Here is a 144,179-nt window from a genome sequence, read left to right on the forward strand (position 1 = left end):
GGGTTTCAGGGATTGAGCTATATGAGAATGACTTTGAAGTATACATGCTTGAAAATACCTCTGTTTACTATGCTAGAAAAGCTTTGGACCATATCTTGGTGGATTCTTGCCCAGATTATATGTTGATGGTAGGTATTTGTTCTATCTCAATGATCTAGTGAAAATTAAAATCTATAGGGTAAGCTGCAAAAATGTTAATAATTTCATTATGATATTTTTTAGGTGGAACAATGCTTAAAAATCGAGAAAGAGAGAGTTTCTCATTGCCTATGTCCAAGCACTAAACAAAAGTTGTTAGAGGTATAAATGTAGTCTTTACTTTGTTCTTGGTAAGAGATGGCATGCATGGTAACATTGTAACCTTATTTAATGTAATTTGTCTAAACAGAAAACACAGCATGAACTTTTGTTTGCACATACAAACCAATTCCTTTGAAAAGGAAAGCTCTGGATTGTGTAGACTACTTGAAGATGGTCAGGTCTGTATCAGTATATCAATGCCATCTTGTAATTGGTGCAAGGAAAAGTGAAGTCTTTCTCTTTCTGTTGAAATAGATTGATCTATTTTTATTTGATGTAGGTGAAGGATATGTCAAGGATATATAACCTCTTTTCGAGAATTATCAAAGGACTAGAGCCAGTATCCACAATATTTAGAGAGGTGGGTATGAATTTCACAAATGGTGATTTGATCATTTCCCTTTCTTTTTTTGAATAACAAGGAAAATCCCTAGTGAAAAGACAAACAAACTACTGGAAAATTAATACATAAGGGTGTGTTTGTCTTTAGAACATGTAGTAGCAACTTTAATGTGTCCTATGTGCTGCAGCATGTAGTTTCAATTGGTCAAGGCTTGGTTAGAGATGCAGCAGAAGAAGCAAGCCACAAAAAGGTAGGACAGTTACTCTCCTTTCCAAGGCCATATTCTTCTATTCTTTAACTTGGTGGACATGTGAATCTATCTTAAATCTAATGTGGAATATATATATATATATATATATATATATATATATATATATATATATATATATATATATATATATATATATATAATATCTGCATAGATTTTTTGTCTCTCAACTTTGTTGTACTTTGGAAATGAGTGTTTAAAGGTTTATTCCATCATTATGAAAGAAAGGTTAAATGGAATAACAAAAAGAAAAAGAAAAAGTGAAGTTAAACCTAAGAACCCATTTCAGTTATAAAAATAAATTACTTGTGAGTACCTTTTTTGTTCCCATAGCACAATTCCAAAATTGAAACCATCAGCCTTGTGGTCATATGGCTTTTGTGGGGTTTAATTATAAATACCCAAGAAAACTAAATCATGCAAATTTTGTGGGGTTTAATTATAAATAAACAAGAAAACTAGAATATTGTATTAGAGGAAAATTAGAAGTTTAGAAATAGTTAAATTTCAAAATTTGTCTATTGTAAAATAGTTAATCAAATCGGATTTGAATCTATTTGAATTCATATTCGAAAAGTCAATCGGTCAAATTCGAATCGAATTGAATATTCGATTTAATAGTCAAAATCAAATTTGAATTGAAATATTTGATATTCGTCAGATATCGAATCGAATTCAGATGTTAATATTTATAATCAGATTCGAATTTAAATCTAGCCTGATTCAATTCGAATTTGATCCGTTTACAAGCCTAATTGCAATGGACCAACACAAGAGAAGCTGCGAAGAAGAGAAATGTTGCCGAGTAAGAACGGAGGAAGAAGAAAGATGAATAGCAAATTAAAAGTGATTGAAATGAAAAGTACAACATAATTAATGAGATACATGCCTTTTGATAAAAATATTAAAATATTACTTTGTTTGTTCTAAAAATCATCATAACATTTCAATTGTTTTATTATTAAAATATAACAACTATTAAAATATTACTTTCTTCATTCAATTCTTTATTATTAAAATAATACTATAAAAGAAAATTTTCAAAAGTCTTCATTCATTGTACTCCAACAAACTAATATATTAATATGAATATAATTGCATCACTAATATCAATATATACGTATAATATATATTATCGAATGAAATCGATTGCTATTTGAATTTGGTCCGATTAATTAATTGGTGAAAATACTTCATTCAAATTCGACCATCATTGACATTCAAATAATCCGAATTCGATTAGATTATATCAAATCTCGAATTTTTGAATACCGTTTACACCCCTATTTTATAGACTGGCACCGGGTTCTTTTGATTGTTTTTGTTTTAACTTTAGACTTTGGGTAAGGCTGGTGTGTTGGACGGATTCGGTTGAGTCATATGTCAGTTAATGAGTTACTATAAATGTTAAATGAGAATAGTATTTCATCAAAGATGTCGTGGTGTAGTTGTTATCATGTTAGTCTTACACACTAAAGGTCCCCAATTTGATCTTGGGCAGCATTATTTGTTTTTTTGTATGTTTAAAATATATAAAATACTAGATATTATAAATCAAATATTTGATTTTACAAAAAGAATAGTGATCAGTGTTATATGGATAGAAAGTGAGAAAAATATATAACTACTTCTAATATGAATGTTGTCCATATCTCATCTGGTGTTTTTAAGTTTTTGCCTTACCCTATGCCCTTTGGGTCTCACCTGAAATATAAGTGAATTCTGTCAAGAATGAACCTACCTCCAACTCCATTCCCCACGCTATGACCCACTTGATATTTTCAGTGCAAAATGTTTAAATAGTAACAACTATAATAAATAATAGAAGTTACAACAAATATAAGCCACTATTTCCTTCCTACATTTACATTGAAAATATATACATATGTAATTGTATCTATACTTTTATATAACAAAGAAAGGAAAAAAAAAAAAGAGAACCTACCCTGCCAAGAGGCCACTTTATATTTGTTCGGAGTAAGGTATATTCTTATTCTATCCCATACTTGAATAATCATAACCAAATAGCAACTTTTAGTTATTTTATATGAAAACTCAAATTTTCAAAATAAGTTAGAAAATGAAAGTAATAAAAAATTCCTAAGTGACAATTTATGTTTTACGAATATACTATGCCTAAGATCAGAAGGAAATTACCATGGGATCTCTTTGACTAAAATTTGAGAAACCTTGTATCAATTGTTTTCCGGTTATGGGCTCCTCTGCTCACACCCAACCTTGGCTTGCAATAATTAAGTGTCATTCTCCTTCTTTTTGTAAGTATATAGAATAAAACTGCCATTGTCCAATTTTTTAAAATCTTACCACCCATCTAGGAGATTCTGAAATAAAAAGGAAATTCAAAAGTAGTATTAGGCATGAGATGATTCCCAGTAGCATAAATTATCCATCAAACACTTTCCACCCTATCTACCTTTGTTTGTTATCTTCTTTTACTATACTCGCCTCATTTGTTCATCCATGATACAATGGTTCTTATAATGAAAGTAAGTGATATTCCACAAACTATCATATGCTCCAATAGGTAATAGTTACAAATACGAATTTTACATGTAACCAATTAGTTAATAGTATTGCAATAACCAATTATATGGTATTGATAAATACTATTAATTCATATCGACCAGCCCAAATGGTTGGCTTAGTCTAGGCAACATCAGGCCCAGATGTGTATTATCAGGCCTGGGCAGGCCACAAGGCCTGACCAATGATCATTCCTAGTTACAGATCTACTGTATAGCCTAATTCTTTCGATCCGATCTAATATGTGTTTAGTTTCATTGGTGTTTTTCAGATAAACATTTAATTGAAAAATGTTACTTTAAATGTTTATTGTGCTTCTGTTGTTCGGTTGGGCGCAAGGATTAAGATATCAATATGATACTCTCGATATAAGGCGTATTCTATCCGTATCCATAATCATGGATACAAGATACGCTATAATCGGATACATATCCTATGAGTTGTGTGTATCAGTACGATATGCCTCTATATCGGGCCATATCGCACCGTATCGGTGGATACAATCCGGTACATGCATAAAGTGATGCAAATAGTGATTAATTATATATGAATATATAGTATTTGGATTTAACTTTAATTTTAATAACTTACACCGAATCCAAAGAAATTATCCACTTTATATAATACTAGTATGAGAGTAAGTACTGAATATCAATTATTAATCACATATATAATATATGATAGTTGGATTTAACTTTTATGAGTTGCATTTAATCCAAGACAAGTATCTACTTTATAATAGCACATACACAATTTGTCTTTAATCAAATTTGATTGGACGATTTAATATTAAATTGTAACAAACATACACCTCGTATAGGTTATGTACAAGGGGTGTTCGGGGGAAAACATTGAAAAAATGTATCTTGTCCTTGAGGGCATTTCCACTTCAGTTGTTCTATGTTTCTTGTGCACTATGTGTTTTGTGCCAAATTTCAGTCATTTGTGCAAAAGCTTTCCAATCCTGATGTATGCATGAAAATGGGGTTTGGTGGGTGTTAGGTGGATTCCATTATGGAGTGGGTCTGGTGTTATTAATGGTTAGAGTTGAAACTAATGGAGCTTTTCTAGCATATCACACGTAGTAATACACTGTATTGCTGTCTTTACGAGATGCTTTCTTTTCTTTGCACTCATAATTCATTGAATAAAGCTCTTGGATATATAGATGACTTTATTTTACTGTTTTTGTAAGAAAAGTTGTTCTTTGTCATTCCATTGGAGGAATGCTGTCAAGAGGCACAACCCTCAAGAGATGGTCACACTAATAGAGGCACCACTCTCAAGAAGAGTTACATTTCTTTGTGGAGACTGGAGAGAGTATTTCCCCTATACTTTCTTCTTGTTCTTCTTCTTTACACGTGATGTTATTGTGATTTATTTTCATATACTCTCCTCCTAAGGTTGTATTTGTCTAAAGTGTAAAAAGGGTTGAGATACCTTGTTTTTTTGCCATAAAGGAATGAAGTTGTAACTGTAATATTTAGAAGGGAAGATCATTTTAATCCCATTCACATTAATAAATTTGGAGTTCAATTTGGGAGTGTTCGACAACATGGTTTTGTTTTAAACCAACTGCCACTTCAGCAAAATAACATTGTTTTTGCTGATATGGTAGTTGTTTTCAATAAAAAAACAACTATGTTGTCGAACACCCCCTTCATTGTAACTATGTGTATATCCATTTGCATCAACATCTAAAATATAGATATGGGTTTCCTCTTATATGAGTCGGTTTTTCAGATTACTAGCACATGGCACAGGTGGAATGGCTGAAACTCCACTTGATTCCACTCAGTATACACAGTATCAACCAAAATGTTACAATATTTTAATGCACTCTCTCTCCTACATTTTCTTTTAAGGAAAATCTATGATGTGGGAAAGACATGATGTAGGCACCATAGTAAGGCGGAGGTTGGTCAGTCTCCGAAGGCCCAGAGATGGTGGCGAAAAAGAGAGAGGATGTCATTGTTGGTCAGTCTCCGAAGGCCCAGAGATGTGGGAAAGACATGACATCACCCACGTACAGATCTTCATATGTGACCCTGTTATACTGACATGGCGTGGGTGATGTCATTGTTTGGCAAGTGCACTTTTATTGAAGCTGCATGCATAATTTAAAGATGCACGTGTAACCGAAATTTATTCCCGATCTACCGTGATTCCGCGGTTCTATAATGGTGTCGAGTTCATCACAATTTTACATGTGTCCGGATTCATTGAAAATCTGTACGTGTCTGGGGTTCATCGCAAACCCGCACGTGTCTTAGCTTTATCCCAAATTCACGCTAGTTAAAGTTCATCGTGACTTGTCCCAGGTATGAGTTCATCGCAATCGCGGATCTGCGATGAACTCATCACAAACGTGTGATGGGTTTTGGATTCATCGCAGGCGTCTGTGTAGTGTTGGTTTGACACTTTCTGTACTCTGAGGGTCTTAGTGACCATTATGTACCAACATTAGCCCCCCTTGTTTATCGGTAAGTTGGAACTTACTGATAAGCATTTTTTGTCATCGTGTTTGCTTTGGGGTTTTGCGATGGAGCAATGACGAATAATTTTGTAGATGTTGTGGTGTTTTGATCTTTTCGCATTAGGTCTAGTGATCGTTCTTGTTCTTGGGGAGATGCTTTGCAAGCTTTGCATGTGGAAAACTTTTATTTGAGTATATTTGGTAGCCCCCCTGCTTATTGACAAGCATTGTGGTATTCAACTTAGTATTGTTCTTAGATGGGAATCAAGAGTTTTCATTTTGTGATTCAACCCCTTGCCTTTTTTACAAGGTGTCGTATTGACTCGTATTTGCTTTCTGGGTCATTGGAGTTTTTTGAAGGTGTAAATGATGAAAATATCATAGGAGCATTTTGTAAGGTATAACTTAATTCTTTCTGTACTTTAGGTCCCCTGTTTCTTGGTAGAAGTCGTTGTATCAAGAGACAAGTGAAATGAATAGTTGGCTACTTTAATGTTCATCCTCCTTGTATCTTGATAGAATGTCTTCTATCGAGAAACACTTATGCAAGATGGTGGTTAGATATGAAGTGAATGCAAAGGCAAAGGATTTGATGGACCTTGAGGCGTGTGGGCAAGGCTTTAGAAAATATAGTTGATAGGAAGAAGGATTGGGCTTCTATGTGGACACCCGTGGTTACTCATTTTGTAAATTACATTTGTAGAAAGAATAGATGAAATTTTGTCTTATGCTAATGTAAAGGTGCTTTGATTTATTTTGCGTAGTGCTAGTGGGCTATCAGCCTTAGCATATTATGTTCAGTTTTGATGTATAGTGAACTTAAACGTAAAGGAAAGTTTTTCCATTATATTAGAGATCCATATGAGAGAGCCTTCACAAACGATTTCCAAGAGAACTTTGTCACTTGTCTAGAATTTTTGATCTTGTAATAAAACTTTATCGCATATTAGTTTGTAGGAAAGAGTCTAAATCAAAGTTGGGGCTTGGAAGTCGCATGTGAATTTTTATCACAACTTGTATCGGTATAAATGTCGAATGATAATCAAATCATTTAAAGTAGGTTGTTTTGTGCACTCCGTTACAAATAAGTAATTTTCATAAGTATTCTGAAAGTTAATCGCAATCAAGCACCATTGTGAGGGTAATCGGCCTTTAATTGCAAACTATTATAGAATCGTGTGTCCCTTAGTTTGGAGGCTTAGCGCAAGTGTTAAACATTGTTGGGAAGAAAAAAAGTTGCAAGTGCACTGATTTTGGAAGGGACTTCGTAGGTTTTTGGGTAACATAAAAAATAATAGAATTCAAGTATTTTAGAGTCGAGTGCCCGTCAGACTCTATCGTAATCAAGTATTATCACAAGTATAGTGAACTTTATCGTAGATTGTTAGAGAAAACGAACAGTGTTATTCCATTCATCTAAGGTACTATCAAGTGTGAATGAGTTATCCCAAATAACGTTATGTAAATAATAGATAATTAACATGTTCATAGAAAGGGAAGTTTGAATTACTTTGTAGGGAAATGCAATTTTGCTACACACACAATGATCGATGGTTGTTGTGCCTTAAGAAGGTGAGGCCCTTCATGGGTGATATAGTTGGGGCTCAGTCATAGTATAAATAATTAGCATAAGTCAAAGTTTCATCACAACTATGTTTGAGAAGGCAATTAACCCTAAGGATTAATTATGAGTTTTAGACCTTTTTTACCTTTGTGGTAAGGTTTTGGTCATCGCATGAGAGGGCTATCTGAGCCTTACTATGGAAGTGAGATATCAATGGTCGAAATTAGGGTTGTTCTTTAGCAAAGTGTTATCGCTAATGTACGGAACGGGTGAAGTTTATTCCCCCTTAGACCATTGCATTTATAAGTTAGACAAAGTATCTGCATTTATAAATTGGATAGGAATCATACCTACTATCAACAAAGCCCCCCCAATGGTTACATGGAGGTGTAGCTACACCTAGGGTTGCTAGGACTTTCGCATGGAACATGTGGCGTCGTTGAATCGGCCACGGTATGAGAGTTCTTGGGTTGCTAGGGCTTTGGTTGTGCCTAGGGTTGCCAGAGCTTTGTCTATGCTTGGGGATTGCCAGGGCTTTGGTTGTCACTAGAGTTGTCAGGGCTTTGGCTGTGCCTAGGGTTGCCAGGGTTTCAAAAGTGTCTGGGACTGCCAGGGCTTTGAAAGTGCCTAGGACTGCTAAGGCTTTGAGAGTGCCTGGGACTACCAGGGCTTTGACTATACCTGGGGCTGACAGGGCTTTAAGAGTATATATGTATGTATATTACCTGTGTGTGTGTTGTGTGTGTGTATATATATATGTGTGTGTGTATATAAGAAGCATGGTCAATATTCATCACACAAATCGAAGTATATCCATTAGCAACAATTATATCTACTATTCAAAATGTATTTGTGTATCATAACTTCATCATACGACTCAGAATACATTGCAAGATATATAATGAATGCGTAAAAACTCATTTCAAAATTTGTTAACTTAACTCAATGTCACTTTTTTACTGAAAAAAAAAATCATGTCTTAAAATCATGCTTTTGAGCAACAACTATAGAATAGCTATGTGAGAGATACAACATGCTAAAATAGTGTGATTCGAGAATGGTTTTAGAAGAAGAAAGAGAAAAAGAAAAAAAAAAAACAATTCTTTATTAAAATGTGAAAGCATGTTTTCAAATCATGTTTTGAAAGGTAGTCGTTCTAATGACTCAAGGGTAAATTAAGTACTAGTATGAACCACCTAAGAGAATTGTTAAATAACGTTAAGGCATCTACCTAAGCAAATAGAACTGAATATGATAAGTATTCCCCTTTTTATAGAGCATTAATCAGTACCCAAAAGATCCTAAGTATTATCTGGTGACAAGAAAATAAGATAAAGTAAAATCATTAATTAATTACTAATATGCCTTTCTAGCCATGGAAAACCTATCATTCTATTATTCCAAAAGCAGTCTCATTAGTCAACTCTAACAAAATTGATTATTCATAACAAGATAAAACATATATAAAATAAGAAAAAGAAAAAAGAAAGTGAGCCTAGGTTCCTAATTAATCGGATTTGATCAAATACGATAAACAATAAAGGAAAACCACAAGAACACCCATCTAGAACAAGAAACCGCTATATATAAGCTTATGCTAATCAAATTTGACCTCGATGCGATATAAGAGAGTATCAAATCATTGACAAAGAGCCACTTGATGTGGCTGAAGAACACATCAAACCAACATCCACCTATTAAAGCATCACACCGCTGCACATTATCACGTATTACCAAACAAATCGAGAGAGCAAACATAATAGAAATAAAACTAGACAGGCATACAAGACACATGTGGCGAGACTAACAAACCTGATGTTTCCTTCAATTTTTTAGTTGCTACGGTAGAAGAAGCTGCATCACTCAGCAACAAACCAGGCATCGGCATCGGACTCCTGATGCTTGTAGATCTTGATTTAGTACTATGACGTTCTCAAACAATCGTTGGATTATTATATGATGGACATGTACGCTCTGTTCCGTGACGATGAAGTTGTGTATCTCCATTTGTTGAAGCAAGCAGCAGGGAAAGGGATGATTGAAGAAGAAGAAGAACAAGACGAAGAAGAAGGATAAAGAGGGATAGAGAGAGATTGCAATAAGGGTGGGAAGAGTTGTAGTAGTGAGATGAGACTCTCTATTCGGATGGGATCAAAGAGACAAATCTGCCACTGCAATTGTAGTGGTGGTGGTGGAGAGGAAAGAACAGAACAGGAGATGGGGAAGGTGTTCAGAACTTTCCATTGCCGTTATTTTTTTTCGTCGCTGTCAATGAATTTTGGGAAACTCCTATTAGATGCAGCTTTCCCAACTAAGTTTCTCCTGAGTTCTCAATAATGGTTACCGCACGAGATCGGAAGCTCCTGCTTGTTGAGACGAAGGTAGACAGATGGCTAATGATTCCCAAGGAAGACGGAGAATGATCTAATGATGACCAAGGAAGACGAAGGTAGATGGATGCCTCGTCACAACTGGAATCTATCGTGGGAGGTGGTGACCGGAGACCACACCGACTTGTCGTATTGATTACGATAGAAAACGGGAGGTTGGGACAAGGTCCCTGCATATCTCTGCAAATCTTTTCCTTCAACCACCGTCTTTAGCTCTCACCCGACGAAATTCCCAAAGATGGGAGACGGAACTAGAGATTCTAATGTAGACACCATGGCAAGGCGGAGGTTGGTCAGTCTCTGAAGGTCCGGAGATGGCGACAGGAAAGAGAGAGGATGTGGGGAAGAGAGGAGAAGAGAGGGGAGAAGGGGGTTGCTCCTCTCTCAGAAACCCTAGGTCAAGGTTGTAATATATTGTCTCTTGGGGAAGAATTGCTCTCCCCCTTTTATAGAGAGAAAGTTAAGGTTATTAAGGAAGTTCTTTCCTGTTAGGAAATGAGATATTTTCTTTAGTTTGGCTATTAAGGGATCATTATTAGAGAATCCTATCCCTTCTAGATTATCTTCATATGTGACCCTGTTATACTGACATGGCACGTGTAACCAGCATTTATTCCCGATCTACCGTGATTTCGCGGTTCTGTAATGGTGTCAGGTTCATCGCATCTTTACGCGTATTCAAATTCATCAAAAATCCGTGTGTATCCGGGGTTCATCGCAAACCCGCACGTCTTAGCTTTATTGCAGATTCGCGCTAGCCGAAGTTCATCGCACCTGTCCCGGATATGAGTTCATTGCAATCACGGATATGCAATGAACTCATTGCAAATGTGCGATGGATTCTGTATTCAGTGCAGGCATCCGTGTAGTATTGGTTTGACACCTTCTGTACTTTGAGGGTCTTTGTGACTATTATGTACCTACACATGGTATCAGGAGAGTTTTGACCAATCAAAACCCACCCATGAGTTTTGATAAATAACACCTGATTGGCTACTACGTTTATGATTCTAATTAACTAGTAAGATGTTTTTTAGATATTATATCTTTTCTATATCATAGTGGAACCCTTTCTTTCATTATTATCTATAATTCACTCTTATAATTTTTCTCTTATTAACTCATATACTTATGACAAATTTTCAAATTCAAATTTGTCAAGCTAGTTGACTTTCCAACACCATTAAATTACCCCAAGGGGGCGTTCTTTTTTGTGATTTTAAGACGGGGAAAAGTTGGCCAATGGGATTTTGGTTCCCATTGACCAAGAAACCTATGTTCTCTTTTCAAATTTATGTGGGGACTAGGAAAATTTTATTTTCCTGGGTATCACATACGTCTCCAAGGTGGGTGAATAACTCCACCCCAGGTAATTGATACTAGGGGTGAGCAAATGGGAAGATTCTACCCGGAACCAAATAGAACTGACCTCAAACCGGCTTTGAACCGACTTTACCCAATCTGTTATAGTGTAGGGTCTAGTTCCAAAGTCTTGGAACTAACCCCCACCCAGACTGGTTCTAGGGTCTAGGGGTTTACCCTACCCGAACTGTCCTTGGTTGCCCTTGATGGAACCTGAATTGGAACCAAGCATGCCTTGAAATAAACCCCAAAATACTTTTGGAGATGTGAAGATTTGAACCCATGCATCGATGGTTAGAAAGGTCATAGTCTCACTTTACCACTAAGTTACTTTAAGTTATTTTATCATTTGTTTTCATTTTAATATTTGAATGTGTACAATAAGTAATGTAAAATCTAATACTTACAAAATTTAAATTTAAATTATAAGTTTTGAACCATATAATAGTAATCTACACATTAAGTTATTGAATGTAATCAATAAAAGATAATATAAGTTTTAAACTTATATTATATTTATTGAAAATCAAGTTTTTAAGAACATGCTTCTTATTATTTTTTTTTCTTTGAAGGGGGGATTAAAGAAAGAATAAGTTCCACGGGTAGACCCTAGAACCACCCCCAGAGCCACCAAGGCCAGAACCGACCTTTGCAAGGTAGGTTCTGGTTCCAAAAACTTGGAACCAACCCCTACAAGGAAGGTAGGTTCCAAGTTCCGCCATGGAACCGAATCCAATCGACCCATGCTTGCCCCTAAGTGATACCCATCTCCAATATGGGTAAATAACTTTTCTACATGGGGGGGAGGGGGGGAGTTTCTAACACTTAAATGAGACAAAAATGCCTCTTTTAATAATGGAATTTTATGGCCAACACAGTCATTACATTATTTACTTAAGAAATAAAAGAACATGGATAAATGCATTTACCCACGGATATGTAATTTACCAAAACGTGAATGGGGCCTAATTGTCATAACCTATAATGTTGTTGGTGTAATAACTACAAATAAGTAAATCTAAACCCTAGTCATTAGATTGAAAGATGATAAACCTACCCTGATGTTTTAGTTGCTTGTCACAGTTATATATATGTATTCAGGATCTTAGCTTTTACATTTTCTCTCCTTAGATGATATTTGTTAACTAATAATTATTAAAATTTATGCACCTATAAATATTAACCCAAATTATATTGATTTTCTGAGAATTGAGAAATACTCAGCCTACATGCATTTTTCACTTCTTCCATCATTTTGCAACAATTATTAAGTCAGTCCCCATATTTCACACTTCACATTATCACATAAAACTAATAAAGTATGCATATCTTGTGTAATAGCTTATTTATAGTAATCTAAAATTCATATTTAGCGCTATTTAGGATTAATTTGAATTTTCATGTCGCATGCATTCATGTGTATCTTAATGTTTCTACTGTATTCATATGTAACCAATACATATTATAATACATCTCTTTAAAATATTTGTTCAATAATCAATACTCTTTGGTTTTGCAATACCTTAAACTTCATCTGCAAAATCAAATTTTATAATCTGATTTTTTTTTTTTTTACTTTTCTTTTCTATAATAAGAATAACTCTATGAATCCAAGAAACTAATGCCACGAACCAGGAGAGAGAGCTGAGGAAGACTCTGAAGGGGGACCTCAAAGCGGAGAAGGCCCTTACCACCAAGCTGAAAGAGGCCTTAAAGAAGATGTCCTAACAAGTAGTAAGGGCAAAGTCTAGAAGGGCAAATCTGACTTTTTAATTATGTAGAAAGATGTTCTAACTAGTAGCAAGGGCATTTTTTCAAGTCTCCATTACTTGAACAATGACCTACTATAGGTTTCTTCAAAACTACAGGGACAGGGAGGTTTTTATTAAATTGAAACCTTACGAGAGGTTTTTGTGATTTTCAACAACCTCAGGGAGGTTTTTATATTTTACCCTTATTTTTAAGAAATTATATGATACATCTGCATTGACATTGCCTATCTTGACAAGAAAGAAGAGAACAGATCTCTTACCCACAAAATCTTCCCAGATCCCTGCCCACAAGGACACTATTGGAAATATGAACATCTCTATTGTCATTTATGTGGAGATGTTTCCAATACACTGAAGTGTTTTGCGAAAAGTTTGTGGGTGAGGGATCCTAGTATACCATCTGATTGGTTTTCCCTTTTTTTCTTGATACCCATTGGTCGGTTGTAAAATTTTCTGATGTAATGTCTTTTTGGTATCATTAATACAATCTATACTAATATAAAAGGGATATTTGCACATGTGCATAGCATGCACCCTTATGCTATTAGCGTTTAAAATGCTGGTTGTTTTTGTGAACTAGATGAAATATAAATACAATTAGCGAAGCTAAGACCTCTAGAAGGTAGTACTGTAAGAGAGGAGAGGAAAAAAGAGGGAATAAGGAAGATAGAGAAGAGAGAGAAAGGAGTGAAAATTAAAAGAAGAAATAAAGACAAGAGAGAGAAAATAAAAATTGAGATGATGGTGATATACATAACTTCTTTCATGTAATTCATCATCATTGTCCTCCTCCTCCTCATCTATGTCATATTATGGATCAGCTACATGAATCCTGTTTCCTTAATCCATTCTGTTTAATGCTATATTTATTTTGTTAAATTATTAATGCTTAAAACAATTCTTATTATTTCCATTTTTGTCCTTTTTGGTCAAACCCTTATCATACACCCTTCAACTTTAACTTCTTCTATGTAATTATTGACCCAAATGACTGTAACCCAACCATTTTATTTGATCCAATGGGTTAGTAAACCTATATTCAAGCCGAATCTTAAATGGATGTTGGGTGGGTTGCAGGCGGATGGGTTAGATGGGTCAACCCTTTCAGGCGGGTTGGATCTGAAATTCCCTCTTTTCCTTGCACGTGTGTTATCCTCTAGATGGTAATAATAGAGTCTCAGTCATGGTTCAAAAAATCGACACGTAACGGCCCAGGGGGTGTATCGGTTCAGGGGTGGAGGAACTTAAACCGCCCCCTGAAGCGGATTTAAAAAAATTAAAAAAAAAGAAAAATACCAATACTGCCCGGTACACCCTTATCGGCGTATTGGATATATTGATATTTAGAACCTTGGTCTCAGCTCATGAAATCTCAAATCAGTTGGACTTTCAGAGTTCGGAGCTGAATTAGCTTACTTAGGTCGATAGGGTGGGACTAATTTGGAAGGGTTATAGGGCTTCAACCTTTAATTGCATTTTAGAAAGCCATAAAAATCTTCTGCCAACAAAACAAGTTCCAACCCTCTACTAATTTCATCTGAAACAACACATCTCACCGATTGGGATCCACCATTTATGAGATGTCCGGCGTAAGGCAGGTGATCTGGACTCCCATTGATATCCTTACAATGAACTTACGTTTATATTGATAAATTCTATTATTCTAATAAGATAAATTCTATTCTAGTCATCCCCAGCCTAGTTCATCACGCCCATGCTAGTACTCCCCCCAACTCATCGCTTGCATTACGGGAAGTAATGAAAATCGAAGTTTGGGAATTGGGAAGTTAAAACGCGAAACCAACAATGTTCAATAAAATGAATTGCAGAGTACACCCTCAAAAGACGTAGGATCATTTAAAAAAAAAAAATGTATGGGAATTAGATTTTGTCCTCACAAAATCTAAACTCGCACTGTCCTCATAGCCATTACAGCCGTGCATTGAAAATATCTCCCCATGAATAAAATCATACAAGTACAGAGATATTTCCACCAAGATTTTTAAAAATGAACTGGAAGCAGAACCGTTCAAGGGACCGGTTTCCGGTTAAACAGCTCAACCGTTTGGGTCGAATGGTTCGATCCGTGATGTCATAAATAAATTAAAAACAAAAAATATATTTATAAATAATAAAAATAGCATCAAATTAAATAAAAACATAAAAAAATACAGAATTAATGACTTTTGGGGAGATTGACGAGTTCAAACTTTTTAAGGAATTGATGACTTCAGTTGATGATTCTTAACAAGGCCAGAGGAGCAATGTCGTTTTCATTTTTTTTTTTTTACCTAGGGTTAATTTCTAGAATGAGGAGATTGACAAGTTCAAAATTTTTGGGGGAATTGATGACTTCAGTTGAAGATTCTTAACAAGGCAAGAGGAGCAATGCCGTTTTCCTTTTCATTTTACCTAGGGTGAATTTGTAGAATGAGGAGATTGACAAGTTCAAACTTTTTGGGGAATTGATGACTTCAATTGGTGATTCTTAACAAGGCCAGAGGAGTAATGCCATTTTCCTTTTCTTTTTTACCTAGCGTGAATTTCTAGAATGAGGAGATGAGATCCTGATATGATTCTCGTAAAACATTTTATGTATATATGTCAAGTTGAAGAGAAATAGGCTTCATTTTCTATTATCTTTATCTATCAATTGTAAGAAAAATAGGCTTCGGGTCCTTCACCGGTTCACTACCGCTAATGGTGGTGTGACGGTGGGCTCGCTGCCGATGGGCTCAGGCTTGGTCGCATGTGATTGCCACTGCAAGTGCTCCTGCAAACCTGCAACTGTTACTGCCGCTAGAAGGTAGAAACCCCTACAAAATCGCCTGTCGCTGCAAAATCACCGACCGCTGCTATAAATCGAACGTCGGACCTGTTACTACGCAACTGTTATTGCTGGATGGCTGGACCTACTGCAAAATCAACGCTGCCACCGTAGATGAATTTCACTGCCGTCGCTAGTCGCCATGAAGCGTCGTCGATCGCTGTGTATCGCCGTCGGATGTCGTAGGTGTGGCCACCGCAAGTGGTCGGTTGGGTGTGAAGGCTGAGAGGAGGGAAGGGTTAGAACAAAAATGGGGTCGTTCTAACCCTAAGCATGTAAGATTTGGGGTCGGGGATATGGAAGTCATTTAATTTTTTGTTTTTTTTTTTATTTTATTAAATCAGCAAAAATAAAAAATTATAACCCGCGAACCGCTGTCCGGGTCGAACGGTTTAGCGATTTGACTGCCCGGGTCAGCAGTTTTCTAACTTTTTCAATGCTTCTAAGGAATTTCCGGTTTATAGTATAACCGGACCCGGAGGACTGACCGGTTACCGGTTTTGAAAACCATGGTTTCCAATGCATGGTTGCAACTTGCAAAGGCTGTGAGGACAAAATCTGCACATGACATTCCATTTTACAAAGATCAAAGCCAATCTCTAACATAACACGCAATTCATAGGGAAAAACATGGCATTCCATTTCAAATAATCTTTGTTTTTGGTACTACATTTGAAATAGTCTGAACAATACAGAAATGTGGAAGGCGTACGAGAATTAAAAAAAATCTAAAGGTTGGGGATCAATTTATTTGCAATACATTGTATCTTTTGTCAACTGGGATAAGAGCAACTGTCAAAATGAAAAAAGGTAACCGCCCCCCCCCCAAAAAAAAAAAAAAAAGAAAGAAAGATAAAGATAATAAAGAGACACATCAACACTGAAAGAACTCAAAAGGCACATAGATGCAGAGTTACAATTGTTTGTATGGCTACAACCAGCCTCTTCTAGGTTAAGGCTTGGTCTTGCAATCCCCATTTGGCAATGTTGTATGCTCAAGAAGGGTAAGAATCTCCCAGATCATCAGCTTGTTGCAAATGGGCATTCATTTGCTATAACATCATCCCTCTTCTGCTTCCTAAGGTAATGTAGTTTACAACCACAAGCATCTGATGGATATGACATCATTAAATAGCTATTGGGAGACTCTTCTGGCTTCCGATGTTATGTGGTTTAATCTCCCATGATGCAACCTCCTGTGCCTCCTCGGGAAGAATGAAAGGTAAGGAGATCTCCCGGACCATTAGGTCACCACAAAATGGGCATTCACTGGCTATGGCATCATCCAACTGTGAGCGGATCTATTCATCAACCAAACAAGTGTGTTAACTCAATTGTCTGATTACAGTTTCATAAATACACATGATGCATAAATTAGCATGTCTAGTCACCATTCAGCAATGTAATTGGAGACAACTAAGCCCAAACCTTATCTGCTGGGGTCATGCTGCCAATAGATTCCTCTTCTGTAATACTGCCATTTGAAGCTTTAGTAGTAGCTTCACTACCTAGTAAACTTAGCTTCTTCTGCAAATCCAATATATATTCTGCCTGCAAAAAACATTAATGGCTGGAGTAAGATCAATTAATCTTACTCCTGAAAATATGTTGAGAAAACATGAATTTGGAACTGTCACTAAATAATGCTCTGATCATCATGAGATAAGCCAGAGTTCAGCCAAACAGATAGCAAACCATGCCAAGACTAGTGTTCAATTTAGATGATGCAAGTAAGACAGTCCAACAAAGGATTAGCACTGCAAATATGCAACCTTTGGAATATTGTTTTCACACTGTCATACGTGAATGCACTTGTCTGTGACAAAAACAGATTTTTTAATGAATTACTTTCATATCACTTTTCAAACAAAAAAAAAAAAAAAACATAATATCACTTCAGTTATGATTAAACAATTTATTATTAAATCATAACTACAATAAATGATTATGCTGGCGGTTTCTAGATGAAAGGGCTATTGCCCAATGTTGATCCTTGGGAGGGGTGGTCTGGATATGGACCAAACTTCCAGCATCTTGCCTCTTTAGACCCAAACCAGTGCTTTCATGCTTGTCAGCCCAAGCTTTCACCATTGCACCAAGCAATGGCTGCTGATTTCTAGATGAAGGCTCAAGAAATTTTGTAAGTTCAAGCATATCTTGATTAGCACATGTACTTGAAGTTACTGGGGCCTTTGTTATTACAAGGATAAAGACAAGATTTTCTTTCCACACAAAGGAAAACAATGACTATTTTGATGTTTTATTTCCACCTTTTTCTGAAACCTAGTGACCACCACTACGAGTTACTATGAAAAATAGAATTAATATCTGTAATAGTAATATAGAATTATAGGTCCTTGTGTCTTAGAAATTATAACTTTCTATACTCTATTTTTTCACATATTGATTAAACCACCCTTAGCTGTTAAGTACTCAGAATAAAAATATCAATGCACAGGACTCCCATAGGATACAGGATCAACAAGTTATCCTGTTGCTTTAACCTCAACGTGGTCAACTGAAAGACTTGATATTAAATTAAAACACCTAGAGGTAAAAATGCCCAACCAAAGCAACCTAGGGCTAATCAAGATAGTCTAGTAAAAGTGTAATAGCAAAAAACTGATATTTTCCTTAAAATTTACCAGAGGCCTTAAATTATATTCTGCTATTAGAAAATATCACATAGACGTGAATCATTAAATTAATTAGGGAATTTGTCAAGAGTTGGAAATCAAGATAGTAAAAGTGTAATAGCAAAAAACTGATATTTTCCTTAAAATTTACCAGAGGTCTATATTATATTCTGCTATCAGAAAATATCACATAGACGTGAATCATTAAATTAATTAGGGAATTTGTCAAGAGTTGGAAACACTTTTTTTCTTTGATCATTAATAATAACTAAAATTGATATCATCATCATTTGCTTTACCCCATCTATGTGGATTTGGAAGCCTGAATCCAATTCCTCTATTTTTCTCTAGGTCAATGCAATTTTCTATTAAAGAAAGAACAAAGAATCTATTCATTCATTCATCATCATCATATGGGTTGGCTACATGAATCCCATTTCACCAATCTGTTCTGTTAGTGCCATATACATTATTAAGTTATGAACACTTAAATAATTTCTTACTACTTCACCCCATGTTCTTTTTGCTGTCCCTAGTGCCTAGCCCTTCTAGCCCCTTCAACTTGCAACGGATTGTTTCTTCTTACAGATGCTGTAGATGGTCAACTATGCATGTCACCAAACCATCTTAGTCTACTTTCTCTCCTAGGTTCTTTCAAATGAGTCCATTTCTGACCCTACCCTTTCTAGTTTTTCCATCATCCATCTCAGCATACACATTTTTGCCACATTCAAATTTTGGAAATGCTTCTTCTATTGTTTTGTAGAATTTTCATGTCAAGTTCATGTGCAGAGGATTATGCATAAAACAGGCACGCCTTCTTTTTTTGTTCATACATGGATAGATGCACAAAATAAAGAGAGCCTTGCATCAGTTCTACCAAACCAACAAAATCTTGAAGTTTATGTGGGATTGGACATTAAAAAATGTAGAAAGAAAAAGCAATTCAAGAGCAACATAGAAGTGCAACCAGATGGGGTGATCCTTTGAATCAAGGAATGATCAACAATATATCAATGACTCAATGTTAATTATCTGTTGTTAGAATGATATATAGAAAGAAATTGATACAATTCTATTCAAAGAAGAGAAATGAGCCAGGAAATATTGCAGATTTAGAAGGATTTGACTCTTACAAAGTTGATATAAAGGGGGATACTTATTATCTATGTATACAAAATAGAATGGACAATATATTATGTATCAATCCAAAGGTATTTCTTTGGTCCGTAAGAGTAAGCATCAAATAAGCAAATATGTGGAGAAAAGAGTATGTTGATAAGAATGACATCGATGAATCCATTGCAAGACATGAAAACATGAAAAGATGGTAGGGAATGGAATTGGAGATCATTGTCATCTGAATACCAGTGCCAATGTTTAAAAAAAAAAAAAAAACCAACAGGATGATATGCATGATCACAAATAGCTTACTTGAGTAACATTGGTACAACTTGTAACATGGGCTATCAGACACTGTGCATGGAAAGCATGACCGCAGGGAAAGACATAGAAAGGAGCCATTGGTCCCACTGATGTATAACCCCTTACCACCCGATGTGCTCCTCCAACAGTTAAAATTTTCCGCCTGCAAACCTGATAACCCACAGAGAGAAAAAAAATGCTAAGTCTAGACAAGGATTTAACAAATGCAACTCAATCCATTAATTGCACATAGAGGCTTTACTAGCAAAATTTAAAAGAGAATATACATGAGATGGACTAACAGAACTGCCACTTTCTCCCATTCAAGCCATGAATCAAGTTCAAAACAAGCTGACAGGGAGCCAAATAAACTAAAAAAATGTATATCAGCTCTGTTTGCTCATACCAAAAAACTTGTTGAAGTTTTAAAGGAGACAGGTGGATAGTGGCATTCAAAATGAAATCAAAGCAATTTGAGTCAGGTTTTGAGAGTCTAGTGATATATACCCCACACTCCTCTTCACGATCTATAATGGCATATCTTTGAGTAAGTGCACTAATATCTTTTCTGATATTGTCTGCACCACGTGTTGCATCATTCATTTCTTGTTTCAGTTGTTCAATTTGCTTGTTGTAATCTTCCAATGATGAACAAATTGCTTCCTAAAAAGTATTGAGAGAAAGTTAATTACTAATGGCAGTGGAAGCCAGTCCAGAAGCCCATAATGAACCAAAAAGTAAATAATATCAAAAATTACATCAAAGTGAAGAGAACTGATAATCATCATTTGCACATCAGAGTTAACAAAGGCCCCCTCGAATAAGAAGGAAGTCGTCACCAGTGGGTTGATGTCAGATGTCATTTATAGAAGTTGGGGTATGAGTGCCCAAGTAGAACTCAATCTGACAAAATTATGGGTGTTTAAATCATTTCCTACTACTTAAACCCATGTCCTTTTTGGTCTGCCCCTAGCTGTTCTCAACTTGCAACAGATTGCTTCTTCTTACAAGTGATATAGATGGTCTTCTATGCACGTGACCAAACCATCTTAGTCTACCTTCTATCATATTATCACCTATTGGAGCTACCCCTAGGTTCCTTCAAATGACTTCATTTCTGACCAAATCCTTTCTAGTATTTCTGCTCATCCTTCTCATCATATACATTTCTGCCACACTCATTTTTCAGATATGTTTCTCGACTGCCCAACACTCCATACAGAAAAGCTGGCCTTGCAACTGCTTTATAAAGTTTTCCTCTTAGTATAAGTGGTATTCTCCTATTGCATAAGACTCTAGAAACATTCCTTCATTTTGCCCATCTTTCTCTAATTCTATGGGTGACATCCTCCTCAATCTCTCCCTTGTTATGAATTGTTGAACCCAGGTATTGGAAAAGGTCACATTGAGTTATTTATTGGTCTCCAAACCTAAGTGTACCGTGATTTGCACTCCTATTATCAAATTTACATATTGCATATGCTGTTTTGGTTACAAAGGAATAAATTGACCCTAAACCATATAATGAAGAGAGAGGTCACAAGGTTTTTTATACAAGTTAAACAAATTCACAAAGAAAAAAAAGAAAACAGAAGTGACAAAAAACGTAATAAGTAGTAACACCAAGTATGATGCATTCAATCAGAAATAACATGCATATATCTCTCATATATTACACCAGATGCTTGCCATCAAAACCTAGTTTTTGTAACAAATCTTATATCAAAGTTAAAAACAAGTAACTTTCATAACTATTGGACACTAACATCCTTGCAGAATAACTAAATAAGTTTATGGATATTACCTTAAAATCATCAATAAGAGCAAAGTCTGGAAAGAATGGTAAAATATCCTCTATCTTTAAAAGGCCATCTGTTTCCTTGAGAAATGCTATTGCCTTTCGTATGTTCTCTCTTTTAGCTCCTTTCTCTTGTTCAATTACATGCTTTGCGACCATAAGCCAAAGCTTCTTCCTCAAGTCTTCATCATCTTCAACCTTGTCAGCTTCTGCCATGGCAAGCTCTGTATCAACCTAATCAAAAAGAAGAAATAGTTTCATTTGATAACAGTATATAAAAAAACCCAATGAAAAAGTTTCAAGCACAACTATGTTATATCCTCCAAAACTAGAGCATCATGAATTCAGCTCAAAAGACAAGTGGTAGTCTGGTACATGTTTAATGACAACAATAAGTACAACCCTGAACATGAAATTTAAAACTCACATAATACAAGATAACACAAGTATCTTTACACCAACATAAAACATTTCTGTGACATATAAACAGATAAAGAACATGGTGCAACAGTGGGCAGTCATAGAGAAAGAAATCAATTAGCAGAACAATCAGGTATCTATGGACTAAATAGAGGTATCCTTAGTTTTATATACCAATCAACATGCATATAACTTGAAAATACAGCAAGGCTCTTGACTAACAACATTAATTTCTCTTAATGTATGGAAAATTATCATATCTAAAAGACAATAGCATTTTAAATTGATTAAATTAAACATTTAAAAAATAACACTATAATATAATGTATTTAATAGAGCAATTTCATGTATAATAAAAAACTAAAAGAGGCTATAATTTTATAATAATACAAATTTAAGATATAGAGTAATGAAAAGAAAAAGTGTTCTATTTAATGTAAGAGAGAGAGAGAGTCATCATCTAAGCCTTGTCCCAACTATATGGGGTTGGCTACATGATTTTGTTGCTCTTTCCTTTTCTTTTCTCAAAACCCTTGGATTTTTTATATTTTAATTAATAGTAAAACCTTAAAACAAAGCATAGGTAATGTGTGTTGTTCTTGTTGCCTAGGCAATGCCTTGACAGCTAATAGATGAGGCTAGAGTAATAATGCTATAAAAACACACCAGCCTTGTGATTTTTGTTGCCTAGGCAATGACTCAACAACTGTGGTTTTTTCTTCACTAGTGGAAGGGCAAGTTCTGTACTCGTTGCAAGTAAAAACAAAAAGGGTAAAATGATGAAAAGACATTTAGGTTTTGAAAGATTTTTTACTATACTTTGTATGCTTTAACTAAATGATTATATTTAAAGATTAAAATATTCAGAAAACTGCTATTTGCAGCATTAACATTATCACATTGTGTAATGCTATTGAAGTATTCTGATTTAATTATGGCCTGGACATGAAGCCAAGAAAAAGTATTATTGGCATTATATAGTAAAGATGGTTGCCTACGGAACAGAATGCTGTTGATGTCAGCATGCTGTCATATCATATTATAGCAGGTTATAATGACAGCAGGAATCCTCATTGATGCTTTTAGTTAAATAATCAAGGGGCTTTTGGATCTATTTTGACATTGTTTTTTGAATTACTTTATGAGAAAACCAAAGAAAATGCAGATCTAGGTATTTTGCCATGTCAGATTGCTTGCAGAGTTTCTTGCAATTTTGACCAGCAACTTTTTATTTGTATGGCTTTTCTAATGATTGCATAAGTGGTCTTGATTATTTTTATGTAGTATTAAATGTTTGGTGAACTTTTCTTTATCCTTATATTTCCAGCAACCTGATTTTCCATGTTTTGGTTACATTTTTGGTGTAAAATCTGCATGGATAAGTCCCTAGGCCTAGTGCATCAATCTATGTAGTCTTACACTTTGTTCTTGGGGGTGGTTGCGATCTTGGAGTGACATGAAAAGGTCAAAACATCCATTAAAATTGTTGGAGTCTGTCCAGAAAGGGATAGCATAGTTTGTTGTGCAGTTAAAGTTGAATGGAGTATAATTTCTAGAATGGTCCCAATTGGCCAAACTCTATATTGTAGAGGCAAGTTGGGCCATCATACAGGCAGGGGCCAGGTTAATGGAGCTGCAGATTAGTATAAATTAACATGTGTTGCTGATTGTTGAAAAAATTTGGGATAGAGTGATAGACACTTATTCCCAGGTATAAGACAAATCACAGATATACCAATTGATGAGAGAGGTCAGAATTCTTTATTACGGGAAGTCTCTCTCTATGCATTTTTCCTTGCATGTATTCATCATCATCACCATGGCAAGGCTTCTGGGTAAAGTCTCAGATATGAAATCTACACCAACAGTTGAGGTATCTGACATGATACAACACCCTTGTACATGAATTCTGTTCTACCATGCCATTCTGTTCAGTGTCATATCCATTGTTAAATTATGTATTGTAAGAAGAAACTAATCGTTATGAGGTGGAAAGGACCCAAATGATGCAAATCAGTACAAGAAGCTGATAAAAAATAGTCGTGTTTTTAAATTCTTGGTAGGTCTTAATTCAGAGTTCAAAATCACTAAGCAATAGATTCTCAATTGGGGTGTTTTGCCTTTTGCTCAGGTGTATGTCTTGGTTCAGGGGGAGGATGGCATGAAGATAGCATGCTTCATAGTTCTTCCTTGAACCACTTAGCCATGGCCTCCATGAAGCAGAAATCGATTATATGGAACTTTGCTCCTAGTGGTGACCAATAGGTGAAATGTGATTATTGTGAAAAGCCAAGGAACAAAGGGGAGAAGCCTTGTAAATTATATCCTCATTTGAAGCCTGCATTACAGAAGAATCAGAAGAGTAATGTCAATGTTGTAGCCACTTCATGTAAGGTTCAGACTTTTAAGGTACCTATTTCTCCTATAGCTCCACCTACCTCAAAGATTTCATTGGCTGCTAAGGATGAGATGAAGCACCTCGCTCACCTCCTCAAAGAACAATACAGCTTCCCATACTTCCTCTTCTTCTTCTTCTTCCTTAGCTTAGGTATATTTGTCACTGCTAACCTTGCTTCTACATCATCCTCTTGCTCATTTTTGCTTATTGATTTAGGAGTATCTAACCATATGATTAGTATACCATCCTTCTTTCGTTAAGTTGCATTCTGCTAGAGACAAGGTAACCACCACTGATGGTGATGGATCTCTTGAATCTATTTCAAAGAAGGAAGAAATAGGAATTGGTCATCACTTATCTCTGCCATTTTTGCTGCATGTTCCCTAAGCTTAGTAACAAGTTACAGTCTATCAATAGTTTTACCAAGAACCTAATTCCCGTATGACCTTTTTTCTTGATCATTCTGCTTTCCAGGACTTTAATAAGGAGAATAATTGAAAATGGATGACGCATATGGAATCTACTTGCTATACACCTTTTCTAGAATGTCAATGGCTTCTTAGTCTAGTAGTTCTATTAGTTCGTCTACTTGTAGTGAGTCTCAATTATACTATGGCTAATGGCACAAGGAGACATTTCTCAAATTAAGTGGCTACATACAAGATATGGCTACAAATGGATTGAATATTAATCCGATCTGATTTGAATTAGGATATATCCTCTATTTGATCCATTATGATCTGATCTGATTCGATTATAATTATAGTATATTTATAAAAATATTTAGTAGATTGTAGATAGACAGATATGCCCTTTAGAAAACATATCTCGACTTTTAGAGGAATTTTGCAAAAGATGTCTAAATCCTAATACCCTTAACCTCACACCCATTAAAATTGATGAACGAATGAAAACCCTGAAAGGATATGGATAAAACACTTCTTCTCAATGCTGCTCTACTGAGTGCTGAACTAGTTTGCCATCTGTAGACTGCTGTAGCTCACTAGCTTGCAGCTTGCCGTTGCTAGTCGGTATAGACCACCAGTTAGTTGCCATTGACCACCAGTCCAGTTGAGGGAAACAGTTATGATCGAATCAGGGTGTGTTGGTACTTTGGTTACTCTACCTGCTTGCCACCGCTGCTTGCCACCCGCCACCAGTCTATTCTGAGAAAATATTAGAGAATAGAGAAGAGGTCTGAGTCTCTGATGTCACTGCTGGACTGCTGCTGCTATATCCTTTGTCCCACTTCCACAGCTTCTTTTGGCTACCACTACTAGCAGCCCTCCTACTAGCCATTGCCAGTTGAGATTCTCATTCTCAGACCAAGTTGTTTGTGCCAAAAAGAGGTCAGTAACTTGATTCTCTTGAGCAGAGCCACTTCTATTTGACTATGAACTTCGTAATAATCTGAAAATAATAGAAAAATACAGATAGACTTCCGCATTCTGCCCCCACTAAAATCCTAACCTCATCCCTCAGTCTCATCCCCTGTTAAAGGTCAGTAACTAGATTCTCATACTGGAAATCATTGTCTCTCTATTTAGCATATACATTTTACATGCTTTAACTGAAGAACCAGAGAATTAAAAACACGAGTTTCTCTTGTAATCTCTTCTTCAGTATCAAAAACATGAATTTCTCCTCAACTCTCTCTTGAATCAGATATCTGATATTTTGATAATTGAATCAAATCAGTTTTGAATTGGATATCCAGCTATTTAATTGAATTGAATTTGAATATATAGTTTCTTAGATCCTTCAAATCAAACTCATACATCCTATTCTTCTTATCAAACTGAATTTGGATATACCCCTATTTGAATTTGATTCAATCTGTTTGCAGCCTAATATAAGAATACAAAAACCAAATGATGGACATAAGTTTCAATGTGAAATTATCCAAGCTAAGATGAAGGATGCAATTAAAATCTTATCAGTGTGAGCTTGTCTTAAATTGCTGGTCCCAAGCCTGGATAAAGGAGGAGGGTTGGGTCAGGTTGGCAGATGGAATGAATTTAAAATATTTGCCAAACTCTTATGAACATGGATACCGAATTACTTAGTAGTGGATACAGCACCAAATAGGCCAGAATGGAGTAACAGGATTCATGTAGTGGGCTCAATATAGTTGGGATACAGCTTAGCTGAGTTGAGAAGTTGAAGGCAAATCTTACGAAACAATTTGCTTTGTAATTAAAATGAATAGTGAAATGGCATTCTCAACACAACCATTAATGAAGGCAACAGTAGAAACAATAAAAACAGTAACGGAATAACAGAAGTAACACAAAACACCAATAAAAAGGTAATTATTACCTGAAGAGCAAGAGCAACAGCCTCTTCATGCATGGACATCATGCTGTATATATGGACACAAGCACGCATCCTCTTTTCCTTGAGACAAAGGCGCAACGCATACTTGGGATCATAAAAGAATTCAGGACCATTTTCTCGCCCTTTTCCAAACTTGCATTGTAGGAAGCGAAGAAGTGCACTATCATCCTCCTGTTATAATTTTACAGGACAAGTACTAAGACCTTTATATAATCTGCAACTTTAATGGGCATGGATTGGTAAATAGGGGCCAATAGACCCTTGTACAAAGTGAAGGCATTCCTGGGTTTTCTTGTTGCAACAGAAAATTGGCTACTCAAAATCAGATTCATTAATAAAACAACTTGCACATTGTTGACATTAAAATAGAAACAGAGACTAAAATATAAAGAAGAAATGTAATTAGAAACTACACTCCAAAATAACACAAAAGAAGAGAGAAAAGTGGTGGAACACAATCATCCAAAGCAAGCAATACTAGTAAAATAAAAAACCGTAAAGAAAAGCAAATACAGACCGATCAAAGAGAAAAAAGATAAACAAGTACAAACAAATTAAAGAGAAACAAAAAGGTAACCTTCCAAATATACAAGGTTCAGAAGAACTAGCAATTTGTGGTGCTAAAATGCTATAAACACAAGTTTCCACTCCTCGCTACAATAAGATTAACCTACCCACTTCCCAATGACCAACATTTACTGGTTTATAGATGAACCAAGATAAGAAGTTCTTGCTGGCAGCGTCAGCTTTAGATTAAATACTAGGGTGACCATACATAATAAAAGAAGAGGTGTAAGTACCATAGTGAGGCTAGGTAGGGCGGTCTCCTTGAAGGATGAAGAATGATCAAAGCTTGGTTAAGGTTGCAAGATTGGCTGTTTGGGAAACTCAACAGAGTCAGGTAGCAATGAGAGTGATAATCACGTCTTGGGTTTGTACTTCATCCTCCCTTTTATAGGGATGACCCTAAGACCTTAAGGAGAAGGATCCAAAAAAAGGTTGATTCTTATTAGAAAAGGGAATCCTCATCTTTATGTCCGCTATCGAGGGAGCACTACTAGGGTTTTGTCATGTGTTTAATGAGATCTTTTGAGGACAAAGTTTCCTTTCGTTTGAGGATTCTCTTTTAGCACGTGTATGCTACTTCCTGTCATAGGTTTCTTGAGGTCACGTGTCATGGACGGGGCCCAAGTTTGGCTGCCACGTCTGGTTGTTTGTCGTATCGTCTTCAGGAAGCTTCGTCATAGCCATCACAAGTATTAGGTGACACTGTTCTCACCGCAGGTCCAAGGTAGCTCTTCGAGTTCATCACAGATTAGAGATGGCTCTTTAAGCTCATCACAAGCTTGGGACAACTCTTTGAGCTCATTGCATGCTTGGGGGAACTTCTTGGGCTCATCACAAGTTTTGGATGGCTCTTCGTATTGTTATAGATGTGTACATGGTTTTGTTTTGACACCTTTATCATGATTTTGGCGATGGAGAACTACATGTGATTACAAGAGGAAAAGACAAAAGAGCCCCTCTATGGCATATATTACAGATTACATCACTCCCCCTCAAGTTGAGGCGTAGATGTCAATCATCACCAACTTGTCACAAAGATCATAATGCCGCAGTGAACATAATCCCTTAGTAAAAACATCTGCAAGTTGTTCTTTGGAGCTAATGTAGGGAGTGCACACTTGCCCTTCCCAATTTTCTCTTTGATGAAATGCTTGTCAACTTCAATATGCTTGGTTCTATTATGGAAAACTGGGTTGGCTGCAATGTTGATAGCAGCTTTGTTGTCAGTAGAGTGACATAGGATCATCAAAAGAAAATCCTAATTCACTCAATAGGTTCTTGATCGATAGTAACTCCACAATTCCATGTGACAAAGCCTTGTATTCTGCCTTTGCACTTGACCTGGCAACCACACTTTGTTTCTTGCTTCTCCAAGTCACAAGGTTTCCACCTACAAAAGCACAATAGCCGCTAGTGGATTTTCTGTCATCCACTAAGCCGGCCCAATCAGCACCTATGTACACCTCTACCCTCATGTGTCCATGTTTCTTAAAGAGTAAACCTGTCCCTGGAAATTTCTTCAAGTACCTAAGAACTCTATTTGCTGCCTCTAGGTGCGCCTCCTTGGGTGCATGCATGAACTAAGGTCACCCATAGTATATGCGATGTCAGACCTAGTCATGGATAGATAGAGAAGTCTGCCCACAAGTCGTTAGTATTGCCTTGGATCTTTCAAGAGCTTACCGCTACAGTCCCCAAGTTTATGATTTACATCCATAGGTTTAGACCCTAGCTTCCCTGTATCCTTCAGGATATCTAGGGTGTACTTCCTTTGGGAAATGAATATGCCTTGTTGAGAGCAGGCAACTTCAATTCAAAGGAAGTAGCACAAATGCCCTAGATCCTTTACTCCAAACTGTGTAGCCAGAAATTTTCTTTAATCTCAGAATCTCTGAGACCTAGTCTCCAGTGATGACAATATCATCTAGATAGACAATCAAGGATGTTGTTTTTTCTCGTTCCCTCTTTGCAAAGAGTGTGTGATCAGCTTGGCACCGCTTAAAACCCATCTGTTGAACTGCCTGGTGAAACCTACTAAACCAAGCTCTTGGAGACTGCTTTAGAACATACAAAGATTTCTTCAATTTGCAACTTTCTGTTCACTGCCCTTAGCACAAAAACCAGGGGGTTGAGTCATATATACTTCCTCTTCCAAATCACCATTCAGGAAGGTATTATTTATATCAAGTTGATGAAGCTCCCAATCAAGACTTGTTGCTAAAGATAGAAGAACCCGAATAGAGTTCATTTTTGCAACGAAAGCAAAGGTCTTAGCGTAATCAACTCCATGAACCTATTGAAGTCCTTCGCAACTAACTGAGCCTTGTACCTTTCCACAGAACCATCTTCCTTATGTTTTATAGAAAACACCCATTTGCACCCTACAGGCTCCTTTCCCTTAGGAATATTTACCAACTCCCATGTGCCATTCTTGTGTAGAGCATTGATCTCTTCCTTCATTGCATCTTTCCTCTTAGGAACAAGTAAGGCCTCCACAAAACTCTTGGGAAGGGGAACACTATCAATGGCAGATAGAAAAGCATGAAAAGAAGATGAGACATTCTCATAGGACAAGAAGTGAGACATGGGGTGGTGTGTGGTGCATGATCTGACACCCTTCCTTTTTGCAATAGGGAGGTTCAAATCACAACTTGAAGTGTCAATATCTATAGGTTCAGGAACATCAACTAGAACAATAGTACCTAGGTGAGGTGAAGGACCCTGATGGCATTGGTGGCATAGTTTCTGGCAACTCTATGGCAACTGAACTCTGTTGGCCTTGATTTTTGTAGCACAATCTCCGAAAGACACAAAATGGAGGAGAATCAGGAATAGAAGGCAATAAAACTTGAGTTTGACTCTGCTTCTCCTCAACTATACTCTCCCCCCCTAAGGAAAAATAGGGAAATAGGGAACATCTTCAAAGAAAGAAACATACATAAAGACAAAATATTTTTTAGACACAGGGTCAAAGCAATGATAGCCTTTCTGAGAAAGGAGATAACCATGAAAAATACACACAATAGCTTTGGGATCAAGCTTACCATGGGTAGGAGATAGATCATGAACAAAACACTTACATCAAAGAAATGCATAGGTATAGGAAACATTGGTGCTTTAGGGAAGAGGAGCTGATGAGGGAACCTATATTCCAATACCCAAGATGGTGTCTTATTGATGACATAGGCAACAATCAGGTCAACATCCACCCATAATCATTTTTGGACATTCATTTGTAACATCAATCCTAGAGAAACTTCAAGGAGATGTCGATTTTTTCTCTCTACAATCCCATTTTGCTGAGGGGTTCTGGCACATGAGCTCTTGCGATGAGAGCCCCATGATGCAAAGAAAGTCACTAACATGAGCTCTGGCACATGAGCTTCTACAATGTTTACTCAGTTGGCACACTTGACACCGAAAGCCACTAACAGACAAAGACTTAAACAAATTTGGAAACAAATACTTCAAAGACTCAAATGACATATGTCCCAAACGGTGGTGCGACAAAATAACTCGGCTCTTATTTAACAAACTCAAAGACTCTGAAACTGTAAGACCAACTTTGCTCTCCAGCACATAGAGACCATCCACCATGTTCCATTTACCAATCGTCCTCCCAGAGGCCAAATCCTGAAAATCACAAGAATGTGGAAGAAAGGTTACTGAGCAATTCAAGGCATGAGTAATACTACAAATGGAGAACAAGTTAATGGGTAACTTTGGAACATGTAGAACATTAGATAAGGAGAGGCAATAAGGCAAAGATATAGATCCTTGACCAGCAATGGAGGAGAAGGATCCATCAGCTAACCTCACTTTATCTCTGCCAGAGAGAAGAGAGTATGTTTGGAACAAGATTGACTTACCAATCATGTGGTTGGATACACCGAAATCGATAATCCATGGGGATTCTGGTAGACACATGGAAAGCTAAGGCAGAATTACCTGAAGAAGAGGCAAATGAAGTAGAAGGTGTGGGTCCAAAATCAGCATTATGGAGAGCCCTACCATACTGCTCTAAGTGGTCATGGAAGGAATTGATAATATCTTCCTTAGAGCCAGAATAAGGGGGGCAATCCTGAGAAGTGCTTTGATGCTTATGAAATGCTAAGTTTGCTAAAGTGAACTTCTGGTATGGCTTCTTGCTCGGTTCTTGTGCTGATTTCTTACCCACTTCTTGTGCCCACTTTGACAGGTGTGCCAAGATTTTCGGCAACGAGTACACTACAGTTTGTCTTTATCACCTATCTTTTTCTTACTTTCCCCTTTCCTTGGTGCCCTAGTGTTACCCCTAACATCTAGAGCAATAGTCTCCTCCTTAGGAGGATTCATGGCAGACTTCCTACTCTCTTCAGACTGAACAAGTGCATATACCTATTGGACAGACAGAAGATCCTTGCTGCCCAAAATCTGAACACAAATAGGTTCATACATGGGATTCAAACCCAGAAGGAAAGTAAACACCCGTTGCTATAAGACTAGTTGTTTATAGGCCTTGGCATCCTTTTCACTTTCCCGATCAATGCTCTGATAATAGTCTAATTCTTTCCAAACTGAAGTGAGGACAGAATAATAGGTCGATAAGCTCCTTTCTCCCTGCTCACATGTCAAAGATTCTGCTTGTAGCTGATAAATTCTAGCATAGTGCCTCTTCTCTGAGTAAGTTGCCTTCGCTTGGTCCCATATTTCTTTTATTGTCTCAACCCACATAAAATTCTGTTTGATGGATGGTAACATTGATGTCAAAAGCCAAGACATAATCATGCAATTCTCTTGGCCCCACTTATCGTATTCAGCAGTACCAACCTTAGGTTCCTTTATTTTCCCATTAATATATATTGCCTTACCCCTGGCTGTGATATACAGTCGCATCTCCTTAGACCATGCTAGGTAATTCCTACCATCCAAAGGGGTAATAGTCATTGGGAAATTCATGGAGTCATGACCACTACTCGTTCCACCCTGATTTGTGGTGGTTCCTGAGGTTGCAGAATCTTCAATATTCATGATTTTAGTCCACACACACCAACAAGAAAACTACATAGCCCAGTGTTGTAACAACAACTTTTTTTTTATGATTAAAGAGTTGAGTTTCAAAAGGGAAAAGGAGGGGTTTCCTTTCTTAGTGTTAGACTACTTTTTTTAAGGTTTTGGGCCCACTTTGAGAGTGATGTGAAACCGTGATCATGAGTGGCGAAGATTCTGCCACATCCGGTGTTTCCTCAATGCAGAATGGAATGAGTGGGGGTGTGGATCTATCCTTTCCCATGGTTGTTATCCCCCTGGATGGCTTAAATTATTTAGAATGGTCGAGAGGGATCAAGTTATACATTACTGCAAAGGGAAAGATAGGATATATAAATGGAATTAAAGAACATAATTTTGGGAATGCTGGGTATGACAGATGGAACTAGGAAAACAACATGGTCATGTCCTGGCTTTTAGTGTCTATGCAACCTCAAGTGAGAAGGAGCTTTATGTAGGTTGAAATGGCATATGAGATTTGGGAACAGGCAAAATCAACCTATTCTAAGTTGCGTCACTATGCAAAAATCTATCAGTTATAGGCAAAATTATCCACTTGTAAACAAGGGGAGAGGAGTCTTTCTGTGTACTATTCAGACTTGACCTCCGTCTAGAAGGAGTTAGATCATTATCAGTGTGGACTGGAAGTGTGATGAAGATGCAAAAGCATACAAAAAACTTGTTTCCCAACAAAGAGTGTTTGCTTTTCTCCATGGCTTCAATCCTGTATATGAATCTATCAGAGTCCAGATCATAGGCAGCAAGGATCTTCCATCTGTCCAGGAGGTTTATGCATTAGTATAGTCAGAGGAAAGTAGAAGGAATTTGATGAATAATTCTAGAGGGGATGCAATTATGTTGGCAGCAAAAGGGAATGTTACTACAAGTGGGGGAAATCTCTTTAAGGGGGACTTTCAAAACAGGGTGGATGACACCAAGGTTTAAAATTTCGTCATGTATCAGCTCGTATTGGTCGATACGTATCAGTGTTTTGACTTACCGACACGAGAGACGGTCCAAAATCGAAGGTACCGTCTCTTTTTGTCGTGCTGAAACAGTATCAACTTCGTATCGGGATGGTATTGGCCAATTTCGGTATGTTTCGGTCGAGTATCGACCGATACACGACGAATTCACTGTTACAAATAGAATAGCCTTCGAAAGAGGGCTTCTAAACCCATTTCAAAAGCCCTCTTTCTTCCCCAAACCCTCCAAAATTTTTCTTCACATTCCTAGAGACTCAAATCCAAAAAAAAAACCCATCAAAACACCCACAAAATTGAAATATTCAACAAGTTTTTCAAGGTTGTTTAGAAAGTAGCGAAAATATGATTTTTTTTCAAAATGTTTTACATTTTCAAACAATGTTTTTGGGTTTTTTTTTAATTTGGATGCTTGAAAACATCTTTATGTATGTTGATCTGTTATTATTGTGCAAAAAATCCCACTTATTTTGCTGCTATACGTAAATCTTTGTGAATATTTAAAGAAATTTCAGAATAATAAAAAATCTGAAAAAAATGAAATTTTTAGGTTTTTCTTTTGATCAACCTCTAGAAATTGATTATGTTGTAGATCTATGAATGATCTACCATGTCCATAGACAGTTGAAATTTTTCTAAATAATTAATTTTTTTTCGGAATAATAAAATATATATAATTTCTTTAATTTTATGTGATCTAACCCTATAGGCTGAGTATGTTGTAGATTTATGGATGATCTACCATGTCTACAGATCAATTGAATTTTTTTCTAAATAATTGATTTTTTTTATTTTCGGAATAATATATATATATATATATATATATATATAATTTCTTTAATTTTATATGACCTAACCCTATAGGCTGAGTATGTTGTAGATCTATGGATGATCTACCATGTCCATAGATCAATTGAATTTTTTTATAAATAATTGATTTTTATATAATTTTTAATTTTCGGAATAAAAAATTTTTATAATTTCTTTAATTTTATGTAATTTAACCCTATAGGCTGAGTATGTTGTAGATCTATGGATGATCTACCATGTCCATAGATCAAATTCATTCAATTTTTCTGTTACATATTTACTTTTCTTAATTTTAATTTAAATTTTAGAATAAAACATAAAAAATAATTATTTGAATAAGAAAATAATTATTTAGTTTTTAGAAAATTAGAATGAAACAAGAAAAATAATTACCTGATCTATTATGTCCATAAATCCATTCAATTTTTCTGTTACATATTTACTTTTCCTAATTTTAATTTAATTTTTAGAATAAAACAAGCAAAATAATTTATTTGAATAAAAATGAATAACTATTGTACAAAAACAATTACTTGATATATTATTGTCAATAAATCCATTCAATTTTTCAGTTACATATTTACTTTTGTTAATTATAATTTAATATTTAGAATAAAACATCCAAAATAATTATTTGAATAAAAATAAATAATTACTCAGTTTTTAGAAAATTAGAATGAAACATGTAAAACGACTTGATCTATTATGTCCATAAATCCATTCAATTTTGCTATTACATATTTACTTTTGTTAATTTTAATTTAACTTTTAGAATCAAACAAGCAAACACATTGGAACTAAATTGAGTACTTTATTAAATAGTATGTTTTTGTTCCCATATATTGAGTATAATATGTTTTTTTCATAAAACCCACTAAAACATGTTATTTTTATGCATAAATAGCCCATTTATGTCTTATATTTAGTGATACTGATGTTTATTTATGATTTATTGGAGTATTTATAGCATTTCCATCCATTTCCATGCGTATCCAAGGCGTATCCCGATACTCTCTTAAATTTGCCTTTCCGATACGCATAGCGTTTCTGATACTTTGAACCTTGGATGACACAGACAAACTATAGTGCACACATTGCCAGAAACCCCGACACACCTGTGATAATTTCATTTGCGTCTACATCATATAGCTCTGCCACAACTTTCATGTATCATCCCATTCCCCTGACTCTCCTTGGATAATTGATTCTGAAGAGTCTAAACATATGACTGGTAAGTCCTCTTATTTTCAGACCTATCACCTCCTCTCTAGAAGAGACAAGGTGAGATTAGCTGATGGATCATACTCTACCATAGTTGGCCTCACCCAGTCTAATGATTTACATGTTCTAAAATTTCCTATTAATTTGTTCTCTGTTGGTAGTATTACTAATTCTTTAAACTGCTCAATGACCTTTTTCCCTCCGTATTGAGTGATCCAGGATCTGGCCTTGGGGAAGATGATTGGTGGAAGACGTATAGTCTAGTAAGAGTCAGGTCTATTTATGGCACAGTCGTCTTGGTCATTTATCTTTTGAGTCTTTAAAAATGGTGTTTGCAGAGTTGTTTAAGTCAGTGTCAGTGTCAGAATTTACATGTCAAACTTGTCAATTGAGTAAACATTGTAGAACTCATTTTTCTTCTAAGAATAATAAATCTGAATTTCCTTTCCACATTGTTCATTTTGATGTTTGAGGCCCTGCTACTTTACCATCTGAGAATGTCTACAAGTATTTTATTACCTTTATTGATGATTACTCCAAATAAATATGGTTGTATCCCATGCGAACCAGGGATCAAGTACCAAAAATTATTCAAGATTTTCACCAAATGATCTTCACCCAATTTCAAAATGAAATTCAAGTTGTTTAATCCAATAATGCCAAAGAATAATTTCATAATGATCTTCTTTGCTTCGTGTGTATCACTTCACCATAGCTCATGTCCCCGAACACCACAACAAAATGGTGTTGCTGAAAGAAAGAACCGACCATCTTGAAGTGGCGCAGGGGTTACTAATTCATATGAATGTCCCAAAACGTTTTTCGCTTTAGGTTGTCCTTTGTGCTACATATCTCATTAATTGTATGCCCTCTCGCTGGTTAGGGTACAAGGTCCCACATCAGCTACTTTTTCCTAAGGCTTCTCTTCTTTGTATTCTTCGTGTGCTTGGTTTCCGTTGTTTTGTTCAAAATCTTTCACTCACCCGTAGAAAATTGGATCCTCGTGCTATTCCTTGCATCTTCTTGGGGTACTCTATCACTCAGAAGGGATATCGGTACTTTGATCCCGTCTCTCGGAAGCATTATGTTTCCATGGATGTCACTTTCTTTGAGAGGGAGCTTTTCTTCCTTGTTTCTCCTCAGGGGAGTGTAGGAATGTGGAGAAACTGGTTCATCTCCCTCCTCTTCCTAATCCTCTTCCCTTTTGTGTTTTCTTTCATCGTCACAAAGGCCAACCATGTTCAAGAGCTGTGGAGCACCTAGAAGTTGTACCACCAATGCCATCAAACTCTCCAGGGGGTGGATCCTACCCATGTACCTTGGTTCCCATTGATGTTCCTGACCCTATTTCTATTGATACTTCTATTGCTAATGACCTTGACTTTCCTATTGCTCACCAGAAGGGTGTTAGGTCTTGCACCCACTAAATACCCCATTTCCTATTGCTCACCTTCCTTTTGGGACTTCCTTTCTTCCATTGAAAGTGTTTCTATTCCTAAGAATGTGGCAGAAGCGTTTTTGGTACCTAATGGATAGATTCTATAAATGGAAGAAATTAATGCTTTACATAAAAATGGCACATGGGAATTAGTAGATCTTCCTGAGGGGAAGGAACCAATTGGATGTAAATGGGTTTTCACATTAAAACATAGGATTGATGGCACGATGGAGCGGTGTAAAGCTCGTTTAGTGGCAAAGGGGTTTACACAAGTGTATGGAGTGGATTATGCAAAACCTTTTGCACCCGTTGTTAAGATGAACTCCATTAGAGTCCTTTTATCCTTAGCTCCATTAGAGACCTTCATCAACTAGACATCAAGAATGCCTTTCTAAATGGTGACCTTGAAGAGGAAGTGTACATGGTACAACCCCCTGGTTTCCGGAGAAAGTATGTCCTAAATCTACTCCAGGATACAGGAAAATTGAGAGTGAAGCCAGTTAACTCTCCTATTGATCCTAATCACAAATTAGGTGACTGTTAAGGTGAACCCATCAAGAATGTGAAATAATTTCAGAGAATTGTAAGAAGATTGTTATATCTTTCTTTGACTCGACCAAACATTGCTTATGTAGTGGGTGTTCTTAGCCAATTCATGCATGCCCCTAAGACTACCCACCTTGAAGCAGTTGAAAGAGTTCTCAGATATCTTAAGAAGTTCCCAGGTGCAAGCTTATTGTTTCAAAAGCACAGACATTTGAAAGTTGAAGTGTGTACCGATGCAGATTGAATAGGATCACTGAATGATAGGAAGTCGACCAACGGCTACTGTAGCTTTGAGGGAAGGAACCTTGTTACCTGGAGAAGCAAAAAGCAGAATGTAGTAGATAGGTCTAGTGTGGAAGCTGAATATAGAGCAATGTCTCATGGAGTTGCTGAAATTATGTGGCTAAAAAATTTGTTGAGTGAGTTGGGTTTTCCAGTTGATGGACCTATGACTATTCTGTGATAACAAAGCAGCCATAAACATTGCTGCTAATCCAGTGCTACATGATAGAATTAAACACATCGAAACCGACAAACATTTTATCAGAGAAAAGGGCGTCACAGGGAAAGTGTGTACCCCTTATGTTAGTTCTGAAGACCAACTTGCAAACATTTTCACAAAAGGGTTACACCACTCGCGGCATCATGATTTATGTGACAAGTTGAGCTTGATTGACATCTATGTCCCAACATGAGAGGGAGTGTTAAAAGTCAGTTATTCTTTATATACAATACCGCATGTTAGACAGTGTATGCCCTTACCTCCGATCAGATTGATGTACAGATACATTTATTGTAAATGAATAAAAATACATAATTGTTTCATGTTGTCATTGGTATGTTTTTGTCAATTTACCCCTTAAACTAGACATTTATGAGACTCGTGTTAGTTTAGAATGTTCTCAACCGTTGGATAGACTTGAGGAGTTTATTTTGCCAAGTCTGACATTGATGTGCTGCCAAAGAAAGTGGAGCAGCTTGTCTCAGCAACTAAGGTTAGACCTGAAGCACATATAGTGTGTGTTTGGTTGAAACACTGAACCTGAACCATTTTCCAATTATGCCCTAGACCTTGGAGATTGATGGGCAAAACTAGAAAGTTACAAATAACCCCTAGACTTGATTATGGTACTGTACTTGGTGTCGGATCGGGTTGTCCTAATATGCCAACCAGTGAGATCCTTTGGGGGTCAAAACTTAGGTATGTTGGGATAGTCTAAGAATTCACTTAAGTAGGTGATCATAGTGATAGGGTCAACCCCTTTGTTAGACAAAGTGAATGATTAGGACTGCACTCTCTCTAATGAAAACCTAAACTGCCGGCAGTGGATTTCAACCGTGTTTAAGATTTGGTTTTGCAAAGTATATTTATATGATATATATTATGTTTTAAGAAAAATGTTTGCAAAAGGTTTTAATTCCCGGGACCCATCTAAGTAGAGAGTGTGACACTGCACCTTGCAGTCAGGGGAGAGGTCCTTCCCTGTTGGGCAATGTTTGATCATTGTGGACTGAGAGGTTAAGTGTAAGAGACCATTAAGGGCTGATTACCTAATGGGTTATATCTTACGTAAGTCCATTATCGTTGGATCTTCATAGGATGACTGGATTCAATGATCATTTAACTATAAATGTTGGGCCCATTTTGAGCCCATAGTGATAAGCTCAGGGGTTCACTGCATTTGGCAGTGAATTCGGCCAGGCCTTTTCACAGAGGTTGGGCCGAACCCATGTGGCCTTATGTGAGATCATTGTGGGGTCCCACACCATACAAATCTAACCTAAATATGCCAGCAACAGTCTTGGGTCGTGAGCCACTTAGTTAATGGGCCTAAAGCCCATGATTGATATGATTAATCAAGATGCCACATGACTACTTAAGCTGTCATGTGACATGGGTGAATATGGGTTTGGAGCACCCGTTCTCTTAAGAGGATAAGACCTATCTCTTGATAGAGTCTAGATCCAAATAAAGATTTGGATAAAAACTCCTAATTTGATTAGGAGAGGTGTTCTAAAAGGATTAAAAGAAGAAGAGGGTGAACTGCTTCAGATCACTCTACAATTTCAGCTTTCTCTCTTCCCCTAATTCCACTCAGAAACCCTAGTTCGATCTCCAATTTTGGGACTGATCTTGATCAGTTCTTTCTCTGAATTTTGCAAGAAAAATACAGAGAAAAATCATGCTCACCTCCCCAGTTCGATCCAAGGTGTTGGATTGTAGTTTTGTTGAAAACTGTGTTGCTGAACCAACTTCACTTCAGTGGAAGCTGGTTTTGGAATTTGATTTGGGCATGAACTACCCTTTGGGAGCTACATTTGTGGAATCCGTATCAGGTATACATCTCCCTCCTTTTGGTTTCAAATATGATCCGGTTACAGTGCAAGATCAATCCTAGAAAAATGTAGTTTCTCTAAAACTGGGAATACGATTCCCGGAAGGTTAAAAGAAAATTTTTGAAATTTCGCCCAACCATCTAGCAAGGTTTGTCCATCCATATGATGGATTCCACCTTCCTTCACCGCAGGGGTACTATTGTATTTTCCATCTTTTATTTTTTGTGTTATGTCGCTCTAGTATAAATACTAAAAGCCGGTGCCGCCAGCATGATCTTTTGACTCTCAAATCTCTCTTCTCTCTTCCTTTCTTCTTCTCTCCTGTAATACAGTACACAAATAGGCAAAAATATTCTCCTTGCCTTCAAAAATCCTATGGTTTCTTTCATTCCAGATGCACCAAGAAAATGGCTGCAGGAACCATCATGCAAAAATAAAATTACCTCTAGACCCCAAAGACAAGGATGGTAAAGATGAGATGACCCCACAGGGCATATGACAAACATGCAATCCATAGAATCTTCCATACTTATACAGATGCTGCATCTATTTGAGAAGTGAAGGCCCCTATCACTCTGGTTATCCAAAGTGAGCATCCTATCTAAGAAGACTGACAACACAAATGCTTAAATCCTAGGAGGAACATGCTTCTCCAGAGTCCAGACCAATCTGGATTCAATTGTTTCAACCAAGCCTTTGGCAAGGACAACATAGAAAAAGTTGACTAAGACTTTGTCCTTAGGATCATCTCTACTTTTTGGCATTACAAGGGACAATCTTTGTAATAGAGTCAGAGATTCATACATTTACCTCTGAAGAAGAGGTCTAAGGAATACCAAAGATGGGATTCCAACTGGATAGAAGAAAACAAATCATATATTGCCATTCTAACTTTAGTGGAAACTCCATAAAATTTAGGACCAAGGAAACGAAACTTCCCAGCACCATTCCAATCATACTCCCAGAAACAGATCCTAGAACCATCCCCAGCTTTGAACTCTGAGAGGGAGACAAGATCAGCATAGGTCTTCATAATTCATTTCCAGAAATTAGCACCATAGGTAAAATTGACTGGATTAAGGACCAACCAAAACAAGCTTAACAAGAAGAATTTAGTCTCTTGACAAGCTTTAATATAAAAATGTCCTCTCACTTGAGAATAGATATTGCAGTGCCACTCTAAGCCAAAACTTTCTTCTCTCTCTTCTCTTCTTCTGCCTCCTTATTTTCTTGGTACTAGAGCATTTTTTTGGTAATAAATAAAAAAGGAAAATTCATTAATGAGGAAAAAAGAGTACAACTAAGGGGTGATGAGAAACATACAAAGAGACCTTGTTACAATCCATAAATTCTGGAAGAATCATGATCCAAACTAATATCCTTTTCCCAATGATTGAGGGAAGATGATTGTGAAACTTGTGGTGGAACAAACTCCAAAGTACCTTGTTTTTCTGCTTCTGTTCCAAGTAGGCCAAAGAGTAAAAAATTCTTTCGGTGAAATTGGAGTCCATAAATCCATTTTGAACAGACGAATGAAGTAACCCCAAATGATCTTCGAGTAACACAATCAAAACAAATGTGAAAAACATCTTCTGCAGCCTAGGGAGGAAGCCAACTCTTCACAATTTGGAAGTTCACTCTTATGAATATTAGCTCATTTATAAGGTCTATAATTTAATTCATGCTTCTATTAATCAGTTATCCAATAGGAATATGACATTTTATATTAGTTCTGGCACTCAGGTTTCCATAGGTAACTTCATTTCCAACTTGATTTCCTTAAAATGAATTTTATACTTGGACAACTTGGCAGTGCTCCACTCTTAACTTAAAATTGTCACATGCATCACCAGAGTCTATAGGCACCAATTGAAGTAGCAGAAGATGTACCTGATTGGCCATCTATAACATATGACAGAAACCGAATAAATACGTAGAGCAACAAAATTCTAACTGGTGATGTAATAATGCAAGGAACAGGATGAAATTAGAAACATGAAAAGATTAGACATTAGGAATTTGAACAATGCAAAGGCACAAAAAGAGAAAACAAATGGAGTCATAGAAGAAGATTCAAGTATAATTCTCATCTTAGCAACTCAACCTGCTTTGCATACAATGAGAGCAGCAAGTTGTGCACACCAGGATCCTCATTATGCAAACGATGGACACAGAACTCCAAATATTTGATGACTTCATGTGTTTCATTCCTGCACACCAAATGTAATAAAGGAATCATAATAAAAATTCTAATTGATGGTATCATACAAGAATAATATGTTCAAGAGAACAGGCCCCTACATCTAAAACAATAATATGTGATCTTTAATAGTCACATGTGTTTTTTTTTATCATTTTTCATAATGATTTATCAAAAAGACAGGGAAAATAGAGAAAAAAGAGAAAGAGACCAATTATTTTTATTGTTGAGCCAAACAATAAAAATAAAAAGGCCCAACTATGTTAAACTAGATAGTCCATCAGGCACCTCAAACCTTCAAGTGACACTCCAAGGCAAAATCTTCTTTATTTGCAGAGGAAAATTTTAATGGGTCTTGCAATGATGCTATACACTGAAATGACTATTTGCCAATTAGTACTGCCAAGTGCTAAACTTCCATATCCAGGAGAGTGGTATCACTTGAAACCATGTAAAAGGGGTAAAATATGCATGAACAATGGTGCTTTTACCATCTCTGAAGGCTGCTCCTTTGCCTAAAGGATGAAGTTACAACTGAAATATCCATAAAAATATAGCTTGATACAGATGGCCTTACCACCGAGTGAATGGATGACTGAGAAAACTCCACCCATTTACTGGCTAACCCTCCAAACTGATAGACTGTGCTCAACTAATAAGCCACTCTTACCTTGGAATTAACTGTATATGATATGATAACAACAACTATACACTCTTCCAACATTTGATAATTGGCTTCACAAAAGATGATATTTCTCACCTTCACTATTCCACGTAAAGACATTTGATTAGATATAATAGTTCTGTGTTCAGGAATACCAAGGCCAATCGATTTCCACCCTAGTACAATTCTTTGTTTACTTCTCTTGATTCTGTTCAGACTCCCACTTAACAGAAAGTTTTTAGCATTTCATGTTAAGAAAGCCCATGAAGGCCCACAATCTTTACATCAAAATGATACATGGGAACATGTTTTGCCACCATCTAAGACATCTATTATTGGAAGAAAGTGGTTTTCTTTGTAAAATTGAAATCATGTTGAAGCATTGATTGGAACAAGCTTACCTAGTAATCTAAGGCTACAAACAATAATATGGAGTTGACAATAAGGAGACTTTTACTCCTGTAACCAAGTTGACCACTTTTTGTGTAATTCTTGTACTTCCTGTCATTCAGCCAAGTTAGATTTGCTCCTCTAGCCAAGTTACATGCCTGTGTAGATGCTCATTGGGTAGGTTGCTCATATACTAGACTCTCAACTATATGATGGTGTGCCTTTCTTGCTTGTGTTGAAGTTCGGCCTGCCGTAGAAGTCTGTTTGTCTGTTAGCAGTCAAGTAAAGCAAGCAAGCAAGAAGAAGGAAGAAAGACGAAGAAAGAGAGAAAAGGTCTGGTTCGAAATTAGGAAAAAATCAAACCCTACTTTCGGCCAGACCTGTTATTATATTATTAATGTGATAGGAAAAGACATCAGTGCCCTTATTTAAGTAAGAGGCACTCGAACTAACATAATAAAACAACTCAGCAATCTCAACAGGTACAAAGACCGAAATACCCCTTCACTAACACTCCCCCTCAAGCTGGTGAGTATATATCATATAATCCCAGCTTGTTACATATGTAGTCCACTCTCCCCCGACTCAAACCTTTTGTAAACAAGTCTGCCCACTGGTTTCCTGTATTAACATATGCAGTCTCTATTACTCCATTCAGCACCTTCTCTCTCACAAAATGACAGTCAACCTCAATGTGCTTGGTTCTTTCATGAAACACCGGATTAGAAGAGATATGAACTGCAGCCTGATTGTCACAATAGAGCTTCATTGGAGTACTAATGTCATACCCTATCTCCTGTAGAAGGTTCCTTAGCCACACTAATTCACAAGCAGTATGTGCCATAGCCCTATATTCTGCTTTTGCACTGCTTCTTGCCACAACTGTTTGCTTCTTACTTTTCCACGTCACCAGGTTACCCCCCAGAAAACTGCAATAGCCTGTGGTAGACCGCCTATCAGACATAGAACCGGACCAGTCAGCATCGGTGTATCCTTCTATTTCCAGTTTTCCGCCACTTTTGTATAGCAAACCACGGCCAGGAGCTCCTTCCAAATACCTCACAATCCTTAGCACTGCATTCCAATGAGGGACCAAAGGTTTCTGCATGAACTAACTCACCACACTAACCGCAAAAGAAATATCTAGCCGAGTAACGGTTAGATAGTTTAGTTTGCCTACAAGTCATCGGTATCTGCCAGGGTCTTCAAATACTTCACCCATATCACTGCTCAGCCTCGTATTTGTTTCCATAGGTGTCTCAGTTGGTTTCGTACCGAACAAACTTGTTTCTTCCAGCAAATCAAGCACATATTTCCTCTGACACAGATTAATACCGTGCTTAGATCTTGCTACCTCTATGCCCAAGAAGTACTTCAATTTGCCAAGGTCCTTTGTCTGAAAGTGTTCCTGTAGAAAGGCCTTCAACCTGTCAATGCCCATTTTATCATTCCCAGTAACAACGATATCATCTGCATACACCACCAGTAGTATTTTTCCTACTGGAGAGTCATGACTGAAGATAGAATGATCAACTTGGCACTGTTTCATACCAAACTTCTTGACCACCTCACTGAACCTACCAAACCATGCTTGAGGGGACTGCTTAAGTCCATATATAGCCTTCTTAAGTCTGCATACCTTACCATCCTCCCCCTGAGCAACAAACCCTGGTGGTTGCTCCATGTAGACCTCCTCGAGCAAATCACCATGCAAAAATGCATTTTTGATATCCAGCTGATATAGGGGCCAAACATACATAGCTGCAAGAAAGATGATAATGCGAACTGACCCTATCTTAGCAACCGGGGAGAAAGTCTCTGTGTAGTCAATACCATAGGTTTGGGAGTACCCTTTTGCTACCAATCGCGCCTACAGGCGCTCAACACGACCATCAGGCAAGTACTTAACAGTATAAACCCACTTACAACCGACAACCTGTTTCCCAGGAGGAAGAGCGGTGAGGTCCCAAGTGTGATTATGATGGAGAGCAGAGAGCTCGTCTTCCATAGCACGACACCACTCTGGAGAAGTAAGGGCTTCCTGGACATTCTTAGGGACAACCATCGAGGATAACAAAGAGATGAACTGGCGATAGGAGGCGGAAAGGTGAGTAAGGGAAGCATGATAGGAAATAGGATGAAGGGTACAAGTGCGTTTACCTTTCCGTAAGGCAATAGGAAGATCAAAGTCGGAGGCTGGTGGCAGTAGTGGCGGGTCTGGAGCTGGATCTGTCAACGGTGATGAAGCCGGAGGAGTCGCAGCCGGTACACGTGGGCGATGTGTATACACGTGATGGATAGGTGGACGGTCAACGGACGGTGGCACCGGAGGCAGGGATGTAGCCACGATTGGAACAAGAGGAAGAGGATCAGCCACAGGAAGGGGAAGAGGAGAAGGTGATGTGGAGGAAGAAGCATCACCGGACCCCACGAAGAACGGAGTAGACTCAAAGAAAGTAACATCAACACATACCAAGGAACGACGAGAACTAGGATGGTAACACTTGTACCCTTTCTGAGTCCGGGAATAGCCAAGGAATATGCACTTAAGAGATCGTGCATCTAACTTGTTGTTCCCGGGACCCAGATTATGGACGAAGCAGACACACCCAAATACCCGAGGAGAAAGCGGAAACAGAGACATGGTGGGAAACAAGACATTAAATGGAGAACGACCATCAAGGATAGACGTGGGCATCCGATTAATTAAGAAACAAGAGGTGAGCATTGCATCACTCCAAAAGGGTTTGGGAACATTCATGTGGTGCATGAGTGAGCATGCCGTTTCTAAAAGATGTCGGTTCTTTCTCTTAGCCACCCCATTTTGTTGTGGGGTGTAAGTACATGAAGTTTGGTGTATAATGCCATGTTGGTCCAAGTATTCTTGAAAAGATGAAGACAAATATTCACGACCATTATTAGAATGGAAAATTTTAATGTGAAAGCCAAACTGATTGCGAATCTCAACAAAAAATTTATGGAAGATGGTAAATAATTCACTTCTTTCCTTCATTAAATAGAGCCACATCATCCTTGAAAAATCATAAACAAAAATAACAAAATACTTGTACCTATTATATGACATCACTTTATAAGGACTCCAAACATCTGAGTGAATCAAAGAAAAAAGACTCAATGCACGATTATCAACCCTAGAGCTAAAGGGAACACGATGGTGTTTCCCAAATTGACACGACTCACAATCTAGAACAGAAAGTTGACTCAACGAAGGGACCAAAGACTTTAACACTTGCAGCGAAGGATGACCAAATCTACAATGCCACTGGAGAGGAGAGATAGATGACTGAAGGGTTGTTGACATTTTTCCACCACCATCAAGATAATATAGTCCACCGGCTTCATGCCCTCCACCAATCTTCATCCCCATCTTGAGATCCTGAAAAACACACATAGAGGGGTAAAATGTAATGGAGCAATTAAGTGACTTGATCAACTTACTAACAGACATAAGATTAAATGGAAGCTTAGGTACATACAAGGATAAGGATACAGGGTCCAGGTCAACATTACCAACACCACAAATAGATGATGTGGAGCCATTAGCAAGTGTAACAGATTGTGATGTTGAGCAATGAGTGAGAAGAAAACACACCTGGAGTTCCAGTCATGTGATCGGAGGCTCCAGAGTCAATAATCCAGGGGTTGGGTGTGGATGCCAAACAAGCCATACATGAGTGTGCAAAAGTAGTTGTGTTCTGCTGCGACATGGATTGAACAAACCTTTCATACTCATCACGAGGAACACTCACCATCTCCTTGCCTGGACCATCTGAAAAGGTAGGAGGCATCTGATCAGTTGAACGGTTCTCCTGTCTAAAACTGGAACTGGTGTCACTAGTCATGGCATGATTGGCCCAGGTCAAGGGTGGACCATGCAAGTCATAGTAGTAATTAATAGTATGTCCATCCAAACCACAATGAGTACACCTCCGTGGACCCGAGCCACGTCCTCTACCACGAGTTCCCCCTAAATCTCTGCCTCCAGTACGGCCACCACCACGGGTATGTGTAGATCCACCACTACCACTCCAGCCATATACCTCACTAGTGCCACCACGGCCAGACTAGGCTCCTCGAGCCCCACTTCTAACACCTCGACCTCTCGACATTGCAAATGCCGATCTATCTGAGACATTAGGGTTTTCCATAGATCCAATGGAAGTCCTCCGAAGTCTAGCAAACACCTCCTCTAAGGATGGAAGGGCTGATCCTCCTAGTATCTGGGCTCGTACTGGTTCATACTCGGATTTCAGCCCCACCAGAAACCGAGTCACATCAAGCTGCTCCCTCTGTTGTTGTTGAATCTTGACATCAGGAGTGAGAGGGTGATAGACATTCAACTCATTACGGATGTTTCTCATACTAGCATAGTACTCCTCAAGACTTTGATTGCCTTGTTGCAGCTTGAAGTATTCCTGATACAGTTGATATACCCTGGTTGTATTGTCCTTACCAGAATACAATTTCTTAGCATGATCCCACACCTCTTTGGCCGTGTCAAGAAACATGAAGTTCACACTAATTCTGGGTTCCATACTGTTCCATAACCATGTGATGATCTGTGCATCTTCTTGTTCCCAGTCTTCGTATTCATGAGAAGCAGTGGAGGGTTTCTCCTCTCTTATGTGCTTCACCTTCTTCTTTGCCTTCAGAAAAACCTCTACAGACTTAGCCCAAGGGACATAATTCTCCCCATTCAGTTTAATGGAGGTCATTTGGACATTCAGGTAGTCCATAGATATCATCACATTAGGTTTACTATCACTGTTATCTCCCATTGCTGAATTCTTTTATCACCGAATTCTGCACACTACACACTGCACACGGACACTTCACCGAATTCTGCACACTGATTTCAGCAATAATAAGTGCTGAAAGTTGCATTTGCAACACCACAGATCCTACTCTACAGCTACCTGAAGTTTCACCACTATGTGAACACCACTGCCCTTCGAATCACACACAAACCAGCATAAACCCTAGCACACTACAACCTGAAACCCTTCCGTACGATCTGTACCATACCTCTTATGTGCTTCATAACAGAAATTATGCATAAAAGAAACTCCTTACCTCATCGCCTGAAGGACAACCACACGAAGAAAGAAAACACCCACTGCACCACACGTACCAGCCCTACATTAATTAGGGGAGGGCTGAGAAAACACATCAACCGACCACACACGACACAACCGGAGGCATAGACACCTCCAAGGGAAGAGGGTGATCACTCCTTTTCAGCCCTTTTTCCAATCTCCAATCGATGGCTGAGAAATCAAAGAAAAACCTAGGTCGAATGCACAGAAGACAGAATTCTAGGCAAGTCCGATTTGTTTAATTTGGCTCTGATACCATGTTGAAGTTCGGCCTGCCCTAGAAGTCTGTTTGTCTGTTAGCAGTCAAGTAAAGCAAGCAAGCAAGAAGAAGGAAGAAAGAGGAAGAAAGAGAGAAAAGGTCTGGTTCGAAATTAGGAAAAAATCAAACCCTACTTTCGGCCAGACCTGTTATTATATTATTAATGTGATAGGAAAAGACATCAGTGCCCTTATTTAAGTAAGAGGCACTCGAACTAACATAATAAAACAACTCAGCAATCTCAACAGGTACAAAGACCGAAATACCCCTTCACTAACAGCTTGTTTATTGGAAATGTAATAAACAACAAACTATTTCCAAGATACTAAGGATGAGTAACATACTATGTTGTTTGTCTATAGTGAGATATGATACCCAAACATGCCTAGCATACTGGTGTTGAACACAATGGGAACCCAATACACTATAGACTTCATGGACATTTCTAGATACTTTATAGCATTAATAAAAATATAAAATTATGCGTTTTAGCATATTATACCATAAAAAATATGTAAATGTAAATGGGATACCCATACTGATATCATTGTCCAAGTTTTTTTGACAATAAAAGCAAAAAAACAATCATTAAAAGAAAAAGAGAATACAATAGGAAGTTGATAAGGAATCACCCATGAGAAGAGAAAACACCCAACAATATAAACAATTTACTCAACGCCAACAAGAACCCCAACCCAAGCAAAACAAGATGAACAAAAGACGAACTTCCTATCACAAAAAAAGAACTGAGAAATACTCCAAGAAACTCCACCTTACACCAAAATTATTCCTCCCCATCGAGCACCTCTTCTTTGTCATCTCCCTCATCTCAACCCATCTCTCTCCTCCTTCACTTGAAGTGGTCTTCTTTCAGTTCTCCTCCATATTTCTTCTTTTGAATTCTTCGAAGGCTCTTCTAGAAAAAGCTTCTCCAACTAAGAAAAATAAGCCCAAAGCCTTTTCCCTATCTGCAAGACTCTTAACGCCCATACTTCCACCAGAATCCTCCTCCACCGTAACAATTGGCTTGTCACCTATTCTCGAAGAATTGCAATCACCCACCTTCTTTCTTTTCCCCAAAGGAATCGAATTTATACAACACCCCTTTAATCGAAATCGCCAAAGGCTCATTCAGGCTATCAGCACAAGCACCACTATGGATCTTCTTACTTGTGGTCTCATATACACTCTTTTATACTTGCTATGGGTCCAGTCCCAACAAGCCCCACTTTCAGATGCAAAAAGTTCTTCGCGACATGCACAAGAGATCTACTTGTACTTTTATTTCTCTTCACAACTTTCAATCCATCACCAGAGACAACAATAACAAGCAGATCTCTCTTTCTGCCCAAACCATCTCCAATTCTTCCTACCATCACTTCCTTAACTGAAAAACTCTCACAACTACACTGAGGACTTGAACAGTCCTCCTCAACATGAAAACCAAGCACCTGATTACTAGTAGAAGCTTCTCCAATTTCTGGTATTGTAGCATGAGGATCCGGACTAGAACTAAAATGGAAAACTGAAAATGACCCACAAGATCAACTGAATATTGATCAACTCATTAAGCAACTTCAATCGGAACCTGCCAAGCAACCAAACTTGGTCCTTCACACTGGCCCTCCACATCATCTTCCCCTGTGCCATCTCCTAAAGCACACTTCCCCAATCAATGCACAGCATGGCCATCTTCCACCAGGTTGACGTTCTTCAGTCCCTGCTTCAAATTCTATCTACCTTGTTATTACCCAAATCCAATCTTCACTTGAAGACTTCGATCGAGACAAAAACCAGCTCTTCTTCCCTTATTCAAGATACCTGGAGTCTTGGAACTTTTTTTGGACACCCTAAAAAGCCCTTCTTTTTATAACCCCCCAATTTACCCCAACAATCAATGATCCTTGTCTTTTTCTTAGAAAAGTGGGACCCACTCAAACACCTTTCCCCACTCGAATCTGCAATTACCAACTCCCTTCCCATATTCAAACCATTCTTTCCTGACCCCTCGACTTCACCTTGCACAAGTTCCGAACCAAAAGACTTAACCCCCTTGATCCAACCCTCAATCCCTCATCTCCTCTCTAATAACTCCACTTCCCAAAAATCTTCAGAAAGACCCACCCAAATCAACTTAAAAAATGCCACCCATTCCCAAAACACCCTTATCTTCACTCCGATCCTTTGACTTCCTCTAAACTGAACAAAGAACTTTTCATCTTCCTTTCTCGCCCAAGCACCACTGACTCAACATTTTCGGACCAAGATCCTAGTAAATGGAGTGTCTTATCCCCATTTTCCAAATCTGTTTGTGTTAGTCTAATAGATAGTTGGATTATTTGGCTTTGCAGTCTCCTATATGATTTACAAACTGGCACCACTTCACTGCCTTCTCTCCATGTAGACAACACAAGTGCTATCCAAATTGCCAACAATCAGTATTAAATAAGAGCATTTGAACACATTGAAGTAGACTACCATTTCATTTGTAATTTAATTCTCTCCCTTACATAACTTAATAGTCCTAGTTAGCAGATATTTCACTAAAGCTATGACTTGTGCTCACTATGAGTTGTTGACAAACTAGGAATTGTCTCCAAAGCCTCAGCCTGAGGGAGAGCATACAATAAGTGGGGTAGATGCACTATAGTATGGTACATCACGTTGTAGCATGAACAAAGTTATTCTTTTATTCTTTTGCTATTTTCTGTTTGGTCCTCTTCAATTATATGTATGTAAGTTTGCATCACTTATCAAGTATAAATAGGCTCTTTAAAGGTGAGGGTTGACTCACTGTCACCCTGTATATTTTATTAATAATTTATGATAAGTTTTCACTTACTACTACCATAGTTTAACCAGATACACAAATGAATATATAAGCATCCGCAAAAGCATACTAAAGAAACAGAAACAGCCTAATTACCTTCACATCAGGACTTGAACATACTATAGATGATACTAGTAAAGGTACTTACTTTGCATGAGGTTCACTTGAATAGCGCATCATTGCAGGAATCAATCTCCTTGGATTTAGGTTGCTTGTGTTCATCCAGCATTCAACAGTTTCATATGCATCAAGCATGATTAGATCTGGAGCAAACTTGTACTACAAAATCATACAAGTTATTGTGGTTTTTAAGTAGGTGAATATACTCAATGAGGAAGATGAGGAAGAAGATGAAAACTTGCAAGAAACCATTATAATGGATAACCAAAAATTAATACATAAATTAGGCTGAAAAGGGAAATAAACACTTCAATTCATCTAGTGTATATCTGTACCTGTAGATCTATAGGAACAGCAGGTTTTTGTAGAACTTCCAATGCCTTCTTGGCTTCTCCTTGCTAAATTCAATACCAGAGAGAAATAGGAATCAGTTCAAAAGCTTTACTTCCCATTGAAACTGTACTGTCTCTGCTGCAGTATTTGGAAAAACTACAAATGAACTTAGGAAAAGCTCCAATAGGTGATAAAATGACAGAAGGTAGACTAAGATGGTTTGGTAACATGCTTAGAAGAGCATCAAAAGCACCCTAACAACAAGTGAACTGTTGCAGGTTGAAGGGGCTAGAAGGGCTAGGGGTAGACCAAAAGGGGCATGGGTTGAGTTCATGAGAAATGGTTTAAGTGCTTATAATTTAACAATGGATATGACATTAAACAGAACGGAATGGAAAAACAGTATTCATGTAGCTGAATCCATATAGTTGGGATAAGGCTTAGATAATGATGATGATGTCTTTATTGCAGTATTTACTTCTTGTTAAGAATATGCCAAGTTTATGCATAACGGTATTTAGACACAATCATTTTTTTGATAAATTATTAAGACACTATCGTTAGCTTCCATTATAGGTATTGTTCACAATAAATCTGATATAAATCAGTTAATCATGTTATCCAAAAATAAGTAAAAACAGTCATCATATTCTTGTTATCCAACATATGTGAGGTGTTTTATTTTTCCGGAAACTATGGAGTTGTACATTATCAGTTTTTCTTTTCTGTTTTGTGCTGGTAAAAAAAAATCAGATGACAAATGTCAAATGTTTATGAGAAGCTTCGACAGAGCTATTAGCCTATTATCAGTGTATGGTGAATATAAAATAGGACAGAGTTGTTATGAAAGAAAAAATGTGCAAATTCAAAGATAAAAGAGAAAAAATATAACTTCTGTCGATGCTAAGAATTAATGTAAGTATTAAATCATCAATAGCAACATAAACATAATCATGCTGAAGGTAGTCAATGGAAAACAATTGGAAATTTTTAACCAATGTTAAGAGCCTCTAGACTTGAATTCAGGTATTCTCTAAATTTAAAGTTCATAAACTAAATAGGTATTTCACAAGTCCAGTTGTCATGCTTATGACATGATGAATTGGAAAGGATATACTAAATGCCCAAGTAATCTATAGACTCTGCAACTCGGGTTGAGATGAATATCATGGAGTCAAGGTAACCTATAGACTCTGCAACTTCAGATGGACATCCTAGAGTCATATGGAATTATGATCATTAGACTGTGAATGCAAAAGCTCTTTTTTTTTTCTTTTCATTTTTTCTTGTCAGGATACTTGGAAGAAAATAGGCATTGGACGGAGTTATGGCCAAAACAAATGGAAATAGGAGGTTGGAACATCCCTCTCCTATAAAGAGAAAAGGTCTGAACCTTATCACTAGTTCACTACCTAAACAATACCAATGTTTTAAAGTGCAGAGGCGTGACGTGAGGCGTTCCACTACCTAGAGGATCAGAACACAAGAGGTGTAAGCCTCCTTAAGAGGAGGGAGCTAGGAGGAGGAAGGGGAGGAGGATGAAGAGGAAGGGGGGATCTCACTTTTTCTTTATTTAATAAAAATCTTTTATATTAAGAAGAATAAAGATGCATAACATTAGTTGAAAGGAAGGGGCGCACCTCCAGGCATACGCCTCCCACGCCTTTTAAAACATTGAACAATACCATAAAAATATACTTATTATAAAACAAGGTTAAAGAAAAGAAAAGTTTTGATACTACATGTAAATCCCTCCTCACTCTGAAACTAACAAAGACCATCAACAATATCATCTGTCAACTTGCATGCAACAGAATGACATGTTCATGGATTCTAAAACGGATTTGATCTCTTGGGTTATGTTGAACAGTTTCAAGATTCCCTACTTAAACCCTAAAAGCCAACAACTAAAGATCTGCAGCTCATTCTATGGTGACTTCCACACTAAAAGAGAAGCACCAAGGTCTTGACTTTGATGGAATATGAGTCGATAGGATCCGTAAATGCAGAGACTGCCACACCAGTGTAGCCACAGAAGTCTCCCCCAATACCAGATAACCCGTAGTAAGCATCTCAAGTTATGCTAGGCTTTTCTACAAGAAAAAAGACTACCAATCAAATAGATTGATGGTCAAAAAGCTAGAATATAAATTCGGAAAAAAAAACTCAAAATTACTAATCCAAATTACCCAAAATTATGAATTTACCACTGGTTCAAGATTATTAGAAAATCTTGATATCTTCTTCTGTGGTTTATTTCCTTGTTAATTTCCTATCTTGTTTCTATCACCAATTGACAAGAAGATAGTAGCAGGGGGAGGAGATAAAACATACAAACAAGAATGAAAAGGGGTTAGCAGATAGATAGGGGTGCAAATAAGTTACTCAGTCTGAAGCATTTACACTGCATTGGGCTTCGGCCCTTGGGTCGGGTCCATTCAAAAGTTAAGAAACACCCAACCAGGCCTGCCCAGATTGCACCCCTAGTGGTAGAAGATTCAATGTCAAGGACTAAATGATTTCTAGAAAGGTGATTTTTGTTTCTTCTCAGAAAAATAAAGCATGGATGGGAAGGAGATGAGGATGAGATCAAATTGCCATTACAAACTCAAGTTGGAGGTGATACAGAGGTTTTTTTTATAAGGAACAAAGATAAGAGTGTTGAGAAGAAGGGAAAGAGTTTTCTCAAGATAGAGAAGAGGAGGCTACAACTCATCCAGTGGCAAGTCTCATGACATAGTCATATTGAAGAGAATCAAATAATGACCCTCATCAGATTATTGATTGGAAATGAGGAAAGCAGGATAGAAGGTTTAGTACTAATTCCATTGGAGAAAGAAAGAAATGAGGTGTGATGTAGATGGTTTTCATCAATCCTTGACCAAATCCTGGAAAAGAAGGCAAAGAGAAAGATGGATACGGATCCGATCATTTTGGATTCAGATGATCCATTTATATAGTTGGATCAGAAGTGAATTTTATAATATATAAGTTGAAAAGTAATTAGTTTTTTCTAAACTTCTTAACTTTTCAATGATATTAAAGATAAGAAAGCAGACCCAGATTCAATCTAAGTAATAGGACCAAGTCAACAGGTTTTTGTAAAATAGTGGCTTGAAGGTTGACCCAAACCAGTATTGTGACAATGCCACTCAGCTACTGGTCTGAGTGGCTGGGTTAACAACAGGTTGAAAATTCTGAATTAGACTACGGAGGGGTTTTATTCAAAGCAGGAGTTGCCTAGACAAGCAAGATGTGTGTTGTTTGACAATCTACTTATGTTGCCTAGGCTTAGAGTTGGTTAATTTTCTTTAGCATGAAGTAGTTATCTTATAAGCTTCTTTCATGCCTTGTATAGCTTTTCAGAGGGGTAAGGTTTTTATGCCCCCCCCCCTCATATAGGTTTTGGTTATATATTAATAAAATTTTCAGTGGCCACCCGTCCACAGGGAGTAAAGTTCGGGGATAAAAAAAATCAAGAGAGGTTAATGTTGCTGGTTTTTGAACTGAAATTTGGATATAATGAAGCTTAGTGTAGAAGAGACCCACCAAATATCAAGCTAATTAGAATATAGGAGGCTTTCATCAAGGTAGGTTAATGTTGCTGGGTTTCTTGGACTGTCAACAGTTGGTCACAAGTTCAAAGTAAAACGTTTGACTAATAGGCCCTACATCTAGGTCCACCTCAAGATAGAGTGTTTTTGGTTTGAATCTCATGTTAATTGGATCAGTAGTTAGTTATAGTAATTCTTTCAGTTCAGGAAAATTATAGTCAGTTTTGTCTTTTTCCATGCTTCTAATATTTGTGTGTTGGATTGCATTTTCTGATTACATTAAGGAGTCAAAGTTTAATGGTGCTAATCCATTATCTTAAGGTGAATCACAACCAGAAGCAAATGGGGTTACATTTAAATATGGGGCTACTCCTAAAATTGCAGTGAGAGGCAAGATGAATGGAATTGTCAAGAAAGTAACAAAAGTGGTATTTGGCAACGCAGTGGAGAATAAAAATATTTCGGACATCACAAGTTGGTTAAAAGAGTTCTACTCAAATTAGTAGAGTGGCAATCCAAAGAGATGTTGAATGTGGTCTGGTTGAAGAGGTCTTCTAAAAGGTTGGTACAGAAATGCCAGGGCAAATGAAAAACCAGACTAGTAATAGAAATCATAATGAGGCTATTTAAGTATCAAGAAAATGGTACAGTGATATGAAGGGGAAGGATGTTGGAGGAAAGGGGGAACATAGACGAAAAGATTGATTTGAGGTTAGAAAGGTAGGTGGTTTTGAAATTAAAGAATGAATGTAAAGCAGAAAGAACAACAATTTCGATAAGATTCTTCACATGATCCTCATTTGTAAAATTTTCTTATGCAAATATTATCAAAACATAAGAATGTATTTGTAAATAAGTATATACAGCACCTTAATGTAATGGTGAACCACAATCTCATAGTGCTCCTTAAGTCCAGCGAAGTAAACCAGCTCATCCACCCTACCATAACTGCAAAGGATAGAACAGAAAAAATGATACTAGTATATTTTTCATTATCTAAAGAAAGTAAAATCTGAACCCACATATTTGAGAAATTAATATTTGAGTAGTGATGTTACCATTCTGATGCATCATAAGTAGCAAAATTGGAAAAACAAAAAGGATAAGTTACTTATCAAGGACCAAATAGAAAGAAAAGGCACAGTGTGGAGCAATGCTACAGTTATTAGTTCACTCATCGTGTTCATTGTTCTCTCTATCCTTCTCCACTGTTCTCTCTATCTCTTGAGGCTAATGATAAATAACATGGTATTTTGGAGTTATCCATAATAGAACTCATTAAATCTTCTTCTCTTTATATTCTTTTCTTTCTTTGTTCCAGATTCTAAACTCCTAGAGATTAACTCCATCTGGCTGGACTAAAAGGACATATAATATTTCTATTTTTTCCTTGGTGACTCATAAAACCAAGATCTATTCTCTTGGGTGGTATAGTGACTCCTCTGTTGTGGAGAAGTAATGTGCTTCAGGCAGTAATTACGTTTTTCAGACTGTTGTGGTTTACATGTGATGCAGATGCGTAAGCAAGGAAGAATTCACAAGGTAATGAACCAATTTTCCAATTCCTACATCAGTTTCAGAATTTTTAGGTGATAGTATATTTGCATTGTTTGAGTTTTTTAATTTATTTTCTAGTTGTAGTTGTCTTAAGAATAAGGTTTTAAGTTCCAGAAATTTACTCTTATTTCAAAATTACTAGTTATGTTAACATTCAGACTTTTATTGATAGTAATTCTTGTAATTAGTTTTTATAGTAAAATTATACTAATTTTACTAATTTCTGGTGTCTTTATATTAAGTTAATTTTAGCAGGATTAGGAATGAGTGATAAAAATTGTTTTACGAGTTAGAATCTTTATTTAAGTTTCAAAGCCATTTGAAGTTGATTTGGGTTATGTTGCCTAGTCTAAATTGGAGTCTTTTAAGGGATATCCGAGTTCATATTTTGAGCCTATAAATAGATCACCATAATTGCAATTTAGGAAGGATTAATTTGATGAAATAAAGTTTGTTTTAGTGAATTATGCTGGTTGCAGGAATCTCTGAGGCAGGAGGAGCATGTCATGTAACCCTGCTAGTTGTGGGTTCCTAGGGAGGCCAAGTTAGCTATTCAGCATTGCTTCTTATTTTCTTGTTATTGTCCTAGTATTTTATCTTTAAGTTGAGTCATGTGAGTCACTTGGGGGGGGGGGGGGGTATTTTTGTCAAAGTGTGTGTTAGGGCGTCACTTTGCTTAAGGGCAGCTATTATAAGCCTCATATCATGTTTGTAAAAGGATCTTTTGACTGTTTTGAAACTCTATAGACTTGTTCTATCCACAAATGTGGTGATTTCAGCCCGAAAAATGGGGTGTTCTTTGTTCCAGCTTTAATTTTACTGTTTCACCTCAACATTTTATCACTCCTAGTTGCTGTTTCTACCGGTTTTTACATTTTGCTGCATCTCTCTCCCTATCCTTCTTCCAAGTGATCTATCTCTTTGCCATTTACCATAACAACAAGAGTTCTTCCCTTTCTTTACAATTTCTTGTTCATTCCTTGGTAGATAGAAAGATGTCCACTTGCTTCTTCATTCTTGATCATCTATAGCACCTCCTTCACTTCATAAAGCCCATGACCAGACTTGAAATTTGTACAAACTCTACACTGTCCTAAATCAACATGTGATGAAGCAGTAACATTGTTTCCAAGTAGCTAACTTGGAGAATCTATCTACCTCTAAGTCCCTAAAGGTACTAGTCCTCGGATTACCTTCTAAGGGCAGGCCAAGATATCCACTAGCCCATTGGGACATTGAGCAACCTAGAGTAGAAGCAACTCTCTCTATCTCATCCCTGTCCATGTTAATTCCTGCTATGCAACTCCCACTTGGATTGGAAGTAATTGTTCTAACAGCCAAAGATGTTCTGGACAATTACAAAGGGTTAGTATGCACTCAAGTAGGCATGTAATTGATAGCATGTGACTGCACCAAAAATCCATTTGTTAGGTTTCATGTCAACTGGTTTTCTGGTGGCAGCAATGTTTTCTACATTCATGGTGAATGAAAGGATATAATTGCTTTGTGATTGTTTCATTCATCAGCATTTATAGTTGTTTAGCTGCCTGCAGTTGGTGGAGCTGTTGGTAGAGTGGCTGGTTTTTTATTCCTCTTCTGGTTTCTTTTTGGACTAACATACAGTTGCTGATGATACAACCATATCTGGGGCCTCTAGAACTCAACCTATGGTTGGTAACATCATTGAGAACCAAAATGTACACATATTCATCACTCGCTGAATGGCCCATCTTAGAATGTGGGATTAAAAACAGGCCTTTTGTATCTTGAGAACCAAAATGTACACATATCCATCACTCGCTGAATGGCCTATCTTAGAATGTGGGATTAAAAACAGGCCTTTTGAGTATCTTGGGATCCTTTGGGTAGGAACCCAAGAATGGAAGGGTTTTGGAAGCCAGAGGTGTAGAGGTTTTCTGATAAACTGGCTATGTGGAAAAGTAACTACATTTCTCTGGGTGGAAGGATAACTCTAATTAAATCCACAATGGCCATCTTACCTATTTACTTTTTCTCTATCTTCCACATACCAATGAAAGTGGCTAGGATATTAGAGAAACACACGAGGGGTTTTATTTGGAACCTCCCACTAATAATAAGATATAGTTGAATTTTGATGTGAGTTCTTCAGGTAACTCAGGCCCAGTAGGTAATGGAGATGTGTTTAGAGACTCTTTAGGCAAGGTGTAGCATTGCATTCAGGCCCAGTTGGCATTGGAGGCTCTCTGAAATCTGAGCTAATGGAACTACTACAATGTTTACAACTAGCAAAGCAAGATGGGATCCAATAAGTGGAGGTTGAAGGGGACTCAAAAGTACTTATATCATGGGCAAAGCATAACTCTCTAGGTGTTTGGGTGCATAGGCACATCTAAAGGGAAATAAATAGCCTACCTAAGGAAATGGGAATTGACTTCAAATGGGGTAGGACTGCAAATGGGATGATAGACTCCTAGCAAAGCAAGGGGTTTATAGACAACAACTATTTTGGGCAAAGTTTCAAATGGTTTTTTCTGTTTTTTAAATGGGTTGTTGGAATTTCTCCAACAAATGAATGTATTTGTTTATGATTTAGTTAACATGAATTTCTCCAACATATGAATGTATTTTTTTAAATAGGTGGTGGGGAAACTGAAGATTTTAAAATAGCACCAAAATATAACACTTTCAAGAAAAAATAGCATTCCTAGAAATGCAAATACGACAAAGATGAGGATCATATCAAAGCTGTACCGGAAAAAAAATGCACATGGCAGATTGAATAGATAGATTGGTATTTTGATGAAGTGAAAGATGAATAGATTAGACAAAACCGAAGAAATGAAGATTAGAATAAGTGGGAGGATGGTGATAGTGACATTGAAATAGAAAGGCATTACACATCATAGGACAAGGAAGGCAGTTAGTAGGATATACGAAGGTAGAGACAGCTTCAACTGAAAATGGAAACCGGTTCAAAGAGTCCCACGAAAGAGTCCAAGTTATCTCCAAGATGCCAGTTCTTTTGTTCTGCAACACCATTTTGTTGCGAAGTTGCAACATAAGAATGATTGGATAAAATGCTATGAGAATTAAGTAACTGTTGCAATTCACATCCATATATTCTCCCCCAGAACCACATTGTAAAACCTTGATAGCAAAAGATTGTTTTTCATCATTTCACCTAACCAAGAGGCTTTTCATAAGAAGAGACAAATCACCGACCAAATTCTGATAGCCAATGAATGTATGGAGAAAATGAAAAGAACAAGAAAAAAATGTTTATTTGCAAGTTAGATTTGGAGAAAGCATATGATTTGGAGGACTGGTCATTGTGGGAGGTGATGAAAAACTTTGGTTTTGGGGAAGGTGGTGCATGTGGATTATGAGTTGTCTTAGGACTTGTCATTCTGTGTTGGTGGATTTTTTCCCTGTCCTATGAGGGATTAGACGGGGGGGGGGGGGGGGGGGTGGGGGGGGGGCTGATGTGGACATAAAATCAAGATGTATGCAACACTTCAAGTGTACGACAATAAGCACAACAATACCAAACCGAAAACAACAAAAAGAAGTTGGATTCCTAGGGATTTCAGATCTGAACCTGAAATAGAACTTCTCCCAGAACAGTTTTATTACAGTAATAATTGTGTCAAGCTGGCCTATAGTGCGGACACATAGCAATAGAGGGATTGGAAGCATAATTGTCAAGGGGACGCCTAGGAAGGTGCCTAGGCGACAAGGTGTCCTTTGAGGCTCGCCTCGCCTAATCGCCAAGCAGTTTTCTACTTCCTACTATAAAATACTTTTTATTCATTCTTTTTTGAGATTATAATTATAAAAATAGACATTATTAAACTAAAATAATCATTTTGTGTTTATATACTAATTTCTTTTTATTATTTTCTTATTTATTAGGGTTTAATCAACACAAACATTGCTAAATGCTGTATTGAACCCTCAAAGACTTGAAAACCTGAACCAATAAGTAAGGAAGAACTTAAAATTTTATCTAATCAGCACATTTTCCTCTTCCATATATTCTTCTTCTACTTCTTTTTCTTTTTTTTTTTTATCAGTAACAGAAAACTTTCCTTAAATTAGAAAAAAGGTTAAAATACAAAGGTGGGGGAGGTAAACCCTCTTACCCCCCCCCCAACAGGAAAATTACATACTAGCCCAAAACAATTGGCTTCTTCCCACCCCCTGTTTGGCCAAAGCATCTGCAAATGAATTAGCACATCTTTTAACCCACCGGACACACATCCATTCCTAGGGTTAGCCACTTGAAATGCCTTTTTTCATTAATGTATGCCCATAGCCCATCGTTTGCCTTCTCTATCTAGTCATTTACCACTCGTGAATCTCCTTCGATAATCAACTTATTTATACTCAACTCCTTAGCCCTTTTTACCCCCTCCAAGAGGGCCTGAATTTCTGCTCTGAAAGAATGTCCAACTCCAATTGGTCCTGAAAAAAGAGATATAACTGAACCTGCCTCTGTTCTGAACACACCACCAACCCCTGATGGCCCTGGGTTTCCTTCACTGCTCCCATCAAAGTTGAGTTTGATAAAGCCTTCCATCAGAGGGAGCCACATCAGATGGACATTGATTCTACTAGGAGCCGAGACTGCTAGTATTAATCTCTTACTTTCAACTCTTTAAGCTTATGCTGAAATTTCATAACCTCCCACTTATCACTAGTATTAATCTCCATCCACCAGTCCTTTACCTTTTCTCTAAACCCTTGGTGACTAAGCCACATGTTCTCAAACCGAAACGGGCCTGGGCCATTTCCTCTTAACTCAATCTTGGATAAAGAGAAAGGCCAGTGATCAGAGGTTAACCTAGGTAAAACTATTGAGACCAACCCTCCCCAATGGGCTTCCCAATCCATTGTAAACAAGAATCTATCGAGCTTAGAGCAAATTAGGTTTGATTGAATATTAGACCAAGTGAAGTTACTACTCACAAGGGGCAACTCCTTCAATTCACAATTGTTTATGAATTCATTAAACTTCCTCATACTTGTGGTTTCCCTTTGTCTCATCTTATTGGACTCCTCAACAAATCCTATCACATTGAAGTCCCCTCCAATACACCATGGTCAATCCCACAATCCCTGTATTCAAGTTCTTCCCACATTTTATTCCTCTCCCTATGCCCATTAGGTCCGTAAATGCATGTTAACACCCATTCAAAACCATCCTCTTCATTTCGAAATTTAAGAGACATTGTAAACTTCCCCATCAATTCCCCTTTTCCCAACATGTTCTTCTTCCATAGTACCACCATACCACCTGAGGAACCCCATGACAGTGACATTTCCCAACCTATGCCCCAAGACCTCCATATACTTCTGGCCCATTTGTCATCAAATGTCGAAAGCTTAGTCTCTTGCAACAAAACAACATCCGGCTTCTCCTTCTTCAACAAATCCTTTATTATAGCTCTCTTCCTCGTGCTCCCTAAACCTCAAACATTCCAACTGATAATTTTCATCAAGTCACTTTAATTTTATATCCCTTACCTCAGCCCCTTGAATTACTTGCCCCCTCTTCTCCTACCCTTCCTCTCACCGAACTCTCTATCTCCCTCAACATCAAGCTTTAACCTCTCCACCTCACTCATCTTCCTTTTTCTCACCTTCACCTCAGTTTTCTTGGTCCTTAAGTAGGTTTTTGGTCAATAGGATTCTTCACCTTACAACCCAATTTCTCCACAATATTTTCTGTCCTGTCTTCTTCCTTTTTGTCAGCCATCAAAACTTCCACCCTATTCATATCTTCCTTATTCTCTATGTATTTATTTTCCTCTAGCTCCTTCCCCATCATTTCTCCCAAATGTTGTTCAGTTAAACCCCAAATTCTTTCTCCCATCTCTTTATCAACTATAGTCTGATCCCCAATTTTAGTGTTAATCTCTTTTGCATCCACGACTGGCGGCAAATAAAGAGGTTGGGAACCTGGAGAATTGGCAAGAGACAGCAAATCCACATTAGTACCCAAAAACAAATTTGTTGCCATACCTAGGGGGGAAGAGAACGGAAAATTTGTTTCCTTTCCTATCACAAGAAGAGGAGGATCATGGTCTTTAATAGGATGGACCTACTGGGAACCAAATTCCTAGAAGGAATTCTCCTGCGATAATCTTCTTGAGCTCTGCGTCTTATCCCTTCCTAGCAAACCTTTATTAAGCCTTTGGTGATCATTAACAGTCTCATTACCGCTACCCTGCTTTGAAATTCTAATTGGAAATGAATCTTCTAAATTTGTAGCAGTGTTTTCTAGCCACCCATTCAAGCAAACTTGGACCTCAAACAAACTATCACTAGATCTTCTATTTCCTTCCCATGCCAAAAGATGGGAAGTGGAAAAAATCGGTGAAACATGGGAAGTGGAAAAAACCGGCTCCGTTGTCTCACCACCAAACAGATGATAGAAGTTGAGATCTTCTATTTACCCTATATCTGTTTATGACTCGACGCTACAGGAATAGACTCTTCCTCGTCTTCAGAGTCGTCTTCCTCTAACACGTCAATGTCAACCCAACCTCCTTCCACTAGTTCCTTTTCCTCTGACATGGTTTTGGTGTACCTTGGGTTAAGTCGATGAGAAGGGACTTTCAACTTGCCATTTCCATCCTTTCTTTGTATAGGAACCCAATGCATAGAGGAACATGAACCAAACTTAGCCGCACTAGAAGCCCTGTTTTGCTTTGTTAAAGGTGATGATAGACCCAAACTTTTGTCCCCTGTAGCAATCGTTTTACTTCCTCCCACGTAACTATTTAATGAGTCACATGGCCCAGAATCCCACTCTGACCTCTTCAATGGGTCGGATCTAGCCACCTCTTGTGTAACCGAAACTCTTGTTGGTCCACAACCCGGATCCGACCTATGTCCAAACTAAACCACTTCTGCGAAAGATTTTTTCTTCACTCCTTTCGGGGCTAATTCAATTTTATTTGAAAAATTACTTAATCTTGTTGCCCCCTTTTATTGATCAGCCAAAAGAGACTGTTCCCCTACCCCTTTCGTCATTTCTTCTCTTTCCTCCATTCTCCTAATGCCACTTGGGAACCACCTTTCCAGCTCATCATCTTCTTCCAGCTCTCGACACCCCTGCCATAGCGTCACTTCGACTGTCGCTGCAAACCACAATCGCCACCATCCACCTTTCACCAAAAGCTCGCATGACCGAGGAATTAAATGTGGCTTCACCCCGGAAATCCTCATCTTCACGGCAAACAAGTTATCGAAGTTGTTGCCTTCAATTTTGCCTCCTAGAGTTGTTGCATCCAACACTTCCACCTTCCAGAGATTAAACGGTAGGCCTGCCACCTTCACAACTACTCTTTGGTCGTTGATTTCTATTTCGTTACATGACATATTCCACCGCTCAAGCAGTGGCAAACCTTCCCCTGTTTTAAGCACTTCCAATTCCATCTTCTCATCTCCGACGTCTAGTATAGCCTTGTTTTTGCAGAAAGGAAGTAACGCAGTCAATGCTTTGATGTGAAGCTCTTTCTTCACTGTCTCTAGAACCCCCTGCCAGTCATTCACCTTTTTCTAAAGAGTAATAACATATCTATTGGTCCAGATTCCTTTCTCTACCTCCATCGCAAGTTTGGTTGTAAATTGTGAGCTCACGACTACTATAGAGATATTTTCTTTTTCGATAGGGTCTGGGATACAAGTTTCGACAGTTTGGCCTTGTTCTTCCACCCCCTGCTATTCTTGCCTTCTAGAAAGCATAACATTTGTTTCCTTCCTCCCCCTGCTATTCTTGCCTTCTAGAAAGCATAACATTTGTTTCCTTCCTCCTTGAAACTCTTCTATAACTGTAACGAACCACACCTCCTGGTTCCATTTGAGGATTGCTTCATATTTCTGGTCCAAGGACAACATCGAACTTCACTAATAGTATAGCTCCATCAACGAAACCTTGTAGCCATTGCATGGCTTCTCCAATCAGGAAAACCGTAGCCGTTCTTCTTCTTCTTCTTCTACCAATATTTTTTATTTCCTTCTTTTCCTATAACAAAAATAAGGGCTCAGCCCCTATATTTTTTGAATTTTATTTTCCTACTTCCTTTTCTTCTCATGAATATGTTGATTTTCTATACTTTAATATGAAATTTATACTTTTCTTATGAAAATCATGAATAATTATTAAAGAATTATGGTTATGGTACCTAGGGAACTACACTAGGATCTATGTTTTTAACATAAAAAAATCCATCGCCTAGGCGACTAGGCGACAAGGCGCCCCAGTCGCCTAGCCTCGCCTTGGCACCTTGAAAACTATGACTGGAAGGCACCAAATGAATTGACTCCTCAAAACTCAAACTTTTAATACTTGAGAACCCAAGCTGGAGCTGAGCTATAGCTCAAATAACAGAGAATGAAAAAATGACCCCACAGAAACAACCCCCCTTCTCTTTTACAAGACTCAATGACATGCTGGAGAAACCAACTAAAATATTTAAACATAAGCCCCTACAATAGTTGGGCCAAGGTGGGAACTTTAGTTGTTTAACTTTCATTCTTCTTCAATAAAATAATAAACCAAGAACCATAATGGGAAGGGGCTATTAGCCCTCCCTTACAGTAATGCCCTTATTTTCTGTTCTAAGATTTAGAATTTCCAAAACCTACTATACCTAATCCTCACATGAAAAAAGGATTTCTTTTCTTTGCAATTCATTACTACACATTTGCAGCAGCAAAGATGCTATTATTATTTGTCTATTCTTGATTTTCAAGAGTTGGTTACTATTTGCTCCCACTTTGTACGCTGCAACCATAGTGTTCTTTCTTTTAAGAAATCCCATTGAATAAAGGTTCAATTTCTTCCTCTCCGCTACTATTTTCTCTTATTTTGTAGACTGCATTGGTGTTATATGTAAAGGCTCAAGACAGAAACAGGTCGCTAGTATGAGCTACACATGTGATTACCTTTCTAGTAGTCTCATTGTTGTTGCCTCGTCCAACACATCCTTGCAATCACTGAGGAAAGCACGAAACTCCCTAATGATAGTTTGGTATTCTGAAGTTCGATTTTCGGTAGCTGTGTCATCTTCCAACAATAGTCTATTGATCTAAAGAAAGAAAATAGGCAACCCAGAAGAAATTTCAGCATCAAGGACAATCTCTCTCTTAAGAAAAATATTAGAGAGGCTATGTAAAGCTGAGATAAAAAAAATCCAATATAGGTATTTTTTATCCATTCTAAAACAAAATGCTACCATCACGAACCAATATTCTTTTGGTGAAAATAAACTAAATGTATGAATTCTTTGTTACATTCACTGATTGAGAACCGTGTTCTACTGCAAAGTAACAGTAAGAAAAGGAAAGCATGATAAGTATAAACTTTTTTTTTCAGGGGGGGGGCGGGTAATACAGATGAGAGCCAAAGGAATTATCTTTAAATGAAATGATCAACAGAAATTTTAGGAATTGAGATAACATCAATTTTGCCTTTTCTCTAATTCATTTATGAGCCAACACATAGAAGAGGATTCAGAGGTGAGCAGAATATAGAAACCTCCAATTCATCTCTTTTCATAACCAAAACCATATTGGACATCATCTAATCCAAGAAAGACCGGCATATAAATTTTCCCTTTCACATATCCATTACAAAACAACTCCTTCTTTCTATCCTTAGACTTTCTACACTGTAATTCACAATGAGAATTTGAAAAATAATTTGCCTTCCCTTCACAAAAGCCTCCTTATAGCAATAATTTGCCTTCCCTCAATGTGAAAATGCCCTGCTTTTTGGGAATAAATGCTATAAATGTGGCATTTTCTCCTTTATTAAATTTTCCATATCATGAAATTTATCAAAAACATCTATTAAAGCTCCTTTAATTGTTTCTCATCATTATTGGTGGAACACATGGAAAAATCATCCATGCTTAGGGCTTTGGTTATTCTTAAGAGGTGCAACTAGAGTGAGGTTGGGTTAGGAGTGTTTTAATTTTTCAATGGGCCTGAATCCCAACCCAAACCCAATTTATTTGAAATTATTCAAGTCAGGCAACCAGGCTTGCAGCCCTAATTATTCTGCTCCACTTACCTCCTTTTGTTAAACAGTCTTTCTAACCATAGTTTCAATATAGATGGACATTTTGCCATACAGAAATGGGAAAATTTTGCAGAGATTCCACTAATTTTGCCAAGATATTTAGGAAACCTAAAGAAATTAGGGAAAATTACTAAAAACATGGAAGCTGTTCATGAAAGATGGTTGTTGGAAGAAGAATAGTTGAACATTTAAGACTGAAAAACTGTAGCAAACAATTGTATATATCAAAGAAGGAAGGATTAAGAGACTTGAAAAGGTATCACTCAATCTGTCTCCATCTTTTATTCTGTATACATGACATTGACTTGCTATTTTGATTTCTTTCTTTTTTGTAACTATATGTTTTGACTAAATTGAGAATCCTCTTTTTCATTTTTGTATCCCCCCCTATTCAAATTATAGTGACTCAGTAACCAAAAATGTTCAATGATTTTAACAAAATCCCCATTTGTTCTTTCAGAAAAAGATTTCTAAAAATGTTCAATAATGTTAACAAAATATAATAAAATTTTGACAATACTCTAAAATTTGGAACTTAGATGTTTGATTTATCAATGAAATTTGAAATATTCCTGATATATCAACAATATTGGAGACATAAGGCAAAAGGATTCTTAGAATTTTTCGTATTGTCCTTATCAGAATTGAGAGGTTTCACCAAATCTTGCCAATATTGTGAACCATGTTTCTAACCAATCAACCAGCCTATGAGAAATATGGCTCCATTCAAGTTCAGTAACACATCTATAATGTTAACTGGTCGCACAATTTTTTAAGTCATTCACAAAAGACCTTAGCAATCTCCACCATATTCTCCTCTTGAACAACCAATGAAAGTAGGTGTGAGCTGAAAAAAATTAAAAGTAGACTCCTGTTAAAAAGTCTTCCATAGCCACCAGGCCCACAACTTTTTTTTTTAATAAATGATGAGGATTTTATAAAAAATAATAAAGGAGTTACAAAAACCACAATTAAACAGAGGCGTGAGATGCAGCCCCTGTTACATGAACTGAATTACAATTGAGCCACAAACAATTCAGACTTATGCACCCCCTGTTTTATAAAAAAAAAATCAGCTAACCCATTTGCTGACTGCCTGTCCCATTGAATAATGGTTATCATATCCCTAATTAGCCATTTAAATCTTTTCATAAAATCCCTATATTTCCAAACCACAGTTTCTGGTTCCTTCATCCACCCTAATACCAATTTGTGAAACTGGAATTACAATAAATATGTAAATACATATTTTCCCATATCATGGATTTAGCAATGATATAAAAAGAATCTTCCAGGGGGAAACAAGATTGACTTATTACACAATGGTTATCATATCTCTAATAGAGCAGATCATCATACATTTTTTGCTTATGAAAACCTTTTTATAAATATTGGGGCTGTAAACTGTAAATTCCCTGTTTACAGCCCTTATCTCTTCTCATAAAAATGTCTAAAACAGACAAAGAAGAAGACCTTGTCCAAGTATAACTCAGTAGCCCATGTGGAAATCATCGTTACTTGGCATTTATCATCCTTAGTAAGATTATCAAGCTTCCGGAGTAAGAAAGTCCTCAGAGCATCCTTCAAGGAAAACAAACAAGACAAGAATGAACATTGGAAAAAAAAGTAATAAAAAGGTTGAAGTTGTGAACCAAAGCAGGGTACTACATGCATACAGATTTTACTATTTCATTATATGATAATCCAACCATATAAATCAAAAGCCCTAAATCTGCAATAATAAGAATATGCACTTAAATATGGAAACCAGACACCAGACATCTATGTTGGATTCAATGTACCTATTTTAGGTACTATCAGTTCTAAAGACAAATGCCTTGATAAATTTCAAAATGATAGTTGGGGTCTACATTGGGTAATGGCCTTTTCGATGGAACAGGAAAGACACACATGAAATGTTAAAAAAAAATCAAATGGGTAATTTACAAATAATGAACAAATGAAAGAAACAATTCTAGAAGAAACTACTATTTTATTCTAGAATGACAATTAGGTTAAAGCAACTCGTGCTTGAATTTGAACCAAATAGAGAACATCAGTTTTTCTCTAGCAAAAAAAAATACTTTGATAAATGGAAAAATGAAAAAAACAAAACCTTCAAAAGCTACACTTATAAACTCCAGATGGTCCAAAAGAGGCATCAATGGACAGGCCAACAGCAAACCATACAGGTAGCTTTGGTTCAAAGCATACCTGGTACTATGATTAGACTGACTCATGAAAGTGAGACTTCATAGAATGCCATACACAGAAAACAAGAAATTTGCTGCTACTTCAGATGTCATTCCAGTTCCAATTTAGACACTCGAGAACATTAAAACGGATTCACTAAAAACTTGCAAATTTCAGATTCCATTTATCAATTGGATATTCCTATAATACTTCTAGCAAAGCTGTTTAACAATAGCTAATTGCTCTGCCTAAAATTTGATAACTTCTTTTATAGGATCCTCTAGAAGCAAGAGATAATGATCAATTTTTCTATGTCTATACCAAAATAATAGCAAACATCATTGGCTAAACATAAAAGAAGCAAAGAACACAATACATACCTGTTCCCCAACACCAATAAACTTCAATGTGATCTCTTCAAACGATAATATGTAATTGATCTGAAAAATGGACAAGAAATGAGAATCAGTACTCATCATCTAAGAAGTTTTCCATTGTAGGTTGAAGTCCATGTCACTCCAAAATGGTAGTAGTTAGAAAATAAGCCCTATGTTTAGCATTTAACAATATATACAAAAGTAGAGAAGCAACTTCATTTTAAGTATATCTGTAGAATCTTTGGATCATAATGACCAGGGGTATCTAATTTTTTACTGTATTCATCTAAGATGCCTATTGTTCTTTCACTCCAAATCATGGTGCTGTCCTTTCTCTTCTGTTTCATCTTCCCTTTTATTCATTACTTCTTACTGTTTACTTGTTCTATACATATAAGTTAAACATGAAATCTGGTTTACATCACAGCATATAAGTTCTTACTATTTATTGAAGATTTTTTGAAGTTTTCTTTTGGACAGTTTTTTCATGCACAGAAATTACCCTAGACATCTATCTTCCACAAAAACCAGAAAAAAATAAACAGAGTTTGATTGTTCAAGAGATCAAAGAAGGTTGGCACCATGTTAGATCTTAACCTCTGGCATACTTTTTAAACTACTGAATCAAAGGAGATTCTGAGGTGTAGGGAGAAAGTAGCTTCTTCTTCTAAGGTTTTATTTTAACACTGACCCAATATTTTGATCTCTATTGCTGCAACCAAGTCTGGTGAATTCTTTTAGGGTTTTTGGATGAGCCCAAAAAGAAAAGAGGGAAGAAGAATAAAGAAAGGAAAAAAAAAAAAAGAGAAATGTGAAAACATTCTAAATTTGTATGTTTTTTGTAGTAGGATCCCAAATTATTGTTTTTGGGTTGATTTGTTGATAGTTTAGGTCCAGGGGTATTTGCGTCATTTTCATAATTCGGATTTTGGTCAGGGGAAGTTGGGTGAACATCTATTGGGTTTTGGTCTCTTAGGTTATCTTTTGGGGGCTTGTTTGTAGTTAGTTTTGTTCTCAAGGAATTGTTTGTGAAGGGGGAACATTCTAGGGGCTTATGTGTAAATATATTAGTTGGCTTCTCTATCAAGGCATCGAGTCCTGTAAAAGAGAAAGGGGCTGTTTCTGTGGGGATCTTTCTCTGGTTCTTTATCTCTTGTTTGAGTTGTAGCTCAGCCCCAACTAGGGATTTCATGTATTAGGAGCTTGGGTTTTGAGGAGTTGACCTATTTTGGTGCCTTCCAATCCCTCTATCTTTGTGCATCCACGCGAGAGGCCAACTAGACGATGCATTTAGTAGAACTGTAGAATATTTCACTTGGTGACTACAATTTCTACTAATGTTGTGGGATTCAGCTAAATCAAAGAACAATACCAAGATGACCTTTATTTTGACCCTATTTGTCAAAGCTATGCCAGGAGGTGACAAGGATATTTGAGCCAAGTTTGTGTAGAATGATGATTACCAATTCATGGACAATAGGTTATGTATTCCATCAAGGTCTTTAAGAATATTACTCATTGTCGGTTTATACTGCAAGGGACATTTTGACCACAAGACACTTGAAATAGTCTCCAACAGATACTTTTGGTCAGGGCAACAAAAGGATGTGTTCTACTATGTTAATAGGTGTCACAAGTGCCAAACATCTAAGGAACAACATCAAAATACAGGTTTGTATCTTCCCTTCCCATACCAAAAGCACCGTAGACTGATATTATTATGGATTTTGTGTTAAGGAGTTTAGTAGGAAACTACTTGAAGCAATGGGATCTTATCCTATCACAAGCTGGGTTTTCCTTCAATGATTCAATTAACAACTCTACAGGGAAGAATCCTTTTGAGGTTGTGTATGGTCAGTCACCTAAAGGTGCTGTTGATCTATTCCTATAATAGGGTTGCGACAAGTGAGTGATGATGTCAAGGCTTTAGCAGAATCCATACAAGAGATTCAAGAAAATGTTCAACCGAAGTTGAAAGAAAACAACCCAAGGTATAAAGGGTTTCATGAGGGCGACCTAGTCATGGTTTATTTGTGTCCTGAAAAAGATTGGCCCATGTCAAGTGTTGAGAAAGTTTGGGGACAATGCATACAAAATTGAACTACCAGCTGGTTTGTTCATTTCACCCATTTTTAATGTAGCAGACCTCTATGATTAACATGGAGGTCTAGAACCAACAACAAAGGTTGATCAAGGACAGGCACAAAGGGCCAACGGTTCTAATAACCAACACTGGAAATGGAGCCTATTTTAGGTTCTTAGTCAAGTGGAAAGGGAAAACAACAATTGAGAACTCTTGGACTAGTGAAGAGTTTATGAAGCTAGATGGAGACATGTGCAAGGCTGCTAAAATTGCTGCTCGCATGGGGTCGAGCTCTTGGTTAGCTTTGTTGACAGCTTGGATCCAAGGGTATTTTTGTCATTTTCATAAATCAAATTCTGATCAGGGACATGTGGGTGAACATCTATTGGGTTTTGGTCTCCTAGGCCTTTTTAGAAATTGTTTGTGAAGGGGGAACATTCTAAGGGATTAAGTGTAAATACTTTAGTTGGCTTCTCCAGCAAGCCATTGAGTCTTATAAAAGAGAAAGGGGCTGTTTTTGTAGGGGGAACATTCTCCCTTGTTTGAACTTAGCTCAGCCCCAACTAGGGCTTTCAAGTATTGAGAGCTTGGGTTTTGAGGAGTCAACCCATTTTGGCGCTTTCCAATCCCTCTATCACTCAATGTCTGTGTGAGAGGCCAACTTGACGCAGCATTGCTATATATACTTGGAAATGGTTCACAGAGAGGACCTTTGACCATTTCCAAGCTTGAAAGGAATGAATAGATCAAAGTCAACTTGATTTTTATGAGTTATGACACCTTTGCAGATACTATGACCGTACAAGGTTGAAGGCAGCCTAGAGAACCAGTCCCTCCCATCATAACCATACTTGCTCTAATCTTCTTCCAAAGCTCATTCTTCTTAGTTCTGAAATGCCACAACCACTTGCTCAAGAGGGCTTTATTTAGCTGCTTTAGGGGTCTAATTCCCAAGCCCCCTCTGTCTTTTGCCAAATAAAACTTTTTCTCTTCATGGAATCCATCGCACAAGAAGTCACGTCAAAGCTTCTCAAGGAGATTGATAACTGAGGTAGGAGCCAAAATAAAGAAAATAAATATACTGGAAGATTTGAAGAGTGCTTCGGATTAGAGTTACTTTCCCACCTTTTTAAGTGTCGCTTTTCCAAACAGCAAGCTTTCACTAGAATCCCTCAATCACCAAATTCCAGATTTCATTTTATTATATGCCCCACTATGTGTGTTTGATCTTTTCTGTCATAAATAAGAGATTCTAGCTATTGCTTGAATTTATTGAGTTCTCTTATCACTAAGGCAACATACCAGGCAGTTCCTAAATGATTATACACCATTCAACACAATAATAAGATAAATAAATATATAATATGCACATTATTACTCCCAAGCTTTTTTAGTAAGGAATGCATTAAACATGATTACTTATCAACTAGTATCATCAATTTCAATTTCACAAACCACTTAAAGACAGAGATACAGAGAGCCTTGTAACATCTGACAGAATTTGATTACCAATGTAAGCAAAGTATACAAGCTAATCTCTTGTTAATAAGAAATGACCATAGTATAATGGTTGAACTACTTTACATTAAATAGCAAGTGGTGCAAAACACTACAAGAAACATACAGGGCTCTTACAAGTTAACCAAGAGGTTGTTAATAATTAACATAAATAATGGAACAGAAGCTCAATATCTTAATGTAAAAAATGAATGTTTTGAAGCCTAATGCATGAACATAATTAAACTAAAAAAGTGAAGTACTCACTTTTGCAAAAAATGATGCTGCTCTAACAAAGTCTTTTGAGGAGAAAGCAGTTTCAGCCTGTAACAGAAATCATATTTATCATACACTGCCAAAAGACCACATAAAGTGTACAAATAACATATTAAGGTGGGACTTTGGACAACCGAGTTATGAATGATAACCAAGAAATCAAGGTGGGACTTTGGACTTTATATGCCCTTTAAACATTGAGAATGTGCACTTGGCTATAGGGTATTGTTGTCTTTTCCTATTATTTGTATTTTGCATCCTTATAGGGACATATGACTGTAATTTCTGACTTAATATATAATGAAATATTCTGGGTGTGAACAGTAACACCCTATTCTCTCCCATAACTCTTCTTCTTCTTCCAAACTCCCAAACTCAAGAAGTCTTGGACTAGGTTCCTCTACCAACTCCCAAACTCAAGAAGACCTGCTGATGTCAGACCACCACCGGATGATGTCAGCAGTCCATACAAGTACCGGCAGCAACCCTTGAATCTGATATACTCTGATGCGACCTGATTTTAGGGTTATTGTGGTATGGTTCTTATCTTCATCTGATGTGTCTATGATTTTTCCCAAATTGTACGATCAAAAATTGAAGAAAAATACTGGTTCGATGTTTGGATTTTTTCTTCCTTGTCTAAGTTCGACGCATGCTTGAAACTTGTTGGTTTTGGTTTATTTGGCATCGCTAAAGGTATGGGAGGTGGTTCCAAATCCTTATAACCTCTAATCTTTCTACGGGAGGTCTTTTTTCCTTACTATATTGCCGCCAGTACATTATTGTTTCATGTTGATATTGGTATCTTTCTGTGAAATTACCCCTTAAACTGGACACTTATGAGACTCGTGTTAGTTTAGAATGTTTTCAACCATTGGATAGACTTGGGGAGTTTATCCTACCAAGGCAGACACTGATGTGCTACCAAAGAAGTTGGGAAAGCTTGTCTCAACTTTTAGGGTTAGACCCAAAGCACATGCAGTGTGTGTTTGGTTGAAACACTGAACCTGAACCCTTTTCCAATTATGCCCTGGACCTTGGAGATTGATGGGCAAAATTGAAAAGTTACACAACCCCTAGACTTGATTATGGTACTACACTAGGTGTTGGATTGGGTCGTCTTTGATATGCCAATCAGTGAGATCCACTGAGGGTCAAAACCCAGGCATGTTGGGGCAGTTTGAGAATTCATCTAAGTGGGTGATCATAGTGATAGGATCGGCCCCTTTGTTGGACAAAGTGAATGATAGGGCTTACAGTCTCTCTGATGGAAACCTGAACTGTCGGTAGTGAATTTCAACTATGTTTGAGATTTGGTTTTGCAAAACATATTCGTATGATCTATATATTATGGGCCGAGAGGTTAAGTGTAAGAGACCATTAAGAGTTGATTACCTGATAGGCTTTATCTTACTTAAGTCCATTATCCTCGGGTCTTCATAGGATGGTTGAATTTAATGATCATTAAGTCTAAATGTTGGGCCCATATTGAGCCCATAGTGATGTGCTCAGGGGTTCATTGCGTTTAGTAGTGAATTCGGCCAAGCCTTTTCACAAAGGCTAGGTCGAACCCAAGTGGACTTATGTGAGGTCATTGTGGGGTCCCACGCCATACAAATCAAGCCTGCATTAGCCAAATAACACCCTTGGGTCGTAAGCCTTATAGCTAATGAGCCTAAGGCCCATAATTAATAAGATTAAGCTGTCACATGACAATTTGTCATGTTCTCTGGGTCGAATCTGGGTTTGGAAATGGGTATGGAGCACCCATCCTCTTAAGAGGATAACGCTTATCTCTTAATAGAGTCCAGATCCAAATTAGATTTGGATAATCTCCTAATTTGATTAGGAGAAGTGCTCCATAAATAGATAAAAGAGGAAGAGGGCGAACTAGACTAGAAGATCACTCTCTCTTGTTCTCTCCTCTCTTTTGTCCTCCAAGAAACCCTATCATGACCTAGGCTTTCAAGGACTTATAGAGATCAGTTTTCTTATGATTTTTTGCAAGAAAATTTCAGAGGAACTTCAGGCTCACCTTCCCCAGTTCGATCCAAGTAGTTGGGTTGCAGTTTTACTAAAAATTGTGTTGATGAATTAGCTTCACCTACACATTGTGCCATCTTTCGTGGAGGCTGGTTTTAGGATTGATTTGGACATGAACTTCAACCTTGGGATATGCATTTGTGGTATCCGTATCAGGTATAAATCTCCCTCTTTGATTGGTTTCAAATCTGGTCCGATTCAGTGCAAGACCAATCTTGAAAAATGCAGTTTTTCAAAAGATAGGGAATTCGATTCCCAGAAGGATTAAGAAATTTTTGAAATTTCGCCCAGCCATCTAACATGGTTCGGCCATCCATATGATGCATCCTAACCCTTCCAATATACAGTTGGTAAATCCTAATAGTGTTGTCTTGTCTAGAATAAAGCTTCCTTGCATGATCCCAGACCTCCTTGGTTGTATCTAAAAACATGAAGTTCACACTGACTTTGGGTTCCATACTGTTCCATAGCCATGTCATGATTTGTGCATCCTCTTGCTCCCACTCATCATATCCCTGAGAATCAGTTGGGGGTTTATCTTCCCTCACATGCTTTACTTTCTTCTTAGCTTTTAGAAAAACTTCAACAGATTTAGCCCAAGGCATATAACTCTCACCATACAATTTTATAGATGTCATCTGCACATTCAAATAATAAGAAGGAACCATCACAATGCACTTGCATTCACTGCTGTCTCCTATGACTGCACAAGGAAAAAGGGAGAAATTTTACCAATAGTTTGTCACTCTACTTCACTAATTAGTCACCATACTACACACCACCGACTGATTACTACTAGGGTACCTACTATCATAGGTTTCAGCAACACTCACAATTGTTCACCACTTTTAGCAACAACACCACTGCTGTCTTCCACTTTCAGCAACATAAACCCTCACAATACACCTCACGAACAGGAAATTTTTTTTATTTTTGCGAAACTCCTAGCTATCAACGAGAATTGTGCAAAACCCTAAGAGAGCATGCGCTGAATAGAGGGAGAAAAAGAAGGTTGATCTGAACTAGTTATCGTGGCTCTGATACCATGATAGAATTCAGATATAGTGTCCGCAATTTTTCAGAAAATAATAATAACAAGAAGAAGAAGAAGAAGAGGAGAGAAAACTGTTCTAGTCAAACTAGAGCGAAAAATTTGTCTTCTCTAGTCGGCCAGACTTTATTTATATCTTTCTAAACAAATCAGAATTACTCTTATGCCCTCACTTAAGTGAGAGACACATCAGCTAACTTAAGATCTACTCATAATTACATTTAACATACAACTTAATGTAAAAATCCTATACTACCCTTCTACAGCCGACTCTAACAAAGATAATACGGTTTGACAATGCTAAGGAGCATCTTGAAAAGCATTTGCAATTATTCCTGGAAAGAAAGGGAGCAATTCATCAAAGTTCATGTTCTCATAGTCCGCAACAGAATGGTGTAGCAGAGAGAAAAAAAACAGACATGTTGTTGAGGTGGCAAGAGGCCTTCTCTTCTAGATGAATATACCAACTCGATTCTGGGGAGATGCAATTGAAGTAGTAGTGTATCTCATTAATAGACTTCCTTCACAATCCCTTTCTCTTCAATCCCCTCATCAACTTTTGTTTCCTAAGGATCCTATTTTCAGTTTGCCTCTCAGTCTTTGGTTGTAGTTACTTCGTTCATGACATGAGTCCTGGCCTAAAACTTGACCATAAATCTGTCAAATGAATATTTTTGGGCTACTCTCCAATCCAAAAGGGGTACAAGTGCTTTGAACCCCATACTGGCCAAAGGTACGTATCTAAGGATGTTACATTCCTTGAGTCTACTCCATATTTTCAATCCACCCGTCCTTTTCTTCAGGGGGAGAGTGTTTGTGAAGATCGAACTCCTTTTTGTTTTCCTGTTCCTACCTCTATGGACATCCCTAGTTCGTCTTCCCCTTGTAGTAACAGTATTCCTACTCCTCCTCCTATTCCTCTCCAACGGTCCTGGCAATAGTGGTTTATAAGGCATAGAAGGAAGGATACCCCTGAGGCAGAATGTCCACAACAATCGAATCACTCGGTTCCAGGTAACTCTGAAAAGCAACCCTGAACTTCCTTCTCCTACTTTTATTGAGCTTGATGTCTCACAATCTGACCTTGACCTTCCCAATGCAGTTAGAAAAGGAAAAAGGAAATGTACTGCCTACCCCATCACCAACTATGTTTCTTATGATGCTCTTTCACCTTCCTATCATGCCTATGTTACTGCTATCTCCTTTGTTTCTGTTCCTCTTAATGTTTCAGATGCAATTCAGTCATCTCAGTGGAATGATGCTATGAACCAAGAGATAGAGGCTCTCTTAAAAGACCACACCTGGGAGTTTGTTCCTCTTCCTAAAGGCAAAGTCCCAGTGGGCTACAAGTGGGTGTATACCATTAAACATTGGGTTGATAGATCAATTGAAAGATACAAAGCTAGGTTGGTGGCAAAAGGATACACCCAAACATATGGGATTGACTATCAAGAGACCTTTGCTCTTGTAGCCAACTCTGTCCAAGTTATTATGTCTCTCACTGCTCATTATTCATGGCCTCTATATCAAATGGATGTCAAGAAGGCCTTCCTAAATGAAGATCTTCAGGAGGAGGTATACATGGATTTACCACCAAGGTTAATCTTACCCAATAGAGGGGAAGGCTTGTCATTTAAGAAAGTCTCTTTATGGGCTTAAATAGTCCCCTAGAGCTTGGTTTTATAGATTCACGAAAACTATTCTCAAAATTGGGTTTACACAATCACAAGTGGACCATACTTTGTTTATACAAAGGGTTAATGGCCTACTCACCTTGTTGGTAGTGTATGTGGATGATATTGTTGTCACCATGGTTTAAAGTATCGATACGATACGCCTCGTATCGGGCATATCGTATCGTATCTTTTGAAAAAGATATGCTCCAAAGTGTTTCGGAACCCCAACGTTTTTTAATAAAAAAACATGTTTTTAGCTTCCCAAAAACCAAAATTTGAAAAAAAAACTAAAAAAGAGAGTTTCGGGCATTTCTAAGTACCGATACGATACTATCGATACGCGTATCATATCGATACTTTGAACATTGGTTGTCACTAGAGATGATCACTCTGGGATAAACCAATTAAAGTCATTCCTTGCTTTTGAATTTGAAATCAAAGATCTTAGGAACCTCATATTCTTTCTTGGAATCGAAGTGGCAAGGTCAAAGGGAGGGATATTCATTTCACAGAGGAAGTATGTCCTTGATCTCCTTCATGAGGTTGGGAAACTGGGGTATAAGCCAGTTGAAACTCCTATTGACCCCAACCATAAACTGAGTGTTGATGATGGAGATATTCTTCCAGACAAGGGTGTCTACCAAAGGCTTGTTGGTCGGCTTCTTTACTTGTGCCTGACTCGACCTGATATATCCTATGTTGTTAGCATGGTGAGTCAGTATATGCACAGTCCAAGAAATTCACATATGCAGGCTGTCAACAAGATTCTTGCCTACCTAAAGGGGTGTGCAGGTAAAGGAATGTTATACTCTAACCAGGAACATCTCAAGGTTGAAGCTTATACTGATGCTGATTGGGCAGGTTCTATAGATAATAGAAGATCCACCTTCGGTTACTACACCTTGATAGGAGGTAATGTTGTGTCTTGGAAAAGCAAAAAACAATCTGTTGTTGCCCGATCCAGTGCTGAAGTTTAATATAGAGATATGGCTCATGGTGTATTGGAGTTGCTATGGTTTAAGTCTTTGTTATCAAAAATTGGGATCCAAGATGAAACCCCAATGATGTTGCACTGTGATAATCAAGCTGCCATAAACATTGCTCATAACCTTGTTCAACATGACTGCACAAAGCATATTGAAGTTGATAGACACTTCATTAGAGAAAAGATAGCTAATGGAGAAATATGTGTGCCTTTTGTTAGGTCAGAGAACCAACTTGCTGATTGCCTCACTAAGGGTCTCAACAAGCCAAAACTTGATAGAAACTTCAGCAAGCTGGGCATTATAGATATTTAATTATCTATGCTCAGCTTGAGAGGGAGTGTTGAGAATGTCAATTTGGCTTTAGGGGTATTGTTGTCTTTTCCTATCATTTCTATTTTGGGAGCCCTTATAGGGACATGACTATAATTTCTGACTTAATATATAATGAAATATTCTAGGTGGGAACAGTAACACCCTATTCTCTCCCGTAACTCATCTTCTTCTTCCTCTTCTCTTCTCCTCTTCTTCTTTCCTCCTCTTCCTCTTCCTATACTTGACAACTAAACAATTCCTTAAAATTATAAAGTACATAAATACATGCAAAACATGTTCTTTACTTATAGAGTAGAAAAGAAAAGAAAGAACACCTAGGTTGCATCAAGCACAACATTAATTTTATTCACAACCATGTTCCATTACCTGTACTAGATATACTTGGTCTCTCTGTAATGGATCCCGACAATGAGCTAAAGCTGAAGCAAACTCCTTCATGTCTAGGTAAACCTGCCACATGTCTCGGCCTTCATCACGGACGGACACCTGCAGTATGCACAGATTCAGCAGGTTGAAGTTTTATAGCTGGCAATGCAACATAAAAACAAATGAACAGAAGAAAAAAAATAACTTTTTAGAATATACAAACCTGGAAGACAGAGTTTTGGTCATAAGCATAGAACAATCCCGCAGAGGCATCACTACATAATCCAATAACCCCACCTGAAACCGGTTCTGATGCATGATCAAAAAACAACTCCTCTATGATCTGTTCACTAATTCTATTCACAACCTACATAATATTAAAAGATCATATTAAACAAGAGCTATCAAAAAAATTACTTTTTATCAGCAATACAATGAAAATTTCATTCATTAACGTTGAGGATTTTGTGCAGTTTTGTTAGTTAATTTTGTTCATTATTTGTTTAGATAGGAGTGGGGACCACAGCACGCTTGTTGGGACCCTTTAGAGGATAGTTTTCAAGGCGCCAAGGCAACGCCAGGCAACAGGGGGTGCCTTGTCGCTTAGGCGATGGATTTTTTAAGTAAAAACATGTATCCTAGGGTAGTTCCCTAGGTTCCATAATCATATTTCCTTAATAAATATCCATAATTTTCATAAGAAAAGTATAAATTTCATGTTAAAATATAGAAAATCAAAAAATATAGGGGCTGAACCCCTATTTCTTCTATAGGAAAAGAAGAAAAGAAAAGGTGGAAGAAGAAGAAGAAGAAGAAGAAATTAGTATATACACACACAATTAGTAAAGAAAAAAGAAGAAAATGTGTTGATTGGACAACATTTTATGTTCTTCCTTACTTATTGGTTCAGGTTTTGAAGTCCTTGAGGGTTCAATACAGCATTTAGCAATGTTTGTGTTGATTTAACCCTAACAAATAAGAAAATAATAAAAAGGAATTAGTATATAAACACACACACTGAATATTTTAATTTAAAAATGTCTATTTTATAATTATAACATCAAATAAATTAAGAATTTAAAGGTTTTTTACAACACGCTATAGAAAACTGCTTGGCGATTAGGTGAGGCAAGCCTCCAAGGGCGCCTTGCCGCCTTGACAACTATGCTTTAGAGTGATGTTTCTAAGTTTTTTATTGAGTTTTTTGTGTTAACCACCCCATAAGAGCATATTAGATGGCGGCCAGATCTGAATATCTGATTTGCTCTCTCTTTCTTTCTCAACCTCTTCTTTTCTCCTCTTATTCCACAAGAAACACTTCTTTTCTTTTCTTCTTTACAGATTTTTTTTATTCAACAGATTTCTACTTGGTATCAAAGCAAGGCTAGGGTTTCTTGGAGTTCGCCCATGCAGTCCTAGATTATCCGACTACATGAAGAGATAAAGGGCTGATCGATCTACTTCAGATTCCCATGTCTTGGATTTTTTGGTGGGTTTCATTCATCAAGAAGGTGATCTCTACTTTGGCATCAAAATCAAGAACCGGAGTGCAGGGAAGAGTCCTAGTCAAGTTGGACTCTTCAATTTTGACTTGGTGTTGGGTGCTTAGACTTTTCTAGACTCCTCTAGGTTTTTGGCTCTTTCTAAGCCTCCTAGAGAGATCGATTCACTGTTTTCTCTTCTCCGATCTTCTCGCACAACTCTCAAGAAGGGAGATTTCTCTCCCGGTAGGTTTTTACTCCCTCGGAAAGGTTTTCCACCCCTATTTGTGAGATCGATCTTATCCTGGAGGCTTTCTACCTAGTTACTTTTTACTTTTGAACTGATTAAACTAAAATAAAGGATTGAAGTACTAAGTAGAAGTCAGTTGGTGACCTAGGTCTAGGTATAGGAAGTACCAGTGATCCTTTTGGATCTAGGATTATTACCACAATGAAATCGGATAGTACAAATTATTTAGAATGGGCCCAATCAGCCAAGATGGCTATTGGGGTACATCACCAAAGAGGAAAAGCCTGATATAGATTCCTCCCAGTGGGTACAAAAAAATTACATGGTGATGTCTTGGCTATGTAATTCCATGTTACCACACATTGGTAAAAAATTTTTGTGGGCTAATACTACAAAAGAAATTTGGGATGGAGTGACTGCGACCTATTCCTAGAAACAAAATGTAGCCAGAACCTATCAATTGAGGAATCAAGTGATTAATACAAAATAGGGAGATAGACCTCTTGTTATGTATTTCTCCATACTAAAAACAAGCAGGAGATAGATCATTTAGAGATTGTGGTTTGGGAGAGTACGAAGGATGCAACAACCTATCAGAAGTTGGTGGAGAAGAACAGGGTCTTTGAGTTCTTGGCTAGACTGAACCCTGAATTTGATATTGTCAGGCAATACATCCTTTCCAGGGAAAGTATGACTCTTTCTCAAACTTATGCTTTTGTAACCGGAGAGGAGGCTAGGAGAAATGTCATGTTGAGATAGTCTAGGATTGACCAGTCAGCTAATGGTTAGTACAGTCAAACCTAAGCCAAATGGAGATAGAGGGAGTAGTGAGATCAGGAGGGAGGATAAGGACTTGGTGTGTGACTACTACAAGAAGCCTAAGCATACCGGAGTGTTATGGACACAGACACCTGTTGGAAGCTCCACCCACATCTCATAACAGCTTGGGTCAAGAACAAGAAGGGAAATGCAAATGTGGCAATTACTAGAGGCTCATCAGGACCTCTTACCCAAGCTGACTTGGAATCCATTGTAGTGTACGTTGTCATAACTAAATTGGATTAGTATGGGCAACTTATGAGTAAGAATGATTTGGTGGGTTCTAGTTCTTTAGGCGGGCAGCAAAGTGCAGGAAATCTAGGAGCCATTTATACTACTTCTTTTGCTCATATAGGTAGTTCATATGTGGTTGCAAACTATGCATCCACCTCAAGTAAGGAGGGACCTCCCTAGATTATAGACTCAGGAGCATCTGAGCACATGACTAATATGTCTACCATTTTCACTTCTTACCAGTTGTGTTCTGGTAGAGATAAAGTCTCTACAACAAATGGTTCTCTTATTCCCATTGCTGGGAAAGGGACAGTTAGGGTGACTAATGGCATTACTTTGTTCTCTGCCTTACATGTTCCTAAACTTAACAATAATCTTCTTTCTGTAAGTAGTCTGACAAAAATTTTGAAATTTTCAATGACTTTTCTTTTTGGTAATTGTGTTTTTTTTCTAGTTATTTTTGGTAATTGTGTTTTTTGCAAGATCTAGAGTAAAAGAGGACAATTGGGAGTGGTCGTGAGATGAACAGAGTCTACCTTCTAGATGTTCCAAGACATCAAAGCCACCATGTTAATAGCAATAGTAGTGGGTGAGATTCAGTGAGCCAAATTATTCTTTGGCATATTGTTTGAGTCATCTTTCCTTCAGTTTATTAAGATGTTTGTTTCCAAAATTGTTCAAGCCTATTCAATTATCTAGTCTAGAGTGTGAAAGTTGTCAATTGGGAAAGCAATGTAGACATTCTTTTAAACCAAGTAATAAAAGAAATTCTTCTGCTTTTGATATTGTTCACAATGATGTATGGGGACTAGGGATGTAAACGGATCGAATTAGAATCGGATCAGGCAATAATTTATATATTTATATACTTTATATCAATAAAAAATATTTATTTTATATATTTATTAATTATCTAAAATAATTAATAAATCGAGTTCGAATCGAATCAAATATTCGAATATTTAATTAGACTCAAATTCGGATATTAATTTTCAATATCCGTCGGATATTGAAAATGTGCTCATTGAAACAAAGCTAGGAAGCTCAAAATGTGTTTATGTCCATACCTTAACCTTATCCCCAATAAGAAGCAGAAAATGAAACTCAGACACTGCAAGGGACTTGGGCCTGATTGCTTCAGTGCCTTCATTCAATTTGAAATAGGCCAACAGAGCCTTATTCTCCACAAAATTTTCATCTCCATTGGGTGAACTACTTGAGATATCCAGGAGGGGTAAATGAGAGAAACAAAAGAATGAAACAAAAATATAGGTCAGAACAAAATAACCACTGATAACAATAATAATAACCAATAAATAATGATAGTGAAGTAGGTAGGGAAGTATTTCTAGAGTAACAAAGGAAAAAAACGATAAACAAGTGAAATGGTTTACCTATGTTGTGCTCCAAAATTTAAGTCACCATGATAAATGCCAGTTCCAGAAAGCCATGCAAAATGTTCCGCTCTTTTTTGCTTGATAAAGAAATGCAGTTCACTACAAGTAAACACAGAGAGCAAACCTCAATCCTTTGTTCTTTTTCTTAGGGTGTAACCAACCAGAAAAAAGATCATAGGGGAGTTTATAGTTCAAAAGTGAAAACAAAAGATATCTAACAAGATTTTTTATCAGTAGCAGTAAAATTTTATTTTAGTATGTATAAAGAATAATAAACAGCAGTGTGTCAAGTACCGCATATTGTTAGCTAGCCTTGGCTATCCACATATATTAGAACAGAAGAAAATGATATCTAACAAGATTCACAATCCAAACCGAAAATGGCCTGCACTCGATCCTTCATCCAAAGTAATTACAATATCTTCAACTAGTGTACTCTAAAATAATGAGTTACTGAATAATATTGGCATAATATGGATAAACAAGCAAGCACTTGAGAAAGCAACTAGAGCAGGGGTGAAAAATGACAACTTCTTGCGTATGGATGTGTATTTGCAGTCTACAAGATTACATCACCACCAATTCCATTTCTTTTCAATTTATACAATATTGTACACAAGCAAGGAACAACAAATGCCTGGAAAACAAGCTCCATAGACCTGAGGTCCTGGACAACTAGATGTCAACCCTAGTTGTCATGAATCCCAACTATGTGGGACTTTTTTTGATAATTAATCCCAACTATATGGGATTGGCTACACAGATCCTGTTTCACCATTCAGTTCTATTTATTTCCCTATCCATTGTTAAATTATGAACAATTGAATCATTTCTTACAGTTTCAACCTATTCCCTTTTTTGGTCTGCCCATAGCCCTTCTAGCCCCTTCAACTTGCAACAGATTGCTTCTTCTAACAAGTGCTATAGACGGTCTTCTATTTCTTTTTTTTGGTTAATAAAACAAATTTATTAAAAGAAAATTTACAAGGTTACCAGAAGTCACTTGAGAGAGAAAAAGGGTTTTTTATTGTGCCTCTTTCTTCAATGCGCTTTGCCAATCTCCCTCCACCAACCTTTTCCTTGTAAAGAAGTCTGGTGTCAGTCAATTCCCCCTTTAGTTAAGGCTTTTTGCTGGGAAGTAGCGTATGGGAAAATTAACACTGGATTACCTTCAAAAGAAGGGACCATTTTTTGTGTATTTCCCCAAATCGGTGCACTCTTTGTAAATCTGATGGTGAATCTTGTTACCACTTAATAGTTTCCTGTTCCTTTGCTGCAGAGATTTGGGACTGGTTCTTCACTTTGTTCAGGTGTAGGTGGAACGTGCCAATGGAAATTAAGATGTTGTTTGGTTCATCAACTTTTGCATGGCTGAAGAGGGGAAGATTAATGTGGAGATGTACTAGAGCAGCAGTAATTTGGACCTTGTGGTAGGAAAGAAATGCTTGGATCTTCCAAGAGGAGAGAAGTAAACAACAAGTTATAGACTGTGTAATGAATAGAGTTATACATTGGCTACTAACTTTGGATCTGCTTAGACAGTACTCCTTTGATGACATTTGGAGGAACTGGTACCTGGTGGCTTCAAGCTCAGTGCAGAAAGTTAAAACAAGGTTGGCTTGGGTACCTCCATTTGAAGAGTTTTTGAAACTAAATTTTGATGGGAGTAGTCAAGGCAACCCAGATCCTTCTAAAATTGGAGGGGCCATAAGAGATAAGGAAGGAAATCTAATAGCACTCTATTCAGCACCAGTGGGGAATGGAGACTTGTTGAAAGCTGAGTTGTATGCAGTATTACAAGGTGTCCAGATAGCAAAAGAGATGCATGTGGAGAACCTAGTGATAGAACGGAACTCCAAGGTGGTGATGGGCTGGATAAAGAATCTGGATTCAGTGATTTGGTGCCACAAAGATGAAATGAAGTTCAAATGGCTAACACAACATATGAATCTGGTTATACAATGGGTGGGGAGAGAAGCTAATTGTTTGGCTGATTCTTTAGCCAAGCAAGGGGTAATGAGGGACTGGTTGTTTTGGGCACAGTTGTAAATCTCTTGCTGCTTTTTCATTAGGTGTGAGGCTGCACCTTGCGCCTCTCCTTGGGATGCTTGTAACTGTTACTTATTATTTATGAGTAATAGGTAAAAACAAAACCTCTCTACTTCTTTAAGACTTTCCTGGATTTCATCACCTCCTTTTTCAGTCCAATCCCCAGTAGACTCCTTTCAATTTAGTGCAATCATTTGACACCAAGACATTTTGATGTTTTCTCTAACTTCTGAATCTTCTTGCTATGAGAGTAGCCTTTCTGAGCTCCATCAGATCCTTAGACTCCTCATTAATCCCTTCCAATTCCAACACAGTGTTCTTCTCAAAAAACTAAACTTCACCTAAATCTTCACCCTTTTCATTGGCAACTCCTGCAAGTCTAGCTGATCTCTGGACATTGAAAAATTTTCTTCAAAACCTGCATCAGTCTTCCTCAAAGGCATTGCATATTTCTCTTCCAATTCTTTAAATGTTTTCCCAGCGAATTCCTCACCCCCTATGAAAAATAAACCCAATGATTTGCTCGCCTCAATTTCTATGTTCACAAACTTCTCCAAATCAATTGACCTTTTCAGTTACATGGGTTTTGTAGAGAAGATGGGCCGAATGGCCCATAGGTTGCTTATTCCTTCTTGTTATTTATGTTTCTTTTCTGTAATGGGCCTTATTCTGGGTCCATCCTATCAATATTAAGTTCTGTGTAAATTCTTGCCCAACTAAGGGCCTCCTTGTAATTATTCAAATATTTCTAATAAAACAGTGTTAGGGGGCTGAGAGAGAGTGAGTTCGAAATCCTCTTCTCAGACCCTCATTGATGAACCCTCAACTCTCTTCTCTTCAGTTTTCTACATGGTATCAGAGCATACCTGAACTTCAGTATCCTAGGGCTGGAAGCTTGACTCGTGTTGCCTGATTCTTGGAGGTCATTAGAAGTGCCCAAGACTTGAATCTCTTGGAGAAGTGGTTCGGTGGCCAGGAAGAATCAGAGAAAAGAAAAAGGGGAAGAGGAAGAGGAACAGTTCGGTTCTGTTGAAGCTCAAAACTGTAAGTTGTACTCAGATTTCTGGGTTCAATTTTCTTCTGGTTCGAAACTGTAAGTTGTACTCAGATTTCTGGGTTCAGTTTTCTTTCGGTTGTTCTGTATAGCATTCAACTGTGGTTGGACTGTTGAACTGTCCGAAAGCTTTGGTTGTTCTGTACTACCTTCGGCTGCCATTGAATCTGGTTTAACCCAGAAATTTCTGGGCTGTTTTTCACTCCTTATTGGACTGTCAAACAGCCGAAACATCCCTGTAACAAGGCTGCGGATTGTTGCTTATATCTGGCTGTTTTTTGGGGGGCTGTATGAACTGTTCTTGAGGCCTTTTTTCTCCTCTTGACAGTGGGGTTGTCTCTATTGCCCACACTGTGTTTGTAAAAAGGGTACTTCGGCTGAGTGCCAAGTGGTATTTACTTTGAAGTCCAGATTTGAAAAGGGTACTTCGGCTGAGTATCTAGAAGTTTCTGTTTTACTTCTTGAAGGCTGAACTCAGTGTATTGCCTTCTTGTGATCGGCTGAACTCTGTTCTTGCTTGTCCTTATTCAATATACTTGTAGAAGTCATCTGAAATCATATTTGGAGTGTTTACATGATGTACTCCTCAGAGTTTGAAAACAAAAGTGGTGCTGAATATGGACTGGTTCAGGGGACTCCAAGTGACTCCTTATTGACTGTGACCACAGTTAAACTAGATGGAACTAATTATCTGGCATGGTCACAATCAGTAAAGATTCATGTATGTAGTAGAGGAAAGTGGGGGTTCATTTCCGAGAGTAAGAAAGCTCCCCCAGAAGATGATCCATCCTACGAGAAGTGGATGCAAGAAAATTACACTATCATTGGGTGGCTTGTGAACTCAATGCAGCCACAAATCAGTCAACACTACCTATGGATGAATTCAGCAAAGGAAATTTGGGACAGTGTTGCAGAAACCTATTCCCAAAAACTCAATGTGGCCCGGGCATATAAATTGAGAAGTGATGTAAAGAATTTAAGGCAAGGAGAGAAGCCTCTTGCTGTATATTTCTCAACCCTTAAGTCCCTATGGCAAGAGATTGACCTAATAGAAGTTGTAACTTGGGACACCACCAATGATGCAGAGACCTACAGAAAATTGGTTGAAAGAAACAGGGTTTTTGAGTTCTTAACTGGACTAAACCCCAAATATGATATCACAAAACAAAATATTCTTTCTAAGGAGTGTGTCTCTTTGTCACAAGCTTATGCATTGGTGAGTAGTGAAGAGAGCAGAAGGGCTGTTCAGGTTCAAGGGGCTGATATTAATGATCACTTTGCCAATATGGGGATTAAACCTAAAGGTAATGCTGGAACTTCTAGTGGCACAGGAAAGAAAGAAGTTATATGTGAGTACTGCAAGAAGTCGAAGCACACCAAAGACAAGTGTTGGAAGTTACATCCTAATCTTGTTCCCATTCGGTTTCAGAAAAAACATGATAGTAAAAGATCATGAAGTGCAAATGTAGCTGTCGGGCCAGATAGTGAAGAGATGTCTGCTTCTGCACAGTTGACAGCCATGAGAGCAGAATATGAAAAGTTTGGGAAGATGATCAATCAGCTGAGTGATGTGACCTCTCCTTCCAACCCTTCAGAAAATTCTACTACTTCAGCATTTGCTCATTCAGGTATAAGGGCTTCTGCCAATCATACTACCTCTTCAGGTAATCTCAAGATCCCTTGGATTATTGACTCAGGTGCTTCTGACCATATGACCAATCTGTCTACCTTGTTTGTTTCATATGACTTACTTCCTGGACGTGATAAAATCACTTTAGCCGATGGTTCACTTGCCCCTATCTCTGGTAAGGGAACCATCAAGGCTACGAATTCCTTGTACCTTCCTTCTGCCCTTCATGTACCTAAACTAAATACAAATCTGTTGTCTGTGAGTAGTTTAACCAAGTCACTAAACTGTTGTGTAAATTTTTTTCCTTCCTACTGTGTTTTTTAGGATCTGGAGTCTCAGAAGGTGATTGGGAGTGGCCATGAGGCGAACGGAATATACCTGCTTAATACTCCGAGACAATGCACTGATCATCTTGGGAGTGTTGCTCTTGGATCTGTCTCTTCAGAGTCTGTTAGTCGAATTATGTTGTGTCATTATCGTTTTGGTCATCTGTCTTTTTCTGCCTTGAGTCATCTATTCCCTGAACTGTTTAAGGGAATTAGTCTGTCCAGTCTACATTGTGAGTCTTGTGAATTGTCAAAGCATTGTAGAAGCGATTATCCTTTGAACAATAAAAAATCTTCTGTTCCTTTTAATATTGTGCATTATGATGTGTGGGGACCTTACCACTTACCCTCCATGGGTGGCTACAAATATTTTATCCTGTTTATTGATGACTTTTCACGGTTCACTTGGATATTCCTGATGAAATCCCGTGATGAAATTCCAAGACTTGTAAAACGATTCCATGAATTTGTTCTAACCCAATTTGATACCAGGATTAAGATCTTCAGATCGGACAATGCAAAAGAATATTTTGAGAAAAACCTATCCTGCTATCTTTCCGACATGGGGGTTATTCATCAAAGCTCATGTGCTAGGACCCCAGAACAGAATGGGGTTACTAAGAGGAAAAACAGGCATATTGTTGAGGTTGCAAGAAGTATCTTATTTGCCTCACATGTGGTGATGTTGTACTTACTGCTACCTACCTTATAAACCGCATGCCATCCAGGGTTTTGGGGTTTAAGTCTCCCTTCACTCTTCTTCATCCGGACAATGATCTTTTTCCTGTTCCTATTCGTGTCTTTGGCTGCACCTGTTATGTACATGTTCCAAGTGTCCAAAGGCATAAATTTGAACCCAAAGCTCAAAAGTGTATCTTCCTTGGTTATTCCCCCACACAGAAGGGTTATTGTTGTTTGGATCCAAAGTCTGGCAATCGATATGTCTCAATGGATGTCACCTTTGATGAGCTTTCCCCCTTTTATGGTTCCTCTCCAGAAGGACATTGTCCACAGGGGGAGAATTTGACACAGGTGTTTGCTCTTCCTCTTCCTGTCCCTGTTGAGTCTCTTGATGTGTTTGCCTCTCCTTCAAATGAATCAAGGGTGGATCAGTCGCTCCATTCTCCTTGTCCCAGTACCCTACCTCCTCGTCCTATCCTCAATCCTAAGGTGTATCACAGGCAAAGATCCAGAAATGTGCAAGTTGTTTCTCCTACAACACATGAGCCTCATACACTTCCAGTCACAGAAGAGACAACAGGCACTGTTTCAGCACCTTTGGATTCATCCTTTCCTGACCTTGATATTCCCATTGCTGTTAGGAAAGGAAAACGGAAGTGCACTGTACACTGCATTTCCAAGCACCTTTCTTACAGTTTGCTTTCACCTTCATACTTTGCCTATCGCTCTTCTGTTGCTTCTCATCCTATTCCCAGGTCTGTGTCAGAAGCTCTTAAGATTCCAAAATGGAGGGATGCTATGAGATCTGAAATCGATGCCCTACACAAGAATGACACATGGGAGTGGTGGATTTTCCTGAAGGGAAAGATCCTGTTGGTTGCAAGTGGGTCTTTACTATCAAATATAGAGCTGATGGCACCATTGAAAGGTATAAGGCCAGGCGGGTTGCAAAAGGCTATACACAGACATATGGGATTGATTATTTAGAGACTTTTTGCACCTGTTGCCAAGATGACATTTGTGAGGGTTCTTCTATCTTTAGCTACTCACTTTGACTGACCCCTTTATCAATTGGATGTGAAGAATGCATTTCTGAATGGTGAGTTACATGAGGAGGTTTACATGTCTCTTCCTCCAGGGATGTATGGAACTGATATGAAAGGGAAGGTATGCAGGCTGAAAAAATCTCTTTATGGACTAAAACAGTCCCCTAGAACATGGTTTGAGAGATTTAAAACAGCACTTGTTAACTTTGGATATGTGCAGACACAGTCCGATCATACTCTTTTTGTGAAGAGGAGTGGACCTCTGGCAGTATACCTCATTGTGTATATAGATGATATTATAGTGACTGGTAATGATGCCTCAGGAATTCATGATCTAAAATCTTTTCTACATACAGAGTTTGAGATTAAAGATTTGGGGGAATTGAGATACTTTCTTGGCATAGAAGTGGCTCGATCCAAGGACGGGATTCTTATCTCCCAAAGGAAGTATGTTCTTGACTTACTCTCTGAAACTGGAAAGATGGGTGCTAGACCAGTTGCTACTCCTATTGATATGAGTCATAAACTCTCAGCCTCAGAAGGGACATTGTTAGAAGACAAAGGAATCTTTCAGAGACTTCTTGGGAAACTTTTGTACCTATGCATGACTCGGCCAGATATTGCATATGCAGTCAGTTGCATTAGCCAATTCATGCATGCTCCCCGAGACACTCATATGGCAGCTGCAGAGAGAATCCTATGTTATTTGAAGGGCTCCCCAGGAAAGGGTATTATGTTTGCCAAGCATGGTCATATGAAACTTGAAGCCTACACTGATGCTGACTGGGCCGGGAACATTGATGACAGAAGATCTACCTTTGGGTATTGCAACTTGGTAGCTGGTAATGTTGTTTCTTGGAGAAGCAAGAAACAATTGGTTGTTGCTCGGTCTTCTGCTGAAGTAGAATACAGGGCCATGGCACATGGGGTTTCTGAATTATTATGGCTAAAATCTTTGATGGAAGAACTTGGAGTTGAATATGGCAAGCCAATAATGTTGTACTGTGATAATCAGGTTGCCATCAACATTGCTCACAACCCAGTGCAACATGATAGAACCAAGCATATTGAAGTTGATCGACACTTCATTAGGGAAAGGGTCTCTTCAGGTGAAGTGTGTCTTTCTTTCATCACATCTGAAGGACAGTTGGCAGATTTTCTCACCAAAGGCATTCCCAAAGCAAAACTTCAGCATGATACCAGCAAGCTTGGCATGATTGACATCTATGCTCAGCTTGAGGGGGAGTGTAGAGAAGATGGGCCGAATGGCCCATAGGTTGCTTATTCCTTCTTGTTATTTATGTTTCTTTTCTGTAATGGGCCTTATTCTGGGTCCATCCTGTCAATATTAAGTTCTGTGTAAATTCTTACCCAACTAAGGGTCTCCTTGTAATTATTCAAATATTTCTAATAAAACAGTGTTAGGGGGCTGAGAGAGAGTGAGTTTGAAATCCTCTTCTCAGACCCCTCATTGCTGAACCCTCAACTCTCTTCTCTTCAGTTTTCTTCAGGTTTCATCCATTGTAATCTCTTCTTCACTTCAGTCATCGTCCTCTCCTTCCTCCCCATCTACAGCCCCATTCTCATCATTCTCCTACACTGGTCTTGTTCTATACTTTTTCTTGAAGAATGAAAATAAAAATTTCATTAAAGAAAAGAGAAGTCATACAGTCTGAGGGGTGTCAAGATAACACCCCGCCACAGCCTTAACAAAAAAAAAGCCAAAATACATGAGACACTTTAAGGGAAAAGAAACTGATCAAAATTACAAGTTTGTGACTCGAGAATATTCCAGAAGTTCTCTCCCAATTCTGCTTTGCTAATCTGATGAAATTCTAGATGCTCCAGAAACCACTCTGACTGCAAAATGGTCTCCAGTTCTTTCATTCAAAATAACCCAGCAGACTGCAAAATGGATACAGCTCCACACAATCTTTGCTTTCTTGCAACCATTAATTCTTGGCCAGGAAGAAAACAGCTCTGCTGTAGTTGTAGGTTGAACACACTCATTCCAAAAGAAAGGAATAAAACTTCACATGAAATTGGCAATCTTGCAAGAGTAGAAACGTGATAACCTGTCTCCTCATCCAAACAGCAAAGATAGCAAAAGCTTGTCATGCAAAAACCTCTACTCTTCAGATGATCTTAAGTCAAGATGCTATCCAAAGCCACTAACCAAGTGAACACTTCCACTCTGGGGGGGAATAGTGTTCCCCCACACTCCTTATACTTGATCAGATACCAGCTGCTCCCTGACCAGCGCCAAGTAGAAAGATTTCACAGTGAATTTTCCATTTTTGCACTCTTTCCACCACAAACCATCCCTTGAAGACATAGAGATATTAGTTTATTGAAAATTCTCTAACAGCAGTAGACATTCTTCAATTTCTTGATCCCTAAATGGCCTTCTAAACTTTGGGCTCCACACCAGTTGGAGGAATGCACCTTGAGCCTCAAGACATAAACTAGATAAGCTTTTTAAAATATTGTAATAGACCTACTCTAAGACAAGATAAATGAAATTTTGGTTTCTTTTATGTACTTTTACAACTAATCCTCTTCCAAGCAGAACCATGTATGTGCTATACGCCAATTTATGGTTTTTTCTTTCTTTCTTTTTTTCTTTTCATTTTCTGATTGGTGATCAAAATATTAAAATTTTGTTAAAACTATGGCAATTATGGAGATGTACAAAGAGGGAAACCAAACATCAGCATTGTGCTGATTCACCAAGGAACAAATTAAAGCCAATAAAATATGCAAACTATGATCTAAAAGAAGATACACATATCATTAAAATACACAGGAGAAACTATTATGTATTATCTTTGCACACAACGGACAATATTAATCAGAAAAAAGAACACTTGCCTATTTGGTATTTCTCCTGGGAGTTCCATAAAATGCACAGCTCGATCTGAATAACTTGCAAATACAGTCTATAAAAGTGAAAAGAACAAATAAGCATGAATTGAAAATCATGATCACATTCTTCTATGCCTAACACATACTTTTTAAAGTGATCAGTATTTACTAAAAAAGAACCAAAATAAGAGAAATGTACAGCTTCCAATTACAGGACCCAATTTGTGAACACAAACCAGGAAGTTTATATAAATAATCTAAATCATCTATATATGTCAAATGTGCATACAATATCTCTAAGAAATTTTAAATTAGCATCTAAAATACAAAAAAAAATGGAGAATAATATTTGGGAGCTAATTTAATTAACTTTCAATAAAATTTTAAGTCATCTAATTCAATGTACTATGACTGTCACTAATTTAATTAACTTTTTGAAATTTATTTTGTTGTATTTATTGTAGTTTTGGTAATTATTTATTGTATTTTCCTAATTATTGCAGTGTTTTAAAAGTGCAAGGTGAGGCGCGCACCTTTTTGAAGCAAGGCGCAAACATAAAAAAAAAAAGATAAAAAATCAAAAAAATGTCAGAAATTTCAAAAAATGCCAAAAAATCAAAAGAAATGCAATAAATAAAAAAATTAAACATAATATTAATTGTTTTCTTGGTAAACCCACATAGAACAATGAGGGAAGAGAAGGGAGAAGAGAGAAGAGAGGAGAGAGAAAAGAAGAAAAAAGGTTTGGAGTCAAAAACATAACCTGGCAGCGCCAGGCTTTTTGTTATTTATATTAGGGCAACCCGTTCCAATAATAAAAAAGATAAAATTACATATGTGCCTTTGTAGCACTAAACTCAAGAAAAGACTAACATATTCAACACTCCCCCTCAAGTTGGGACATAGACATCAATCATGCCCAACTTGTCACATAAGTCATTGTGACATGAGTGATGTATTGTAAATATATATGCAAGTTGCTCCTTAGAACTAACATATGAGGTGCACACTTCCCCATTAACAATCTTCTCTCTGATAAAGTGTTTGTCAATTTCAATATGTTTAGTTCTATCTTCTATCATGAGAAACTGGGTTGGCTACAATGTTGATGGCAGCCTTGTTATCACAATACAAGGGCACGGGGCTACCAAATTGAAAACCCAGTACACTCAACAAATTCTTTATCCACATAGCTTCAGCCACCCCATGGGACATTGCCCTATACTCAACTTCAGCACTAGACCTAGCCACCACACTTTGTTTCTTGTTTCTCCATGTGACTAGGTTTCCTCCCACAAAAGAACAAGGGAGAATGACGGTTCAGTCCAGGGTCAGAATTCATAGGCACAAAGTACAGCTGGGGTAGGTGCCAGCTCGGAATTGATGCCAATTCCTGGGCGGGCATTGGTGCATAGGGTGGGGGTAATTGACCTTTTGAAATGTTGTAGATCTGCAATGGAAATCAAAATTCTGCAATGGGTCTGTCCGTACTTCTCCAAAAGAACAATACCCACTAGTGGACTTTCTATCAACAACTGATCCAGCCCAATCAGCATATGTATATACTTCAACCTTCAAATGCCCATTCTTTTTCCAATCACCCGTGATCACTATGTCATCAACATACACAATCAAGGCTGCAATCTTTCTATCCCCCCTTTTTACAAATAATGTATGGTTAGTCTAACATTGTTTGTAGCCAATATGCTACATAACCAAATGGAACTTGTTGAACCAAGCTCTAGGTGACTGTTTTAGACCATACAAGGACTTCTTTAACCTACACACTTTCAGCTCTTTGCTTTGGGCACTAAAGACAAGGGGTTGTACCATGTACACCTATTCCTCAAGGTCTCCATTCATGAAGGCATTTTTTATATCTAGATAAAGAAGATCCTAATCAAGATTTGTAGCAAGAGAAAAAAAAACTCTGATGGAGTTCATCTTAGCTACTGGAGCAAAAGTCTTTGCATAATCTACCCCATATACCTAGGTAAACCCTTTTGCCACCAACTTGGCCTTGTACCGTTCTATTGTGTCGTCAGCCTTGTGCTTCACTATGAACACCCACATACATCCTACCGGTTCCTTACCCTCAGGAAGAGCCACTAACTCCCACGTACCATTTTTATGTAAGGCATTTATCTCTTCTTTCATTGCATCTGTCCATTAAGGTACTAAGAGAGCTTTTGCCACATTTTTAAGGATAAGGACACTATCAATGGAAGAAAGGAAAGCACAAAAAGAGGATGAGATGTTCTCATAGAAAACAAAATGGGAAATAGGATGTTTGGTGGTACAAGAGGATCAGAAACATCAATAGGAATAAGAGTACCTGGTTGGATAGGATCTATCCCCGGTGAATCTGTTGGTGTTTGGTGGTACAGCTTTAAGTTGATCCACAGCTCTTGAACTCAGCTTACCCTTGACACGACGAATAAAAACACGGAACGGAGGAGGGTTAGGCAAAAGTGGAAGAACCTGAACTCATTTCTCCTCCACCTTACTCTCCCCCTGTGAAGAAACAAGGAAAAAAAAGGGTCACTCTCAAAGAAGGGCACATCCATAAACACAAAGTATTTTCTGGAAACGGGATCAAAATACTAATAACCCTTTCGAGAAGAAGGATAACCCAACAATACACAAGGAATTGTTTAGGGATCAAGTTTACCATGAGTAGGAGACAGGTTTTGAACAAAACAACGACAACCAAACACACGGATAGGAACGGAGAAGAGTGGATCCTTGGGAAATAGGAGCTGATGAGGGGCCTTGTACCCTAACAAGTGACACGGAATACGGTTGATAAGATAGGCAACAATAACATAGCATCCAACCAAAAATGTTTAGGAACATTCATGTGTATAAGTAACCAACGAGCATCTTCAAGGAGATGGCGATTTTTTCTTTTGGAAACACCATTCTATTGGGGGCTTCTAGCACAAGAGCTACGATGGATGGATCTACACGAAGCAAAAAACTCCATGAGATCACTATGAAAGTACTCTTTGGCGATTTTTTATCTTCGTTTGAAATTGAGTGAATATCAGGCGTTGAAAATCTTTAATAATTTTGGGTACTTCATCTCTGGACCTCATAAGATACACCCATGTATATCGAGAGTAGTCATCAATAAGCGTAATGAAATACTTATAGCCAGTCTCAGATGTTAAAGTAACAGGGTCCCAAACATCAGAATAAAGAATATGGAAAGGAAAATCAGAGTTATTATTCCTTAAAGTAAAATGATTTCTACAATGTTTACTCAATTGACAAGTTTGACATGTGAGTTCAGACACTGAAATTGACTTGAACAAATCTGGAAACAAAACTTTCAACGATACAAAAGATAAATGACCCAAACGGCTATGCCATAAATAAACTTGACTCTTACTAGACAAACTCTTGGACTCAATAGCAGCAAGACTAGCTTTGTTCTCCAGCATGTAAAGACCATCCACCATACGACCACTACCAATCATCTTCCCCGAGGCCAAATCCTATATCACACAAGAAGGGAAAAAGGTTACTGAGCAATTTAACGAATTTGTTATACCACTAACAGAGAACAAAGAATCTTGTGAGAGAGCTTGTGAGCACTAAATTTTTCCATGATTTGGCAAATGGGAGACGAAGAAAGAATCTTGTGACCAAGCTAGAGATAGGGGAGGAGGTGATTACCAACCAGGATGACATAGCCAGAAAATTTTTGGACCACTTCAAATCGATTTATAGAAGCCCTTTGAGTGAGAGAGCAGACGTGGAAGGGGTGGAATGGCCAAGAATTGATGACGGAGTGGCAAGGTGACTGGAAAGGGGTCGAGAAAGAAGAGATTAAGAAAGATATCTTTCTAATGGATAGATCCAAGGCTCCAGGTCCAGATGGCTTTACAATGGGTTTTTATCAAGACTATTGGGAGGTGTTGAAAGAGGATTTAGTTGAAGTCTTTAAGGAATTTGCAGACAATCACATTATAAGCCCCGGAATTAATGCCACCTTTTTGGCCTTGATACCTAAGAAGAATGATGTCAACCACCCAAACGATTATAGACCTATTAGTCTGGTGACAAGCATCTATAAAATTCTGGCTAAAGTGCTCTCGTTGAGGATCAAAACAGTCCTCCCTTCTATCATTAGTGAAACCCAGGGAGCTTTCATTCAAGGGCGACACATAACATATCAGATCTTAATTGCGAATGAGTGTGTGGAGGAAATGAAAAGGTCTAGTAAGAGAGGTTTCATTTGTAAATTGGATCTTGAAAAGGCCTATGATTTGGTGGACTGGAGTTTCTATTAGAGGTTATGCAAAACTGTGGATTTGGGGACAAGTGGTGTAGTTGGATTTTTTGGTGTATCATTACTTGTCACTACTCTATTCTGGTAAATGGTATGGTGAGGGATTTTTTTCCAGCTTGCAGGGGTGTCAGGCAAGGGGATCCACTCTCACCCTTCCTTTTTACCTTAGTAGCTGATGTGATTCGTAGGATCATTACTAAGGCTGACAGTGAAAATGCCATTAGGGGTTGGAGAATAGGGAGACACCATGTCCCCGTCACCCACCTTTAGTTTGTAGATGACCTAATGATCTTTTGTGAAGGAGGTTTTAGCAAAAAGGTAGCAAACCTAAAGGAGCTAATCAAAGGATTTGAAAGTATTTCTAATTTGAGAATAAATTTGGAAAAGAGCTGCATAGCGGGTATGAATTTGGAGGTAGGGGAGGTCGGGGCTATTGCGGAGTGTCTAGAGTGTTCCACCTCTGCTTGGCTTATGTCATATTTAGGGCTTCCTTTAGGGGTCAATCCTAGGGAGAGTAGATTTTGGACCCCAGTGATAGAAAAGTTTGAGAAGAGATTAGCCTCATGGAAGAGGAATTATGTCTCTTTAGGAGGGAGAATTACCATAATAAAAGCTACCTTAGCTAACTTACCTACCTATTTTTTGTCTATTTTTAGGATACCAGTTAGGGAAGCTAGGAAACTGGAGAAGTTGATGAGAGATTTCTTATGGGAGCCGGGACAAGAAAAAAAGGATCACTTGGTTAATTGGGAAATTGTGTGCAAAAGTAAAGAGGGGGGTTTGGGACTTGGGAGGGTAACTAGAAAAAATCAAGCTCTATTAGGGAAATGGTTATGGCGATGGCCATTGGAAAGAGAGAGATTGTGCCATGAGGTGGTGGGAAGCATTCATGGGAGGTCAGAGAATGGATGGGATGCTGGTGTATCAAGGCAAGCTAACCTAGCAGCACCTTGGAAGGCCATTCACAACACCCTTCCTCAATTCCTCAATTTTATCAGGTATGAAGTTTGTTCTGGCAACACTATTCATTTTTGGGAGGATATTTGGGTAGGAGACACACCTTTAAAGGATTTTTTCCCTTCGCTATTTTCTGTTTCTTTGTACAAAAAAGAGGTGGTCTCAAAATTTGTCTCACCTTTGGGAACATCCTTAGATCCTACTTGGGATTTTGAGTTTCATAGAGGACTTAGGGATGATGAAATTGAATCTCATTCTGTCTTGCTTGGTTGTCTTAATCAGGTTTGTTTGGATCCCTCCAAGCCAGATAAGAGGGTATGGACTCCTAGACCCAATGGAACCTTCACTTGTGCTTCTTTCTTCAAGTCCATCTCTCAACTTTCTACTCACCAACCCTTTCCGTCAAAAGAAATTTGGAGCAGGTCAGTTCCCCAAAAAATTATGGCGTTTTGTTGGGAAGTATTCCATGGGAAAGTAAACACTCTAGATAACCTACAAAAGAGAAGACCTTTCCTCTATATTTCTCCTAATTGGTGTATCCTCTGTAGAGCTCACGGTGAGGATTGTTACCACCTATTAATATCTTGTCCCTTTTCTGCAGACCTTTGGGCTTGGCTACTTTCGTTGTTTGGGAGTAGTTGGAGTCTACCAGCAGAAGTTCACATGCTCTTCAACCATTCTACCTTTTATTGGCCTACAACAATAGGGAGAATTATGTGGAGATGTGCTCGTGCTGCCTTGATTTGGACTCTTTGGGAAGAAAGGAATATTAGAATTTTTCAAGAAAAGGAAATGAGCAGTTGGGAATTGAAAGACTGTGTGTTAAATAGGGCAATACCTTGGCTGAAGACCTTGGAAATCTTTCATCAATTCTCCTTTAATGACCTTTGGAGAAATTGGTCAGCAGTAGCGAGGTGTTCATCTCTAAAGGACAAATCAATTACAAGCTGGTCTCCTCCATCCGAAGGCTCACTGAAGTTGAACTTTGACGGAAGTAGCATGGGTAATCCAGGATTATCCGGAATGGGGGGTGCTTTGAGAAATGAGAAGGGAGAGATTTTGTTGCTCTACTCAGGTCCCTTGGGAATTGGGGACTCCATCAGGGCAGAACTTTTAGCTGTTGTACAAGGGGTGCAATTTGCAAACCAGCTAGGGGTACAACACCTAACAATCGAGGGGGATTCCAAAGTGGTGGTGGGTTAGTTGAAAAATCCTGAAGAGGCTATGTAGCGTTACAAGAATGAAATGAAGAAATTTAGTTGGTTGACAAGGAATATGTTGGTCACTGTACAGTGGGTGGGGAGATCAGCAAATACTTTGTCAGATGTGTTAGCTAAGCAAGGGGTAAATAAGGAATAATTGTTTTGGGCTCAGTTGTGATTCTTGCTTTTCTTTCCTAGTTTACTTGTAAGATTCAAGAAGGGGCTGCAGCTCGCGCCTCTCCCTAGGACGTTGTATGAAGTCACTCTAAATCTGCTTCTGAATTAATAAATTTATTATCATTCATCAAAAAAAAAAAAAAAACAAATTTATAAGTAGTTTTGGAACATGTAGAACATCAAAAAGGGCGAGTCCAAGAGGAAGGGAGATGGTTCCTTGACCAGCTATGGTGGAGAAAGAACCATCAGCAAGTCTCACCTTGTCCCGACCAGATAACAAATGATAAGATTGAAAACAATTATATTATAGGGAGAGTTCGCATCATGTCTCTCCTAGGCTCACTTGTAAAGTTGTAATTTTTGAACCTTTTGATATTAATAAATTATTCATTTATCAAAAAAAAAGCACAAAGGAAGGTTGTGACAGAATTACCATTACCTGATGTAGACGCAAGGGAAGGTTGTGACAGAATTACCATCTTAGCTATTGGACTTAGTTGTAATCTTTAACATCAGTAATCTGAAATGTTTTAATTATGTTATAAGGAGAGTTCGCATCATGCGTCTCTCCTAGGGTCACTTGTAATTTTTGAACCTTTTGATATTAATAAATTATTCATTTATCAAAAAAAAGACATTAAGAACTAGATGACAAGCCAATTGTAAGCAATTATCCAGAACCGTATGCCTAACTTCTTATTAGGAATAAGATTTTTACAGAGAAACAAACTAGTTAACAAGGTAATTTGGTTGCCATGAAAAATAGACAACCATAAAATAAGAGTCAGCAGCTTTCAAACAGTTTTTTTAATTAGAGAAAGAATTTTATAAAGGGTACACTACACAAAAGTTATTCATTTGTCAATCTACATAACCTAAATCCATAATCAAGTGAAGCTGTCTACATACAGACGTAATGCTAATTTATACTTGCATCCAATTATTTTTTTATCAATTACTTACATCCAGTGATCCAATGCCTGTAAAGGAATAGAGCCGTGTTGGAGTAACAGCCATCACATAATATCTGGTTGCGTTACTTGCACTAGCCGTTTCCATCTGTAGAAAATGCAGAATACAAGTAAACACATATTTTAATTTTTTTGATAAATAATTGAATTTTATTAAAAAACTTTATATAATATCTTTACGACCATCCCTTAGAGAGGCACAAGCTGCCACCTCTCATGCATAAAAAGAAATCGCATTACAAGTGTGCCTGAACAAATTAGACCTCTCCACCCCTTGCTTAGCCAAAGCATCCGCCATCCCATTTGCTGATCTCCTCACCCATTATATCTTCAAATTCATATTCCTGGTTAACCATGTAAATTTTTTCATTTTAGTCTGTTAGCACCAAATTATAGACTCTAGATTTTTTAGCCATTCTATCACCACTTCTGAGTCCCCTTCAATCACCACATTTGTCAAGTTTAGCTCACTAGCTATCTACACCCCTTGGATTGCAGCTAGCACTTCTGCTTTGAGTCACCCATACCCACAGGGCCAGCAAAAAGTGCTATAAATTTACCTTCTCCATCTCTCAAAACCCCTCCTATTCCAGAAGGGCAAGGATTACCTTAGTTGCTCCCATCAAAGTTCAGTTTAACAAAACCTTAAATTGGTGGAGCCCAAACAACCTCCATTCTGTCCTTTCTCTTAGAGATTTTAGCAACTGCTTCCCAATTCCTCCAAATATCATCAAAAGAAAACTTGAAAAACAACTCCAAAGTTTTGATCCAATGGCTCTAACCATCACATAAATCCTGATTTCTTCCTTCTCTCCTTTTCTAAGAATATTCTTGCATTCCTCTCTTCCCAGATGGTCCAAATCAAGGCTGCACTGACACATCTCCACATTATCCTCCCTATTTTCTTTGGCCAAGTAAATAAGGAGGGATCAAATAACATATTAACCTCTATTGGTAAAGTCCACCTGCACCCAAACAAAGAAAAAAACCAAAGCAAAATATCCGTAACAAAAGGGGCAAGAAAACAATAAATGAAGACAACTCTCATTACTAGATTTGCATAAGACACATAGGGAAGAGACAGGAATTAGGTCTTCTCTTTTGTAGAAAGTCCATAGTATTTATCTTCCTGTGAATTACTTCCCAGCAAAAAGCTCTTACTTTCAGTGGAAGGGTCTACACCAAAACTCTTTAAAGGGAAAGGAAGAAGTTAAGGAATCACGAAAGGTCTTGAAAAAAGAAGCATAAGAAAACAAACCCTTGGGGTTGGGGGCCCAAATACGCTTATCAGGTTTACCGAGGTCCAAGAAAAACTCCTGAGGGAGTTGGCACAAGCCAAAAGTTCGTTATCCCTAAGACCTCTACAGAAACCAAAGTCCCACCTAAGGCCCACTGAATGTATTGGAGGAACAACGAATCTTGACAAACACTCATTGTTGTACAAAGAAACCCAATATAAGGAGGGGAAAAGCTCCTTTAACAAACAAGAACCAACCCAAAGTATCGTCCCAGAATTTAATAGAAGCCCGAGAGCACACACCATACTTGACGAAACAAAGAAACAAGTGAATGTACCTTTTGGAAGAGTCCAATCTCTTTGATCAGAAGATGTGGGGTCCAAACAAACAGACTCTAGTAAATGAAGTAGCTCAGTGACACAAATTGGCTCACCATCCCTTAACCCTCTACGAAATCCGAAATCCCAGTTTAAATAATTAGAATCTTCCATGATGCATTTGTTTTTGTTCTAATAAATAATTAGAATCAAATCATGTAAACAATATAAACAATTTAATATTTTTATTATTAAGAAAACTATTTTATTTCATTCTAATAAGTAATTAGTTTAAGTAATATTTTTATTATTATATAAAATATCTCACTGTTTTTTGGTTTTTATGAATATTTTATCTCAAATATTAACTTTCTTATTATTTTTTCAGTTTTATTACTTTTATAACAAGGGTCTAAACTATCACCATATAAACTATTTATTAAATCATATAAACTAGATAAACCATTTAATATTTTATTATTATAAAATAATTTTATTCATGCAGTTTATTTTATTTTAATAATTTGTTAGTTTAATCATTTGTTTTTTATGAATGTTTTATATTTTATCTTAAAAATTAATTTTCTTATTACTTATTCATTTTTGTTGGCTTTTATAATGAGGGTCTACAATATTACTATAGACCTTCATATACTTGTAATATAAGACTATAAGAATATATTCAAGATTCTTTTTACAAGTTTTCTATTAGGAAATCCATGGTATTACAATAGACCCTATTGCATTGTAACATCCTTGTAGTTATGTTTCAAAGGTTCCATCTAAAGGCTTGCTTTTGTGGTGGTCTATAGACTTAGATAGACCATCATATACTGTAGCATGTCTTTTATAACATAAACTAAAACATTTTGGCTTAAGGGTTCATTGGTCATTCAAACACTCAACCTAAAACTTCGAATACTCTACAAAGACTTAAAGACGCACTGTGATTGTGCAAAGATTTTAGGAATCCAAAGATGAAGGCAAAGAAACATAAAAGGAAGATGAAGACATGCATTCTCCTCAACCTGGGCTGTTACGCTTGGAGGTCGCAGAGTTAGGACCGATCAAGGGGGACGATGATGGACCAATGTTACTATCCACCACCGCCCCAAAAGGCAAAGTCACACCTTTGCTAAACAAGGCACATGACTCACTTAAAATATGACCCAATTCAATTGATCTAATGGGCTGCTTTGGGCTTTTAACAGCCACTTCACCTTCTCCTCCCACATGACCATTTAAAAGGTCACATGTGGGGCCCTTGTTTACTGTAGCAGCTCGGTTTGAACACATGGGCCAAGCCTGGGCCTGTTTAACTTCCAGCCTGGTCCCTTCCTCTTTTGAAAATTGAACATCACACGCCACTTTGTTGTTTACTAAACCATTTGTCAGGGCCTGCAAAAAAAGACCTGCCATCTGTCTTCCTTCTATTCCCAATCTCCTACATTGGCCATTTGACTCTATTGCTTTTTGAGTCTTAAGCCAATGTTTAGCCCAAATAGTGTAGTCTTCCTTCTCTTGCATCCCACATAAGGCTGCTAATTCTGTCTCTTCGTCTTCCTCCTGTCTCCCCTACTTCCACAACTGCATTTCAATGGAGGTCACCAACCACATTAGATAAGAATAACCTTCGATTATCACTTCCACCCTTCTTGGGAAATAAGATTTAGTCCAGCCTTAAGCCATGAAATAAAGGAAATAAGATCATCCCACAGAACCTCCTAGTGTAGTATGGTCTAAATCTTTCAAAGCATCACCTTGATCATTTCTAAAAAGACCCACCTATAGATGAGCTACCAGGATTCAAACCATAAATGATGATTTGATAACCTTTAAACAAAGACTTGCTTATTTGATTGATAGCCTCCATTAAAAACAAATACTGTAAGAAATCCAAAACCAATAGGAAACTCAAGCCTCTGACATAAAAAAAAAAAGAAGAGAAAACAGAGAGGACAAATCTTGGCACATTTGCAAACAAAATGTCACCCCATTTGGACAATAATATCATAGACAGGTAGATATTGAATTGACCAGGTTGTAAGAAGTATTGTCAAGAATCTGTGATTCTTGGAATTAGGACAGTCCAGACCATAGCTCATAATTTTGATATCAATGAACATTTTGCCATGTAGAGTGGGAGAAATTCCGCAGATATTTTGCTAAATTCGCTAAGATATTTGGAAATCTAAAAAATTAGGAAAATTTTCTAGAAACATAGGATTGGTTAACAAACCTTCAAGAGATCATTAGAAGAAATATATTTGCACATTTAAGGCTCAAAAATCAAATAGGAAAAATTAAGAGACTGTAATAGGTATGTTTCTCTTTGCCTCCTTTTTGATCTTTAGCCATCTACTCTTCTTTATATATGTCAATTATTTGCCATTTTACGTTTTGTTTTTATTGTTATTATATATCTTGATTAGATTGAGGAATACCCTTTTGTAGCTATATTCAATTTTCTTTTTCTTCTGAGTTATAGTGACTTAGTAAGTGAATTATATTCAAGTGCTAAGCCAATTATTTAATCACCAATTCCTTGCTGATTCTTTTATGAAAATATTTTTAAAAATATTGAAATATTGAAAAGTTCTTAAAAAATATTCTAAATTTTAAATATATAGTCCATCAATGAAATCTGAAATATCACTAACATATTGGCAAAACATTGGGGATATTTGAAAAAAAAAATCCTGGAAGATTTTGTATCGCCACCTAGCAAATGGGACTTTCAGGGATATATCACCAAATATCATTGATAGTGCAAACCTTTTTTTGAAGATAAATAAAGAAGAAAATTTATTAATGAAACAAAAAAGGAGGATACAAACTGGTGATAAGACATCACCCAACCAGGAAAACAACATATCAGCTTAACCCCTTGTACCTAAAAACAGCCCTGAAAATAAATTACATTTTGAGGTACCCAACCCAACCAAAGCTGAAAACCCGAGAAAATATAACATACCCTTCCATTGAAACTCATACAAGCAAGCAAAACTGATATAACTCCCACCTAACCTTGTATCTCAACCTTAAAACAAAAACACCTACCCTGAACCCAGAAACCTATTCGATGGGATTTAAACACCATGTTTTACCCAATTCCTCATTAGTGCAAATCATGGTCCAGACAACATCATTCAGTTGCTTTTGATTTTAAGGCAATGACAAGTTGACAACAGACAAAGAATTTCACAATCTTCAATTTATGAGTCACTAATAATCAATAGTACCTGTAAACCTGTGAAGGCTTCTGGAAGCTCAGCTAGTTCAAATAACAATTTTATATATTTCTCTTTCTTATCCTTCTCATCAACAGCAATCTCATAAAGCTGGCCATTATCAGTACCAATGATGACTTCCCGTGTAGAAGCTGCTTTAATAGACATCAGAGAAAACTTATTCAATGAACACAAGGTTCATCCAAATTAGTTTATTAAAAAATCTACCAAAAAAATTAAAGTAAAGCAAAGATGGGAGCAAAATGCCAAGAAGTTGCAATGACCTTCTGTTATCTGTTGTCTGTTCCAAGCAACAGCTTTCACCACAAGACCTTTCAATTTGTTCAAAATGCGGGGTTTGCTCCACTTTGCATGTGTATAATATGTTTCTACACCTCCACTGCTAAGAACAGTAGCTATACAGTGGATCCCTCCAGGATCAACAAACACTGTATGGACAGGTTGCTCCCCACCTTTACCAGCAGAGAGATCAATATCTGCAATTAGATGAATTAAGAATATGTTAGCCATTTTTTATTTATATAATAGAACATACTAGAATGAATAAGAAAAGAACAAGATTAAGCAATTGTGCATACCAATAACATGTTCAAAAAGGAAACCAAGATCTAACTTGCACATCGGAGGGAAGCTTGCATTGCCCTTTTTATCAGTTTATGTTGCCCATTTTTTAATAGATAGCAATGAAGGTTTAGTTAGGGAAAAGGAAATAATTCGTATAAAAGATACATACAATGAACTCAAAATCAAGAATCTGATCTAAGCTATAATGGACCAATGGAAGCAAGATACAACAGTGATCTTCCCAGTCTCACCCCACTCCCCACCCCTTCTTGCAAGACCATTCATCCTTCCATTGGCCAATCTTTTTTTCATTTTAAGGAAACAAGCGATTATATAAAGAAATAAGTAACTACAGGGATTTAATAAAAGAATATACATGTAACCAGAAAAGGACAAATACAATGAGACCAATATCATAGCACCTCAAGAAGGAAATGAAAACACCAAAACCTCACAATCTCATTCCACTGTGTATCAACATCTATCCAACAGAGATCCTCAACTGTTTCAAAATCAAAACCAACCCAATTCTAAGGTTGATACTCCATAGATCATATATCCCAACAAGTTATCAGGAGAGGCCTTAACATGTGTTCAAGGAATCTTCTATTTCTCTCCTTCCAAGTACACAACAAAATTCTAAGGTTGATACTCCATAGGATTCAACTATTTTTGTAATTAAGAAACAGCAAAAAGTCCTCCCCCCGCCCCTTCCACAGAATTTGGAATGATGGGGACAGTACAAAGACAACCAAAGGTTGACAAACAACCAGCCACTACTAGAAACTGGGGTAGATTTACAAGTTCAGCCTTTTGCCCTTGATGAGAGCCATCTGACTACCACTTGATAGCCTCCGACAATCAAATCAGCCCAGCTTAAGCACACAGAGTAGGACAAGAAGTTTTGCCAACAAAGAAATGCCTTCCCTACTAGACCTCACTCCTCAGTAGCTTAGCGAAATAGACATCACATGGTCTCTAAAGGCACCACTAAATCCTATAGAACATGGGTTACCATGAAAGCAACTGTCAAAATTTAGTTTTATTCTTTACAGTTTAGTGCCACCAAGTATAGCATCACCTGTTATTCTCTAGGAGAATAACCAGCAAATAACCACCTTCCTAGTTGTCAAGCCGACACCTAGGCAATAAGGCACTCATGGAGTGTTGCCTCACATTTTTTTTGAATAAGGTAAAGTATTGTATTGCAGAGAGAAACCAGATACATCAGCCCATGTACAATGAGGACCTGTACAATGAGAATTTACAAAAAGATCTTAGAAATCAAATAAAGAATGGTCCAGCTTGCAAAAAAGAAAAAAGCTGAACTCCAGTGAAATCTATTTGTACACTTAACCAGGAACATAAAAAGCCTACAACTTCGTTTTTTATTGAAACAATGTCATTGGAAAGGTTGTCAAAAACTCAGCTGTTCCTTTCCTTCCAAAGGGCCCAAAGGATAGCAGATGGGAAAAGAATGGTCCACCCCTGAAGAAGCTGTACGACAGAAGCAGGAGGGCAAGAGGAGACACAAAAACAGGAGAGAATCATATCCCAGAGCTGCTGAGAGAAGTTGCAGTGAATAAAAATGTGGCTGGAAGATTCAGGAGCTTCATTGCAGAAGGGACAGAAGATAGTAGGAGGCTGCATCCCCCTTCTGAGTAGCCGATCTTTGGTTAGGCACTTATCAAGTGCTGCAGTCCAAACAAAGAAGGCTACTTTTACACAGTGCTCTTGAATACTTTTATATTCTTAACATTTTGAGATTATAATAATAAAATAGACATTAGTAAATTAAATTACTCAGCTTACGTTAAAATATTAGTTTCTTTTTATTATTTTTCTCATTTGTTAGGGTTCGATCAACATGTATACTGCCTTGAATCCTCAAAGACTTCAAAATTTAAACTGATAAGCATGGAAGAAGTCAAAATTTTATCTAAACAACACATATTGATTAGTTTCATCATCATCACCATATTAAAATTTATAAATTTATGCATGATATATATCTTACAATTTTTATATACTTTTATAACTATTAGTTAATATGTTAATTTATATTAAATAGCATTATATTTATCATTTATAAAAAAATAGACAAATTGTTTACAAAATATTCAAGAATATAATATTAAATTGAGGGGATGCACGAGAAAATTCAGGTAAACATCTAAGGTTGATATAAAACTAGCTAAAGTTGTGAAAGCCAAGCCAAAGTACTCAAAAGATTTCTAGAGCGAAAGGTAAAGGTGGGAAGGGGAAGAACTCTGCAAATTAATGCTTGGGTGTTGGCTTGTAAGTTTTGATTTGCTGGTGGTTTTCAGCCAGAATGTTCTTGTTGAGTGATTTTGTCTTGGTAGACATCTTTCAAAAATGAACCATTGGTATTAGTTATAATTCTGGTTTTCTTTGGTTGGTCATGATGGCAGCCATGCAGGATTGTTTTTGTTTAAAGCAGTGGCAATTAGTGCTTATTGGTTTTTGCTCCTTTTGTTCTTGCTATGATCTTCATTATTGGGGGTTTTATGTAAAACACCTCATGTTAAGGCTTGGATTTGTCAAGGTGGCTTATTTTTTAGATTTAGCCATTAGGTAGAGATCATCCAAATCCAATATCTGATGTTATGGTAGATGTCATGCCACAGCCCATACATAGATAGCCATTTCTAAATAGGCATATTGATAGCTTATGCCAGAGGCAGAGACAAACAGACATGAGAGGAGAAACACTAGTGTCATTGTTTGTTCTAGGGGCACACTTTTTCAAACAAGTAAATAATTAGATCAAAGGCGACATAACTTCTGTATAGAATCCAGTAAAAGGCATAGACTACAAAGACAAAATTACCATAAGAGTTTCCACTTCCAAAGTCATGTCTAATGACCCATCCTTTACTCGTTCCCAACAAAATGACATCATTCCCAGCAGCCATGCAAGTTATAGTTCCCCGCCCCTTAGTTGCATATCGTTCAAGGAGGTCCACGGAAAAAACATGTCTTGCAGCATCCATCTTTGAAGTCAAGATATATCAATCCTAGTAGACAAAAAGAAACATCGCTAAGTTGGACCGCAAGCATGAAATGGCTGAAATACTAAAGATTCATCAAGTTGAAAGCTGCAAAGTGTGTAATCACAAAATTAGAGTCTCACTGGAGATAACAGTAAAGAAGCTAACACCAGGCTTTAGTGAGAAATACAAACAGAACCTTACAATTACACATCAAAACAAGATATTCAATTTTCCATTTGAAAACTAAAAACTTCCCCAAGGACCTCACTAGAACTTATCTAGACTCTGGAAATACACAGACCCAATCCTCAACAGATTTGTTAACAGCCACCACCATCCTTTCCAGCTTACAAGCTTTGTGTTCAAAAATCCTTCTATTTCTTTCCTTCCATACGTTCCAGCAAATTGCAGATGGTATGCGCCTCCAAACTATCCTTGCTTTCTTCCTTCCTCTTATCTTTGGCCATAATGAAAATATTTCTACAGGTATCACACCCCTTTCTTCTCTCCAACCTTTTTAAAGACTCTTGGGTCAGATGACCACCAACTCTCCCTAGAGACACACTGCATTCACTTCCACCCACTCCACATCCTCAGACCCTATCTCCTTCTTCATACTTATATCAAATGACTCCAGTTTCATTTCCTGCAACAGCACCACATCTGGATTTTGTTTTCTCAAGATATTCCTTACTACCTATGAGCGTCAGAAAAAACCGGCTCACTTGCCACTTGGGCTGGAAATGGAATCGCCACCCATCAAGTAGATGAAAAGGAGGTGATGGGACCTCCGGGATTTACATTGGCAAGCGTTTTTTATTTATTAGTGACTCCAAAGCCCGAGGCACCGAGCCACCGACTAACCAGCCTGGGTAAGACTTGGATGGGAGAGGAAAGGGGTTAGGCACCCCTCTCCCAAGGGAAAAACTTTAGCTGTTCGAGGCCAACAGCCTATGTTGTTGAGAGAATTTTGGAAATGCCACGTTACCATGAGAATGGGTAAATTAGTAATTACATCTTAATTTCTTTTGACTAAAAACCAAAGCATGGGCGTGAATAGGTGAGTTGCCCATCTTAATTTCTAGCTCCTCTCCCTGTGCTTTCCTAGTTAAGGAAGTTTGGTCTAGGCCTATTCCCCCAAAGATAACTGTGTTTTGTTGGTAAGTTTTCTACAGTAAAATCAATACGATGAATAACCTGCAGAAGAAAAGACCCTTCTTATGTTTATCCCCTAACTGGTGTATTTTGTGCAAAGTGCAGTTTGAGGACTGTTTTTTTTTATGAATAAGTTTGAGGACTGTTACCACTTATTGATTTCTTGTCCTTTTGCTGCAGCCATTTGAAACTGGGTTTTTGACTTGTTTGAGTGCAGGTGGAACTTGCCAGTTGAGGTAAATTTGCTGTTCTCCCCTTCTACCTTCATGTGGACCACAAAAAGAGGGAGAATTATGTTGAAGTGTATAAGAGCAGCTCTCCTTTAAACTGTAGAGAACACTGATGTGGACCCCACTGCTGTGGTCCCCACTGTGTTCGTATGGCAGCATAGCATATGTTTTGTTAATTATGTCAGTGTTAGTTGGTAGTTATTTCAGTTTGTTGTTACAGCTTGTTATTTCAGCTTTATTATTAGTTTATTTGCAGCTTTATTATTAGTTTATTTGCCATGTAAGCAATAAGGGCAATTCAGCCCTTTTACAATTAGTCAACATATATAAATATTAAGAGTGGGTCGGTAGATCATTAAGATCAACCCTCTCTTTTTCTAAATCCCTTCGTGTGCTTCTACTTTTCTCCCTCTCTTCTTCTTTTCTTCAGAAGTCTTTTCTTTTCTTTTCGAATTCAAGACGGATTGTAGTCTCGATCAACTACTTCATATCAGAGCAAGGATTAGGGTTTCTCATGTGAGTCTGATCCAGCCAACCACATGAGAGTTGCCTAGGGCTGGAAGATTAAGAGGATCCCTTTTCGGCTAATTCTTGGAGGTTATCAGAGACTGTAGCAGTTGTCCAAAGAGTGGATTGTGTTCTTGATAATCAGGAAGAATCAGAGGAAGATAAAGAGTCGGCGATCAGTTTCTTTATCAAGACTGAAGGTGGTAATCAGAATTTCTGTTCAAAACCTAAAACTGGTTGCAGAGAAGGAGGTCTTATGTTAGTCTAATCAGATTGACTACATGAGAATTTCCTAGGTTTAGAAGTTTTTCAACAAAGAAGGAGGATCGGCTGATTCTTGGAGGCTACTGGTAGTGTGCGGCTACTACTAAGAAGATTGTAGAGGGCTGGGAGAGTTCCAGTAGTCAGGAAGAATTAGAAAAGGCTTCGGATCCCCAAGATTAGGGTTCTGCATCAGATAGAAGGTGGCGGCCAGAGATTTTCTTTCATAAAGTTAGTTTTTTTTTGCTTGAGAATAACCTTGAAAGAATCATCCTGGTCTATTCTGAGAGGTGCGGCTGGAAAACCTTTTTTTCTTTCTAGGGTTTTGAGAGAAAACCCTAAAAATTCAGAACTGTTGTTTGTTTCATATCAGATTTTGAACTGGTTTCATACAGAATTTTGTTTTTCCTTATTCTTTGGAAGACCTAGGCCAGCTGTTATCAGTTGTTTAGGTGTTGTTTTCTATTACAGTAGCTTCAAAAGTTTTTTATTGTTAATTCTTGACCAAGAATGGAGTTCAAGAATCAGGGGGAAGGTGTTTTTGAGACTAGCAATTCTGGTAACATGTCTGAGAATGCCTTTCAGATTACAACTGTGAAGTTTGATGGATTCAACTATTTAGAATGGGCCCAATCAGCCATGATGGCCATTGGGGGTAGAGAAAAACTCAGCTACTTGTTGAGAGATGTGAAAGAACCAACTAAGGAGGACCAAACGTATACCAAATGGGTTCAAGAGAACTATTTGGTTATAATATGGCTGTGCAACTCTATACAGCCACATATCAGCCGAAACTATTTGTGGGCAAAAACAGCCAAGGAAATCTGGGATGTCATGAAAGAGACTTACTCCCAACCCCTTAATGTTGCTAGGGCCTATGAATTGAAGTGTGAGGTTAATAACCTTAAGCAAGGAGAGAAACCAACCTCGGTTTACTTCTCTACTTGGAATTCTTTGTGGCATGAAATTGACCACCTAGAAACACTTGAGTGGGAAAGTCAGAATGATGCACAGACTCATAGAAAGCAAGTTGGAACTAATAGGGTTTTTGAATTCCTAGCTGGTTTGAATCCTAACTATGATATTGTGAGACAGCAAATACTAACAAGGGACAGTGTGACCTTATCTCAAGCCTACTCCTTGGTGCATAGTGAAGAGACTAGGAGAAAGGTTATGATGCAGCATTAGCCCTTCCCACTAGCCTTGGCAGCAGTTAAACCTAAGTCTGGGGGTGATACGGAGAGGGATATAAAGAAGGAAGATAAACGGGATCTACTGTGTAAACATTGCAAGAAACCTAAGCATACTAAAGACACATGTTGGAAGTTGCACCCTCATCTAGTCCCAACAAAATTGAGGAACAAAAGGGGTAATGCCCATATGGCTGTTAATACCGATTTTGCATCCTCATCGGGCACAAAAGGCACGCCTCTAGACACCTTAGTTGCTGTTCGGGCTGCCCTAACTCGGTTGGAAAAGAAAGTTGAGAATTCAGCTCAATCATCTCAGTCATCATCAGCTCCTTCCACATCAGCCTTTGCTCATTCAGGTACTCGGGCCTCAGCTTACCATGCTTCAGATCCAGGTAACACTGAACATTGTTGGGTAATAGACTCAGGTGCATCTGACCACATGACTAGCTTGCCATCACTGTTCACTACCTATCACTTATCTTCTGGTAGAGATAAAGTGTCCATTGCTGATGGTTCCCTTGTTCCCATTTCTAGCAAGGGAGACATCAAGTTGTCTAATACCATTCCCTTATCTTCAGTTCTGCATGTTCCTAAGCTTGATACTAACTTGCTTTCAGTCAGTAGTATTACAAAACATCAGAATTGTTCAGTAACTTTTTTCCTTGACCGATGTATTTTTCAGGACTTGGAGACAAGGAAGGTGATTGGGACTGGCCGTGAGACAAATGGGATCTATCTGCTTGGAGAGAGTTCCCATTGGGAAGATCATGAAAATAGGAAGTCTTTTGTTTCTCAGTCTGTTAGTCAGGTTATGCTTTGGCATAATCGGTTAGGCCATTTATCCTTTCAGTCTTTGAAGAGTTTGTTTCCAAATTTGTTTGAGTCTGTTCAGATGTCAAATTTGAGATGTGAGAGTTGTGAGCTTGCAAAGCATTATAGAACATCTTATTCCTTGAGTAATAAAAGAAGTAGTAATTCTTTTGATGTTGTGCGCACCGATGTTTGGGGCCCGTATCACATCTCTATGGAGGGATACAGATATTTCTTGTTGTTTGTTGATGACTATACCCGTTTTTCTTGGGTTTACCTTATGCATTCTCGAGATGAGTTCCTGCTTTGACCCAGATCTTTCATCAGATGATTTTAACCCAGTTTGGGGTCAATCAAAATCGTCAGATCCGATAATGCGAAAGAATACTTTACCAAGCCATTGGCCTCCTATCAGCTTGATCATGGGATTATTCACCAGAGAACTTGTCCTTATACACCACAGCAGAATGGGGTTGTTGAGAGGAAGAATAGGCACATATTGGAGGTGGCTAGAAGCATTATGTTTAACTCCAATGTGCCTATCCGTTTCTGGGGCAATGCTATTCTTACAGTAGTGTATCCCATTAATCGAGTTCCTTCACGAGTTCTTGACGTGAAGCCTCCCTTTACCCTTCTATACCCCGATAAAGAATTATTTATTGTTCCCCTTAAAACCTTCGGTTGCACTTGCTTTGTTCAGATTCTTGGACCTCATCGTTCCAAATTTGATCCTAAGGCCTCCAAATGCATTTTTCTCGGTTATGCACAAACTCAAAAGGGTTATTGCTACTATGAACCTACTTCTGGGAGGAGATTTGTCTCGATGGACGTTACTTTCTTTGAGGAGGTACCCTATTACCCTAGGGTTTCTCCTCAGGGGGAGAGTAGTGAGAGTGGGGTTAACTCATTAGAAGTTCATTTACCTGTTCCATTGAGTGATGAGGGATGTAATGGGGAGGGTTGTAACAGGTGTCAGGATTTGAGAGTCTATCACAGGCGATGGAGGCAGGTTGATTTCGGTCATCAGCAGTCCAAGCCAACCCCAGTTCCTTCTGTGGATCCACATCCAGGTACCACAGTCCCTTTATCAGATCTAGGTCCCCCTGAGATACCTTCCACTGTTGCTACGTTACCTCCTTTGGATGACCTTGACCTCCCCATTGCAGTCCGTAAAGGCAAACGGCGTTGCACCACATCCACAGCTCACTACATTTCCCAGTTTCTGTCCTATGATCGCCTGTCGCCCTCTTACAGGTCCTTTCTCACATCCATTGCTAATATTCCTATTCCCAGAACAGTACAGGAAGCCTTGTCAGTTCCTGAGTGGAAAGATACAATGAAGGTTGAAATGGATGCCCTTCTGAAGAATAATACTTGGGAGCTAGTTGACCAGCCTAAAGGAAAGAAACCGGTTGGATGTAAATGGGTATTTACTGTGCAACATAATGCTGATGGTTCCATTGAAAGGTATAAGGCCCGGTTAGTTGCAAAGGGATTTACTCAGACTTATGGTATAGACTACTTTGAGACTTTTGCTCCAGTAGCAAAGATGACCACTATTCGAGTTCTGTTATCCCTTGCAGCCAGTTATTCTTAGCCCTTGTTCTAGATGGATTTTATGATGCAGTTACCTCCTGGATTTTATGATGCAGAGACAGGTAAGAATGTTTGTCGGTTGAATAAAGCCTTGTATGGACTAAAGCAGTCTCCTAGAGCTTGGTTTGATAGATTCAGACAAGCCCTTGAAAAATTCGGCTATGTACAAGCCCAGTCAGATCATACATTGTTCATTAAAAGAGTGGACTCTTCCTTGACTTTGCTTATTGTATATGTGGATGATATTGAAGTGATAGGGAATGATAACAGTGAGATTGAGTCTCTTAAACAACTCCTTCATCAAGAGTTTGAGGTGAAAGATCTAGGAGAGCTACGATACTTCTTGGGTATTGAGGTTGCTAGATCTAAACATGGGATTTTTATTTCTCAAATGAAGTATGTTCTAAATCTATTAGCAGAAACTAGAAAGTTGAGTGTTAAGCCTGCAGATACACCTATTAAACAAAATCACGAGATCAGTGCAGAGGGTGGAAAGCCTCTTGAAGACAAAGCTATGTTCCAACGGTTGGTTGGGAAACTCCTCTATCTTTGTCTCACACGGCCGGACATCAGTTATGCAATCAGCGTTGTCAGTCAATATATGCACTCTCCTAGAACTACTCACCCCCTTGCAGTTGAGAGAATATTAGCATACTTGAAGAGATGTCCAGGTAGAGGTATATTATTCAAGAATAATGATCACATGAAGATAGATGTCTATACAGATGCTGATTGGGCTAGGAGTGTTGATGACAGAAGGTCTACCTCTGGATATTGTGCCTTTGTAGGAGGTAACATTGTCTCCTGGAGGAGTAAGAAACAAAGTGTTGTTTCTTGTTCTAATGCTGAAGCTGAATATAGATCCATGGCTAATGGTGTGGCTGAAATCCTATAGCTGAAGTCATTATTTGAGGAGTTGGGTATTGCTTATGAGAAGCCCTTAATGTTGTATTGTGACAATCAGGCTGCTATTAATATAGCTCATAATCCGGTACAGCATGACAGAACTAAGCATATCGAAGTCGACCAACATTTTGTCAAAGAAAGGGTTTCATCTCAAGAAGTGTGTCTCTCGTATATCACCTCCAGCATGCAGCTCGCAGATCTTCTCACCAAGGCTGTTCCAAGGAAGAAATTAGAGGCAGACCTATAGAAGTTGGGAATGACAAATATCTATTCCCAACTTGAGGGGGAGTGTAGAGAACACTGATGTGGACCCCACTGCTGTGGTCCCCACTGTGTTCGTATGGCAGCATAGCATATGTTTTGTTAATTATGTCAGTAATAGATGGTAGTTATTGGTAGTTATTTCAGTTTGTTGTTACAACTTGTTATTTCAGCTTTATTATTAGTTTATTTGCCATGTAAGCAATAAGGGCAATTCAGCCCTTTTACAATTAGTCAACATATATAAATATTAAGAGTGGGTCGGCAGATCATTAAGATCAACCCTCTCTTTTTCTAAATCCCTTCGTGTGCTTCTACTTTTCTCCCTCTCTTCTTCTTCTTTTCTTCTGAAATCTTTTCTTTTCTTTTCGAATTCAAGACGGATTGTAGTCTTGATCGACTACTTGGACTATTTGGGAAGAGAGAAATTCCAGAATTTTTCAGGAGAAGGAAAGAAACATTCTTGAGGTCAAAGACTGTATTCTTACAAGGACTATTTTGTGGCTGAAATCCTTAATGCTCTTTGATAATTACTCCTTTGATGATTTAATGAGGAATTGGTCTGTAGTTGCCCTCACCTCCTCTAGGAAGCCTAGAGTTCAAGTAACTTGGACTCCACCGATGGAGGGTTTTGTTAAGATGAACTTTGACGGAAGTAGTCAGGGTAACCTAGGTCTGTCTGGGATTGGTGGTGTACTTAGAAATGAGAACAGCAATATCTTTGCCTTTTTTTCGAGAATGGTGGGAATAGGAGACTTTGTGAGGGCTGAACTCCTAGCTGCAGCACAAGGGATACAGATTGCTTATCAACTTGGAGTGCGGAACTTAATAATTGAAGGAGATTCCAAGGTGGTAGTAGAATGGTTGGTTGACCCGGGTATTGTCACTTGGAAGTTTAAGGATATTTTAAAAAAGGTCAAATGGCTATTAAGGGACATGATAGTCAGACTTCAGTGGTTGGGGAGATTGGCTAATGCCTTGGTTGATTGTCTTGATAAACAAGGGGCTACTCGAGTCTCCTTATATTGGGCCTCTCTGTAATTTTCTTGTCCTTTGTTATGTTTAGTAACTAAAGGGTTGCTGGTTTCCTCCGTCTTCCCTCCTTAAAGGGGAGGTAGCATCTCGTGCCTCTCCCTAAATTGTACCTTCTTTGGCTTTGAATTAATAAATCTTACAATTCACTGATCAAAAAAAAAAAGGTGAACTACCCAGAACGTGCCCAGACCAGAAACTGTCTCAATAGCCTATGCTGTTGAGCCCCAACAGCCAAAGTTAACCCTCTCCCAGGTCCAATAGGTGGGGCCCACATGGTATTCTAAATTATCATAATCGCAAAATACGCAATTAACCAAGCAAAATAATAATAAAGAAAGCATAGAAAAAGCAAACCAGCATGAAAGAAACCCTCTCCATTATTTTATTATTTTATTTTAATTTTTCTTGTTTATCTATTTTTCATTTTTCTACATTTTATTTACTTATTTTAGCTTTTAATCAATTTATTTTTATTTTTATTTCTTCATTGTTATAGTTTTTATTATTATATATCTTCTTTTGTCTCTCCTTTTTATTTTTATCGATTATTCATATTTTTGTTACTTTTCTTGTTGAATCCTATTGGTAAATTTATTTACCAATTATTGATCTGCCTACTCTTGTTCTCTAAATCTGCCAAACTTGCCAATATCCCCTATTGATCACTGATTAGCCTACTATTTTATAATTTTTTTCTGTTTTTTTGTATATGTAATTCATTCTTTTTTTCTAGTTTCAAAATTGACCTTCTGTAATTGACACTCTCCCTTCCCCCTATAATTTGATCTACGGATAGATGAACCACACTCCGATCAATTACAACCTCATCTGCTCCCTTTTCTTATTTTTCTTTCTACTTAATGTCTATTCCTTCACATTCTTCTTTTTTATCAATCAAGAAAGACTCATTCATCAGAGAGTTCAAGTTGACGACCTTCTCTTATTCCGGTGGCCGGGACAACACCATTCTAAGTAAGCTAAGTCGGGTAATCACTTCATTCAAGGTCATGTAATCAGGAAAAAAAAAATGTAGACTGATGAACAAACATTGAAACGGATTAAGCAATAGATCCCGATCTCAAAGCAATTCTGTAAAATCCCAGAAGAAGAAAGAAAAAATTTTGAAAAAACCAGGAAACGGATTCTGTTTCTTTCTCGCTGTACCTTCGAAACCCTTCGAAAGATTAATTCTAATGTTTTTATGTACCTTCGAAACCCTTAACAAATCGTTTGACCTTCTTGGCGCAACCTTCACAGTGCATATCAACCTTCAAGACCACGGTAATCGAACCATCATCCTTTTCCCTCCGCCAACCTTCTTTTTACCTTCACTCTTGTTCTCCTTCTACATACAACGAAACAAAGCCAAGAAAAAATGAAATGAGATCACGATCGTTTCGAAGCTTCAACCTAACAAAGAGCAAGTGAGAGCGGGGGAGGGAGAAGCAATTAACGACGCCTTCACGATTAGCGAGGGACAATTTTGTAATTTTATTGGTTTTTCGTCCGGGTCAATGACGGAAGGGAGATTTTGTTGAATTCTTTAAAAACTTAGGGGAGGTTTTTGTTGTTACAGGAGAGGCATTTATGATTTTATGATTGTCAGAAACTTCAAGCGAGGCTTTTATGATTTTAGACTAATGAACAAACACTGAAACGGTTTAAGCATTAAAATGATATCAGTCGTAAAAATAATGGATAGAGCAAATAACGGGTTAACAGAACTACTGCGAGGAAGATTTCTATCATCGGAGAGAAAATGAAAAAAATAAAAGAGAGAGAGCAAGCCAGTTTCAAATACAAACAATGCAGGATATCATGATTTAAACAGATCCGAACCAAATCTATATCTTCACCGAGGGCCTTAGAAAGAAACAATGGGCGGATTGGGTTGGGGTTGAAGGCTCACGAGATCTGGTCTGACGGAACCACGTCCGCTGGCTTTCTTCCCCAACGTTCAATCCTAATCACAGCAAGTATATAGGGGGATGACTTGCCTTATTATATTTTAGCCTGAAAATAACTGTCAGAGAGGGACATTTACGTCTCCTGCAATCTCGGGTTTGCTGGCTTTCAAACAGGGACAACAACTGTACAATGTAATTAGAAGCTCGCTAGTCGCTAGAAGCAAGATGATGCTCCTGGCACGGATCGCGTAGATCTTAGATCAACTGGACTCGGACTTCGCGTTCGTCGATGTAGACTAAGATTATAGCTAGGTGCCGGGAACTCTGATTCACCGATGAGGGACGATGGTTGGATGCTGGAAGCTTCAGCAGACAGGTGGGGTGGAAAGAGTTACAGTGGCTAAGGAGGAAGGGGAGAACAAACAAACAGGGAACGATCGGGTGAGGGGAAAGAGAGAAAAATAAAGAGTGTGACGAGAGGATGAGGAAATGAACAGAAGAGTGAAGAGAGAAATAAAGGAGATCGAAAAAGTTGTAAGTTTTTTACGCGTTAACCGTTATACCCCTTAACCCCAAAAAAGAGAAGCTTGTTCGAAAAAGCTTTGGGCGTTGAAGCTCTGTTCGAAAACGTAACCGGTAGAGATCCCGACCGTTTCGTCTTCTTCCCCGTCTCGACGGGAAATGAAAAAAAGGTAAAATACAAAAATCCCCTGTAATTTTTCACATTTTTCTTTAACAAAAACCTCTCCTCTGTTTTTTAAAATTTTGACAAAAAGCTCCCTTCCGTCAATGTTTAAGACGGAAAACGTTAATCTGATAGATTATTTTTGTCTAAATACCTATTTTACCCTCTTACAAATTAGCTTCCGTTTTTGCTAAAATACCTCTGCCAATATATTATACTTCTTTACCCTCTTTTATTATCCCAATTTCTATTTTTCCACTCTTCAAAAGAGGAGAAACACTAAGGGTGTGTTTGGAAACGATGCAAATAGAGTGTAAATCCCGATTCAGGATAAATTTGCACTCTGATCACATTTGCCTGTGTTTGGTGATGCTGCACAATCCGGACACTCCTATCTGATAGTTGACTGGCTCCTGACTAGCGACAGGCGGTACTTGAGAACAAGACGGTGAAGGATTCCTAGGGGACTTGCCCGGTGGGAATACTCCGATGCTTAAGTTAGAACGCTGGAGAAAGCAGTAAAGAGTACAAAGAAGGCTAAGAGTGTAGGTCGCGCTAAATCACTGAGTATTCGAGATTAGCTCGTGATAAAGATCAGACATATTTTAGATACATTTTCCCCTTCAACCGTGGGGCTCTTAAATATGAGCATTTTTGTCAAATCGGGCGTAACCGCCACTGAACCTCTGTCGCAGCCGTTATTTGCCAGGGCTGCGCAGGTAACCGTTGCAGAGTACTACCCAATCGGATGAGCGACACGTCTCGGAAGGATAGACACGCCACCATCCATCGAGAGACGTGGGTGCAGTCTGTCGGGCTGGCAGGGACTGCGCCGTCAGTCAGGAGACGTGGTGCAGTCTGACGGGTACGGTCTTGTCAGATAGAAGCTTCCTAAAAACGTTACGTCGCTTAGTAGCGAGCTGCCTTGTAGCAAGCTATCCTCTTGCGAGCTACCTTGTAGCGAGCTCCTAGGGGTACTTCGAGGTGATTCCTCTTGAGGTTGCCTTTGGGGCGGTTTCTCTATCTGAGTATCAGAGCAAGCTGGTTATCCTAACTCACGAGCTAGGATAGACTTGTCTTGGAGTATTCCCTTTCGATATGTCAGGGGTCCTTGAGCTCGCGCTGTAGCGAGCTCACCCTATGGCGAGTTGTGACAAAGTGAGCTGCCCTGCGGGCTTGTTACTTAGTCGTGGTCAAGTTGTTGTGCTGAACTGTTACTTGTGCTGAGTCATGTCCACGTGTCACCGTCTCAAGGGGTCGGGTCAAATCACCCTCCATCAATTGCCCCCCACTCCTCGGGCTAAGGGTGCTACCTTAGCATGAGGAGTTCATGAAGTGTGACGGGTGGATTTGACCCGAAGTTCAAACTTGATTGACTGATTGCATTAAATACGCGCGCAGAAGTCAGGGGGTCTCTGGATAAGGGTGCTACCTTAGCATGAGGAGTTCATGAAGTGTGACGGGTGGATTTGACCCGAAGTTCAAACTTGATTGACTGATTGCATTAAATACGCGCGCAGAAGTCAGGGGGTCTCTAGACCTTTTGAATGCCAAAAAATGTGCTGAAGCAGCTCTCAGTTCTGGAAGACGTGCAACCGTCATTACCTTAATCATGGGAGACGTGCAGCCAGTCACGTTTCAGCTTCAGGAGGCGTGCGGTCAGCTTGACTGTGAACCGTCAGATCCATTTTAATCTGAGCCGTCAATTTGAGGGCACTGTGGCTATAAATAGGAAGGCCCCAGGCCTCATTTCTTTTACGCTAACTTGCCTTGCCTTCGGATTCTGAAGTCGCATCTTCATCTAGCTGCCCGAGCTTTTCTTCTATTCACACCGTCTTTTCAGTTCATCTCTTCCATGGTGTGTCTTATCATTTTGTCAATATGTCTAGGTATCCGTACCACGTCTTTTCCCGGGGTGATGACCAAGATGACGCCCCCTCGAGCTCAGGGGGAGCTTGGGGGCAGGTTCCAGAAGCTCGGGAGGCTTCTGGCAAAACTGCTTCTACCTCTCGGGGCAGAGAGCCAGACAGCTTTGGTCCTTCCTCCATGTCAATGAAGAGACTTAGGACCTTGGTTCTCCAATTTAACCTCCCCAAAGACCTTGTCTATAGTCTCCCCTTCAGTGACTATCCCTGGGAGCACAGTCCTGATAAGATAGTGATCTTCTAGGAGCATCTCATCGCTGGCCTCTGTCTTCCTCTGCATCCTCTGATAGTGGAGGTTTTGAATCACTTCAACGTCACTGATGTGGCACGATCCGAGCACTCCTAGCTGGCTACTGACTGGCTCCTTGTTGGCAACGAATGACACCTAAGAAGATAAAGAAGAAGGACTCCTGGGCATTTGCCCAGCGGGAATACTCCGAAGCTTAAGTTAGAATGCTGGGGAGGAAGAAGAGAGAGTATAAAAGGCTAAGAGTGTAGATCGCGCTAGATCACTATGTCTCGAGATTAGCTCGTGAGCAAATAAGAGTGCAAGTTTAGATCTAATTATCCGAGAGAGGTTGTCTCTCCGCTTTAAGGGCTTTTATAGGGGCGTTCTTGTCAAATCAGGCGTAACCGCCACTGGGCTCCTATCGCAGCCGTTACCTGCCAGGGCTGCATAGGTGATCGTTACAACGTACTGCCTGCTCGGCTGAGTGACACATCTCCGAAGGGACAAACACGCCACCATCTGCCGAGAGACGAGGGGCAGACTGTCAATTGGACAGGGACTGCGCCGTCAGTCGAGAGACGTGGCACAGTTTGATGAGTACGGCCTTGTCAGATGGAAGCTTCCTAAGAGCGTCGCATCACAGTCACAAGTTACTTCGTAGTAAGCTATCCTTGCTGCGAGCTACTTTGTAGCAAGCTCTTAGGGGTACTTCGAGGTAACCCTCATCAAGGTTGGTCTTTGGTGTAGTTCTTTTGCCCAGGTGTTGAGCGAGCTGGTTTCCCTAGCTCGCGAGTTGAAATAATCTAGGAGTATTTCCTTCTCAGTAGCTTGGGGGATCTGGAGGTCGTGTTGTAGCTCGGGGGATCTATGGCGTAGCGAGCTGTTCTACAAAGTCGTTACTTGGTCGCGGTCAAGCCAGGCTGCTGAGCTGTTGCTCGTGTTGAGTCAGGTCCACGTGCCATCATCTCAGTAGGTCGGGTTAAATCATCCTCCATCAATTGCCCCCCATTCCTCGGGCTAAGAATGTTTCCTTAATGCGAGGAGTTCATGGAGTGTGACGTATTGATTTGACCGAAATTCAAACTTGAATGATTGCTCATATTAAATGCCTGCACGAGAATCAGGGGGCTTTCTGACTTTTCGAATATTGAAAACGTGCTGAAGCGGCTCTTAACTATGGATGTCGTGCAACCGTCATTACCCCAATCATGGGATACGTGCAGCCAGTCACATTTTGGTTTCAGAAGGCGTGCGGTCAGTTTGACTATGAACCGTCAGATCTACTTCGATCTGGGCCATTGATTCGGGGTACGTGACTATAAATATGAGGACCCCCTAGGCCTCATTTCCTTTCATTCAATCTTGCTGCCTTCGGATTTTGAGGTCGTGCATTCATCTAGTCTGCCCGAGTTCCTCAGTTTACTTCGTTTCGTCCTTTCCGGTGAGTCCCAATCACTGTCAACCATGTTTGGGTACCCATACCACACCTATCACCGGGGCGATAACTAGGACGATGATGCTCCCTCGAGCTCGGGGGAAGCTTGGGAGCAGGTCCCGGAGGCTCGGGAGACCTCCGGTGATGTAGCATCTACTTCCCAGGGGAGGGAGCCTGACACTTTCGTTCCTTCCTCCATGACAACGGAGAGGCTGTCTTAGGCATTAGTAGGCTTCCTCTGTTCGGACTACCTGACCGAGGAGAAGCTCGTGCAGGCCGGCCTGAGTCCGGGTAGGTTGTCTTTTTAGGTCGTGTAGTGCCTTGTAGTAATATTGTGTATATGCATGTACTTTGTTCTTTACCGAACTGATATCTTGTGGTTTCTTTTTTGGCAGCCATCATGTCTGGAGTTGATTTGCACCGCCTTCTTTCGAGCAACCAGAAGTGCAAAGTGAAGAGGTCGCGTCCCGACCGGACTCCCCCCTCTGGGGGTACCGAGTTTGGGTCTGCTGAGCCAGACTTCATCTCTCTGCCACCTGAAGTTCCGCCGCCTCGATCTGAAGGAGGTGCTGGTGGGGTCAGCCTCGAGGAGGGCGAGCTCCCACAGCAAGGGGTAGTCCCTCTAGGTCTTTCTCAGTCGTTTCCCTACCCGCGGTTCCCAGTGGGGAACTGGGAGGGTATGAATGACTTTGTCGTGGCTTGTCAGAGGAGCCGAAGAGCGATCTGCAACGAAGAGGTCTTTAAGTGGGGGGCGATGGAGCCTCGGGATCTTGCCGCGCTCACCGCCTCTCACTGTATGGTGGTAAGTGGTCCTTCTCTTCTCCTTCGTCTTTCGCTTCCCTTTGCTGTCCCTTGACTCCAGTCTCTTGTTGGCAGGTGAACACTGCCATACACGCCATGGCCCTCCAGACGCGCATCCACTCCTGCGACGCTCGTAACCAAAAGGCCAACGTTCAAAAGCTCCAGGGCGAGCTCCTTCACACTCGCAAGGGGAGCGAGTCCCAAGAGCTGCTCGTCCGAGACAAGGAGGCACAGATTGCCAGGCTTTCTGAAGAGAGCGCGCGCTACAGGGAGTTGTCGTCGAGGGTGGCAGCGGAGAGGGAGCTCCTTCGCCAACAGGTTTGGGACTTGGAGTCCACTCTTCTGGACCGAACTCGGAACTTCAACAACATGGTGGAGGTCGAGTGGGAGAGAGCGGTCTGGGACTTCAATGACTCCCAGGAGTATCACGACCTCCAGGTGGAGTATGGCTTGAGCTTGTACCGTTCTGGATTCAAGCTCTGCCGCTGGTTGGTCCGAAAGAAATTTTTCGGGCTCAATCTTGACGGCATCACTATGAAGGGCTTGTCTCCTGAGATGGCGAACCAGGCGGAGGAGGAAGAGCCTGACTCCCCGAAGGACGAGGACGAGGTGGGCCCCTAAGGCTAGCGGCGTTGATTTTTTGCTTTGATTTCTGGTGGCTCCCGGGTGCCATAAACTCGGTCTTGAAAAGATCATTGTTGGGCGGTTGTGCCCTTTTTTCCTGCTACTGAACTTTCTCGAGCCGTGTTGCTCGGTTGTTGTTGTTTTTTTTTTTTTGAAATAGTAATGAAATTTCTTTTCTTCTTCTAAGTATGGTGTGCTCTTTTTATCTTTGCTAAAGCGATCTCATCACTTCGAGCTATTAGGGCTACATACCCAAAATATGACCTTTCGGCAGTTACGTTTAAGGCATCCCTATAGTATACCGCGGAGTGATTACCATGTATGCCCGAACTATACGTTCTTTGGTTCAACCAATGTGCCGAGACGAGCCATGCTTCGTGGGGTTTAAACCCGAGCCGCCTACGCCTCTGATATTTCATACTTTGCCTTCGCCACTGAAGCGGCTAAGTCTTTCCCGATGCCGATGTCTTTGTTAGCTCGGTGTTTTAGCCCTTAGGCTAAGGGGGTGACATAGTCTGCCCTTGAAGTTTGCCCATGCCATGGAGGCGACTGTGTCTTGTTGCGCCGAGGTCGTGTTAGCTCGGCATTTTGTCCCTTAGGCTCCGGGAGTGACTCATGGTCTACTCAGTAGTTCGCCCATGCCATAGAGGCGACTAGGTCTCATTGCGCCGAGTTCGTGTTAGCTCGGCATTTTGGCCCTTAGACCCTGGGAGTTACTCATGGTCTACTCAGTTGTTATAGGTAAGATTGCCTTAAGTTGACAATATTCCATGCTCGAGGTACTTGTTTCCCTTCAAGGGTTTCGAGCTCGAACGTTCCTGCCCCGAGAACTCGTTTTACACGGTAAGGTCCTTCCCAATTCGATCCGAGCTTACCAACACCGGGCTCAGGTACCATAATTTCTTGAAAGACCAAGTCACCAACACGGAGGTTCCACTTCTTGATCCGGGCGTTATAGTATCGAGCTACTCTTTGTTGATAAGCTGCGGTCCTGATATATGCAAGGTCCCTTACTTCGTCGAGTAGGTCGAGGTTGGTTCGTAGCTCATTTTCATTTGCCTTGTTGTCATACGCTTCCAGTCGTAGCGAGGGAACCTCAATCTCAATTGGAATGACTGCTTCGGTGTCGTATGTGAGGTTGAAGGGAGTTTCTCCTGTGGCGGTCTTCTTTATGGTTCGGTAAGCCCATAGAACGCTGGGTAACTCGTCTACCCACAGTCCTTTAGCTCGGTCTAGGCGCGCTTTGAGTCTGCGAAAAATAACTCTATTCGTAACCTCTGCTTGACCGTTTGCTTGAGGGTGCACGACTGAAGTGAAGTTCTGTTGGATCCCCATGTCTTGGCACCAGTTTTGGAACTTGATGTCCTCGAACTGCTTATCATTATCAGAAATCAATACCCGAGGTAACCCGAAGCGGCACACTATGTTCTTCCAAAAGAAGTTCTAGACGTTTCGGGCTGTGATTGTTACGAGAGGTTTGTCTTCTACCCACTTGGTGAAATAATCCACTGCTACCACTAAGAACTTCCTCTGGCCTGTCGCTGGTGGAAATGGCCCAAGTATGTTGATACCCCATTGTGCGAAAGGCCACGGGCAGGTGAGGTACTTGAGATCGCTTGAGATCGGCAGCAGGCTAATGGTGGATGTTGGCATGCTTCTGGCATTTGTCACACTTTCTGACGAGCTCAATGGCGTCTGCTTTCATTGTCGGCCAGTAGTATCCCTGTCGTAGTGCTTTTTAGGCGAGGGCCTTGCCCCCCAAGTGTCCACCGCACAGATCCTCATGAGTGTCGCGGAATATGAGCTCGGCTTCGATAGGTCGCAAACAATGCAGGTAGGGGAGCGTGTAGGATATTCGATACAGTCGTTCGTCTATCATGACATATTTGGCCGCTTGACGCTCAACCCTTCTGGAGGCGTTGCGATCTGCAGGGAGGGTCCCATGTAGCAAGAAGCTCGCGAGTGAGTCAATCCATCTCGGCTCTGCTTGGACGACAGGAGCGACCTCCTTTGCCCTCCCGAGAATGCTAGGCTGAGGCAAGTTCTCTATGTACACGGTTCTCATGGTATTATCACTGGTGCTAGCTAACCGGGATAGGGCGTCGGCCTCAGCGTTCTCCGACCTTGGGATTTACCTGATGAATTATGACTGGAAGTTGAGCAGGGCCTCCTGCAATTTGGCTAAGTAAGCAATCATAGTCGGTTCGCGAGCTTCGTACTCTCTTATGACCTGATTAACCACGAGCTCGAAGTCGCTGCAGATGATGATGTGTTTGGCTTTCATTTCTTTGGCTAGAGCTAGCTTGGCTATCAACGCTTCGTATTCCGCTTCATTGTTGGATGCCGCGAACTCGAAGCGTAGTGCGTACTCCAACTTTGTGCCACTTGGGCCGTGCAGGACTATTTCGGCTCCGTTGCCCTACTGGTTTGAGGAGCCATCTACGTAAAGGATCCAGGGCTCCTCATCCCAGTTCGCGCTTGGCCTAACTAGGAGAGATGCCGCACTGGCTGCAACCTCACGATGCTCAGACTCGACTGGCCTGGGAGCTTCGGGCTCGCCCGAACTGGGGGTCTCGTGCTCAACCGGCCTGGGGACTTTGGAGCCGAAAGTGCATTCTGCAATGAAATCTACTAAGGCTTGGGCTTTAATAGTAGTCCGAGCTTGGAAGTACGGGAGGAGCTTTCGGGCTGCGATAACCAATGCGTAGGCCAGTTTTTCTATCTCCGGGTATCTTGTCTCTGCTCACTGTAGCACTTTACTAACATAGTAGATAGGTCATTGGACCCGATCTACTTCTTTTATTGGTACCGAGTTGACCGTTTCGTCGTTGGCCGAGAGGTACAACTATAAAACATCGCCCTCTTCAGGCCGGGTTAAGACCGATATACTAGCGAGGTATTTTTTGAGCTCATCAAACGCGAGCTGACAGTCTTGGGTCCATTCGAACCCTTTGCTTTTAATTGCCTTAAAAAAAGGCAGGCAGCGATCTGCCGATTTGGACATGAAGCGGCTCAGGGCGGCTATTCGGCCATTCAGCCTCTGAATCTCCTTCATTTTCTGGGTGGTTACATGTCTAAGATGGCCTTTATTTTGTCCGGGTTGGCCTCAATGCCGCGCCAATTCACGATGTACCCCAGTAATTACCCGAGGTGACTCTCCAAAGGCACACTTGTTTGGGTTCAACTTCATATTGAATTTACGCAAAATTTCAAAAACTAAGTCCAAGTCTTGTATTAAGTCACAAGAAAGCTGGATTTTGACGACCATGTCGTCTACAAAACATTCCACCTTTTGGCCAATTAATGGCTCAAAAAATTTATTTACAAGTCTTTGGAAGGTTGCCCCGACATTTTTTAATCCGAAGGGCATGACCTTGTAATAGTACAGGCCGAGCTCAATTATGAAGGCAGTTTTCTCTTCATCGGTTGGGTCCATTCTAATCTGATTGTAGCCCGAGTAGGCATCTAGAAATCTTAGCAACTCATGCCCTGAGGTCGCGTCCACTAGGCGATCAATCCTGGGGAGTGGGAAGCAGTCCTTTGGGCAAGCTCGGTTCAAGTCAGTGTAGTCGACGCACATGCGCCATTTAGCCTTTTCTACCAGAACGGGGCTGGCCACCCAGCTCGGGTAATGGACTTCCCTGATAAAATTGGCTGCAAGGAGCTTCCCGACCTCCTCGTCGACTGCCCTCCACCGCTCCGGGGCTAGGTTGTGTTTCTTCTGCTTAATGGGCCTAACTACAAAATCAGTATTAAGCTTATGAGTTATGATGTTGGGGTCTATGCCGGGCATCTCCACCACGGACCAATCAAAAACATCTAAACTCTTAAGTAAAAAGCGTACCAGTTCAGATCGCAGGGGCTCCTTGATGGAAGCACCGATCTGAAGTGTTCGGGCAGGGTCCTCTGCCGAGGTTGGGATAGAGACGGTCTCTTCCGTAGGCATAGCTCGCTCATCACTCTTGAGGTTGTCGACCACTTGGGCTTTTCCCTTGAGGGCGGCGACATAGCATTTGCGAGACTCAAGTTGGTCACCTCGCGCTACCCCAATACCAAAGTCCATGGGGAACTTCATGACCAAGTAGTAGGTGGACACCACAACCCGTAAAGCATGGGTAATCGGCCAACCTACTATGGTGTTGTACGGGGAGGGGGTTGCGACCACCAAGAAGTCGTGGTTGAGTCTCACAATGCTAGGCCAGGTGCCGACTTCCATAGGTACTATCACCCTTCCTAGGGGCCGAACTTCCTCTCCACTGTATCCCACCAGGGGAGTGTTTGCGGGCTTTAAGTCGCTCTCCTGAAGCAGAAGTTTGTCGAAGGCCGCTTTGAAGAGGATGTCCGCCGAGCTGCCCGAATCAACGAGGACTCGCTTGACTTCGAAGTCATTGATCTTCACTTTTATAACGAGTGTGTTGTCATGGGGGTAATGGACCCCGTGTGCACTGTCCTCTGTGAAGAAGATGGGGTCTTCTGTCCTTGGTCGCTTCGGAGGATTCTTTCCTTCCCTGCCCATCTTGCGAGCTAATGCGCGAGCTGCTGCAGCCCGCCATGATCGAGCCTCCGACTATGACATGGATGATCCCCTGAACTCTCCTCGAGGGGCTGCTTCTGCGGTGGTTCCGCTTGCCTGCTGGACTCGGGAGCGTCTCTACTTTGCTCCCCTTGTCGACATGCTTTATTATTATTATTATTATTATTATTTTGTACAAAATTTCCTAAATATCCGCGACGAATGAGCTCTTCTATCTCATCGCAGAGGTTTTTACAACTCTCGGTACTATGACCGTGATCTTTATGAAAACTACAATACAAATTTTTATTCTGGGTGCTAGGGTCGGCCTTCAGCTGAGGTGGCCACTTCACATATGGAATGTCCTTGATTGCCATGAGGATCTCAACCCGTTTTGTGTTGAGGGGCGTGTAGTCCCTTTCCGCTGTTGGAGCTCGGGAGGGCGGAATTGGCCTCGCCCCCCGAGCTATGTCCTTCTTCTTGCTGTCGCCTAGAGACGGGGTTCTGGCTCCCTCTTTCTTTTTTCTGGTGCCTGCTCGCCCTTCTGGTTGATCTCCTCCTCAGTCTCAATGAACCGATCCGCGAGCTTAAGGAACTCGGTTACGGTTTTGGGTTGGTTAGCGACTATGTGCCACTTGAACTCCTTATGTGTGATACCTTGCTTGGTTGCTGTAAGGCGAACTGCGTGATCCAGGTCGGGTATCTGCAAACAAGCGTCATTGAACCGCTTGATGTAGCTCCGGATGAACTGCCCTTCCTTTTGAACTATGGCGAGGAGGCTTTCCTGAGTTCGCAGGCATCTCTTGCTAGTGACGAAGTGGGAGGTGAAAACTTGCACGAACTGCACCCAACTTCTTACCGAGCTGGGCGCGAGGTTTCGATACCAGGTGCGGGCCACTCCATTGAAGGTAGTGGAAAAGGCCACACACATGCAGGACTCGCTGGCCCGTGCCAGGTGCATTTGGGACTGGAAGAGAGGGAAACTGCTATTGGTACTGGTACTGGGAAACCTGGTGCAACACTTGTTGTTGGTAGAGTTGAAACTGTTGGAACTGTTGCATTTGAGCCTGCATCGCCCGCATGCATTGCATTAAGTCCTCCAGTTGGTTCGGGTTGGCCGTTGGGGGCACAACCGAGGGTTCAGCAGAGGTTGCTCCTACTGTAGAAGGGAGCGGGGCAATGGTGGGAGCCACAGTAGGAGGTGCATTCAAACTGGGGTTTCCGTCCATGGTGAGGGGGACGATAAACTGTCCAATGCAGACAGTAGGAAGCTGGGGCTGCTCCCCGGAAGCATTCTGGCTGTTGCCACGTCCGGCATTGCTGGAAGAAGCCATGAAGAATGCTAAGTTTTTGGAAGAAAGTGATGTAAAAGCTTGGAGGAAGGCTTTTAGAAGCGTTTCCCACAGACGACGCCAAATGATGTGGCACGATCTGGGCACTCCAAGTTGGTTGTTGACTGGCTCCTTGTTGCTAATGAACGACACCTGAGAAGATGAAGAAGGACTCTCGGGGATTTGCACAACGGGAATACTTCGAAGCTTAAGTTAGAACGCTGGGGAGGAAGAAGAGAGAGTATAAAAGGCTAAGAGTGTAGATCGCGCTAGATCACTATGTCTCGAGATTAGCTCGTGAGCAAGTAAGAGTGCAAGTTTAGATCTAATTCTACGAGAGAGGCTGTCTCTCCACTTTAAGGGCTTTTATAGGGGGGTTCTTGTCAAATCAGGCGTAACCGCCACTGGGCTCCTGTCGTAGCCGTTACCTGCCAGAGCTATGCAAGTGATCATTACAACGTACTGCCTGCTCGGCTGAGTTACACATCTCCGAAGGGACAGACACGCCACCATCTGTCGAGAGACGTGGGGCAGACTGTCAATCGGACAGAGATTGCACCGTCAATCAAGAGATGTGGCACAGTTTGACGAGTACGGCCTTGTCAGATGGAAGCTTCCTGAGAGTGTTGCATCACAGTCGCAAGTTACTTCGTAGCGGGCTATCCTTGCTGCGAGCTACTTTGTAGCAAGTTCTTAGGGGTACTTCGAGGTGACCCTCATCATGGTTGGTCTTTGGGGCAGTTCTTCTACCCAGGTGCTGAGCGAGCTGGTTTCCCTAGCTCGCGAGTTGAAATAATCTTGGAGTATTCCTTTCTTAGTAGCTCGGGGGATCTGGAATTCGCGTTGTAACGAGCTCCCCCTATAGAGAGCTATGGCGTAGCGAGCTGTTCTACAGACTCGTTACTTGGTCGCGGTCAAGCCAAGCTGCTGAGTTGTTGCTCGTTCTGAGTCAGGTCCACGTGTCATCATATCAGTAGGTCGGGTCAAATCATCCTCCATCAGTCACTATTGACCAGCTTCACCCCAACTCCATCCGAAATGTAGTTGGAACTATCTCTTTATTTTATGAGTATTGTCTTCCCCTTAACCTTGACATCCTCTCCACCATTCTTTGCATTAAGAATGCTTCATTGGAGCGCCTCCAGAAAGGTGTTCCTACTATTTTTCTCCCCGCCGCGACTTCAAGCTCTTATACGAGCTGCCGAACAGGATCCCAACCTAGAAGCGGGACTATTTTGTAGTTCGCAACCCCAAGGGGTGGCCCTTCCCAACTCACTAGAGGACCGCCATCCAGGATTCGGGGGTCAACTTGGATCCCAAAGTTCGGGAAATGCTGCAGTCCTGGCCAACAGTTGGCTTTCATTGGTCAGACTACTTGACCGGGGACAAGCTCGTGCAGGCCGACCTAAGCCCTGGTAGGTTGCCTTTTAGGTCGGGTAGTGCCTTGTAATTTTTTTTATTTTTTTACTGGACTAATACCTTGTGACTTTTGGCAGCCATCATGTCTGGTGTAGACGCACGCCGCCTTCTGTCCAGTAACCAGAAGCGCAAGGCGAAGAGGTCGCGTCCTGACCGAGCTTCCACTTTTGGGGGCGCTGAGTTCGAGGCTGCTGACCCGGACTTTACTTCTCCACCGCCTGAGGTCCCACCGGTTCCATTCGAGGAAGTTGCCACGGAAGGTGACGCAGAAGAGCCCGAGCTCCCGGTGCAAGGGCAGTCCCCTTCGTCTGGGCCATCCCGCCCCTTCCCCTTTTTGCAGTTCCCTACCGGGAACTGAGAGGGTGTTACTGACTTCATCCTAGCTGCGTGAAAGAGACGAAAGGCGGTCAGCCATGAGGAGGTCGCTAGCTGGGGAGGGGTGGACCCCAAGGAGCTCGCCAAGCTAGCCTCTGCTCACTGTATGGTGGTAAGTGGCTACTTTTTTCCTCTTTTGGCTTCTTCTTTTTTCTTTTTTGACCTCGACCTTTTGTTGGTAGGTGAACTCCGCCATCCACGCCATCGCCCTCTAGACCAACATTCACTCCGGTGATGCTCTCGCTTAGAGGTCAACCGTGCAGAAGCTCCAGGGCGAGCTCGACCGGCCCCGAGGTGAAGCCCTTCAGGCTCGAAAGGGGAGCGAAGCCCAGGAACTGCTCATCCGACACCAGGAGGCACAGATCGCCGGGCTATCCGAGGAGAGTGCTCGCTACCGGGAGGAGTCATCGAGGGTGGCAGCGGAGAGGGAGCTTCTTCGCCAGCAGGTTCGAGACTTGGAGTCCACGCTTCAGGACCGAACTCGGAACTTTGGCACCATGGTGGAGGCCGAGTGGGCTAAGGCGGTGTGGGACTTCAAGGACTCCCAGGAGTACCACGACCTCCAGGTGGAGTATGGCTCAAGCTCCTACCGCTCTAGATTTAAACTTTGTCGTTGGCTGGTCCGAAAGAAGTTCTCTGGGCTCAACCTCGATGGCATAACAATGAAGGGTCTAGATCCTGAGATGGCAGACCTAGCGGAGGAAGAGGAGCCTGACTCTCCGGAGGATGATGATGATGTGGAGGCGGTGGATCCCTGAGGCCGGTGGTTGCTCTTCTGTTTTTTGTTTTCTCTGAATGGATTCTGGTGGTTCCCGGGTATTAGAACCCGGTTTTAAATATCTCTTTTTGATGAACTCTCTTGGGCGGTTGGGCCCTACTTTTTATATGTTTTCTGCTGAACTTTTCCCGGGCTATTAAGCCTAGTTTTTTGTTTATATAATCTAGTAATGAAATGTTTTATCTTTTTCTGCTAAGTATGGTGTGCTCTTTAATTTTTGCCGAAGCGATTTTATCACTCGAACTGTTAAAGCTATATACCGAAGTAGGATTTTTTCGGTGGTTGTTACCTTGAGCTGTTTCTTGGTGCTTGAGGTATTTTTATAGTATACCCCGAAGTAGTTACCTTGTATGGCCAAACTGTATATTCATAGGTTGTTCCTTGTTGGGTTCAACCAGTATACTGAGATGAGCCACGCTTCATAGGGTCCACACCCGAGCTTCCTACGCCTCTGGTACTAATACTTAGCCTTTGCCAATGAAGCGGTTAGGTCTTTCACAGTGCCGAGGTCTTAGTTAGCTCGGCGTTTTAACCCTTAGGCTGAGGGAGTGACTTATAATCCACTCTTGGAGTTCGCCCATGCCATGGAGGCGGCTGGGTCTTATCGCGCCGAGGTCTACGTTAGCTCGGCATTTTGGCCCTTAGGCTTTGAGAGTGACTCGTGGTCTACTCAGTAGTTCGCCCATGCCATAGAGGCGACTGGGTCTTATCCCGCCGAGGTCTGCGTTAGCTCGGCATTTTGGCCCTTAGGCTTTGAGAGTGACTCGTGGTCTACTCAGTAGTTATAGGTAATGTTACCTTAAGTGACAATATTCCCTGCCTGAGGTACTTGTTTCCCTTCTAGGGCTTTGAGCTCGTATGTTCCTTCCCCGAGCACCCGTTTTACTCGGTAGGGTCCTTCCCAATTTGGCCCGAGCTTGCTAACACCGGGTTCAGGTACCATAAGTTTACGAAGGACCAGGTCATCGATGCGGAGGTTCCGCTTCTTGACCCTGGCATTATAGTACCGAGCTACTCTTTGCTGGTAGGCTGCGGTCCTGATATATGCGAGGTCCCTTACTTCATCAAGCAGCTCGAGGTTGGTATGTAGCTCGTCTTCATTTGCCTTATCGTCATACGCTTCTAGTCGTAGCGAGGGAACCTCGATCTTGGTTGGGATGACTGCCTCAGTGCCGTAGGTGAGGTTGAAGGGGGTTTCTCCCGTGGCGGTCTTCATTGTGGTTCAATAAGCCCATAGAACACTGGGTAGCTCGTCTGCCCATAGTCCTTTAGCTCGGTCTAACCGTGCCTTCAGTGACCATTTGCTTGAGGGTGTGCGATTGAAGTGAAGTTCTGTCGAATTCCCATGTCTTGGCACCTGTTCTGGAATTTAATGCCTTCGAACTGTTTACCGTTATCAGAAATCAGTACTCGAGGTAACCCAAAACGGCACACTATATTTTTCCAAAAGAAGTTCTGTACGTTTCGACCTGTGATTGTTACGAGAGGTTCAACTTCTACCCACTTGGTGAAATAATCAACTGCTACCACTAAGAACTTCCTCTGGCATGTCGCTGGTGGAAACAGTCTGAGTATATCGATGCCCCATTGTGTGAAAGGCCACGGGCTGGTGAGATACTTGGGGTCAGCAGCAGGCCGATGGTGGATATTGGCATGCTTCTGACACTTGTCACACTTTCTGACGAGCTCAATAGCATATGTTTTCATTGTTGGCCAGTAGTACCCCTGTCGTAGCGCTTTTTGGGCGAGGGCCCTGCCCCCCAAGTGTTCGCCGCACAGGCCCTCATGAGTGTCGCGGAGCACGAGCTCAGCTTTGGAAGGTCGCAAGCAGCGCAGGTAGGGGAGCGTGTAGGATCTTCAGTACAGTCGTTCGTCTATCATAACGTATTTGACCGCCTAACGCTCTACCCTTCTGGCAGCATTGCGATCTGCAGGGACGGTTCCATGTAGCAAGAAATTTGCAAGCGGATCAATCCAGCTCGACTCTGCTTGAACGACAAGAACGACCTCCTCTGCCCCCCCTGAGAATGCCAGGCCGAGGCAGGTTCTCTATGTACACGGTTCTCGTGGTATTATCACTGTTGCTGGCTAACCGGGACAGGGCGTCGGCCTCAGCGTTCTCCGACCTCGGGATTTGCCTGATGAAGTGTGACTGGAAGTTGAGCAGAGCCCCTCTTACTTTGGCTAAGTAGGCAATCATAGTTGGTTTGCGAGCTTCATATTCGCTTGACTTGATTGACCACGAGCTGGGAATTACTGCAGATGACGATATGCTTGGATTTCACTTCTCTGGCTAGAGCCAGCCCGGCTATTAGCGCTTCGTACTCTGCTTTATTGTTGGACGCCGCGAACTCGAAGCTTAGTGCGTACACCAGTTTTGTGCCACTTGGACCGTACAGAACGATTTCGGCTCCGCTGCCCTGTTGGTTTGAGGAGCCATCTACGTGAAGTATCCAGGGCTCCTCATCCCAGTTCGTGCATGGCCTAACTAGGAGAGATGGCGCACTGGTTACTACCTCACGGTGCTCGAACTCAACCGGCTTGGGAGCTTCGGGCTCGCCCGAACTGGGGGCCTCGTGCTCGATCGACCTGGGGACTTCGGAGCTAAAAGTGCATTCCGCAACAAAGTTTGCTAAGGCTTGGGCCTTGATAGCAGTTTATGGCTTGTATTGGAGGTCATACTTGCTGAGCTCAACGGCCCACTTTGTCAATCGACCAGAGACCTCGGGCTTGAATAGAACTTGCCTCAGAGGTTTGTTGTAGAGGACGACAACAGTATGAACTTGGAAATACGGACGAAGCTTTCGGGCTGCAATAACTAGTGCGTAGGCTAGCTTTTCTATCTTCGGATATGTCGTCTCTGCTCCCTGCAACTCCTTACTAACATAGTAGATAGGTCGTTGGACCCGATCTACTTCTTTTATTAGTACCGAGCTGACCACTTTGTCACTTGCCGAGAGGTACAACTCTAAAACATCGCCCTCCTTGGGCCGGGTTAAGACTGACATGCTAGCGAGGTACCTTTTGAGCTCGTCGAACGCAAGTTGGAAATCTTGGGTCCATTCAAACCCTTTGCTTTTAATCGCTTTAAAGAAAGGTAGGCAGTGGTCTGCCGACTTGGACATGAAGCGGTTCAGAGCAGCTATTCGGCCATTCGGCCATTCAGCCTCTGAACCTCCTTCATTTTTCGGGGTGGTCCCATGTCTAGGATGGCCTTTATTTTATCCGGGTTAGCCTCAATGCCACGTCGGTTAACGATGAATCCCAGGAACTTACCCGAGGTGACACCAAAGACACACTTATTCGGGTTCAAATTCATGTAAAATCTATGCAGGATTTCGAAAACCGAATGCAAGTCTTATATTAAATCATGCGAAAATTGGGTCTTGACGACCATGTTGTCTACACAACACTCTACTTTTCGGCCAACCAATGGCTCAAACAATTTATTCACAACTCGCTGAAAGGTTTCCCCAGCATTTTTCAACCCAAAGGGCATGACCTTGTAATAGTACAGGCCAAGCTCGGTTTTGAAGGTAGTCTTTTCTTCATCGGCTGGGTCCATCCTGATCTGGTTGTAGCCCGAATAGGCGTCTAGGAAACTCAACAACTCATGCCCTGAGGTCGCGTTCACCAGACGGTTGATCCTAGGGAGTGGGAAACAGTCCTTTGGGCAAGCTCGGTTCAGGTCGGTGTAGTCGACGCACATGCGCCATTTACCGTTAGCCTTTTTCACCAGAACGGGGTTGGCCACCCAGCTCGGGTAATGGACTTCCCTGATAAAATTGGCTGCAAGGAGCTTCCCGACCTCCTCGTCGACTGCCTTCCATCACTCTAGAGCTAGGTTGCGTTTCTTCTATCTAACGGGCCTAACTACAGGATCAATATTAAGCTTATGAGTTATAATGCTAGGGTCTATGTCGGGCATTTCTGCCGCGGACCATGCAAAAACATCTAAATTTTCAAGTAAGAAGCGTACCAGTTTAGATCGTAGAGGCTTCTCGATGGAAGCGCCGATCTAAAGAACCCGGGTTGGGTCCTCCGTCGATGTCAGGATGGAGATGGTCTCTTCTGTGGGCACAGCTCGCTCCTCGCACTACTCCGTAGGTCACTCCAGCTCGAGGTCATCGGCCTCCTTGGCCTTCCCTTTGAGGGCGGCGATATATCATTTGCGAGACTCAAGCTGGTCACCTCGGGCTATCCCGATTCTGAAGCCCGTGGGGAACTTCATGGCCAAATAGTAAGTGGAGACCACAACTCATAAGGCATTAGTGATCGGCCAACCTACTATGGCATTGTACGGGGAGGGGGTTGCGATCACTAAGAAGTCGTAGTTGAGTCTCACTATGCTAGGCCAAGTGCCGACTTCCACAGGTACTGTAATCCTTCCTAGGGGCCTGACTTCCTCTCCGTTGAAGCCTACCAGGGGAGTGTTCGCGGGCTTCAGGTCGCTTTCTTGGAGCTGAAGATGGTCGAAGGCTGCTTTGAAGAGGATATCTACTGAGCTGCCAGAGTCGACGAGGACGCGCCTGACTTCAAAGTCGTTGATCTTTACCTTTATGATGAGCGCATCATCATGGGGGTAGTAGACCCCGCGCGCGTCATCCTTTGTGAAAAAGATTGGGTCTTCCAATCTTTGCCTCTTCGGGGGTTTCTATTCTTCCCTGGAGGCCTTGCGTGCTGATGCCCGAGCTGCGGCTGAAGTGCAGCCCGCTACAATCGAACCTCCGACAATCATGTGGATGGTGCCCCAAATTGGCCTCTCTTCCGGGGGCTGCCTCTGAGGTTGCTCTGCCTACTTGCTAGATTCGGGAGCATCTCTATTCTGCTCCCCCTTCTGACCTACTTTATTATTATTATTGTGTACAAAATTTTTCAAGTACCCACGACGGATGAGCTCTTCTATCTCGTCGTGGAGGTTTTTACCATTCTTGGTGTTGTGACTGTGGTCTTTATGAAAACTACAATACAAATTTTTATTTCTTACATTAGAATCTGCCTTCAGCCGGGGTGGCCACTTTACATACAGGGTGTCCTTGATCGCCATAAGGATCTCGACCCGCTTCGTGTTGAGGGGCGTGTAGTCCCTTTCTGCTGTTGGAGCTCGGAAAGGTTGACTTGGCTTTGCCCCTGAGTTTGGCCCTTCTTCTTTTTGTTGTCGCCCTGAGTTGGGGGCTCTGGTTCTCTCTTTCTTTTCTCGAGGGCCTGTTCGCCCTTCTGGTTGATCTCTTCCTCCGTCCCTATAAATCGATCCGCGAGCTTGAGGAACTTGGTCACGGTCTTGGGTTGATTGACAACCACGTGCCACTTGAATTCTTTATGGGTAATACCTCACTTGGCTGCGTTGAGACGAACTACGGGGTCCAGATCGGGTATTTGCAAACAAACGTCGTTAAACCGTTTGATGTAACTCCGAATGGACTCCCCTTCCTTTTGCATTATGCCGAGGAGGCTTTCTTGAGTTCTTGGGCACCTCTTGCTGGTGACAAAGTGGGAGGTGAAGACTTGCACGAACTGCGCCCATCTTCTTATCGATCCGGGCGCGAGATTTCGGTACCATGTGCGGGTTACCCCTTTGAAGGTGGTGGAGAATGCCATACACATACAGGATTCACTGGCTCTTGCCAGGTGCATCTGGGACTGAAAGGCGTCCACATGATCATTCGGATCGAAGGATCCATCATACTTATCCAGGGGAGGGAGCTTGAAGTCCCTTGCCATGGGGACAACAAAAAGTTCTGGCGATAGTGGGGAAGGAACTGAAAGGAAAGGAGTACCTCTGAGCTCGGGCAAGACGCGAGTAGCAGTTCGATGAGCTCGCCGGCGTCTCCACTACTGCTTCGTCGGCTCAGCGTTGGTGCTGCTTGCTTCAGTATTACCGAGCTCGATAGGCTCAGACTGCCGATGGTAGCTCGAAATCGAAGGGCCCTGCCTGTAGTCTGCGGCTAGGACCTCAAATTGGTTTTCCGCGAGTGGGAGCTCGAATTGAGAGTGCTGGTGTGATGCGGGCTTGTCCGGTTGGGAGGCCCCTGACCTGCCCACAGGCTGCGAGGCAGGGGTGGCTGGCCTCTCCTTTCTGCCATGGGATGAGGCTTGGCTTTTGGAAGGATTCTGGGCCTGAGAGGCTTCTCCCCGGCAAGGTCGTTCACTTCGACGTGAGGGCTTGACTTGCTTCGTGGTCGGGTGTCGAGGGGGAAGCGACTGCTGGGCCTAAGGCAAGGAAGGGAACTGCTACTGGTACTGGTACTGAGAGACCTGATGCAACACTTGCTGCTGGTAGAGTTGGAACTGCTGCATTTGAGCTTGCATGACTCTAATGCACTGTACTAGGTCTTCCAACTGGTTTTGGTTGGTCACTAGGGGAACAATCGAAGGTTCAGCGAAGGTCGCTCCAACCGTGGAAGGGAGTGGAGCGTTCATGGGTGCCACCGTGAGAGGCACGTTCAAGCTGGGGATTCCGTCCACAGAGAGGGGAACGATGAACTGTCCAATACAGACAGTGGGGAGCTGGGGTTGCTCCCCATAAGTGTTCTGGTTGGCACCACGTCCGGCGTTGTTGGAGGAGGCCATGAATGCTAAGTTCTCAGAGGGAAGTTGTAGAAACTTAGAGGAAGGCTTTTTTGAAGCGGTTCCCATAGACGACACCAAATGATGCTACGCAATCTGGGCACTCCTAGTAGGCAGTCGACTGGCTCCTGACTAGTGATGGACGGTACCTGAGAAGAAGACAGTGAAGGATTCCCGGGGGACTTGCCCGGTGGGCATACTCCGATGCTTAAGTTAGAACGTTGGAGAAAGCAGTAAAGAGTACAAAGAAGGCTAAGAGTGTAGGTCGTGCTAGATCACTGAGTGTTCAAGATTAGCTCGTGATAAAGATCAAATATATTTTAGATACCTTTTTCCCTTCGACCATGGGGCTCTTAAATATGAGTGTTTTTGTCAAATCGGGCGTAACCGCCACTGAACCTCTGTCTTAGCCGTTATTTGCCAGGGCTGCGCAGGTAACCGTTGCAGAGTACTACCAAATCGGATGGCGACACGTCTCGGAAGGACAGACATGCCACCATCCATTGAGAGACGTGGGTGCAGTCTGTCGGGCTGGCAGGGACTGCACCGTCAGTCAGGAGACGTGGTGCAGTTTGACGGGTACGGTCTTGTCAGATAGAAGATTCCTGAAAGCGTTACGTCGCTTAGTAGCGAGCTGCCTTGTAGCGAGCTATCCTCTTGCGAGCTACCTTGTAGCGAGCTCCTAGGGGTACTTCGAGGTGATTCCTCTTGAGGTTGCCTTTGGGGCGGTTTCTCTACCTGAGTATCGAAGCGAGCTGGGATAGACTTGTCTTGGAGTATTCCCTTTCAGTATGTCAGGGGTCCTCGAGCTCGCGCTGTAGCAAGCTCACCCTATGGTGAGCTGTAACGTAGCGAGCTGCCCTGCGGGCTCGTTACTTAGTCGCGGTCAGGCCGTTGTGCTGAGATGTTACTTGTGCTGAGTCATGTCCACGTGTCACTGTCTCAAGGGGTCAGGTCAAATCACCCTCCATCATTTGGTAACATTACATTTTTGCATTAACAAATGATAGACCAATGCATATTTACATTAATAATAAGAAGTAAAAGTACATTAATAAAAAAAGAAGTAAATTTGCATTCAAGTGGACTTTTGATTAAAAAAAAAACATATGTTTATTGGAATTTGTGTTTGCATCCATTATAGCTAAAAGTCTATTTGGTAAGAAAGTAAATTTGCCGGTGCAAAACTAACCCAATTTTACAATTTATATAAACCATTTTACACTACATATTTCCATTCACACTTATTTGCATAGTTTCCAAACGCAGCCTAAGGAAGGAACACAAGGGTTTCGAGGAATATAACACAAGCCTCTTTGTACTTCTTTTCATTTTTGTTTTTTTCTTCCTCTTTTACACATATTCAGCCAAGTGAGTGAACACAGCACTAGTCGATTTCCTATTCTTCCTCTTTCGGTCATTATTTCAACTCTGATCTTTGGTTCATTGTCTTAACATTATTGCACTATTTTAATAGTATTTTAGTGCACACATGTTTCGGTCATTATTTTGACATTGATCTTTGGTTTTAACATTATTGCTTTGTTTTAACAATATTTTAATGCACACAGGTTTCGTTCATTATTTTAACAGTATTGCTCTATTTTCAGACGTATTCAGCCAAATGGTTTCTCTCTTTCCATTCAAATTATCATTAGTATTATTTTGTAGAGTTTTAATAGTATTGTTTTGTTTGGAGCTTCATTAAATGAGTCACTCGATTGATTAGTCTTGGATTTCTATAGAATTTTAGGGATCTAGAAAGAGGTTAGTTGGTTGTGATTAGTCTTTGATTCACTTTTTGAGCTAAAACCTGGTATTGAACTCATTATTATCTCCTTAAACTCCTGGAGCATCTTCAAAACTTGCCACATCATGGGTCTCTGTTCCAGAGATGTCTGGCTACACGTGGTGGCTATTTCAAGAAGCATGGCTAGCCAATTCACTTCGGCACTGTCATCATCCCTGATGGATCTGACCCAATTAAGTAGATTATTGGATATGAGCAGGGGATGATAGGATGGAGGTTTCCAGGTCAGAAGTTTCAATAAGAGGACATCGAAGGAGTAGACATCGGATTTAGAGGTAGCTCGACAACTGAACTTGCGAACCTCAGGGGCCCTATGTTTCCCAAGATAATTGAATTGAATTGGCATTCAATTTTTCCCATGTGTTTATTTGATTTCATATTATCTAGCAAGTTTAAGAGAAAAATTGGCACCATTTGTTCCCAAGATCATCGGTTGGTCATTTGAATTCCTAAAACCAGCACTGAAACAAGTTGAGTATGTGTTATATGTTCAAAGCTTAGGTGTAGGGGTAATTGTATGACAGTTATTGAGTGAAAAAGTGATGTATGTTTTGTGTAATGATAGTGAGTGTGGGGTGTTTGTGACGAAGTACATAGATTACATTGCCCGGAGCACAGATTTTGACTATGATCGAGTTAGTACACTGTACATGTAAATTCCGTTTGTTAGTACAAAGATCTAAATGTCTCCTATTAGTACTAACATATAATACCTTTGTTGTAGGGAATGATTGATGTTATTAGGTGGCAGATAAGGTCTCAACTCATTTGGAACCATATCCCATGATTTGCAAAACCTTTGTATTTTTGCTTTCTCTCATTTGACTAATGTGAGCAAATATTAACAATGTAAATTATTGTACAGAGTTAACGATTGAGCATATCTAACTATGTAAATGTATAAATAAATGGCTTAATGTAAAATTTTGCCTGGTGAGACATTATCTCATAGCAATGTTGTCCCATTGTGTGTGGTGTGACTTGTGATCAATTTTTTGTTCAACATGTAGTGGAACAAAAGCAATGTGGAATTTTGGAAAACCACCGTCAATCCAAGCCATCGATTCGATGAGCGACTAGAAGATGTCGGGATGCTCGGTGGGTCAGTGGCGATAGGAGGGTGTGGGTTTCTTGGGTTTGAGGGCTTTCGGGGTAAAATTCGGGTTTCTTGGGTTTTTAGGTGTTTTGGAGAGGTTAGATGGGTTTAATCAGGTGTTTGGGGTAAATTGGAAGTTCGGGCAACGAACCGAGCAAAAATTGGGTGCTTATGGCTGCCCCTCTTTGTTGTGAGGTAGGAAACTATGAAACCACAAAGACCAAAAAGAAGCACGGAGAAAGAGTTCCCGTGAAGCATCCTTCCATCATATTCAAGCCATTTTATTATTGGCAAAGTAACCTTTCCTAGGTATCAAGAACCTTTGGAATCAATGTACATTTGCCTTAAAAAAAACAATTATAATAACTGATAATGCGAAAACTAATTACTTTTGGCAAAGTGACCCCTCCTAGGTATTAGAAACCTTATAGAATCAGGGTAAAATTCAATACTATTATTTTTTTGGAAAACGACCCCTCTTAGGTAAAAACCATACAGAGTCAGGGTAAATGTGCCATAAAAAAAACATCAAAAGCCAATCACAACACAACATCGAAAGTAATTCAAGAGCAAAATACTTAAGCTTATCGCAAAGTGAAATCACAACACAAACACATTTATTATTTAGAAAGCATTTTAAAATCTTTGGTAAAATATTTCGAAAACTTGACACAGGCCCTATGGTTGGTATAGCATAACTGCTTTTTTTATAGGCGAGAGACATCCTTCCATGTAAGAGCACTCTACACTCAAAAACTTCGATGAAACACTCGATAAATACAACGAGAATGCAAAGTGTTGTGCTTTCAAGTGTGTAATATATAGATGCCAATGCATGATGAATACGATTCCTTAAATTACTGTTCTCATCTATGCTACTTAGGGGATGACAAGGAATTTCAACGCAGTGGTGAAATCTTCAAAGGTTGTGAGATTTCTAGACATGCTACCACATGCCTTAAGCTAGAGAGGTGGTGCATCTATTATCAAGCTTCCATTATCATCATTTTCTATCTTAAAGTGACCCTTCATAGGTATCATAAACCATATTAAAAGCAACTCATAATGTGACCTATTTACTTTTACTTTTTTTGGAAAAGGACCCCTCCTAAGTATAAAAAACCTTACGGAATTAGGGTA

The 144,179-nt window shown here is 39.6% G+C and overlaps 1 protein-coding gene across 7 annotated transcripts; it reads right to left on the minus strand.

Annotated features, from left to right (window-relative positions):
• Positions 1–16,465: 16,465 nt before the first annotated feature.
• Positions 16,466–119,931, minus strand: LOC104611138 (zinc ion binding protein). Of its 7 annotated transcripts, none has more exons than XM_088897552.1 (25): positions 119,542–119,931; positions 118,752–118,889; positions 109,428–109,614; positions 106,276–106,488; positions 106,004–106,143; positions 101,199–101,294; positions 93,609–93,676; positions 83,949–84,050; positions 83,622–83,766; positions 79,994–80,137; positions 79,771–79,890; positions 73,307–73,363; positions 69,463–69,522; positions 68,363–68,470; positions 65,752–65,894; positions 56,127–56,205; positions 51,706–51,768; positions 51,399–51,529; positions 41,895–42,000; positions 26,843–27,031; positions 21,712–21,939; positions 20,415–20,570; positions 19,917–20,078; positions 17,275–17,397; positions 16,466–17,147 (listed from the first exon to the last, which is right to left on the minus strand). In XM_088897552.1, exons 3-25 carry the CDS (start codon positions 109,588–109,590, stop codon positions 16,974–16,976), a joined length of 2,970 nt encoding a protein of 989 aa, XP_088753678.1. In that variant the 5' UTR covers positions 109,591–109,614; positions 118,752–118,889; positions 119,542–119,931; the 3' UTR covers positions 16,466–16,973. The 7 variants fall into 7 exon arrangements, 6 of the variants coding, with proteins under 6 accessions (XP_088753678.1, XP_019055611.2, XP_088753679.1 ...); XM_019200066.2 differs by having other exon boundaries at positions 83,622–83,769; positions 119,542–119,886; XM_088897553.1 differs by lacking the exon at positions 109,428–109,614 and having other exon boundaries at positions 119,542–119,682.
• Positions 119,932–144,179: the final 24,248 nt, after the last annotated feature.

This window comes from Nelumbo nucifera, chromosome 2 (genome assembly GCF_055504915.1).
Source record: "Nelumbo nucifera cultivar China Antique chromosome 2, China Antique-T2T, whole genome shotgun sequence".
NCBI classification, from domain to species: domain Eukaryota; kingdom Viridiplantae; phylum Streptophyta; class Magnoliopsida; order Proteales; family Nelumbonaceae; genus Nelumbo; species Nelumbo nucifera.

What these genes read in the sequence shown, in the direction of transcription:
- LOC104611138 (XM_019200066.2), bottom strand. Translation starts at nt 109,590, where the DNA reads ATGGATGCTGCAAGACATGTTTTTTCCGTGGACCTCCTTGAACGATAT. An exon ending in ACAATGAGACTACTAGAAAG is followed by an intron (nt 56,206 to 65,751) that starts GTAATCACATGT and finishes TATCCTTTGCAG; the next exon opens with TTATGGTAGGGTGGATGAGC. An exon ending in GTTGTACCAATGTTACTCAA is followed by an intron (nt 17,398 to 19,916) that starts GTAAGCTATTTG and finishes TGTTTTTTGCAG; the next exon opens with GCAGAATATATATTGGATTT.